The 144,179-nt window shown below is 47.0% G+C and overlaps 2 protein-coding genes across 2 annotated transcripts; both read right to left on the reverse strand.

Moving 5' to 3' along the window:
* Positions 1 to 27,200: 27,200 nt before the first annotated feature.
* Positions 27,201 to 88,828, reverse strand: LOC142571368 (eukaryotic initiation factor 4A-I-like). The gene is made up of 9 exons (XM_075679653.1): positions 88,722 to 88,828; positions 86,986 to 87,073; positions 86,216 to 86,348; positions 69,840 to 70,145; positions 53,985 to 54,094; positions 53,725 to 53,868; positions 53,111 to 53,248; positions 38,518 to 38,687; positions 27,201 to 28,033 (listed from the first exon to the last, which is right to left on the reverse strand). Exons 1-9 carry the CDS (start codon positions 88,742 to 88,744, stop codon positions 27,889 to 27,891), a joined length of 1,257 nt encoding a protein of 418 aa, XP_075535768.1. The 5' UTR covers positions 88,745 to 88,828; the 3' UTR covers positions 27,201 to 27,888.
* Positions 88,829 to 88,931: 103 nt separating this feature from the next.
* LOC142570255 (uncharacterized) lies at positions 88,932 to 101,470 on the reverse strand. Its single transcript, XM_075678654.1, has 4 exons — positions 101,339 to 101,470; positions 96,136 to 96,313; positions 89,936 to 90,011; positions 88,932 to 89,841 (listed from the first exon to the last, which is right to left on the reverse strand). The coding sequence occupies exons 1-4, from the start codon at positions 101,468 to 101,470 to the stop codon at positions 89,739 to 89,741; spliced, it is 489 nt and encodes a 162-aa protein (XP_075534769.1). The 3' UTR covers positions 88,932 to 89,738.
* Between the last annotated feature and the right edge of the window lie 42,709 nt (positions 101,471 to 144,179).

The following is a 144,179-nucleotide window of genomic DNA, read 5'->3' on the forward strand; positions in this document are numbered from 1 at the left end:
GAGAAAAATGTACACACGAAAATAATACCACTCTTGCGAGAATGTGACACCCAAGTATTTTACTTTGTCGACTTGTGTAATATTCAAGCCTTTAAGATTGTACGTAAATGATAAAGGTCGTCTTTTCTTGGTTAGGCTGATGAACGCTGTTTTAGAGATATTTATTTCCATCCCCCACGTATTGCACCATTGGGCAATGTTTTGTAAAGAAGAATTAAGCTTTAGTTGATCGTCAGTACTACGAATTGCAGTGTAAATGACACAATCATCTGCGAAAAGTCGCAATGTTACACCTGGTTCTGCACAAGAAGAGATGTCATTAACGTATATAAGAAACAATGTTAGCCCTAAAACAGACCCTTGGTGTACACCGGACAAAACGCTTAGGCAGTCAGAATCCATCCTATTACTCTGCTATTAATGCCAATCGATTCAAGCTTGGCTATTAATTTAGAATGAGGTACGCGATCGAATGCTTCGCAAAGTCTATGAGTATTGCGTCAGCTTGAAGTTTAGAATCAATTATGCCAGCGAAGTCATGAGTTATTTCCGCGAGTTGCGTTACCGTGGACAGCCCTCTACGGAAGCCGTGCTGTTTAGGGTACAGTATATTCTTAGACTCTAGGTAGTCCATGATGGCTTTCTTGAGGGTATGCTCCATCAATTTGCATCATCAAGTAGTTAGTGATATGGGTCGATACGTTTCCACAGAAAGTTTGGTATCACTTTTATGAATTGGGGTTATTCTAGCGCGAAGCCAGTCTGTCGGAACTGCACCATTTTTCAATGAAAGCGTAAATATTTTATGCAAAAAGGGGGTAAGTTGTTCTGCATAACGCTTAAGAAACGCATTTGGGATTTTATCTGGGCCCGGGGATATTTTAACATCTAGTTGTAGAAGCAGGTTCAAGATACCTCTTTCGGTTATCTCCATTTCCGGCATAGCCGAGTCACGTTGAACAAGCGGTACTTGGACTGGGCATGCTTGGGTGAATACGGACTGGAAAAAAGAACTGAATGAGTTAACTATTGTGTGCGTATTTTCAGTAATGATGCTGTTGATTTCCATCTTACGGATTGGACTGTCCGGCTTAGCAAGGTAACGCCAAAATTTTTTCGGGTGCTTTGTCATGAAATCTATTAAAGTGTGTGAAAAAAGTTATTTCTTGCTTGCCGTAACAAGCTTTTAAATTCGTGGTAATATTTAGTTACTACTGTTGGATCACATTTACGCTTCCGGATTCTTTTCAGTCTCCATTTCATATGAATAATTTCTCGCGTTATCCAAGGATTTCTTCGCCTTGTCCCCTTACGTTTCGTAGGTATATAAGTTTTTTCACAGTGAAAAATTGCCGCTTTAAATTTTAGCCATAAGTTCTCGACATCATCGGAAGGTTCAGCGTAAAAATCGTCTAAGTTGATTTCCAGGTAATCAATAATGTTTTCGTCGTTTGCCCTGCAATAATCTTTAATAACTATATGTGAATTTTCAGTGTTACTTTTTGCCAGGCTAAGATTAGGAAGATGAATTAGAATCAATTTATGGTCAGATATTCCATCTTCCACCTTAACTTCAGTGCCTACTGTGCAGGAAATCAAAGCAAGGTCTAAAATATTAGAAACGAGCCCTTGGACGCGTGTCGGTTGCGTTACGCGTTGGGAGAAAGAAAAACTTAACATGGTATCAAAAAGTCGTTCGCAGCTGTTTACTTCCCTATTGCTGACGGTCAGATTATTCCAGTCAATTCCTGCCAAGTTGAAGTCGCCAACAAGTACTAGCTTCGTCCGAGCATGCATTTTCTCGAGGAGGTAGTTGCGTAATTCCGTAAGGTAAGTTTCAGGTGCCCCAGGCTGTCTGTATACTCCACCTATTAGTAGAGGTGTGGTTTGAAATGGTGACTGTGCACCAGAGACTCTCGTGGTTAGGTATACCTTGTTCCTCTTGGAACTTTAGACCATTCTTTATGGCGATAGCCACTCCGCCTCCACGGCTATCACGATCTCTGCGAATTAGGCTATAGTTTTCTGGAATTATTTCTGAGTCGTGGATAGAGGGATGAAGCCACGTCTCGGTAATCACTGAAACGTCAGGTTCGTAAGCCAATGAAATCTCCTCTAGTTTATCTGTTTTGTTCACTATGCTTCGAGCGTTGAAACACAATAAAGAAAACGACGGTGTTCTTTCTTGGCATCATGCATTTGAACTATTACCCTCGTGACCAGTCATCTCAGAACGCGCTTGTTTAAGAGGTATCCTTTTTTCCACGTGCTTATCCCATGCGTACAGCGTGTCATTTATTTTCAGCTTATCTAAAAGAAGCACAACTTTATCACCGCATGCTCGGTTTGGTTTTGAGGACTCCCATAACTTCCTGCGCGTTTCACGAACTGGAAACGAAAAATCCTCCGACACCGACAAGTCTGTGCCTTTGAGCTTTGAACAGTTGCGCAAAACTGTCATTTTTTCGGCAAAATCAAAGAAACCGCAATGTGACGGGTCGATGTCGGTCAGCCAATCTTCTGCCGACGCGATGGACGCGCTCCACAGTCTTTACTTTTACTTTCAGCAAATTATCGAAGATTTCGTTCTCGACATATTTCTTCAAAGATGCGGGGCCTTCATCGCTACTTTCTGGAATACCATATATCACAATATTGTTCCGGCGGCTTCTGTTCTCTAAGTCGTCCATTTTACTGTATAAATGTGCAACTTGGTTTTGAACCGCACTAACAGTTGTTTCACACTTTTCAACTTTTTCTTTGCAGTCTTTGAGTGTTGCAAGCGTGTTCTCAATGAGAGACAGCCGTGTTTGGACGCCCTGCATACCGATTTGAAGTTCAGTTTGGGAAGCCTTCATTTCTGTGACGGTATGTAAAATCTGTTGCAGAACATCAGAATCAGGATCAAGATTACCCTTTACATCAGAATCAGGACCTGGGTTTTCCTCTATGTCGCCACACATAATTAGGAATAAGTGAACCATGCGAGACACATTCATACAACATGACCACAAACAGGCAGGGCTCGGCAACACCACCAGGCATGTACAGCTGGTTCTAAAACACTTCGTAAGACGATATTTTTCACCAACCTGTACATAGTAGAGCACGAAAGTTAGCATCGTGTGTCTTGCGGTGCCACCGAGCCCACTGCTTCTCTGCGTTCCATTCCTTCTCTGCGTGACCTTCCTTCTCGATTACGAACAGACGCTACCAACTGAACTGTTCAAACACTCCATTACAATATCAACAAGGGACTGAGGCAGGGGTGCCCTTTATCCCCGCTTCTGTTTATGATGTACATGGTGAGGATGGAGAGGGCGCTAGAAGAAAGTAATATCGGGTTTAATCTCTCATACAAACACGCGGGTACAGTAGTACAGCAGCAACTCCCAGGTTTATTTTATGCGGACGACATTGTGTTGCTAGCTAACAAGCAAAGTGATTTGCAACGTCTGGCTAAACTCTGTGCACAGGAAGGCAACAATTTAGGTTTGAAATTTAGCGTTAGAAAATCAGGTGTTATGGAATTCCAATGAAAACAGTGAACAGGCTGTGGAGATACAGGGCCAGGAAATACCTCGGGTAACAGAATATAAATACCTTAGTATATGGATAAACGAAGGCAATCGATATACGGAAACACAGGAAAAGACCATAACAGTAAAGGGGAAGATAAATTCAGCCATAATGAAGCACAGAGCGCTATGGGGATACAATAGGTACGAGGTCCTCCGAGGTATGTGGAAAGGTGTAATGCTTCCAGGACTTACTTTTGGAAATGCAATTGTTTGCTTTAAATCAGGGGTACAGTCAGGACTCGACGGGAACCAAAGGTCAGTGGGTCGCCTCGCATTGGGCGCTCACGGGAAGACTACAAATGAAGCTGTGCATGGTGATATGGGCTGGAATAGTTTTGAAGTGAGGGAAGCTCGCAGTAAAATTGAGTATGAAGAACGGTTGAGGAATATGGAAGAAAGTAAATGGGCTGGGAGAGTGTTCAGGTAGCTGTACAGAAAAAACATTGAGTCACTGTGGAGAAAAAGAACTAGGAAGCTTACCAGCAAGTATGCGGCCTTTAGGGTGGGCAACATAGCAACAAAGAAGATCAAGCGGGAAGTCAGAGAGGCTGAAATAATCTCATGGGTAGCGGCAATGGAAACGAAACCTGCCATGACTTAAGAGGAAAAAACGAAATCAGGAAAGAAACCATTTATGATAACTCAAAGGAAAGCTCATTACTTTAGAAGCGAGAGCGGGATGCCTTTGAACACGCACCTATAAAGCGAGATATAAGAAGGAAGAAGAAGCATGGGCTTGCTGCGGTAAAGCTAGGGAAACGACGTAGCATGTTTTATTAGAATGTGATGACGTCTACCCAGCGGTCGATTTAGGCACCGCTGGCCTCCTTGAAGCCCTTGGGTTCAGAGGGAGCAGTGGTAAAGCAAACATGTCCGCAATAGGCATTAGTAAGAGACGATTGGAGGATTGGTGGAAGAAAAGTAGGGAAACGACAAAAGACGGAGTCGTACAAAAGCAGAGTTTGCATTAGGGATCAGAAAATTTGGGCGTGGTAGTTCATAGTATTTTTTTTTTCATTGTTTAACCTAGTTAGGACATTAGGCAGTATAATAGCAAGCGCTTGGGGGCGCAACCCACCGCCCCGTTCCAAAGGGGACGCTCATAACATCCATCCATCCATCCATCGACGCGACCGCGACGACGCGGGGGAAGATGGGCGCGTGTGCTCCCCGCAATCTATCGATGGCACTGAAATGCGACCTGCGGCGTTCTGTGTGATTACAAAGCAGTAGGGTAAAACAAAGCAACAAGAGCAGTGCGTTCTGGTAACGCAATGATTCTCCTGATCATAGAATGTTAGCTAATTTTTTGCAAAAAAAAGTTTGTGATCGCTGATGGCTACGATACTTGAGGAAAGGTGGTTCCACTCCTGAGATGGTACGAAGGATGAAAGATTGAAAGAAAGACTTCTTGTAACAAGAATCAATTCCTACCTTATTGCGATGATCGATGCGGTTTGAAATGTACTTGAGGCCGTAGTATGAAGTCGTCGTGAAGTGTGGCATGACGGAAAATTTTATGAAATAGCGACGCATGGGCGACTGCGGCGGTTAGCTAAGTGAATAAGTGCTGGTTAGTTTCATTGAGGTTATACTCGCGGTACGGTTATAATTTGAAAGAATGAAACGAGCAGGGTTATTTTGTATTAGTTAAAGTGAAGTAATAAGATTAACGCGACTGAGATCCCATATTGCAGATGCATATATATTCATGTTTCGAGCGTATTGGAGTCTTGTAAAAGTGTAGTTTTAAAGTAGACAGTGCTTTGGAAAAGTTGTGCCATAAGTACCCGAGCATGTGAATAGCATTATTAATGATGTACAGTACTCTATATTGGTCTAATTTAAGTTATTTGTAATGTGTACAGCAATATATTTATAGGGCATGAAGACATCTAAGAGAACGTTCTTAATATGCCAGATGCTAAGATTAGAATTAGATCTTGATATATGCATTATTTTTCATTTGTTAACTACAAAAGGCTCATGTACAGTTTGCGTAAAATCAGTAACTAGGCTAGCCCTGCACCGCAAGAGATGGCTAGAAAAGACTACTTCACACAACCGGCCTTCTCCACACTTCTCAAACATGACAAACCAATAAAAACAATTTTTCTTTCTTTTCAAACAGCAGATGACACCCCTGAGGACAGCGTGTTCACAAAAAGTTTTTGAAATATACTCAAAGTTTGGCTTAACATTCAGCCGATCAACAGTGGACGAGCAATGGAAACCTCCGCGTGGGAACTTGTCTTCCTCACGGCCCTCACAAATGTGTTTAATTGTTGAGGCTGAGGCTTCCCTTGCTCACCTCTGTTACTCAACTGAAGTGTTCATCTCCTCGTAACCTTTTTGCATTGTTTGAACCCACAAGCCGAGATGTTTTTCTCAACATGAAACCGTAAATTGCATTTTCCAAGAATGCATGAGCATTAATTGGGCATACTTATATGTTTATTTAGCGTCCTTGTTTATACACAATATTTGCAGAGGTCCCTTGTAAGCAATGTTGTTTCGAAAACGTTTGTCGCCTTCCTACGGGTATTCCACTTGTGTCAAAGCCTACTGCTACACCTGAACACTAAATGTGCAGCAGAAATATCAGGAACAGACAATATGTGATGTAAAATTTAGCATAACGTGTTTTCCCCCTCCACACTTCGTGCTGATCGCCAACGTGTAATGAAAACAATGCAGCATTGCAGCTCGAGCTTGCCTTAGTGACAGTACATCTTTGGCGAGCACTTCTTATGTTTATTTGTTTAATCTAGCTGAAATCGTCGAAGGCAGGCAATATGCATATAGGATGAAACACATCAAACAGCACTGTACGCAATACGAGTGTAGCCTAGCACTAATATCCTTGTCTGAAGCTTCGTTCTACTTACTTTAGCGGCACGCCAAACACGATGAGAAAACATTCCTCGATTTCAGCTTTCAATTCCACTAAATAGATTACTATCTGTGTTTCTGTATGTTGCAAACTCAGTGACTGACAGCATTAGCTCCATCTGACCTGTACGAAAATTGCGGGCATGTACTGCTTCATTCACGATTGACAATAAACAATGTAAGCTTACTTGTATGGCGTGTTTCTTTTTTTTGCAAGTTGAGGCTCCTCGGTCTCCTGGCGACAGAATAAAGGTATCTGTAGTCATGTTAGCGTACTGCGCACACGAACACCGCGCTGAAAGCGGTGACGTAACGCCCAAAACCAGCGAGCGCGCAGCGCAACGAGCCCCACCATCCCCTACCGCAGCGGCCATATTGCCCACTGCGTAATGATGATGCGATTTTGCCAGCGCTACAGTGAGCTGGAAGTGAGCTAGAAGCAATTCAGTGCAACGAGCGGCGGGGGCCGCGCCTTGCGGCGCGTGTCAGCCGCAGTGGCACCCGAAGTGGTGGCGTTGCCGTCGATCACTCTTGAAGGCGACCGGTCTGGGCAGGCACGACCATTGCATTTCAGTGGTGTGTTTTGGTTGCGGCTTTTTGTTCTGTGCGCCTGCGTTTCACAAAAGTTCTCATGTGAATGCGGCTACTTGCATCAATGAGTGCAAAGCAACGTCTCAACCACTGCTACGCTCCAGGGTGTAGCACAGGATACGCCCGAACTAAAAGTGCGAAGAAGCTGTCGCTATTCAAGGCGCCTGCAGACCCGGAACGGAGGTGTGCGTGGGAGAGAAACCTACATAGGAGCCGACAAGCCGCTAACCACAGACTGCGCGGTATGTGAACGGATGTGAAATGTGAAATGATGAAGTAGGTTTGCTTTACCCCTCGGTGGAACTGTTCCGTTTTATCACAAAGCTTGAAGACGTTTTCATAAATTGCTTTAGTGCAGAAAAAGCTTATCGGGAAAGTGTAATGGACATCCTGCACATGATTCAGTACTGTGGGACGAAGTGGGACGAAAGTGGGACGAAAGTGGAAAGTGGGAAGTGGGATTAAATAGAAGAACAATTGCAAACGGAAAATTTTCAGGTTTATGGAGTCGTCAAAACCCATTTAAGAGATGAGGAAGAGCAACCATTCATTGCAGGATACACCTGGGTAGGGTGCAACAGAAAAGGGAAAGACCGCAGAGGAGGAGGCCTTGGCGCGCTAGTGAAGGGGCAGGACAGGGAAAGGGTAAGGGAGAGCTGCAGTGAGCAGATGTGGATCAAGGGCACCGTAGGGAATGTACAGACAATCTTGGGAGTTGTGTATCTGAAAAGGGAAAATGAGTCGAAAGGGGAGAATGCAAAACATTTCAAATGTATGGCCAAGGACATCATGGAGTTAGCTATGAAACGGGAGATAATCATCCTAGGGGACATGAACGCACATTTGGAATACTTTGACGGGGCGACAGATGCAGCAGGGCAGATGTTAGTAGATTTTTGTGAAGCCCATAATTTTGTAATAGTTAATACTGAAATTAAATCCGATGGGAAGATAACATGGGAAAGAAATAACTCCCACTCGACGATCGACTACTGCCTAATGTCCCACAAATTGTATGAACGGTTGGGAGGTATGGAAATTGATGAGGAAGGTATAAAAAGCCTGGGGAGTGATCACAAACGAATCAAAATCAGTTTTGGAAAGACAGTACCACTGATAGAAACTAAAGAAAGTAAAAGTATGAGGAAACTGAATGAGAGGCAGCCACAAGAAGTGGCGAAAAACATTGAAAACATATCGCCAATCCAAGCAACCGCAAAGGGCATGGACATACGACGAGTTAATAAGTATTTTTGAACGAGAGCTAGAGAAGGGACAGATTAGGAAACTAGGAAGTAAGCAGGGAAAACATAAACCGAAAAGCTGGTGGGACCGAGAAGTTAAGGAGGCCATAGAGCAACGCAAAGATGCGTGCAGAAAACACAGAGCAGCAAAGAAAAGGGGAGCCCCACCAGAAGAGGTGCAGACAAAATGGGAGAATTACCTTGCAATGAAAAGAGAATCATCGGCATTAATTCAAGGCAAGATAGCAAAAGTTGTGGTACAGTGCTTGTTAGAGATACGAAAGAAAGACAGAAATGCCTTTAAGAAGTTTTGGGAACACATAAGGCAACAGAGTAAGAAGACAGAGGTGGTTCAGCACTCAATGACCACACCAGAAGGAACAAAGGTAGAGGGAGAGGAAGCTCAGGAATATATTACGTTAACAATAGAGGCAGCATTTGCAGAGCCAGACGGTAGCGAAATGGAGAACAATGAGAACAGCAGGACAGAATCAGAGGAGGAGAACAGAGGGATGACAAGTAGGGAATGGGACAGAATTGAACACAAAGTACCCGTGGGAACAGCGACAGGACCTGATGACATGCCTATGAAATTGATAAGCATATTAAGGCAGTAAAGTAAATTAAAATTACGACAGCTTATTGAACAAATAGTTGTAGGGGGAGATGTTCCACAGGACTGGAAATCAAGCAGTATGATATTAGTTTACAAAGGTAAGGGAGGCAAGGACAACATTAAATCCTACAGGCCAATAACTTTCACATCAGTCATATACAGAGTAGCAATGCAGATGGTGAAAATGAGAATGGAGGAATGGGCAGAATGTGAAGAGATCTTGGGAGAGCTGCAGAATGGATTTCGAAGGAACAGAAGGCTAGATGATAATTTATTTGTTATAACACAGTGCACATAGATAGCGGAAGCCAGGCAGAAACCGCTATGGATAGCTTTTTTAGATATTAGAGGAGCCTATGATAATGTAAACCGAGAAAAGTTATGGAGCCAGTTGAAGGAATATGGTCTAGATAGAAAGTTGGTTGGATTCCTACAACAAGTTTATACAGATAATGAGGTAGAGATAACATGGGAGGGGGAAACTACAAAGCCAGCTAAAATAAGAAGTGGCCTCAGGCAGAGCTGTCCATTGTCGCCCCTGCTTTTTATGATTTACATGAGCCAAGTGGAAAAGAGGCTAGAACAGAGCACAATAGGAACCGACATAAGCTATATGCTAGAAGGGCAGAAGGTAGCCCAGGTACTAGCCGGACTAATGTATGCAGATGATATTGTACTGCTTTCTGACACCCGAGTAGCGCTACAGGAACTAATGAGGATATGTGGAGAGGAGGGAGAAAAATTGGGACTGCAATTTAGCAGAGAGAAGTCTGGGATAATACTATACAATGAAGAAAGGGGGGAATCATTGGAAATACAAGGCACAAGATTGATCATGTTGAAAAATACAAGTATATGGGCATATGGCTAAACGAGGGCAAAAAGTACTTAGAAGAACATGAAAAAATTATGATTGAAAAAGTGAAAAGGAACTCAGCTGTAATGAAACACAAGGCACTATGGAACTATAATAGGTACGAGGTGGTTAGAGGGGTATGGAAAGGGGTTATGGTACCTGGCCTCACATTCAGAAATTCAGTACTGTGCATGAAATCGGAAGTACAGGCATGCATAAAAACAAGACAGAGAAGTGTAGGCAGGTTGGCCTTAGGAGCGCACGGGAACACTCCTAATGAGGGAGTGCAGGGGGACATGGGATGGACGTCATTCGAAGGTAGAGAGGCAATAAGTAAGCTAAAATACGAACACAGACTCGCAGCACTGGAGGAAAAAAGGTGGGCGGGAAAAGTGCACAAATATCTATACCTGAAAAGTTTGAACACAAAGTGGACACTCAGAACTCAGTGGACACTCAGTGGACACTCAGAAAGTCAGCGCTAGCTATGTATTGGCATCGAGCTCCACCACTGCAAAAGCTGGCGCCACTGTCGGCGTGACGTGCTATTAGGGATCACGTGGACATAGCGGCCGCGTCGGCTGCTTCGAGAGCGCCGAAGCGAGCTGAAAAAGAGGGTTTAAATTCCCTCATACGCTGCGGTCCTCATTTAGTGGCGACATTTTCCCGCTTCAAGTGTCTCCTTTACAACGCTTGAAAGCACTGCAATAGGTAGTGGCTGCCTTTGAAGGCGCGCAACATGGTAGGCTACTGCTTGGTGTCGCAGTGCCGGACGTACGCAACGGAGCCCGGTGTCAGCCTTATTCACACGTAGCCGCAGGGCAAGAAGCTGCGTGAAGCTTGGCTCGCGAAACATAAAACCGGCTGACAGTCATCGGCTACAACTCGGGTATGCAGCAAGTACAGACGCGAGGAAGATTTCTGCTACGGCGCCCGGTCTGCGATGTTCGGAAAACGCGCACTGAGACGCTCGCCCGAGTCCGCTGCCCGACTAATGTCATGACGGTTTGGTCTATCAACTTGTCGATGCTATAGATACTGGCAAGTTCACTGGAGTGGAAAGTGAGCGGTAAGAAGCACATTAAAAAAAAGCATGGCATATGGTCATGTTTGTGTTGTGAATTAATGCACTGGATTACAAAAAAGAAGCAGTGGGAAATCGCACGCTGAGAACACCGATAAACATGCACTGCGACGCAACTCGAGAAATAATGTTGAAACGTCCAAGAATTTAGAAGAAAAAAAAAGATTGAATAGTCGCGACGGCACATCACAGTCCCCGTATAGGCGTCGAAGTCTCTACAATTAAATTATTTTTGAACAGCTCTGATAGCGCCCACGCAACAATGGTTGCTTGTATACTGTCAAATGATCATATTCTGCGGCCTAAAGATCATGGCACGGCGCGAAAACTCGCACGCGGCGAAAGCGAAACAGTGCGCGGACAAGCATGCAGACGTACAGTCGGTCGCTGCGAATCTGTGCGATCGCTGCACTGAGGCTTCATTCTATTACGCTCCATTTGGTTATACAAACACTATAAGAACATATTTCACATAGTTTGCTGTCAGCGTTTACCTACCTTTCACGCAAGAAGCCTGTTCGGGAGACTCCATCGCGGCGACCGCGAGCAATGGCGTTCACTGTACGTATTCGGTAAAGAGATAGCGTCTGTAAACGATTCTGTGATTTCAGTTTGCCCAAGATTATTATTTAGACAGTAAAAAAATTACCGACGATTACGTTACTTCCTAATGCGAAATTTGAGCGCAGCAAATAAGCTGTTTCACCTTTTCGATAGATTGAGGCAAAGAAATCGAGCAACACATGTATGCGCTATCACAGAATTTTTTTTTTATTTTTCACACGTATTCCTTTAACAAAGACTCCACTAACAGTTCTTGACAGTCATGAAGGAAGCTTTGTGGTCGGAGAAATAGACTGATATATGTTCGACTTGGTACACCAATGCTTGATTCTCAAAGACGAGATCTATACAAGTGCCTCGCGAGGTTGTCACAGCCGTGGGACGCGTTACGAGCGAGATGAACCGGATGTTCTCCCGCATAAGTGTTAGGAAATTGCTGTTTGTCTTTATGTCAAGCCGCCACCGATCTGGCTCTCTGATTGCCACCGCACAGGGCGAACGGCAGCGGCAATTTCGGCTCGGGCGGTGCACATATACAGATCCGCCGCCACCGATCTGGCTCTCTGATTGCCACCGCACAGGGGTTACATTGGAGGAGGAGCGAAGAAAGGAATTAAGTTCGAGCCGGCGCTTTGACAACCGGAGACTCGCAGGAAGAGGGGGGAGGGGGGCGGCGTGTACACCCAGCGGCAAACGATGGGGGCAGAAGCGCGCGCAGCAAGCGGACAACACGATAAAGGGAGGAGGGAAGAGATAGCAGCGACTGACTGATGCCGCTGACGCCGATAGTGAGTCAACCCCAGCTGCGGAGTTGGTTTCAGGGACAACGAATAACCGGCGCGTCGGCAACTGAAGAGCACCCTATCCGCCACACAAGAACAGGGGGAGGGGGGGGGACCCTTTCCTCCTCTTTCTGCATGGCGGCGACGGTGTTCTATGCAGTCACGTTATCTTGACTCTCTAGCGGCGTCAGCGGCATCCAGCGGTATCAGTCGGTCGCTGCTAGCGCTGGGGGGATGAAAGGGGGGCGGAGCTGGTTACGAGGCCGACGACGACGCGAAACCCAGGAACGGACGCCAAAGAGCTGCGCTCTAAAAACTTCTCTCGTTTCGAAAGTACTTAAAGAAATGTCCGGGAGAGCTCGCGCATGGTGTTTTCAGTGAGCGCTGACAGTAAAACATGTGAGGAGCGCGCCGCGTGATCCCTCATACTACGCCGGCGAGGCGCGTCCGATAGATGGCGACTCGGTAACTCCTCGCCGCCAATAGGACACAAAAACAGGAGATAAAGAGAGAGCTCTTATTTGATAACTCGCGGCCAGCTCACTATTATTCGAAGCTAGGACGGGGGCTTTGAGAACGAAAACATACAGGGCTAAATTTGAAGACGTGGACCTTTTGTTCACAGCTTGCGGAGCCGAAATTGAGACCACAGAGCATATAGTGCTGAGATGCACAGACCTTGGCCCGACTCTGGCTGAGGGAACAGTGACAGATATGGAAGGGGCATTAGGTTTTCCCGGGGAACGAGGGCAAATAGACGAGAAAAGACTGGCATTAACGAAGGGGAAGCTTGAGGATTGGTGGAGGAAGTCAAGGGAGAGGTAATACCATATATCGGGGAGCTAATGTTTTCTATACTACTTTAGATATTTATTTTGGGGGAGGAGGGGAGTGAAATCTAGTTTAAGGAGAAGTGGATATAAAGAAAAAAATAAGAGGGGGAGCAAAAGGCTAGGTGGCGCCAGCCGCCGCCCGTTACAAAGAGTGTAGGCGCCATCCATCCATCCATCATTGTGCCGCTCCCTTGAAGGTGGCCGGGATGCAGAGCTCATGCAGAGAGCCTGACTCCTCGCATAGTCAGCTTTAATGTCACCGTTTTTTTATCAGAGGTTTGAACAAAGCACATATTCTGTCAAAAATGAAGGCAGCTCAGCACCTAAAGCTAAGCGGACTGACTTAGCTCAATTTCCACACTGCTTGTTAAGCGCATTAATGATTATTGTGCTATTGCAGAGCGCCTGCAATAAAATCGTATGGCACAGAGAAAGCAGTTTCGAATTTGTTCTTCCTTTTTCTGCGCGTCATATTTCGTCTTCTATAGCACGTGCTTTAAGATGAAGTGCTTTCTCGTGTAAATATTAAATCCGCCTTTATCGGTCGGATTTCTGTACATGTGCAACCTAGCAGATACTGTAAACAAGATGTCTTTTGCTGTCGCAAACATCATGCGAATGTTTGGTCCCGCGAATAAGTATTGCTTCGTAATATGTCGTACTCGCAAATTATTCCGGTATTGCCAACTAGACCGAGTTGGCGACTAAGCGTGAAAAATAACAAAAAAATTGGAGGCTTATCAAAATTAAGCCCAGTGGATGCGAAGCATCCACTGGGCTTAACCTTAGCGTATCCTTAGCGTTTGGAGGCATCTTGACCGCATACACGCCCGGCGCAAAGACGCTGGCGCAGTTGCGGGCACAGAGACTGACGCAACGGCGGGCGCGCGCCGCTTCATCCCTGGCGTGACGTGACATATCACGTGATGCAGCGATGGTGGCGCCGCCGCCGCGTCGCGCGCGACGACGCGAACCGAAGCGTGGAGGCCTCCGCCGGGCGACGTCCGACGGCGCGTTATGGGGCCCCATCTGCAGCCGGTGTGACGTCATCACATGACGTCACATCATGTGATCTCACTTCAGGGTCAATGGTGGCCACCGCCGGGAGGCGACCGACGGCGCGATATGAGGCCCCATCTGCAGCCGGTGTGACGTCATCACGTGACGTCATGTCACGTGACCTACTTGAAGGTCACTTGAAGGTCAATGGTGGCCACCGCCGGGAGGCGACCGACGGCGCGATATGAGGCCCCATCTGCAGCCTGTGTGACGTCATCACGTGACGTCATGTCACGTGACCCCACTTCAGGGTCAATGGTGGCCACCGCCGGGCGTCGCGCGAAGGCCCGAAACCTACGTTAATATGCTTCGCATAAAATTGCAGCGCATCTACTGTCCTTCGTCTGCTACTGGTTCTGGTTTATAAGACGCTCGAAATCATACGGCCAGCTCAAATATCTCTGCGCACATAAAGTACCCGAAAAATAATTGCAAACCCAAGCTGAATTACGTTAAAACAGCGGCTGTACATAGCCACATAACCAAATACGCTTTCTATTTTTGTGTGCCACGTACGATGTGAGGCGAACCAGGGTCGCTATCTTGTACACGTTCGAAAAGCCGACGTTCGAATTCGCCTCGCGCGATTGTCCAGGCTGCGCCGCTATCCCGACCTAGGCCAATCTAGTCCAATCGCGTGAGGCGAAATCGAACGTCGGTTTTTCGAACGTGTACAGGGCGAGCTTTGAAGAGCGGTCGATCGTAGCGCCGCCGCTGCAGGTGCCACCATAGAGTTTCCTGGAAACTCTATGGGTGCCACCGCGCGCGTCAGCGGAGAGGCGCGGTCGTGTCACTGGAAAGTATTCTGGATGGATGTTATGACCGTCCCCTTTGGAACGGGGCGGTGGGTTGCGCCACCAAGCTTGCGCCACCAAGTCACGATTCGGTTCACGCCAGAATGAACATCTCTGTCATCGGCTTTTGTGTGCGCAATGGATACCCAATATTTTGAACCACCGCCAGAAGACGGAGAAGTTCGGCGCTGCCTTGACGGCTCTGATCCGGTATCACAATAGAGAGTTTTAGAATAGGGGCCCCAATATTTTGGGGCCCCAAAGAGCTTTGCGGGTGTTAGCGTTGGGGCACGCAGGAGTGAAGAGATTTAGAATAGGGCTTTGCGTTTGCGGATAGCGTCTTGCGCTGACAGCGCCACTACAGCGTCTACGAAAAACAATTAAAAATAATTAAATAAAATATACCATTTTACGATATGAATAGTAATTTTGACTTGCGTGTACTCGCGTTTAATTACAATATAGAGATTATTCGTCAAGCAGCAAACAATTAGTTGTGCTTAGTTTTGAGCAACAAAACCAACTTTACGTGCCTTCACCAGCCAAGCTTAGCCGTGTTAGGCCTACGAGCCATAAAATCCACACTCGAATTCGGAATCAGCGGCGTCTAGTGAATCAATCTTCATAACACACGCTAGTTGAGAGAAAGCGATAACTGCAGTCACTTCTCCTAGCTTGCGAACTTCACGCGTTACCGCGAATCGAACCTAGTTTGGTGCTAGGTTAGAGCCGTCGCTTCGATGGGTGCCGCCATGTTTGTTGACGCAAAGCTTTTGGGAACGCTATTTGAGCTTCCGCTAAATCGGTGAAATAGCGTTCCCAACGCAAAAATCAAACGCAGTTTGCGCTCACGCATGCGCAGTGGCTTCGACGCTATTTCCTTGGGGCCCCTATTCTAAAGCTCTCTAATGAGGGTGACGACTTCTTGTCTGCAATTGTGATGGGGGACGAACCATGGTGCCACTACCACGAGCCTGAAATACGACGGCAAAGCTTACAATGGAAACATTCAAATTCACCTCCCCCAAAGAAAGCAAAGGCCGTCATTTCCGCCAGAAAGGTGTTGTTGACTTTTATTTTTCGATCGTCAGGGACCATTACGGATAGAAATTGCTAAGTCTTGAGAGACTATCAATTGTTTCCGATACTGTGAAACGCCGGAACGGCTGCGTGTTGCAATCAAGAAGAAACGATTGACGAATGGGGTCATCTTGTGTGTGTGTGTGTGTGTGTGTGTGTGTGTGTGTGTGTGTGTGTGTGTGTGTGTGTGTGTGTGTGTGTGTGTGTGTGTGTGTGTGTGTGTGTGTGTGTGTGTGTGTGTGTGTGCGCGCGCGCGTGTGTTTGTGTGTGTGTGTGTGTGTGTGTGTGTGTGTGTGTGTGTGTGTGTGTGTGTGTGTGTGTGTGTGTGTGTGTGTGTGTGTGTGTGTGTGTGTGTGTGTGTGTGTGTGTGTGTGTGTGTGTGTGTGTGTGTGTGTGTGTGTGTGTGTGTGTGTGTGTGTGTGTGTGTGTGTCGTGATTTTTAAAGAGAAATGGAAGAGATAAGTGCAGTGCCGTAACTGTCTCTCATAGGAGGACATTTCAACAGCACTGCACGGGGAAAGGGGTACGGGGAGAAAAAGATGAAGGAGACAGAGACCGGAAGTAAAAAGGAGGAAGAGACCGGAATAGTAAAAAAAAAAAAAAGACAATGTAGCGAAGCGTTTGCGGGGCCTACAGCCGCGCTCTGAGGTGTGTTGCTTCGCAGAATTCAACCAATGCCGAAAATGCACGCTTGGTGATGGAGCTGTGAGCATTGGGAAAGAGTGGGCACTGCAGGGTGGTGGCAAGCCACATCGGCGGCGGGATGCGTACAGAGCCTCCCTCTCGGTCACGAAGCCCGGGCAGTGCCGTAGAAGATGCTCCCGTGTCTCCACGCCGTCGCAGCTACCACACGCGGGGCTGCCGGATCCCGTGAGCTTGCGTTTGTTCCTCGACAATGCCCGTCCCCACATCGCTGATGTATTTAATACAAAACTGGCAACGTTCAAGTGGGAAATGCTGCAACATCCGCCACACAGCCCAGACCTGTCGCCTTGCGACATCCACATATTGAGGCAACCGAAAGAAAACGGCTCAAGGGAACCACATTCGTGTCGGGCAATGACGTGAAAGAGTCAGTTGCAGACTTTGAAGCAGCAACCCAAGGAATTTTATGAGACCGGAATCTCGCGACTCTTTAGTCAATGGGACAAATGTCTAAATGCTCATGGCGACTACATTTAAATAATGTACCTCGTTTGTCATATATTCGCATTGGCTCACTTTCATTTGACTCGCCCTCGTATATTTTGCAGAACTTCTTTTTATACGTGCTCTCTGTTGCAACTATAATTTCGGTGCAATTACTCACGATACACGGCCGGTGACAGCTGCTCCTGCGTAATACATTGGAACAAATGCCAGCGTCATTGATATATTGCACTGTCCGTTGCATACGTACATGAATATAAACACGGTTCTTGAATGACAAAGTTTCATTAACGTATTTGTCCTCAACTTGTTCTTTTCATGGCCTTTACATTTTATTTTCATATCAGCGGCATGCACTGCCTTGCTGGTTTCGAACTGATATAGTTCTAAAATTCGTGTGATATTTTATTTACTTATTATATAGAGAAAAAACATGGAAGCCTTGATATCGGTTATTTTGGGCACAATTTTTGGCACATACAAGTATAGTCGTTTATGAAAAAATACATATTTTACTTGTTTTGATAGTGCGTAGCGTTCAAGAATTCGTTTGCAGCATCTTTGGCAATGACAATGCAATTATTATTCATGTACTTGATCCCTCGACAAATTGTTTAAGAGGAATCGATTTTGATTAAATCGGTTGCATTTGAGAGAGAAATTTAAATTGTAGTGTCTGTTGGAAGCGGAATTTCGATTTAAGGCCTGAATTTTGTTTAAAATATTTCGAAAAATTTGAAAGTTCGAAAAAGATAGGAGCACGACATTTACAAACTAACAGCTCTGCATCAAAAACAGATATCGCGGTTCTGTCAACGGCATCCATTATAACAGTCAAAGTGGACAAATTTGGTATGTCAATTTGTATCTTACGTGAATTGGTTACGTGTACAAGGGCACAAGCGAAGGGAAAGGAGTGATCCACGACGTCCCGCTGGATGCAACTCACGGGGAAATCCTCGATGCACTTAGAAGAAATAAGAAAAACCCATCGATCATTGGAGTCGGAAGACTTGGGGCGAAATTCAAATCTGTATTGATCCTGTTTGAAGATTGTAAAGTGCCGCTGCAAGTTTACCTCCGATGCTTCCCCAAACGCTGCTACCTATACAAGAAAAAAAAATTGGAGGACGCTTAAGCTTCGCCTTCAAGAGTGGAACGCGACAGCGTTCCCGTCGACCCGCCAAGGGGTATTGGGCTACGGCGCAGCGACAACGCGCCCCGCATCGGACGCGGTGAGCGTCAAGCAACGCAGCGTTCGGCGCGACAACGAAATGCGCGCCTCAGCAAGCGACGCACGCCTGAGCCTTCTAAGGTAACACCGCGTTCACTAGAGGCGCTTTTGTACCGCTTTGAAGCATCGAACTCGTGGCTCAGTGGTAACGTCTCCGTCTCACACTCCGGAGACCCTGGTTCGATTCCCACCCAGCCCATCTTGGAAGTTGCTTTTTATTTATGAAGTGCCTGCCGTGATTTATCGCTCACGGCCAACGCCGCGGACGCCGACGCCGACACCGACGCCGACGACACCGGCTTTTCTGCGACACGAGCTCCTTAACGCTATCGCGTTAATATGAAGTATGCGTCACCTGCGGAAAACTTGGGCATCGGGCGGATGTTTGCCCGAACCCCAACGACGTCAGATGTCGGGGACACGGAGCCGCAAACCCCGAACCAAATCACAGCTGCGAGCCTCGATGCTTGCTATGCAAGAAAGCCCACCTCCTAGGCGACAAGTGCCGGGAGATATGTCGCACGCCGTACATCATCAAGAAAAAATTATGGGAAAAGAAGATAGAACAAGAGAAGCTCCAGGTGCAAGCCCCGACTCAAGGCAAGCCCCAGGCCACCACCTCGGCACCTAGAGAGGAGCACCGAGGCAGAGCAAGGGATGCTACCAGAGACCAGGCGGCGCAGCAGTCGAGAGCGAGATCTAGCTCGAGACCCGGAAGGAGGTCAAATTCGTGGTCCGGAGGAGGCCGCCAGCAGATTCCAGCCAAGTGGCCTGCTGACCAGGGCCGGGGACCCGGCTTGCCGCCCAGGGACCCCAAGGACCCGTGGGGAAAAAAGAAGAAAGAAGAAAATACCCACTTGGTAAGCTTTGGTAGCAAGGGCTCCAAGGCTGAAAAAGATGAGATTAGCTTACTTAAGAAATTGAGGAGCAGAAGAAAGCAAACATGAGGTTAGAACGATTGCTGAGGGAAACCCAAAATCAGCTGAGCGTGCTAAAAACAGAGAAGGTACCTGCAGAGGCTCCCCAAAAATGCAACACCCGCATCACTCCTCCTGCTCCTGTGCCAGCTGCATCTGGTCAGGAGGACGAGGATATGAATGTTCATTTTACGAGACAACCCCCTTCCAAACGTAAGGCGGGGGAGACCGAGCCGCTGGCGAGCTGGCGAAAGAAAATTGAAACGTGGCTGATGAAAATGGACAAGGAGAACGAAACCATGAAAGCAGGACAGCTACAGAATGGAGGAGCAATTGCGCTATTACAGGCGCAAGTGAAGCAACAATCTTGCAAGACAGACGCCCTAAGCACGTCGATGGATACCTTAGGCACGACAATAGCTAGGTTGTGCGAGAAAATCGGCGCGATAGAAGCGATTCTTAATAGAAATGGATAAAAATTCGGTTAAGAAAAATGCCTCCACATTCTGGCAGTGGAATTGTAGGGGGTACGTACCAGAGGAAAAGAGCGTTGCTGCAACAGGAAGCACCCGTAGCCATTGTTGTGCAGGAAACGGGAAAGGCCCCTGTTAGATTATGGGGTTACCAAAGCTTTGACAGCGCAAGGGTGACAAATGCCGAGTCGCCACCTTCGTAAAGCGAAACATTGCAACAATTGTCCATGATGTCTCCCCCAGCGAGCCAGAGGCTGTTCTCGTTGAGATTATCACACGGAAGAAAAATAGAGATAGCATATTCCTGCTGAATGTGTACAGCACACTCAAGCAGAAGAAATTTAGATTCATTACTTTATTCCGCAAAGCACTCAAAGCCGCAGATGGGAGACCTCTCATCATTATGGGAGACTTCAACGCGGCTCACGAGGAATGGGGATATACATACAGGCACTCCAAAGGTAGACGAATATGGGAAGATATACAAACGCTAGGGGCTTACTCTACATACTGACCCATGCGTCCCTACGCGCACAGGCAACAGTATAACCAGGGACACAGCAGCCGACCTCACGATAAGCCATATGGCGGGAACAGTAACATGGAAAAGCACAGGACAAAATCTAGGCAGCGACCACTTTATTATTTCGCTCACGCTAGGAAAAGGCGTCAAAACACGCCTCATCAAACAACCGAAATTAACGGAGTGGGATAAATTTAGAGAGATAAGAAAGGAGGCCTCATTGCGGGACGATATCTACAATATCGACGAGTGGACACACCTCCTTAAAACGCATATAGGGGAAGCGACTACAACTATAGAAGATGAGGACGCACCCCCAGCACTAGACAGCAAACTGCTGAACATGTGGAGCAGAAAGAGTAACCTGGAGAAAAGACTCAAGGCACAAAGATGGAACAGGAATATCCGGCGCGAACTAGCCAGACACAACAAAGAAATAGAAACATATGCGATTAAACTCAACGAGCAGAATTGGTACAGCAAGTGCGATGAGATGGAAGCCAATATGAGTCTCTCCAAAACATGCAGCCATTCTCAGACATCTAATCGACCCTAGTAAATCAAAAATGCAAGCTAGTACAAACCAGGTGAGAGCGAGGCATGGCTTTGTTGGCACAGATGACGAGCTCATTAGCGAGCTCCAAGAGACATATCTTGGAAAAGCAGAGAGCGAGGTGTTTAGGGACTACGAGGGACCTCCTAATCCAGATCTCGATGCCCCCATCACCACGACAGAGGTTAGAGCAGATATTAATAACCTCAGAAAGAGATCGGTCCCCAGTCCGGACAGGATAACAAACACAGCTCTCAGGAATCTAGACGATGAGTCCATCATTGCATTAACCAAATTCATGAACCAGGTGTGGGAGAACCAATCTCCCTCACCTCGTGTGTAGGGAAATTGATGGAGCATGTTGTACAAACGAGACTGACCAGGTACATGGAGGAGAATGATCTCTGGCCGCATGAAATGGTTGGATTCAGGCCAGGGCTCAGTACACAAGATGTCATGCTCAGACTTAAGCATGATATCCTAGACCGATACGACTCAACTGACACCAGGGCGATCCTAGGTCTCGACCTCACCAAGGCCTTTGACAACGTTAGCCATAAGGCTATCTTGGTAGGCCTCGAAGAGGTAGGTGTGGGACAAAGGGTATATGCATACGTAAAAGACTTTCTGTCACAGAGGGAGGCGAATATAAAATTTCTGGATGTAAAATCCCCTCCCATCACACTTGGGAGCAAGGGAACCCCGAAAGGGTCGGTGCTATCACCCTTCTTATTCAACATAGCGATGAGGGGTCTCCCGGCGGAACTCAATAAGATTAAATTGATTAAATTTAACATGTACGCGAATGATACCAACATCTGGGTTAACAGTGGGAGTGACGCAGCCATCGAACTTAAACTACAGATAGCGGCGAATATGGGGGAACAGTATGCGGCCAGCAGAGGCTTGGCGTGCTCGCCACAGAAATCGGAGTTGTTAATCATTGAGCCAAAACATCAAAGGGGCCACGCTGGGAGCAGCAGACCCATCAATGTTTTCGTAAACGGAAATTAGGTTCCCAAGGTGGAGGAAATAATAATTCTGGGCATGTATATCCAGAGAAATGGATGTAACCTCACGACAATAAAAAAAACTAGAAGGATACGCGGCGCAGGTCACGGGGATCTTTAGGAGAATTTCACTCAAAGACCTCAAAGAGAACAGCCTCCTCAGACTCATGCAAGCATTCATTACCAGCCGTATAGCGTATGCCACACAGTATCTTGTGTTTAAACGAGGAGAAAATAGATGCAATCATCAGGAAGAGCGTTAAGAGAGCCCTAGGGTTCCCAGACACGACCTCGACAGACCTCCTCAAAATGGGGGTTCACAACACGCTAGTTGAACTCACTGAGGCAGTACGAGTGTCTCAGTTGGAAAGATTAGGCCAGTCTAAAACAGGGAGAAAAATCATGGAATGGGTAGGAATCCAGTGCGACAGGGGTGCCCCGACTGACATGAAAGGCATTCCGTTGGACGTGCGTAAACGCTTCCGAATCGCCCCCCTACCTAAGTATATGCATCCTATCTACAACAAAGAGAGGAGAGCTCACAGGGCTAAGGCTCTAGTGAATAAACTTAAAAACACACCGGCGCATAACGTAACGTACGTGGACGCCGCTTGCGGCAGAGACGGGGCTGCGGTATCGACGGTGGTTGATGGCGACGGGTGCGTTAAGATAGCGTGCTCCACGTGCACGAGGGACGCCTGTACAGCCTAGGAGGTTGCAGTAGCGCTCGCTTGTGCGGGTACAAAAGCGGGAGTAATATTATGCGATAACAAATTAGCTATCCGAAATTTTAACAAAGTGTGAATCTCGGAAGAAGCCCTCCACATTCTACTCAAGAACCCTCCCAGGAGGGACATAACATTTATTCGGATACCGACCCATGAAGAAGTCCCAGGCAACGAAGCCGCTCACGAGCTCACCCGAACACTCTACCACCGGGCAACTCTAGAGCAGCCAGTTCCAGGGATAAAAGATAGCATGATCACGTACAGGGAAATTGTCGATCATTACAAAGCCGAAAGAAGAATCTTTCCGCCTCCGCATCGGTCTCTCTTTCTGGAGGACGCTCGCATTTGGCGACGCCTCCAGGGAAACAATTATACATCACCACATTGGATCTACGACGCCCTCTGCAAAATTTGTAAGCAAGAAGGTACGCTAGACCATATAATATGGGAGTATGCTGGCTCCCCAGTGGCCAAGGAAAACATTGACAGTAGAGAAGCCTGGGAGGCCTTGCTCCAGAGCGAGGCTGAAGACGACCAGCGTCGAGCAATCCGCCTGGCCGTTGAGGCCGTGAAGACTCACCGTCCTCAACGCTCGGGGACTGCTTCGTCCTCACCCCGTAGCTACGTGTAGATTAAAGGTACGCCCACACTAGCGACGAAAACGCGCGCGGCAAGCACCCGCGCGGCAGACGCGTGCGGGCAAGTCCACAGTCGCGTTTTGCGGCACGCGGCAACGGTGCGTGGAGTCCCGTGTTGTCTCGTTCCATTCAATACTTCTCGTACGCGTTATTCGTTCTGCCGATTTCGTGTACAATACAGTGCTATTTTGAGCCAGCGGTCGCGGAAGTTCTTAAAATTCCCTCGCTGCCTGCTCGCCTGCATGGTATGTACAAACACAATGACATGCTCGCACATGTTCCTGCGACATTCAGAAAATTTCACCAATTACTCACCTGTCATGCCAAACTGCTGTCCAACAATGTGCCGACAATTGGCGCGCAGCTCCTTGTCCTTAAGATCGACGTTCCATTTGTCATAGAGGCACGCATATCCGCGAACGGTTTCCAAAAACGCTTCCATTGCGAGGCGGCTTCTTCGTAAATATCTCGGTGGCGGTGTCGGAAGGCTTCACAAAAACAGTTCACTTGACAGGAAATGGCCTCCGAGATTTAGGACCTCCGTCGTCCGCCCAAACGAGAACACTCATCGCCTTAGACCTAAAAGGGGCATTCGATAATGTTTAACATGACCTCATCTTTCGCAATGTTGCACATTCACACTGTGGAATTCGTATGTACAACTATATCCGCGCATTTCTTCGAGATCGCACAGCCACCGTAGGAATGGGACGGCATCAATCCGGTACGATTCGCCTTGTAGGACGTGGGACACCCCAGGGCTAAGTCTATTCAATATCTCTCATCTATTCAATAGAAGTATTCAATTCAGATAGTCTATTCAAGTCTACTCTATTCAATATCGCGCTCGCAGGGCTCCCTCGGCTACTCGACCAGATCCCTGATGTCGCCCGCGCTATTTATGCGGACGACATTACTATCTGGTCGACACGGGGTTCCGACGGAGCCATCCAGGACCGATTGCAGCAAGCAGGCGATACAGTTTCCGAGTACGCGAGAAAATGCGGCTTAAGATGTGCTCCGGAAAAGTCGGAGCTCATAATCATTCGCCCCCGGAGCCGTTCCTCTACTCCCACTATCACTGTGCACGTGGATGGCGCACCGATACCACAGGTTAATCATGCTCGTATCCTCGGCCTACACGTCCAAGCGAGTGGCAGGTCAAACTACACTGTTTCCCTTCTATCCAGACAGATTGAGCAAATTCTGGCCATGATCCGGAGGGTTTCCAACAGGCGCTCGGGCCTTCGAGAAGAGGACCTGCTGCGCTTGGTGGAGGCATGCGTGACCAGCCGCCTTACATACCATCTCCCATTTCAGCGGTTGTCCCAAGCGCAACAACTTCGCATAGACGCAATGATTCGCAAAGCGACGAAGCCGGCCCATGGCCTCCCGAACTATACTTCCACACACAGTCTCCTTAACTTAGGGACACATAACACACTAAGCGAGCTGCTAGAGGCACATTGGGTCAGCCATCGCCAGCGCCTCCTACTCACTCCTAATGGCCGCCATCTTCTCACACGGCTAGGATACTCTGTCCCACCCCTTTAGTCTGAAACCCGTCCAACGAAACTTGTCGTCAGCGATATGCCAAGCACTAAGTATTCATCCATTGCCACGTAATATGCACCCCGAGCATGACAAAGGGCGGCGCAAAGCACGTGTACGATACATTGGCCGCATGCTTGCAAACATCTTGGAAACACATACTTCATACACGGACACATCACGCACTCAAGAGGGCTATACCTCGGTAGTTTTGGATGGCACCGAATCCCTGAGAGAGACTGCTGCAATGCGCGGAACAAATGCCGCTTACGGAGGAATTCTCGGTGTTGTTCTTGCAATTCGATACGCCATCCGTGTTCCTGAGGAAGTGTATATATTGACGGACTCGCAACAGACATGCCGGGCGTTCCTATCAGGACATGGCATCCCGAGAGCGGCGCACCAAATTCTCAAACAGATCCCGCAAAATACACCAACCACACCTCCCCGCATCCACTTACCCTGGACCCCTGGTCACACCTAGCTGCCGGGTAACGAACGCGCACATACGGTTGCCCGAGAAATTTCCCTCCGGGCGACTCGGCGTGGTGAGGCGACTAGTTCAGAGTGGGGGGATCACTGGCTCCGTTACAAAGACATATTCCGCCATTATACACGCATTCGTCGCACCCACGCCGCACCACCGCCGTCCTTCTCGCGGGAGGAAGCAGTGGCATTACGCCAGTTACAAACCGCAACTTTTTCAAATCTTTTCTCTCTCAATAAATTCTACCCACACTGTTGTGCAGATCGTTCCCCTGGCTGTGGCAGCTCGCCCACAATCTTCCACATCACGATCGAGTGCACTGCAAACCTCTTCCCTCCCTTGGCAACTCTCCTTTACCCCCTACGCAACAACGAGCTGTGGGACGATGCCCTCCGCGACGGACCTCCCGAGGTCCTCCGAGCTGCGATACAACGGGCTCGAAACATCGCCGGTATCATCTTAGGGACCCTGGACTGAGGGTTCCTCCCAAACTGCTCTCGCCATTCGAATATTATTAATAAAGATGTTTTACTCTGAGATTTTACAGCGTGCGTGCCGCTGTTCAATCTCAGAGCCCATAGATTATGATTGTTTATGCGACAGGTGGCGCCACGACAGCGCGGCTCGCTTCTTTTTATTGCTCGTTTTGCGGCTGCCGCGAAAAAAATGGGTCTCGCACCCATTCGCGCGTTTGCCGCGCGCGTTTCTGTCGCTAGTGTAGACGTACCTTAGGAGGCGGGCACCCCAGCTTGGTGGAATATTAGTTTTCAATCGATCAATCTGCAAAAGCCGTGTTTCCACACTAAATTTTTTTAGATTCATGTTTAACATATCAATTTTGTCCGCTGTAGATGTGCTATTGATGAAATTCACAGAAGTGATTTTTCATTGTTGAGGCAGTTTTAAGCTTGATAGTTTCGTTCCCTGAAAATTTGCGATTTGGCCAATTTTTAATAAAAAAAATTGAAGACCTAGATGAAAAATTCGAAACTAGCAGTCGCTAGAACCCCGCTCCCCCCCCTCCCCCCGTTTTTATTTTAAATGGAACTTCGTCAAATTTGATGCAGTGGTTGCCGAGAAAAACGAATTCCCCTTCTACATGTATTTTGATAGGTGCACCCGAGCTAAAGCTTCCTCTTGGAGATTGCCGAGCAGCGCCCCCCCCCCCCCCCCCACCCCAAACGAAATTTCTGGCTACGCCACTGTACTGCGCATATGCATCAAGCCACAAGTAGATATCGAAATTGGTGCAGAGTAACAACAAAAGCCATTCATGATCCATGTGTATGTGCATTCATATTGCAACAGCCCTCATATGCTTCCATCTCAAATTCTTATACTTAATGCACCATTGTGGAAGGAACAGATCGTTATACTCTCCAAATATTAGCTTTATTCGGCGTACCAAAATGTCCCCCCAAATCTCCCGCGATTGTTGGGCAGAAAAATAGAGAACACACCTTCACTTGTCCAACCCGATAAAAGTTCGAATAGCACTCAATGTCTGCAAATAAGGGCATTTTATATAAGCAGTGACAGAATGTTAGCAAAGCACACAACATACTATATGCTAGTACAATACTGAACTACACTGTGGCAAAATACCAGCAGCTAAAGGATTCAACTTGCTTCCAGTATGCACACTAGGCCTCTTGGACAAGAACATTCGCTCCCCTTGCTTTATAAATATGCTGCCTACTATTGTACAAAGCAAACTCATGGAGCAAAATTACATCGATTAGTTGAAGGTGTACAATATGTACAGAAAACAGCAAACACATACTCCAAGCACAGGCACCAACACCCAGCAAGGCTGCTATACAAACGCCCAGTGGGAACAATGTCAAACTCCAATTTTCAGGAAATAAGGTTAATTGGTTAGATGTTCGATTTGAGAAACGATACCTTTCAAAAAAGTAACTTCATTCCTCAAATGCCAAGACAGTGGAAACGCAACAAGGTCAAGTCACAGGGGAGGAAGCACTCCTCCCTTTATTTTTATTAACACCATTATTTTTTATTTAGTCTTGAGTCACCTGTGGCAACTTTCACAGAAACTTGCCTCGACGTGGCAAGTAAAAAAAAAGAAAGAAAAAGGAGGCCACGAACAAGGCAATGTTGGGGGAGGGGAGTTGACAGATAGTCTCGTCCCAGGCAACGCCCTGACATCACAATCTCGAGCAATTTTCCACCCCATTTTAAAAACTGCACAGCTGGCCACCGCTGATGCACTCCAGGCTACTGCACACCAACGACAGCGAACAATGGTGGGACACTGGACTATAAGCAAAAGAACGAGCTCTTAGAAACATGCCAATGGGGTTACATGCGTACGACTCAGCGTTAAATTTTGATCTCCCTCAATGGGTACATGGCCAGAGCTCCCAAAAGCCATGCCTACGCCCAGCGCTTGCAACCAATATTCCGCTGTTGGTAGCATACCAGTGGCAAGAGCACAATGCGTGTGTGCCAGCTGGCCACAGCTGCAGCACGGTGAACCTGCCACACCTCCCCCCTTTTTCTGTCCCCTTTTTCACTTCTCCCAAGTCCAGCTGCTGCTTGCGGATGTGCCGATTTTTTTTTTTTTTTTCAGTCTTCCCTCTGCCCATTCATTTCTGCTAGCCCCATCGCTGTGTCACAGGGCCTCACTTAGATCAGGTCAGCCACGTTCATGGGCATTTCCTCTATCTCTGTGTTGTAAAAGCCCTCAATGTCTTTAAGGGTGCGCTTGTCTTCCTCGGTGACAAAGTTTATGGCAACACCTTTGCGACCAAACCGACCTCCTCGGCCAATTCTGAAAAAAAAAAAAGTAACAAAAGGAAAGTTTAGCAAAGGAACAATCCATGCACAGTACCTAGATTATTCAAGACCACAATAAATAATAAATTGAGGGGTAGGGGAGATATTCTGTAAGTGTCCACGTAGTGGGCATGTCCAGTTCGACTGCTGCTGGAGTTTTGGTTGGTTCGGTTGGGGTAATGTGCAAAAAGGACCACAGGCACCTCCAGCCAATCAGAACTTCAGCAGCAGACAGATGTCCACTAGGTGAACACTAACGGGAAAACTACCCTCCCCCCCCCCTGGTGTCCCTCAAAAGGAAATAAATGAAATTTTCGACACAACAAAGATTTTTCCAATTCCTCGTCAGCTGCCCATAGCAAAAAATCAGTATCTTCATAACAAAGGTGTTTTATTTGGTATTTTGGCTTGAACAAACTTCTGAAGAAACAGGGACTGAAATGAAATCTGAACTGCCGAGTAGTCAAATTAGGAGGCCTTTCCAAAGCAGTGACATTCATATTTGCACTTCAATGAGGTTTTTCGCAATGAAACTAACCCCACTGAAGCTGCCGGGTCACCGTACACAGTCAAACCCACTTATAAGGATATTGGTTTTAACAATATATCGGTTATCACAATGAGAAGCTGCTGCACCGTCAACTTTGTATGTTTTCCATGGTGAAATAACCTGCTTACTACAGTGCCTCGAGGCCCCATTATCGGTTATAACGATGAAGTTTGGCTGCTGGGTGCCCGAGCCAAAGGGTAGTGAAATGCGAAATCCTTGAAAAGAAAAAAGAATACGAGAAATTCAAGCCACTGCAAGATGGGCCGCCGCGCGCTCATGTTGTAGCCATCTCCGAGCGCCTCTTCCCCGTCGCCCTTCCAACCCTCCAAACACGAATGGGCTGTGCGCACAGCTCTACGCTGCCCCACCCTTCGAAACAAGAATGGACCGCACCAACTGCGCTGCTCACATGTTGCTCGCTGGCTCCTCATTCAGCACAGTTCTGCAAACAGCTTAATCGCACGTGTTCGTCTTCGGTGTTTGCATCGAAATCATTCCTGGCCACACGGTTTTGCGCCGCCGAAATGGAAGATTGCTGATCCGCCCACTGATCATCAGCAGTGCACGACGTTGCAGGTGGAAAGAAAGTGCGCAGCTATAGATTTGGAAACTAAGTGCTTCTAACCGAGGAGGCGATCGTCGCGACTGTGCTTGCATCAGATAGCGATGGCAGCGATGACGCGGAAGGGCAAGCTGCCTCAATGTTAAAAAAAATTAAATTATGGAGTTTTATGTGCCAAAACCACTTTGATTATGAGGCACGCCGTAGTGGAGGACTCCGGAAAATTCGACCACCTGGGGTTCATTAATGTGCACCTAAATCTAAGCACATGGGTGTTTTCGCATTTCGCCCCCATCGAAATGCGGCCGCCGTGGCCGAGATTCGATCCAGCGACCTTGTGCTCAGCAGCCCAACACCATAACCACTCAGCAACCACGGCGGGTCAGCCTGCCTCAATGTTGTCCCCACAGGAGGCCTGGCAGATGATGTCCCTCAGAGGCTCCGTTTTCGCGAGGAATCTTCTGTTGCGCTACGTGGAGCACCTGGATACCTTGGTGAAGGATGTCGGCAAGCTTCACGTAAAGCATCCAAGGCTGACGGACATAGGGTTTTCTCGTGCAAGCCAGTGAGATGTACATGGCAACGTGCTTGTGACAGTATTGCCTCAGCGTTTCTTCTGGATTTCTCAGGCTGCCGCGGCAGCCTTCTCGCAATTTTTAGAAGGCCCCTTTTGGGGCAACTGAAGCAATGCCTCGGTGGTGCTTGCATATCACTTGCCACCCGTGACCCCTCTTTGCAGTTGTTATGGCAGTGCCATTCTTTAATGACAACAGCCCCGGCTTGTTATACGCGATCAGAGCGACCAGGAATCAGTTAAACCAGTGAACACAATCAGCAGCCGGATGGAGGAAGGTGGTGGGGAGGGGCACTGGCCTCCCCACCATTATAGTTCTCACAACAGCTCTGCCACCCCCTATTTTGATTTTTCATACAACCCAGTTATAACAATCGATTTGCGGACTGCAATCCACAGCCACGCATAATCATGCGGTTGCCACGAGGTTGCACGGTATCACCACAATTGCTGCCATTTCCTCGTGCTGTGTGACCAGTCAAAATGGCTACGCCAACAAAGAAGAGTCAATTTATCTCGATCTCTCGAGAAGGCACAGAAAGCAGAAGGAAAGAAGTGAACATCGGCTATGACATTTCTCACTATATTACCTAGAGGGAAATCTGGTGCTGCCGCACTGTGGTATGCATGGGAATGCCGGTATAGTGCGACTTCGGATTGGATGGATGGAAACAACTTTATTTTGAATCCGGCAAATTTGACGACCCGGGCTCAGGTCTCCCATGAGGGGACTTTGAGGCCTTGCCTCATCGCCGCCTCTCGGGCTTGCTGGACAGCCCACTCGTCTCTTGAGGTTGGAGCTGCGCAAAGCGGCGGCCCACTTCAACGCAAGAGCCTCCGGAGCTACTGCCATTGTAGCTGATGTAACCCGACACTCCCACAACATGTGTGACAGTGTCGCTCTATTTTCCTGATATAATTTGCATCGTTCTCGGAGAGCCAGGCAAGCACAGTTTGGTCTGCCACAATGCTTAATTTTCTACTACAATGGCACGTAGAAAGCTGTTTTAGCTTTATTATTGCACAAAAGCATGTGTTGTTTAACTATGAGAACTTGTTATTGCTTCTACAATTATATTAAACCTAGAAAGTATCAGCAGGCAGTGGCACTAAAATTAGAGGGCAAACGACAAGATTCGTGCTTGCTTTGGAACAGTTTGTTGTCTGTTCTTGCTTTTCTTCTCTTGGTTATGCAATGTAGGTGAGTAAACTTCACTGGAAGATGTAATATGCGTGAATGGTAACATTTTATGAACGTTTCATTTTAACAACGCATTATTTGTGTAGCCATACCCACGTTTTAGACGAAGCCTCTTACAACACCAGCCAACAAAAGCCTTGCAGACACATATACCTGCATTCCTATGACTGCACAGCGCCCCTAGGAAACTCCCATAGACAGTGGCGCCAAATTTCTCTCTAGATGTTATAGTGAGGAACTCTGCTGCCCATGTTTTGGTATTTCAGTGACCTTTCTTTGACGGTCCTGAAGAACTAAGACTCCATCCAAGGAAGGCACTTGCTTGGGTACGTCTGCACAGCACAAGAAAGTGACGCTGCTCAAACATAAGCTTGAGAAGGCTGTCTACTCTTGGTTTGTGGACGTTCAAGCAAAGAATATTCCCCTGAGCGGAGCGATTATGCAGCAGAAAGCCCTAAATTGCGCATGATAGCTTGGCCTCAATGATTTCAAAGCCAGCACAGGGTGGCTTAGCTAGCCACTTCAAAACGACGGCACTGTTGGCAAGGTGCTGTCTGGCGAATAAGCAACCACGGATGGCAAAGCTGTATTGTGTGGATGTCCGATAATGTCCCGAGCATCCTGGAACAGTACGGTGTGTTGGATATTCAAAAAGCTGACAAGACTAGTTTGTGTTACGAGATGGCACCTTGAACGACACTTTTATGCGAAGAGCCTACTATTGGGTCATAGTACGGCTTAATGCGAGAGACGTGGACAAATTTGCTGCCGTGATGGCGCAGGTCTGTCGATGGCGTGAAGGGCTCTACAATATAATTGATGGAGGACATCTGCTCGAAAATGCAGTAGGGTCCTAGGTGTTTTGCGACAAGTTTTGCGGAGAGGCCGGGTGTGGTAGCGGGTACCCAAAACCATACAAGAGAGCCAGTAAAAAAAGTTGGTGCAGAACGGTCGGCAGGTTGACGGGACTGCTGCTGCCACTGGTCCTAAGTGGAAAAAAAGCAGGCAAGCTGGCGGCATTCCTCGGCATGTCGTGCAGCTTCAGCAAGCGGAGTACTTTCGGACGCAATAGGTTTATGAAAGAATTTGTTACACCTTGAATAATTCTCGAAGTCATGTGTCACCACGAGCGACATCACAGTGCGAACAAGTGTACGTAGGTCAACTAGCCCGTGTTCGTCATCCTCTGGCTTGGAGCGCAGCAGCCGTGAGGAGAAGCGAAAACGGGGTTTGGTTTGAAATTTCAGATCTTTCCGTGGTGTGTTGCAATGCATGCTCTGCGCTTGTCAGCTCAAAATGGCCAGACCTGGTGAGGGGCCCTTTAACACAGCATCTAGCACCCAACTTCTATTTCGCTCTCCCTAGCTGCACGAGGAGTAAATTTCATGGCACAATGTGAATTTGGCATGCAGCGCAATTGTAAAGAGACTATTCAAAGATTTTCACAAGTTCTGGTTTTATGAAAATATGCATACAGTATTTGTATGATTATAGCGCACACTTTCTTTTGAATGAAAGGCGTGTTAAAATTTGCATGTGCTTTCCAATCGTAACTACATCTACTCAAAATCAAAAAAGAAACTGATTCGCACTGAGGGGAGAAAAAAAAGCTCTATGCAAGGTAGCTAGCCACACTGCCACACAACCTGAAGAAAGCGATGCTCGGAGACATCACAAGGTGGGTCCATGGTGCGTGGAATGCCCTTCCACAGATGATGGTTGCGCGATCCTCTAGAAGTGTGGTATTTCTAATGCATTCACAATTGAACGGAAGATACTTTCTGTGGTCGGTAGACAGCGAAAAGGTGTCATCAGACTCCAATAGCAACTAGCCGCTAAGACTCGTCCGCAAGATTCGGCTTTGTCTATTCCATAGAATCGTTTTAACATGGTACACATCGACTCAGGTTTCATTACTTGACGTAGGCATTGAACCAGCAGCAAGTTATTTTTTTTTAACATTTGGGCGGTAATATAACTGTTGCAATCAGTGGCATGGAAGAATTATGTAATACAGTAATTCCTGCTAATGGAAAGTCTGGGACAGAAATGAAACATGCTTGATCACTGAAGTGACTTGTTTGCCTGGACAGAGTTCACATAAATATGTTAACTGAGCACATAATTTTGCTCAGCATTATATGCATGAAAGAGAGAAACAACTTTATTTGCCACAGCAGGGTTGGAAGCTAGGGCAGGAAGGCTTAGTGTGGCACCCAGGTGGGGGCAACGCGTTGGGCGGACAAGACGAGTGCCAGTTCTGTTTTCCTGTCTGTTCTTGTCAGCCGCTGGTTCACCCTCCTCGGAGGGAGCTGTCAGTAATGATTGTGGGGGAGGGTTACCCTCGCATCCCCAGAGAGTGTGTGCCCGAGTGGCAAACACTCAGTGGTCGCACTTAGTACAGACGGGGTCATAATCCCCACCAGTGATTAAATAAAGCCTAGAATGACTGAGAATGGAATCGGCCTGCAGTCTGCGAAGCATGGTGGCTTGCCCTCGGTCAGGGTAAACCCTGTTGCACTGTATAGACTCTGTAGTAATTGTGAAATAATTAAATATAGGTAAACAATGTGACGAGTATCTTATATTTGAAGGCAAACGGCCGCACCCACACTGTTAGGTCCCACGACTTAAGGGGGGACGCAGGTTTTACGTCACAAAAAAATGGCCAAAAATTGATTTTCTGAAAATCACATTTTCAGTTTCTATAACTCTTCTTCTATCTGATTCCGAAATATCATCCATATAAACCATGTAGAAATGCTCTAAAAAATTTGTTTTATCAGCCAAGGTGGCGAAAAATTTCGCGGAAATCAAGAAAGAACCGCGCGCTTTTCAAGCCACAATATCTCTGGAACGGCGCAACCAAGCGCCGCCATCTTGGTCTAGTTGGAAAGCGCGTTTCCCCGTCTTTAAATTTGCTGCTTCAGCTATCTCCTCCGTACAGAAACAAGCTGATTGAAGGTCCTACCGGAGTCTGCGATTGGCCGCGCCCGCCACGCGACTCCAGCGCGGTTCGCCATTGGTTCGGCGCTCGCGTCGTCTGGTTGGCTATTTCACGGCGCTTTGCACCTCGCGAGCTTGGAAGTCTCCACTCGCCGTAATCTCAACGTGTCAATACGGGTGCTACGCAGACATTGCGGTAGCGTGGCCAATCCCTACATTTGTGGACGTCTCAGACCCACGGCAAGGTATTCTGATCGGCAACGCGGACTTCGCGACCAAGATTCGTGCACGGAATCCTCGGACATGCGGCTAGGCCTTTCAGCACACAGTGTTTCGGAATTCGTGACCAAGCACATCACGCATGCAATCCTCGGAGTGCGCGAACAAAAGCATTGAGTGTCGACTCCTCGAGCCCGCGGCTAGGAATTTCGGGCGTCAGCACTCAGAGTGCGCAAATAAGCGTGTCGAGTGTCTACTCCTCGAGCCTGCGGCTAGGCATTTCGTGCGTCAGCACCTCGGAGTGCGCGAATAAGAGCGAGTGTAGACTCCTAGAGCGTGCGTCTAGGTATTTCGCGCGTCGGACTGCGCGAATAAGCGCATCGAGCGTCGACTCCTTGTATCTGCGGCTACGCATTTCGCACGTCGGCACCTCGGACCCACAACCAAGCATATTGCGCGTTCACTCTATGGTCATATTGTCACGACAGCCTGTAACAATACCCATCATAACCCAGCCGCCCCCCCCCCCCCTCATAAAGAGAACCTCATTATGAGCTCTGTTTACAGGCCCCTTGGGCTGGCACATATGGCTGCAGAAGTGATCAAGGCATCATACAAAAGCACTATTCTGGAAAGCACCTAGCAGCTGCATATCTACCACTGGCTCTCTGATCCTAAGTTCCACAGCCATAGTCAGGTGAAGACTTCGAAGGCTACTTACAATCAGAGCCTTCATTCAGTAACATGGTCAATCCTACCAAATGAAAAAATGCCTCACTGATTGTAATGGAGACTGCTATCAATCAGGCAGCCTGCAGGTACAACACTGGAACTATATTCATGCCCACACAGAGTTCTGCACCTCGGTTTGAAACTCAGGCACCATGTTATTGCACACTGTGCTCCGCCTTACGTGTGTTTTTTCTGGGTTGTTCTTGGCCAAAAATGACACGGGTGGTATCATTTTATTCGTATTGAAATGATCTGGGGGGTGATGCTATTTTTATTACTCTTGCACAGTCATGAAAATTATATTCAGGTATAGTAATCGCTGCTAATTAGAAAAAAATTTTCAGTATAAATGCAAGATCATTTTCTTGTCCACAAAATGCTTCCAAATGAATAAAAATAGCATCACCCCCACAGTAGGTCTTTAGCAATGGTGTCATGCATTTAGTTTTTGGTTTAGCAAGACGGAATCATCAAAAAGTCCCGTAATGAGTTTGAAACTAATGACTTCAGACCTCAATATTTTTTGAACTGCTATAGCTATCAAAAATCTAATTATAGATCTGAAATCAGCACAAAAAATTACCCCAGTCAGTGGAGTTTATTAAGGATTCACCTAAAAATAAGAAAACATTTTTAGGACCCACGTCCACCCTTAAGGGCTCAAATCGACACAGGCACGTCTGGAAAAGCTCTGAATGCTTGTCAGTACACTTATTAGGCATAGCGGTGCTCCTAGTGTGACAGTAGAGGGCCGGTGCACGCGTGTAAAATTAAGGAATACATACTGTGTCCCGTGACAATAGCCCCTTCTTACGCTTGTTAAGCTTCACCGCAACACTTTTGCTAACGCTTCACCGCGTCATACAACTGTACTGAGGCGAAACTAACTTTCAGGAACCAGCATTATGGACTACGCTGTGCTTTCCGAGCTTCAAAGCCAAAATTATTGCCGACAGCGGAGAAATGAAGAAACACGGCACCGAACGGAAAGAAGCTTAATAGCGAACAACGAAGCAGCTAGGCGTAGCGTTGCTGCAGTGGTGACTACGGCTGCTAGCGGATCTGCGTGCGATAGCGTCGGTTCGAGGTGGCGAGGTGGCGCTGCCATCAAAATGGCAGTGGTGGTGGCTTTGATTAATGCCGTTTCGGACCTGCAGTCACGGCAAAACGTCCGGAAAATCGGACACCGAAGAGTTCTTGCGTCCGAAATTTCAGACATTCTGATACATTGACTCTATGGGGTACGTGGTGGTGCCGCGAAGCCATCCAAATGATCAAGAATCCGGAAAGTCGGTCGTTGACTCTACACTGGCAACTCCTCCAGCCGACGACAGGGCGTCAAAGACGATTCGTTACGATTCCTCTCTGTTACCGAGCCAGCATTACCGCGACTTTCAACCCTTTCAATAAAATTACAGCTAATTTTCCCTGATAGAGGCACAAATTCCCTGAGTTTTCTCCGAGTTTTTCCAGACTACTAAAAATCCCTGAGAATTCCCGGTTTTCCCGGTTGGTAGACACCCTGATTCCACACAGGGCTTGTGCTGGACAGTGTAGTTCTGCCAAACTTCTGCCTTGGGTGTAGCCCGGGCCCTGCAGAGAGTGACCCCACATACTTTCAGTGGAGGCAGCAGCATCAGTGTAAAAAAGAAGCACTGGAGTTGGCTCTGGGCGAATGGAAGTGGAGGCCGCATTACAGCTTTTTGGCCGTTCATTGGCCAAAAACAACCTGCGATATAGTGCAGTCTCTGATGGAGACTGTCGTGTTTTCCAGGCGTTGCGAGATGAACAGCCATATGGGTTTATAGCAGTCACAAAAGAAGACTGCATAAACCATGTGAAACGAAGAATGGGCACTGGCCTTCCACTCCATTGTGAGCAAGGCCAGGAAAGAGGAACCACTAGGTGGCAAAGGTGGGCTCACACCAAATTGATAAAAAAAAGCTCACCAACTACTATGGCCTGGCTATCGGCAAGAACACCAACGATGTCGCTGCAATGTAGAAAACTGTTATGGCCCTGTATTATCACGTGACATCTACCGACACTGACCCCCACCATGAGATGTGCCCCCCGGCCCTCTCAGCTGGTGTGAGCAGAGAGCAGCAGTAGCAAAAGAAGCACAGCCTGCTCATAAATACAAGCTTATGAGCAGAGTTGTCCAAGCCACGCTACCTTTTTTGTATCAACGTCTTTCAGAAGTCCACTTGCTGGAGTGCTGCAAGGGTGGAAGGATCCACAATGCAGCTGGAAGCTTGCACTCAGTTATTTGGTTAACATCGTCAAAGGACGAGCATGCCTCACGTTTTGCGGTAGAGACAGCAGTAAACGAGGCAGTCGTGAAATATAATTCAGGGAGCCAAAGAGCTACCTCGAAAATGTGTGCTACCTTGAGTGTACATCCTGGTGCCCTCGCCCTCCAAAGGGCTCAGAAAAAGGATAAAGAACGCCTAAAGAAGGCATCCAAAGCCCACCAAACAAAGAGGCAAAGGTGTAAGAAGATGCCTGACAACAATGATTCAAAATATTACAGCCCTGGTGCTTTTTAATAAATTTGCAGTGTTTTAAAAACTTTGCAGCCAGTTTTCTCAATTGCATTTTTTTTTTGTTTATCACCTTGCTCGTGGAAAGCGTAGCACAACAATGGCTGGGCCGATTTTGGTCCAGTTTGTTTTGCTGTGATCCATAAGCTGTGCTGTACTTAAAGACAGTCTTGTCTGTTTCCTTTATCTTTCCCCATTATTTCATTATTTCACAATAACTACATGGCTCCATGCAGTGAAGCACAGTCATGTGCACGTTATGTTGAAAAAAAAAATTATTAGCACACACACACAAAAAAAATCGAACACTATCTTGGTGTAGATTAGACATTTGGGCAAACATGCAACATGTTCCCAGCTCCCTATCATGTTTCATTACTGTGCCAGGTTTTCCACAAGCAAGGAACTTATAAATTCTTATAAAACAAACTAATGAAGATATCCTTATGAAATTTTAGATTTGTATCTTTATAGCAATGTGCAGTGTGTTACAAATTTCAGCCCTTTCTGTCAAGAAACAAAAAGGTTAGTTCTGATCCCTTCCTCTTCCCTTAAGCCGGAGACATCGTTTCGCGGTATTTGTTTTTAACCCTTTGAGGGTCGAATTATTTTGAAAAAGCTTTCCCAGGTGGTCAAATAACTTTATTGCGGATCTTGAATGAACAAGATATATAAAGTCGGGAATAAATAGTAAAAAAAAAAAAATTAGGAACAGTATTTTGGTGTCGGCATCACTCAGAACTGCAAAATGTTCAATAGTATTTTAGAGTGTGGTACCCCTTGAAACACGGGTCTCTGCACAGCGCCTTATCGCAGTCCACACCTAAAAGGCGTGTATGTTCTCTTGGAGCAACGAGTTGTGTTGGTACACACATGAAATCTTCTCTGCATGCGGCTGCCTTGGGCAAAGGTATGGGGCACCCTCTCGCGCAAGTGGATTGCCGCAGAGAGCGAGAATTACATCATTATTTGCAAGTATTTGTGCCCATCACTAACACATTTAGCTTTAACAAAACATGTTGATGCACTAGATGTTGCTAAAAAATGTCACTCTGCCCTTGCTGAACAAGAGAACTGTACTGCTGCTTGGAGAAAGTGCAAGCTATCGGTCATTATTCATGACTCATGCAGATCACCAAGAGAAGAACTTGCCTGTGGATGTAGTTTTCCCTGTTGGTGGGCAGGTCAAAGTTTATGACCAAGGACACTTGTTGAACATCAATGCCTCGGGCAAGCAGGTCAGTCGTGATCAGCACTCGACTCGAACCTGACCGGAACTCGCGCATGATCACGTCACGTTCTTTTTGGCCCATGTCTCCGTGCTAACCACAAGGAGGGAAAAGAACAAAACTAAATACAAGAACCAGAATGCTGACAAGTCATTTCAACAAATTCCAAAAGCAAACTATGAAGGCCAATAAAATTGTTAAGAAACACAAGGGGGCTTTAAAATTGTGATCTGACTTTACTTCAAAAGTCGCTGTTCAAAATAAACTGTCAACCTTGGGCTGTGGCAAGCATCTATATCAGGGTGTCTACAAAGTTCACATTTCCAAATTCCCCAAGTTCTCCAGCTTTTCCGCGAGTGCCTTTGCAAGATTCCCTGAGTGATGCAGAACTATGTTTTATGTCAAGACGAGCAGAAACAATATCGCCCAATGCTGTCACTCTCTAGTAAGCATATGAAAAAAAATTTCAAAAACGGCTTAATCTAGTTTGAATACTAAGGAGTAGTGTTTATGTTATTCAGAAAGAGAACATAAGGGAGGGGTTAGAAAAATGCCTAGCAAATGAAATGTCTTCGAAAAAAATTGCAAATCGAGTCGGACATTCTCAAATATGAATAAAAAGGAGATACATACAGAAGCAAATATTTTAGAATATGAGCTATTTCCATCAACTGATAGAAAGCTCAGTGGTATAAAGCCCGAACTTTGTCACAATTTATATTATCTCTCAACAGCTCATAAGTCAACCTCAACTGTCCTGACTTACTCTCAGCAAGTGCATGACGCCTCATTGTTGTGTTTCACTGCTTTAAAGAGTTTGTTTTGGTTTGGATGAGGGATACATGCAGCTCGGCATCAGCCAACACTTTGTCTTCTCAACTCAAGCTCCTTCAAAAGGGCACCAGCACGCTTGATTTTCCGTTCATTCCTCAATGCATAGGTCCTTTGTTCTTGTCCTCCTTCCGCCACTCGTTCGCCCCACGGACCATTTGAAGCATCTTCTTGGTCAGTAGCACAGTCCATGTCTGACTTTTCGAACTCCCTAGGGTCCGCGGAAACATCCGAAAAATCATACAGTTGGAAAAAATAAATGCACGTCACTAACTGTCCTTAAGAGCTCAAAACGCCTCAGCGCATTCGAAAACGCTCTGAAGGCCTGTCGGTACACATGTTAGGCATATCGGTGCTCGTACTGTGACGGGAAATACAGGGTGCACGCGTGTATAATTAAGGAATACATACTGTGTCCCGTGGCAATAGCCCCTTCCGACACTTGTTATGCTTCACTGCAATAATTTGGCGTATGCTTCACCAAGTAACATTTCTGTACGGAGGCGAAGCTGCCTTTCGGGAACCGGCATTAGGCAACGCACCGTGCTTTCCAAGCTTCTAAGCCAATCGCGAGGATACAAAGATGGAGTCCGTGCCATTGCTGACAGCAGCGAATTCTTTCAATAAACAACAAGCACCCTACGGCAAGAAGCTTAATAGCGAACATCGAAGCAGCTAGGCCTAGCGTTGCCGCAAGGGAGCTACGGTTGCCAACGGATCTGCACGAGAGAGCGCCGGTTCGAGGCAGTGAGGTAATCAAAACAGCAGCGGTGGTGGCTTTGATTAATGCTGTTTCGGACCTGCAGTTACGGCAAAACGTCCGGAAAATCGGACACCGAAGAGTTCTTGCGTCCGAAATTTCTGACGTTCTGATACATTGACTCTATAGGGTACGTGGTGGTGCCGCGAAGCCGTCCAAGTTATCGGGAATCCAGAAAGTCAGAATAACCTTAATAACAGAGAAATCGAGGTAAATGCAGGACATAGCAGATTCAAGCACTTGCCCGATGACGAAAGCACTACTCAGTTAAATTCTGTCAATAGTACTCTACTCATTGCAAAGAAACATCCTCTTATTCTATTATAGGATGAAATAAAATGCTATTTGTCCAGTTTGATTTCATATTTAAAAGAAAACTAATTGAAATTACTGTTGATAATGACGCGGGCAGTCGAAAGGTTTCGTTTTCACTCGACTCTGCGCTGCCCACGCTTTCGTGTTTCAGTACTTTCCTGATCGCGCAGTGCTGCACTGGTTTTGCTCGCTCGCAAAACTCGCACAAACTATAAGTAGCAGAGGATTCAACTTCCATGTGATGTCACGGGATGCCCGAACGGTCTACGCCACTCGACCAAAAAGCAGCTGCAGTGGCGTCTGTCGGGCGCCATTTTACTCACTGATAGCAGCAAAGGGCAGTGATGGCGCATGCAACGTCACCACTCCCGCAGTTGGGTGACGGGAGATTTGAATTTCGAAAAACATTCGGACCCTTCAGACAATTTTCTCTTGGCAAGAGAGGTCTCTTCTTGGCCCGAAACAAGCATTGTGAGGTTTCTGGAAAGATATGTAAACATTCCACGTCGACTTAGTATTTGCCTTTAGTGTCCCTTTAAGCTCAGCACGATCCTACTGCGACAAAGCTCCTGTGAAGTGACAGTTCATACTTGGACGAAACAGGCTTGTAGCACCAGTGATTGAGGTCCCATGGCAAAAGTTCCATTGGCACCTCACCCAAAACCAGTGCCATAATTTCTGACCTTGCGACAGCTGCAACCGTCTTGAAAGTCTACGGTCCCAGTGCTTTTAAAGGTCATTGGCATGCAAACTGCAAATGCCACGAAGATATCAGACAGAAAGCTTTTTTCATGATTTTTGTTACTTGAACTGAACCCCCCTGTTACACCTGAATATTGGCAATATTTACCATTTAAGAGGGGTCATGAACCACCCGTTGCGCTTGGTGAGAAAAAGATGCAACCCACGCAAAACATGCACAGCTGGGAACATCTCAGCCAAATTATGCAGTCATGTGCAGCACATGGAGCTCACAAGCAGAATGCGAAGTCACCTCTCTCACACTCTTTTCAACAGAAATTTACTCATCACTCTTTACTGGCTGCTACATTTCGTCACAGCAGATTCCCATACACAGCTGCTATTGGCCAATAGCCGACGTCAATCAAGGGGTGTTTGGATCAGTGCATTGCCTCCTACTATTACTGTGTATTTTTATTCACGCAGTTTAATAAACAGGTTTAAGTAAACAAAAATATGCTTGCGAATTTTTACAATTACTTCCTTCCAGAACAAGTGGGTTTCTGCTTATGCTCGGCTGCGGTTGTCCGCATAGGAATTAACCTTGGCAACACTGCTTATCTGATGGTGCAGCGGTGGCGTAGAGGTAGAACACCCGCCTCGCATGCAAGAGGTCCGTGGTTCGAATCCAGGTGCCGCGCAACTTTCCACCGGATTTAAAAAAAAAAAAATGCGCATGTTGATAAAATTGCATGAACAGGCCTGGAGTGTGGCCTGAACCCGGTGACCAGAACCGGTAACGCACTCCCTCACCAGAGCAGGACTGGCCACCCGGGTGCAGTACTTGGCCACAACCTCCTATATGAACACAAATCAGATGTATGCAATATGGATAGAATTGAACATGCTCTCAGGAAGAGAGGAAGTTTAAAAAGAGTGAAGAAGAAACTAGGAATTGGCATCAATCAGATATATGCGTTAAAGCCGGCAATATCATTACTAATATGGATAAGGTAGTTCAAGTGGCTGAGGAGTTCTATAGAAATTTATACAGTACCAGTGGCACCCACGACGAGAATGGAAGAGAGAATAGTCTAGAGGAATTCAAAATCCCACAGGTAACGCCGGAAGAAGTAAAGAAAGCCTTGGGAGCTATGCAAAGGGGGAAGGCAGCTGAGGGAGGATCAGGTAACAGCAGATTTGTTGAAGGATGGTGGGCAGATTGTTCTAGAGAAACTGGCCACCCTGTATACGCAATGCCTCATGACCTCGAGCGTACCGGAATCTTGGAAGAACGTGAACGTAATCCTAGTCCATAAGAAAGGGGACGCCAAAGACTTGAAAAATTATAGAGCGATCAGCTTACTGTCAGTTGCCTACAAACTATTTACTAAGGTAATCGCAAATAGAATCAGGAACAGCTTAGACTTCTGTCAAGCAAAGGACCAGGCAGGATTCCGTAAAGGCTACTCAACAATAGACCATATTCACACTATCAGTCAGGTGATAGAGAAATGTGCGGAATACAACCAACCCTTATATATAGCTTTCATTGATTACAAGAAAGCGTTTGATTCTGTCCAAACCTCAGCACTCATGGAAGCATTATGAAATCAGGGTGTAGATAAGCCGTATGTAAAAATACTGAAAGATATCTATAGCGGCTCCACAGCCACCATAGTCCTCCATAAAAGAAGCAACAAAATCCCAATAAAGAAAGGAGTCAGGCAGGGAGATACGATCTCTCCAATGCTATTCACTGCGTGTTTACAGGAGGTATTCAGAGACCTGGATTGGGAAGAATTGGGGATAAATGTTAATGGAGAATACCTTAGTAACTTGCGATTCGCTGATGATATTGCCTTGCTTAGTAACTCAGGGGACCAATTGCAATGCATGCTCACTGACCTGGAGAGGCAAAGCAGAAGAGTGGGTCTAAAAATTAATCTGCAGTAAACTAATGTTTAACAGTCTCGGAAAAGAACAGCAATTTACAATAGGTGGCGAGGCACTGGAAGTGGTAAGGGAATACATCTACATAGGGCAGGTAGCGACGGCGGATCCGGATCATGAGACGGAAATAATCAGAAGAATAAGAATGGGCTGGGGTGCGTTTGGCAGGCATTCTCAGATCATGAACAGCAGGTTGCCATTATCCCTCAAGAGAAAAGTGTATAATAGCTGTGTCTTACCAGTACGCACCTACGGGGCAGAAACCTGGAGGCTTACGAAAAGGGTTCTACTTAAATTGAGGACGACGCAACAAGCTATGGAAAGAAGAATATGGGTGTAACATTAAGGGATAAGAAAAGAGCAGATTGGGTGAGGGAACAAAAAGCAAGTTAATGACATGTTAGTTGAAATCAAGAAAAAGAAATGGGCATGGGCATGGGCCGGACATGTAATGAGGAGGGAAGATAACCGATGGTCATTAAGGGTTACCGACTGGATGCATCAATCAAATCAAAGCAACTTTATTCCGCAACTTTACAAGGCAAAAAAGTTTGCAAGAGAAGGGAAAAGAAGAGTAGCAGGGGGCGGCAGAAAGTTAGGTGGGCGGATGAAATTAATAAGTTTGCAGGGACAATATGGCTACAATTAGTACATGACCGGGGTTGTTGGAGAAGTATGGGAGAGGCCTTTGCCCTGCAGTGGGCATAACCAGGCTGATGATGATGATGACACTGCTTATCGGTGTTGTGGCCTTCTGGTCTCAGTAATTTCGACTAGTTTTTCGACAGTGAGCAACAACTGCAGACCCTACTCTCCGCCTACATCATAGAAAGGATTGACACCTCTGAATGGGTTTCTCTCATCATTGCAGATCTGAAGAAAGATGGCACCATACGTCTGTGTTAACCTGAGGGAACCAAACAAAGCCATTGTGTGGTCATAAACTTCACGCTGCCTCACACTGAAGCACTGCTACATGCCCTAAATGGTGCCCACCCCATCTTAAATCTAGACCTCGCCATTGCATACCGGATCCAAGTTCTGCTGCACCCTGACAGCAGGGATCTCGCAGCATTTGTAACACACGAGGGTCTTATTTTTAGGTTTAAAAATGTCTTTTTGGATTGATGTCAGCCCTAGCAGCTTTTCAGCAGCTCATGACAAGCTGCCAAGGTGTTTTTTCCTACATAAATGACACAATCGTCTTCAGGAAGACAGAAAAAGAACATCGGGAGAACCTGCATCACAAGTTCCCGACAAGCCCATTTTGTGCTTGTTTGTTTAGTTTGGGTCCCAGACAGCGCTCTGCTGACTCCAAGTTCTTAAAACGTTTGCGTTGTGAAATTCCAGATATGGGCGTCCATGTGCAAGGGCCAATGCCAGAACTAATAACGTACAACAGTGTGTTAAAATTGCTCACTAACCGAAATCTTTCTTCGGCCAGTGGGCCCGACGACGTTCCTTGTTATGTCTAAGGTCTGTGCTGAACTTTTTGCGCATTACTTCATTATCCTGTACTCAATCTTTGGATACAGGAATAATACCCCAGGAATGGAAAAAACACTGATGTAGTGCCCATTCATAAGAGTGGTTCTAAAACATAGTTGGTAATTACAGGCCAATCTCATAAGTATCAGTTGCAGAACTTTTCAACACAATTTATAGCGCAATGATGAAACACTTGGAACAAAATCAATTCTTCACTCATGCTCAGCATGGTTTTCGATCAGGTTACTAGTGTACAATGCAGCTCATAGAATTCAGCCATGATATTGTTTCATCATTTGACCTTGCGTTACAAACTAATTGTACTGTCTTAGATTAAAAAAAAGCGTTTGATTTGGTACCTCATGACTTGCCAGTATATAATCTGGCTTTACTTAACCTGCCTACTTCTCTCCTAAAATGGCTTCAATGTTATCTTCAGGGACGTAAGCAGCATGTGCTGATTAATGGGTCCTGGTCTGATTATGTTGCTGTATCTTCGGGAGTTCCTCAGGAGTTAGTTCTAGGGACCCTGCTGTTTCTAGTGTATATTATTGATATTATGAAAGATGTGACTTGTAAAATATGTCTATAAGCAGATTATTGTGTTGTCTACTGTGATTGATTATTCAGATTCATTTCATTTGCAGAGCAACTTGGACCATATTCAACAATGGTGCTCGAAGTGAAAAATGTACTTAAATCCAAAAAGTGTCAGGTTATCTCTATCACGCGCAGGCATCATCCTTTCCTAGCCGAATATGGATTAGATTCTGTTCAACTCTCAAGAGTATGTAATTACAAATAACTTGGCGTTTGCTTTTCCTCTGACCTAACATAGAATAAGCATGTTGAGCATGTTCCATCTAAAGCTTGTGGAATGCTATTTTAAGATGAAATTTTAAAATGGCACCGCTAAAAGTTAAAAAGCTTCTATATTTAGCTTACGTTTGGCCTATATTGGAGTATACTTGTGTTGTTTGGAGTCCTCGACTTCATATTTAACAGACATGCTTGAACGTGTACAAAACTGATACAAACTGTGTCAAGAGATAACTTCCATAGTAGTGTTACTAATATTAAGAGGGGACCTGCTATTAAATTAATGTTCATCATCTTTTTTCATCAATATTAATGAAACTTTCCAGTCTTGTTAAGATTTTTGTGCTGATTTCAAATATGTAATTTTTCCAATAGGCCATTTAGTTCTGAAGATAAATGAAATTCATTGTCCATCGTTTGCAGAAACAATAGAAAAAGAGCTGCACTACAAAAATTCATATTGGCACATGCCTAGGTATTAAAAAACATAACACAATGGTAGGAATACTTTTTGATATATTAAATATTAGTAATTTTATGGCAATTCAATCTTCACTGTTCCAATTGTGGGTGCCCTATTGTCTGATCTAAAGCAGAACTGAAAACTTTTAAAGCATAAATTCCAAAATCTGTTCCTACCCCTGTGTGCTTTGTACAACGAAAATTATGCCTCTACCTGCCTTGAAGGCAGAGATATTGTTGCTACAAATCAGCAAGAAGTCAAAAGTTGGTGTTTTGAGAAAAAAGAAATAAAGTCATTTTTAATGAAAAGTGCAGAAAGAATTGTGCACTATTTTGCAGTGAAAGTGGTTAAAAGCTACCAGGAATGTAGTCACTTTGACTAAGACCACCCAAATGGCATTTTCTGAAAGCATTCTGCATGCCGTAGTGGTCTTGTGCTTTCTTGCAAATGCAACTGCTCGACGGCGGTCCTTCTCCACCATGCGTTTCATGCTTGGTATTCCAGGGTTGAGGTGCAGCTCTTTCAGTATTGCTGCAGAGGTAGTCTCACAGCCAGTGTTGAATTTCATGAATGCCTCAGCTACTGCGGCTTGCATGAACAGTGAAGCATGCTGTTCCTTTGGAGCCAGTGCCCATATCAGGGAGTGGAGAGGCTCATTGCTGTCCTGAGTACTGCCCCGTAAGCACTGCTCAAAGAGCCTTTCATCAGACAGGCGCTCATAAATTGACAACAGGGCTTCACAGACATGAGGAGGCAAATTGTAGCGGTGCTTAGGGGCTGCCTCACCCTTAGCGCTTGCTGCATTTTGCCGGCACCACGAGCTTGGTCCTGGTGGACAATAGCTGTGGTCTGATACCAAGTCATTTGATGTTGTGCAGTGATAAGTGGCCATCACAGCCCTTTTCATTCCCTGCACATCACCCTTGTGAGTCTTCAGGGCCCAGCCATAATGTGTCAGCTTTGTGACTAAGTCGGTAGTCAGTTTGCCTTTACCACCAAGTCTCTCCCATCCAGGTCCCTTATGCTTTGCGATAAGGTTTCGCAAGCTTGTGCCCATACGTTTCTGTACATGGTTTGTAATCTTCCTTTTCCAATGAAATGTATCCATGCACTCTGGCTTCCTGCAGCACAAGGAAAGCGCGACTGGCACCATCCGAGAGTAGGGTGGTGTACCTAAGGTTATGCCGTTGCAGTGACCTCTGGAAAAGCATGAGGGCAGCTTCAACTTCCATTTCGCCGGCCTTCTTGAAGGTGTTTTTCTGACTGGCATGGCTCTCCTTCCAAGCTTTATAACTCGGGTCATTATCCTTTGGTCCACGCTCACAACCAGCGCAGTAGTTGCTGAGCACCACATAGTTGATGACTAGCCCCGTAAACAGCTCTATGACGGCGCCTAGGCCAATGTGAGACGAGTGGCCGTGTGTCATCCAGGAACCGTCGTATGACACGGCAATATTTCCTGGATTTCCAAGCTCCAATTCGTCGTACAGTTGCAACTGTAGATGAAAGAAACATAAAAGAAACAAAGACTTGAGAGCGATGCCTGTGAAATAAATTTCAGGTTGGCAACCTCCGCATTTTTCCCGAGTTGCGTTTCAGAGTGGCATCTACATCCATGACGCTTCTCCTCGTCGCATTTCGGAAACATTTTCTGCAGAAGAGGCCTAACATGGTTGCTGTCACTAAGGGGTAGGTTGTGTTCGATGAGGAATTCTGTAAACAGGCACTCCACACGTATGACACTGTCGTCGCAGTTGTTCCAGAGAAAGTTTACCATGTTGTCTTGCTGCTCAGCGGTGCGAACATAGCTTTGATGCTTCGCTGTGGAAACGTGCAGTTTCAAGTCGTCTTTGCCATCGTGTGCTGACGTCGCATCCACACGTACAAAATGCATTATGTTCTTTTCCTGATGTCAAAAATCACGAAAATTCAGAAGTATAAGATCACAAAATCTACTGCAAATACCTTCTCTTGGGCTTTGATAGCGCCATGGCATCAAGCACACGAGGATTGTAACTTTACATGGAGCACCGCACACACATGGCCAAGCCAACACAATTATACACACAAGCAGCAGCAAGATGCACCATAGAGGAAGGCCTGCAAGAAATGCAAGAGCTACGTTGGCTCTGGCTTTGGTTGGCTTACTAGACACCGTCGTCAACTGCTTAGCCTATGATACCAATGGTGCTAGCGCAGCCGTTGTTGGTGATGCTGACAATTACGATGTGGCTGTAGATTCCGCAGTGCCCGTTTCGCAAAAACGATCATTGCGCGAACAGAGATCACTTTTCGGGAGATATAAGACGGCGATCGTACAATGAGAAAGTTCAGTCAAAAATCGGCAGTCTCCCGGACGAATCGGGAGGGTTGGCAAGTATGCGCTGGGTCTGAAAACTTGGTTAACGCTTTTCTCAAAATGATTTTTCTCCAGCTCAATGTGGCGGAAACTTTCATAACCTTTTTCTAGGTGTGTATTTGAACTGAAATTTTATATGCTCATTTCCAACATATATACCTGTGCAATGAACCAGAATAAAGGAAAATGATGGAATACTTTTGAATTCAAAGCTCATTTTGCAAAGAGGTCTCGTAAGAATTGCCACTTTTTTCTTTTGACATTAAAATATTTATTGTATAATATTTATCCTGGTTGACTGCATAGCCCAAACATTAAGCTAAACAAATGCCATAGTTTACTTTTACTCAATTAAGCCTTTCATTAGTAAGTTATCACAGTTGGGGTGACCACCATTTTTACCCCATTTTTTTACAAAATATTACCTGCCAAAAAATATAAATAAACAATATTTTGCACTCTAAACAGCTGGGTAAGGTAAATACACTATGCTTAGTCTGAAGAAAAAGTTACATCAACCCAAGAGCCTTCTTAATGTTTTGTTCTCTCTTTTAATGGCCTACCACCTTAAAGGGACACTAAAGGTTAATATTAAGTCAACGTGGACTGTTGAAATACCATCCCAGACACCTCGAAACGCTTGTTTCATGCGAAGAGACTTACTTTAAGAGAAAATGTGTTCTGAAGCATCCGCGTACCTCTAGCGCAATTCAAATCGCCTGCCCTCCGATCGAGGAGTGGTGACATCATGGTCTCATAGTGAAGTTGCGCGGTTGGTGAGCAAAACGGCGCCCGCAGTCGGCGCTACGGCTTTTCTGCGCAAAAAGCAAATGCATGGCCAGAAACAGAGCCAAGAGAGCCGACAGCAGCGAAAAAGCTGAACTCTGGTGGCTAGCGGAAGGGAAAGCGCACGACGATAATCTGGCGCTTTATTTTATGACGCTAACTTTGACGCTCATTGCAATGGACGACCCTGACAACGACACATTGGCTCGCGATGCTGGGCTCGACTTCAGCTATTTAAGGACTGATGAACATGAGCTGCTGCTGGGGGCTGCTCGCGCTGCCAGCGTCATTGCGTACTACAACGACGGCAACTGTATGTCATGGCTGTACATATTCGCACTTTTGTAGCTTTTCCTTCATGAAAACCAAATGCCGCACTCACCGCCTCGTCTTCGACCTGCAGTTGTTCTTGCGCTTCGGAGAATGCAGGCAAGACCGACGGAACAGCGCTACGGGAAAGCATTGCTTTGGAAGGCACTCCACACGACTTCAGTAAGTCGGTTTCGGAACTCGTAATCCTCTGGACGAGAGTGCAGCGAGCACACTATGCGATTTTTCGGCTCTTTGCCAACGCGCTGTGGCAGAGGTACAGCACTTAACCACTTTGAACGGAGAGGCTCATCCGTTGGCACACAGTGATAAGAAACGTTGGATTCACCGACATCATATGGATGTGGCATTCTCGCTGCATGTTCCAAATGCAAGTTTCGCGAGCCAGCAGAACCAGCACAGCATGACGCGATAACGAAACAACTGAAACTCCAAAGCACGCGCAGCGCAGAATCGAGTGCGCAGAGTCAAGCGAAAACGGAACCTTCTGACCACCCATACGACTGAAGGGTAACGTCAAAATGTTAGTTTTTCTTAGAATCGAACAGAAGTAGACAAGTAGCATTTTCTTCCGTCTTATAACCTAATGAAATGCCCTTTTTAATACGAGTAGTTGAGTACCAGTGACAAATTATGATGAGGAGTGCCTTCGTCATCGGGCTAGTACTCGAATGTCACTGGGGGGTCTCAAATCGTGTTATGCATTTACCTGAATTTCTCAGTTACTAAAGCTCTGTTCGCGATTATATTGACGCCTTAGACCTTCTAAAGCATTGCTTTATCACCTTAACTTGACTTTATAGTAACCTTTAGTGTCCCTTTAAAGGGCCTCTTGCCTGGCCACATGACAAATTTTGGTTATACATTGAAAGCTGTGATGCACCCTCCAGGCAGCGTTCTGTTGCAACAATTTTTCAAATTGGTGCATTAATAGTCGTGATAGAAATATTTCAGTGCTGCGAACCCATGATTTCAGGAGGCGAGTGCCACCGATGAGAGAGAGACCTCTCTATGAACAGAGTCCGCCGCACACTGCATTTTCGCTGTTTATAGTTTGTGTTGAAGCGAGAGGCAGCTACTGCCATGCTTCCTCACTCCAGCGTTTTGACTGGCTTTAGCTTGTCATCAAGTCAGATGTGTTCGTGTTTGCTTGCGAATGTGGGAGACCATGCTTGTTAATTTAGTTAGTACTGTACGGCTATGTAGTACAATACGGGTTCACAATGGAATTGGTGCCTTTTAGAATCGATTACAGTGGAACCTCCTTCATACGTTTTTCACCGGACCGGGGAAATAACGTAACAGCCGGGAAAACGCAACAGTGAGGAAAGCTCCGAAAATGAATGAAAAAAAGTGCAGCTTCAACTATAGACAATTTATTTCCCCAGAGTGCGCTTAGGACCTAAAAAAAGTCCAGAATGGTGGCTTGCAGTTTCTTTCGCTCGCTAGAAATCACCACACGTTCCTCAATAGCCTGGAAGGCCGCATTGCTGTCAGCGTCGCTGTGAGGTGCGACGTACCTGCGGAGGAGGTCCAGAGCTGCGACGGCTTCTCCAAAGCTAGGATTTGGCAACTCCCCGGCATTATGCGGCTCGTGCATCGCAGTCTGCGGCTTCACTCGCGACAGAGTTCCCAACGATCTCGGCGATGCTCTGACACTGACGTCACGACGACAGCATCCACGGCGACGTAATCGTCATATGCAAGTTTCCTTCCTTCATGGTCGTATGTGACTGCCATTTTGGCTTTCGGCGAGTTTTGGCCGCGCTTGGCTATGGAACTGGCGTGCGGCTTCTTGCTGCCAGTTTTATAGCCAAGCCCGGCCAAAACTCGTCAAAAGCCAAAATGGCAGTTGGAGCGCGTTGCCTACTAGAGCCCAGGCGGGTTCAGGGGGCTAAGTTGCGACGCATCATGTGGGATCGTTTTCACAGCTACTATGTAACAGCGGGGTTCCTTATACATTGGATTCTATGGAAGCTATGCCGGGACCGGATGAAAACGCTTAGCAGCCGGGAAAACGCAGCAGTGAGGAACGTAACAGCGGGGTTCTACTGTAAATAGGGTGATTTGCGATTGGCACGACTGTGGCTTCGAAGTGTGGTATCGACATGCACAGCATGGCGTTTTAGTTTGCCACATTGGCCCTAGCAGCTCCACTGGCAACGCTGAGCTCAGTATTTTTGCTAGCCTTGATCGTAAATACAGGTCGAGATTCTCTGGTCCCGAATATAGGTTGATAGCTAATTATGGTTAACATTTCTTGAAATAAAGGCCGACCCATACTTGAATAAATACGGTAACTCAAAATTAGCACTTATGTATTGCTGAGAGTGTTCTTGCGATCACGAAATCAGCCAATAGCATTGGTCGCTCAACTGCTTTCAATTAGCTTTCGTTGACGAGATCGTGTATGTGAGAGCAAGTGTGTGTTCACTGCTTTTGACTTGCGATAGTAAATTCCCTGTTGCATGCAGTGAAATAATACAGTGAAACCTCGTTAAACCAAAGTTGGCCAGAGCTCGGAAAAAGTACGTACTAAACGGTAGTACTGTTTAACCGAAATAGCACGAGATTGCCCACTTACCTGTCGAAAACGGAACTCAGAGAAAGTGCGATGAAAGGGGAAAAATATGAAGTATTTATTCACTTCGCGCGACAAAAGTGGCGTTTTCGTTTGATGCCGCGGCGGCCTAGCACGACGACAGCGGCCTCAAGCTTACTGAAGCTGTGTGCCAGCTTCTCAGCCAGCCCCCTCCTCTCGACAAACACTCGCACGGCAGATTCCTCGTTGGCGTTACGTGTTCTCCGTGCACACGCGCAGTAGTGCTGCAGAAGTCCCGGGGCGCCTTTTTCATTGCCGGGTGCCAAAGTTCGGAATACTGTTCGTTTGGAATAGTTACGTTATCGCGCCCCTGTTTTCATCACGACGATTGCATTCTTGAGGCTGACGTAACTTGCAGCTTCTGCCACTGTCGGGCCTGAATCGCCCGTGGTGTCGCTTTTCGTGTCGTCCTCATCACTGTCGCTAGTTGACACTTCGGCAACAACAGAGGCAACGATGGCGAAAAGTCTAACCTCGTAGATGACATCTCTTCGAGGTCGCAGCAGCGCTGCCGAGCAATCCAAATCTTCACATTCCAAATGCCACACACTGCAGTCAACAGCAGATCCATGTCGCGGGCCAGCGCCGACTTCTTCGTGTCACGTTCGACAGCACGGACAATGTCTAATTTTTCTTCTACGCTGAGCACCCGGCGTCTTTTTTATCCGCGCTTCGGCATGACGCGAGTCCTCGCTTGCATGACACCACAACGCTCTCTGGCACGGCGTCAAAATGATGTTCATGCGGCTTCACGTGCAAACGCACAGGGCGCTTGGAGGCCGTTGTACCGATCTCCGAGGCTTGTTCTTCTGCCGGACCGCCCGATGGAGACGACGCACCGCAGTGTTTGCACGACAAAAAGTGGAAACGCTAAGTTTTAACCGATGCATATGCAATAAGCTGGTACGGTTTATGCGGATACAAAATACATTCTGTTCAATGACCGCTGAGTCGGGGAATTGACTTTACTACTTTTAAACCGAAACTACTGTTTAAGCTGGTACGGTTTAACGAGGTTTTACTGTATTTGGCTCACATGTTTAAAGGAGCCTCACTAACAGATCGGCAACGTTTTTTTACCAGATTCAAGAAGTGTTTCAGGGAGGGCCTCTTTAATGGATACACTCACCAGTGCCGAGACGGTGAAATCGCGCTCGTGCATCTTCTCTGTGAGCCAGTCAACTTTCCGCCTCGTGTTGCAGAAGATCACTGCCTGGGTGATGGTCAGTGTCTCGTACAGGTCACACAGTGTGTCCAGCTTCCATTCCTACACCCAAGAACACACTTGCGTTTCACCTCACAGCTGCCACAAGTTTCATATGCCACAGCCAAACAGTGCAGGACATTACTCAAAGAGCTTCGAATTAATGTAACTCTGAACGTAACCTCGCGCTGCCATCTTGTAGCCTCCAGGTTTGCCCAGATGCTAGAGCAACTGCCCTGGAAAAGCGCTGGTTCAACGTTCGATCGCTGGACCAGGACAAACCTTGCCTTACATGAACCTCCCAGGGGTAACACACACTCATCAGTACATGGCCGCTGAGGCCAGAAATGGAAGCCTCACAATTTTTTTTTTTTTTTCCATATGCCATAGCCACTGGAACCCTTACAGCACGTTGCCAAGAAATTCAGGCTCAAGTGCATGAACTACTTTGTCAGTGGTATTACTGCTAGCATGTTCTAGTCAAATATAACTAGCAAAGCGTACAAAACCCCAATGTTGGACATTCCTGGTAAGCTTACCTCACGGTCTACGGCTACATAGAATTGCTTGATACCCTCAAGGGTAAGCTCCTCCTTCTTCACCAGAATTCGGATGGGGTTGCGCATGAAGCACTTTGTCACATCCAGCACATCCGACGGCATTGTAGCCGAGAGCAGGATCACCTACAAACACGACACACCAAGTTTCACATACAAGGTAATGGTAAAAGGAAAAGCCTACTTTTCATTCTAGCTACTACTAAGTAGTAGTGAGTGACCATACAAGTATCAAGGAATACCTGAATGTTTGAGTTTAGTGTCCGGAAGACGTCATAGATCTGATCTTTAAACCCTCGGGACAGCATTTCATCAGCCTCATCCAGCACAAAAATGCGGATGTTGTTTGTTCCTGGAACACAGAATGCACATCACCATTAAGCATAGATGGCAATAGCCTTACTCAGCCTACAAGTAATCATACCTCAAGATATAGGCTCCTTTTTATGCTCAAGACAACTTGCCACCTATCAGAAAGCGATGCTACAACACACTTCACTCAAAAAATGAGTTCTATGCATCTTAAGTAGTTAAGGCCTGCAGAAAGACAATGCCCATATGACAGCACTCTGAAAAAACTCAAAAAGCTAGATTTCTTAATGAAATTGAAAACCTGTATTTCAGATTTCTAGGTAATGCGAAGTACCAAGGTTGCATGGAGTCCCTTTGGCAGAACACACTTAAGTTATTTGATTTATGTAATCCCATAAACAATAACTCTGTTCAACTGAGAAGCCCTAGAAACAACAGAGCCCAATCCAAACTGGTGCTCCACGACAGTAATGAGGCAAAGGTGATCACGTGCCAGTAATAAGTAGCCAGTTGTGTTCATTGAAAGAGCCAAGTGTAATAATACAACAGCACTGCCCACGGTTTTGGAGGACCCAAAACGTATGTTGTAAACTTGCTACATCATGTGGCAGTGCTCTGTGCATGCCGAAGTTATCGATCGAGTGATCACAGCTAGACAAGCTGATTAAGGGGGAACATGGGTTGTGGAGATCATTTCCTGTATTTTACGGCCAACTCTGATGAAAATAAACAAGCTTACTTAGTTTTTCCGTGCCGATTTCAAATATTCAATAATTCTTGTAGGTCTATTAGTTCAGGATATTGACAGTGCTGCCACTATTGTTCCCAGAGACAATGGGGAAAAAAAAAGCTGCTCAGCAAAAAGTGAATATTATTGAATAGCCAGATGCTACAATGTGCAATAACTACAACGCTGCAAAAAAGTTTTCAAATGAAATTATAATAGCTGCAGGTGATCAAAATTCTTTCCTTGTACTAAGGCAACCCCACCAAAAGAAAATAAAATGAAAATATACACGCACACGAATTTGAAATACGGCTCTCAGCACATTGTAATAGTACGCAGATTAGGCTTTCTGATAAAGAAAATTATTGCTCTAGCTGTTCTAGATCATAAGATATCACTCCGACAGTCTGGTGAAATGACCCAAGAACATGTTTTGAGAAAAAAGTGAGAAAACATGCAAAACCCTATTTTATTTACAAATTTACAGCTGGAACAGCTAAGTAGGCAGCAGGCATGTAGTCCTGCTGACTCCCAGCCCCTGCGTGCTGCTTTTTGAGCGACTGGCGCAAGTTTTCTGATGCTTTGCGCTTCTTGGCTAATGCTGCCATTCGACGCCCATCTTTCTCGGCCATGCGGGTGCGACTTTGCTGGCTTTGATTTAGACATAGTTCTTTCATTATGTCCTTTGAGGCCCTTTCATTGCCTGCACTGAACTTTAATACTGCCTCTGCCACAGCAGCCTCCACCTTGAACAAAGAAGCGTGCCAGTGCCCAGATCATCGAATGCAGGCTTTCATTGTTATTTTGTGTTTTACCACGCTGCCAACGTTGCAGCAGTTTCTTGTCTGAAAGACGTTCATATATGGGACGTAAAGCCTGACACACATCAGGAGGAAGCTTTCAAGGTTGTTTTGGAACCGGCTCACCCTTGGCCACTGCAGCATTTTGCTTGCACAAGGAGTTTGGGCCTTATGGACAAAGAGTGTGATTAGCCACATCATCGTTTGATGTAATGTGATGATATGTGGTCATCACTGCATTTTGAGTGGCATCTACATCACTTATGTGGGTCTTCAGAGCCCATCCATAGTATGAGGTTAACCTGGAGATCAAGTCTGCTGTCAAGCGGCCCTTTCCACTAAGACTCATGTCCAGGGCTTCTGTTTTGCCACCAAGTTGCGCAAAGCCGTCCCCGTGCGCTTTTCCACGTGACTCACGCAGTCCTCTTTTTCAATTGGGATATACCGATACTCCATCATCTTGCAAAGCGAGATAACTGCGTCTGTTCCCGTCACAAAATACCGTTGTATACCGCAGATTATGCCGCTTCAATGATCGCCTGAAAAGGATGAGGGCAGCTTCCACCTCCATCCCGCCAGCTTTCTTATTAATATTTTTCTGACACTTGTGCCCATTCTTCCAGGCTTCATAGGAAGGGTCCCTCTCCTTAGGCCCCGACTGCAATCCAGCACAGAAATTGGTCAATACAATAAAGCCGAGCACAAGTCCGCTGAACATCTCGATCACGGTGCCGACACCAATATGGGACGTTTGACCGTGGGTCATCCATGACCTGTCATACGACGCCGCGATGTCCCCAGTATGACCCACGCTCAGTTCGGCGTAAAGCTCGTGAACTGACTGCGGGCAGTCGCTCGTCAGATTACGCACCGCATGATCGGCCACTGGCGCCAACTTCCGTCTTCACATAGCTCTGCCACGCTTTCGTGTGAAGAGCACGACGGCTGATGCCCATAAACGAGAAAACGTAATTGAATGCGGTCTGTCGGTTCCCCTTTCCTGCATGGCACGCATAGCCAAAATGTTCACAGCAAAGGGTTTCATTCGTTCTGCACTGAATGCACGACGAGCTCCACACTGACGCCATCTCTCCACAGTTCGCGCACATAAAACGCAGCTTCACAGTGAGTCCGTATTCCCGCTCATCTCGAACCATTGCAGATATTGCAGTTCACAAATGTTAATAAAGTGTTCACGGCACTCAAATTTACAATCGTAAACACAATCCCATCAGGCAGGCGAAGTGCATCGTCGGTATTGTCACCCACAAACTCTCGTTTCCTCTCGGTCGCTGGAGCGGAAGACAACTTCGATAGCTTTGCTTTGGCTTTCACTTACTCCACCTCCAGCTCGGAGGGTTGCCGGTAGATTGTATCTTGCCGTACGCGAGCGCTGGTCGAAGGGTCCGCGGCAGACAGACTTGTCACAGTCCGCAGCAGCCAATGCAGTCATTAGGCCTGCCGTTGCTGCATTGACTATTTCGGCATCGGATGCTGAGGTTGTGGCGTCCTGGGCATTTTGCAGTGTCGAGCAGCGTTTTTTGACGTTTTCGATAAGCGTCCGTCGCACTTTATTCACACCAAACTTGTGCCGCGTGTGAAATTTGCGCTTTGTTTCAGACATCGCACCCTGCTTCCTCGCTGACACTGGGGCAAGATGGCGCACCTCAATGCGCAGCTCCAAGTGTGGAGCAGACGATGGCGATGGAGTTCCGCCAATCTGGAGGCTAGCTCAAGTCACGTGCACTGAGCGACTAACAGGAGGACGTTCTAGTACCTTTTTTTTTTCGTGCATTTTCTAAGTGGCCAATAGCTGAATGGGGCCCGTTCTGGCGGGAACTTGAAGGATAAAGTCTGCTCTTTCAAATGAGACCAAGATGTCCGTGCTAGCACACGTGGAAGAGCAGGCACGCATTTCGGGAAATGTGCCGTTTCAACGCAAGTTTCGCCTGAAATTCGGCTAGTATCGTATTTACACGATTGTAAGTTGACCCCCCCATATCGCTTGACCGGAAAATATAAAAACCCGAGGGCACATTCGATAACGAAAATTTATTAGTAGCTGACATGGTCACTGGACTACTCGTCTTCACTAGTGCTACCATCGTCATCGTTGCTGCGGTCCCACAGCGCGTCGTGTTCCAGCGAAATTTCAAATTTGGCAAACGACCGCGCCAGGACATCTTGCAGAACAGCAGCCCACGCCAAATGCACCCAACCACACGCAGCCGTCAGGGAGGCTCTTTTGACAGGTCCGGTTGGCGTAAATTCGCAGTCTTCTGCCGCCAGCCACTCGTTGTACTCACGGAGGAGTAGAACCTTAAAATTAAGGCGAAGGTCTGGGCTTGCTTCATGACCACGTCGCACTTCAATGGCAGGGACCGATCACGCATTTCAGCGACCTGCGCCGCAAGCTTAGCCTACAGCTCCGGAAAGCGTCCAGACTTCGGCACGTGGGAAATTTCTCACTTGCCGCCACAGGGTGAAAATTTAGCTTGGCTGCAGTCGCCACTCTCGCACCACCCGTTTAGAAACATCGAAATTGCGGCCCGCTGCGCAGTGATTTGTTTCTTCGGCGTAAAGGATGGCAGCCCTCTTGAACGCTGCTGTGAACGAGTGCCGAAAGATTAGTGGGCCTGCAGCACTCATGACGACTGGGGAAGCGTAGAAGTAGCACGCAGCCGAAGTGGAGCGCGTCAAGAAGTTAGTCAAACCAATACCAATGCCTTTAAACAGAGAAAGAGAAACCCGCGAGCGGTGTCTGCTCTTCCACGAACTACCTATACTTCCCGCAAGCGCCGCCGTTCTGAGGGTGCCGCCGCAAATGGGAACAGCGGCGCTTTTATCGACTATCGACACCCCCCCATGAGTGTTGCATGCACTGTAAGACTCTCAAAAATGTTGAAAAACCCTTCCGAAAAGCGAACAAACACGCGGGATAGCGAAAAGATACGAGTAGGGCCATAGAGCAAACATAAAATTGTAACTACGTTGTAGCTCTCGTTGGTATGGCTTTTTTTGGCAGGGCCATGTTTTGGTTTCGATTGTAAGTCGACCCCCCAACTTCAGACTTTCAAATTTTAAAAAAGGGGTCGACTTACAATCGTGTAAATACGGTACATGTCGTATAAGGCATCACTGCGGCTAAAATACTGGTTATCAGTATGAAATTAACAATGTAAATGCAATAAAAGAATAGAGTTTTTTCGTGATTTTGGGTCGCCACAACCCGTGTCCCCCCTTAACAAAATTTGTAGCATCACTATTGATGGAATTCAAAGCAACACATGGGCTGTGAGACGCACTATTGCAGAAAACCATGCATTCATTTCGACACTAAGTAAAAAGTATTCAAGGAAGGTAGGGTGCCCATAAACACAGTTAAACTTCAATATAACTAATACCCGTGTCACACGGGCACATTTGGAAGGCCTTCCGGTCGACGGCCTTCGAAACGCCAGAACTCTGTCGACTCAAAGGAGTTGTCGCGCTGCTACACGGCACTTTTGAAAGGCCGTTGAGTGGTTCCGGCGTTTCTCGCCAAATTGTGTGGCGTTGCGTATCTTTATTTTCGTTTTCTTGTCACAAAAAGTTAAACAACGTTAAAACCACTTAAAAGCACTATAATTTCTTTTATGTTTGTTTATAATTAAAACAATTGTTTATACATTGCCTTACATATATGTTTAGTTTTTAAGTTGTTGAGTAGCGAAACTGCGGCAACGTTTGCGTCGCTGCACGTCACTGTTGTCGAGAGTGTGTGTAGTTCGCGCATATCAAGTGGCAAAAATACTTTATTGAATAATTGATAACACTCATATATAGTATTTTTAGAGCATTTTGGTTTGATTTGTTCTTTCTAACCGTGAGTTGGAGCACACTGTGAACGAGAGGGCATGTTCGCGCTGTTTCTGTTTCCGTTGCTCAAAGGCCATCAAGATGTCGATAGAGTTGTAAGGTGCTCCGTTGACTCAATAGACTATTGACTCGGCGGCCGTCGAAACTGCCCATGTAGCAGCTCGAACTTGACCTTTGAGTCAACTGACTATCGGTTGGAAGGCCTTCCAAACGCCCGTGTGACACGGGTATAAGTCGGTAATATCAGCAATTTGCTACATCACATCAAAGCTTCATTGTATTGGAATTAGACCTTTTATGCAAATAAGTAGAGTTCCCTATCATTTTTTTTTTTTTTGTACGGAAAGTGCCCGCAGAATTTTCGGACTTATCGGACAATTGAGAAAAAGCAAATTTAAATGAGAAAGCAATTCATTTTGATAATTCAGCAGTTGGCGACAAATGATGCAGTTTCATGCCATGTCGACGATATCTTCAGGCCGGCGGTACGAATTAAGCGAAGCCAGCAAAGCTTTGGCGAGCAGACCGTCCCCGCGGCCGATAGCGTCACCTGCACTGGGACGACGCTATCATAAAAAGTGTCGGCAAATGAAGAACGAATGATTTATCTGCCTCTCGCTCGAAGGGGTCAACGAACGCAAGATTACGCAGCCTCCAATACCAAATGCATGGAAAGACACTTTACATGTTACCATACCGTCTGGGCACGCAGACTCTGTGCACATGGCACTTTACCTCTAAAGCATGGTGCGTGGCTGCATATGCGCTCAGCCACGCTTGCCACCCGCTTGCGTGTGCTTGATCGCGTTACAGCGAGCTTGCTCCCCTCCCCTCTTTCCCTATGCTCGTGAGGGAAGGCGGCACTCGTGAAGCCATAATCTTGTTTGACCCTCGCACACTCTCAAACAAACGCGACAGGACCTTATCCATTTGGACTTCATACGGAACATGATGCAGCTCCACTTCGGTGGTCACTCTTGTGGCGAGATTTGATAGGCGCATTCGCAAGCAGCCGCTTGTAATTCAATGATTTGACCATCTGCATCAGTGGAAGTTTCCATTTATTGTCTCGGCATTCCTTTGCAGCGCCAGTGAAATTTCGTTATATAGAAATCGCATGCAAACGCACTTCGTTATATTTGGGTTAGAACTACATGGTGTTCTATAGAGAAAAGGTTATGAAAAGTTCAATACTTGGTTATATTGAAGTTTAACTGTCTTTTTGCATTTGTCACTTGTCTTAACTTGATTGAATCCAGTACTCCTTTGACGTATGGCTTCATGAACTAGTACAAAAGGACGGTGCAAGAAACGTCACAATTTAATTTTTGTGTGGATTTTTTTTGCAATCGTGCACACCCTGCCCCACATCTCTACTTCAGACCCTTTCAGGGAACAAAATGAAATTTTCTTAACACTCGACGCAAGATTTAAAAAAATCACATAATGAGCCAGATTTTTTCAACTCTATAATAAATTCAGGATTTGACCTTCAGCATGTGCACCTTTTGCATCACTTTCTGCTTTGCCATTCTAAGCTTTTCCTTATATACTGACACAGTAGAACCTCAGTGATACGATCCCCCCCATTACTTACAATTTCCTGGTACCAACGTTCACAATCGAGAACACAAAAAAATTATTTAATAGAACTACACTGATTTTTTACCGGTCTATATGCCCCCACGAAACACGATTTTTCAGCACCAACATAACATTCAGTACATTGCCAAACTTTGATCAAAGGATGTATTTTACGGCCGCGCGTCTCGTGCCTCATGCACGATTCACGCAACACTTCTCATTACGTAAATGTCAACTACAGCTGAGTATGTTAGTTTGGATGAAACATTTTTTGGTTAATACGTTATTTCTTTTTTCAAAGACGTATGAACCAGGTTCTACTGTATACCACCAAGAACTGATCTTCAAAAAATGCATTTGCTCAAGGTAACGAACACCTGGAACTCAGGTGCCATAAATTTCAATTTGTGAAGATAAAATGCATAAAACAAGAAAAGCTCTTATCAACTTGCAACCCATGCTACTTCACCAGAGAAGAGCTGCAGGTGCAAGCACTGGATGACATACCTAGATGGGTCACACAAGACTAGATTCGCCATCTGTCCAATCTGTTCCTGCATAGCTCATGCTTAAAACAGAGTTCTACATTCAAAGGACAGCAGATGCAATTAGAGCTGCTATGGTCAACCAAACCAGATTATTTTGATTGCCTGGGGTTCTTTGATATGCTCACAAAGCTTGAAAATAAGCATTTTTGCGTGCCACCAGGGGTGCAACAGCTGAAGTAGGATTTGCAGCAATTTTTGGAGGAAATTTGGAAAAAATTTGGAAGCAGGAAAATCTTAGTTTTGGAACAGGAAAATCCAAATTTGGAGAAGGTTGCAGAGAAAAATAACTACATTTTGGAGCACCAAATACTAAATTTGGAGCAGTCTAACGTGGAAGAAAACTTAATTTTGGAACAGAAAAGAAAAAGGTGTGAATATTTACAGCAGTTATTTAGAACCAACTCCAGCAACGTGACATAGAACACAACATAGGCGTTCTTTCTTTGGTCCTCGTCTTTTGCGCTGTGCACACATGTCGATATTGGAACACCAACTAGCCCAAGCTTCCACTTTATCAAGCTTGAATGAGAAATATTGCGGCAAGTCAGGGCATTTTGGCGCAGCATGGCCCAATTTCTATGAATTTCACATTTCTGGCGCAGAAATTAGCAATTGCATCAAAATGGCACAATTGGCGCAGCTGTTACACCGCTGTGCCACACTTACCCATGACCAAAAATTGAACACGCAGCCTTAAGCTCAGCATAATGCTATTGTGCCAAAGCTACGACAATGTGTCAGTTCATACTTAACGAGATTTGTCGCACCAGTGATTGAGGTCCCACGGTAAAAGTTCCATTGGCACCTCACCCAAAACCAGTGCCATAATTTCTGACCTTGCGACAGCTGCAACCGTCTTGAAAGCGTACGATCCCAGTGCTTTTAAAGGTCAATGGCATGCCAACAGCACAGCACACCACACAAATTGTCTTATATAACACAATGCTGAATGCTATTCACACTTTGGCAAATTGCTAACTACTGAAACATATCGTCTTTGCAACGTCAATGCAAGTACAGTAAAACCTAATTAAACCGGAAAATCTGATAATCCGGACTCATCCTCTGGTCCCAGCAGGCCGTATGCATTATTTAATGGAATTAAAGTTTTGTTAGTTCAGGCACATCTGAGATTGAAGCACCGAAAATATACTATGCAAAAGCTGTTCTAGCATCCAAGTGAAATGAAGCAGCGAAGTCCACATAGCCATAGTGAGCAGTGCAAATCGTACAAGGAACACTTCATGCTTTTACAGCCTTTAATCTCGAGTTAACTGCCGCACATAACACAGTGTTGGCTTTGTGTCTTCGTAACTGCATAGTCTCCATCCATGATCGTGTCGACAGCGACCACGGTTTCGACCACAGCAGTTGCGGCAAGCAGTAGTTTCATTATGACTCTGCAATGGCTGCGCATACAATGTCACAAGCACGGCAGAAGCTGTCGAGGATGAAAAGCATTGGCTATATCACAATGGATGGACTATCTGTAGGCGACCAGCTGACAGGCAAAAAAATAATCAGGATGTGCAGGCGGTAGTGAAATGCACGTTTTCAAGACATGCACCACGGCTGCACTGCGAAGGAACTTCGGAGGCCTGCACTGCTGCAAGTGCTGATCAGTCATAATGAGAATTGCAGCTTGCACACTGGTTTTGTGCAAAATGGACACTAAGTATGCCGGCCGATTAATTCAGCAAATAAAAGCATGTTAATGTAGTAAGCATTTTGTTATTCTTTTTCCGATACCCTGAATAATTTGACGTTCGGTTAGTTTTGACGCATTTTTACCAGTCCCATGAAATGCTGGCACGCTTGTGACATCCATAACTTCATAAAAGGCTCCTAAAACACGATGCCATACCTGCCAACCCGAAGATTTAGAAATTCGTAAAACTATTGCAGGGGGGGGGGGGGGCAGCACTTCTTTTTAAGGATTTACCTTTTGCGACAAGCTTACTTATGTTTTCACAACCGCAAGTGAAATCTGTTTTTGAGAGTAAAGAGTGAGAACACCACTGGGGCTCAATTTATTTTTGCAATAACTCTGCTGTTGCCGACTTTGCCTGCTTCAGAAACTTCTCCGTGTAGGTTTGCCCAAACCAAGTACAGTCGAACCCACTTATAACAATATTCAAGTGCCACGAAAATTCCATTGTTATAACCGATAATTGTTATAACCGGGTGGCATGAAAAATTTTAAATAAGGGGATGGCAGAGATGATATGAGAAAACTATATCGGCAGGGAGGCCAGTGACCCTCCCCACCACCTTCCTCCACCCAGCTGCTCATTGTGTTCACTCTAACTGCTTCCTGGGCGCTCCGATCACGTGTAACAAGCCGCAGCTGTCAGCGTTAAAGAATGGCACTGCTAAACAACTGCAAAGAGGTGTCACGGGTGGCAAGCGATATGGGAGCACCGTCGAGGTATCGCATTGATGGCCCCAAAAGGGGCCCTTTAAAAATTGCGAGAAGGCTGCCGTGGCAGCCTGTCAGATTGAGAAATCCAGAAGGAACGCTGAGGTGAGATAGCCACAAGCATCTCACCACGTACATCTCACTGACTTGCACGAGAAAACCCTACCTCCGTCAGCCTTGCATGCATTACACAAAGCTTGCCAACATCCTTCTCCAAGGCATCCAGGTGCTCCACGTAGTGCAGTGGAAGGTTCCTCGCGAAAACAAAGCTCCGGAGGGACTGAATCACCTGCCGGGCCTCCTGTGAGGACAACATTGAGGCAGCCTGCCATACCGCATCGTCGCTGCCGTCGTCGCCGTCGCTATCTGATGCAAGCACGTTCGCGACGATTGCCTCATCGGTTAGAAGCACTTAGTTTCCAAATCTATAGCTGTGCGCTTTCTTTTCACCGGCAACGTCCTGCATTGCCGACGATCAGCAGGCGGATCAGCCATCTTCCGTTTCGGCAGCGAGTCAAGCGAAGTTGGGAAACCGCGTGGCCAGGAACGACTTCGACACAACCAACAAAAATGAACGCGAGCGATTAAGCTGTTTGCAGAACTGCACTGAATGAGGAGCCAGAGAGCAACATGCGAGCAATCTGCTTGCGGCGAAGTTGGCGCGGTCCATTTGTGTTTTGTAGGGTGGGGCGGCTGAGAGCAATGGGCGCAGCCCCTTTGTGTTCGGAGGGGTGGAAGGGCGACGGGAGAGAGCCGCGTGGAGATGGCTGGAAAATGAGCGCGCGCCAGCTGTTGTAGCAGCGGCCCATTGTGGTGCGGCTCGAATTTCTCGTTTTCCTTTTTTCTTTTCAAGGATTCCGCATTTCACTACCTTTCAGCTCGGACACCCAGCAGCCAGACTTCATCGTTATAACCGATAATGCGGCATCGGGGCATTGTAGTAACCGGGTTATTTCACCATGGAAAACATGCAAAAGTAGACGGTGCAGCAGCTTCTCATTGTTATAACCGACATATTGTTAAAACCGGTATCGTTATAAGTGGGTTCGACTGTACCACTCTGGTGCCCCTTGACCATCAGCAGACTTTCAAATGTATTCTCACACACAGATCAGCGAAACTCTGTTCTGCGTTTTGTTCACAGTGCTGAATATTCTCTCACATTCATTCAGCATTGCTGTGGGGAATGGAGAGAATACCCAGCATGACCACTGAAATTCAGTGGAACCTAAGCGATCCGTTGACACTTCGAACGCTTCCTAATTGCGACTGCTGCACATCGCACCTTGGCTCATTCAACACGTCGGCTGAAGCCAGATATACTTGCAAGTTGGCTAACTCTACTTCAAGTGCGTCGATTGCTTCTTTTGATTCGCCACTCTACTGGAGCAGAATAGCAGGCAACGCCATAATAAAATGATGTACGCTGTTGAATGAAGCAGTTTCCAGAGCTTGTACTTGAGCAACTTCAGCCATCTTGAGATTGACGTCTTCTAGCAGGAATTCGTCGCAAATGTAATTTCATGATGCCATTAAGTACAGACATGCAGTAGAGAAGAACTCTCTCTCTCAATGCAGCTCAATGTCTCAACCACAGAGTAGGTTGTGCTGCCAATGACTATGTCTTCATCACCTTTCTGGTTCTCTGCAGCTCCATAGTGAACTTCCAGCAATGGATGACATGCCTTGACAAAACCTGGACGCACAAATCTAGTCAGGGGACCTTCGAAAAGGCAGTTCAAGAGGCCACTCAGTACATGAATCTGAGGAGCCTGTGCCTGAAGGCAGCTTGCCTTCTCAAAAGGAAGCATAACATTTTGGAGAAAAAGACAGCATGCCCTGTTTAGCACCGATGACAAAAAATAAAACAGGCACTCCTCACAGGTCACGTGGCTGGCTTCTCCGGAATCCTTGGTATGAAGTTTGTTTTTTTGCTTGAGGTACATAATGAGCTCCTTTCCTCTTTAGCGAAAGTTCGCCGTTGGTGCTTTTTTTCCCAAGGCCTGCAGCAGTCTTGTGAAGATGTGTAGCAGATTTTGGGGTCAGTGCAGAGTTCTTGGGGGGGGGTTGTCAGGAAGTCTTCGGAATTTGGTAAGACTCCAAAAACAAGCTCCGCTTGTTGCACTGCTTTGTTTCAAATAAAAAAAAGCAGATTAGTGGTTTCCACTGGTCGAGCAGCCTCTTCAAACACTTTCCCAACGACAGCCAATGTGTCGGCAATTGCTTCAACATCTTTCTGACCTCAGCGTCATGCATTTTTTGGAACTCTAAGTCGATCTCTCCGTTTCGAGCTTTTCTCTAGGTAAAAGAAAAATGTCAACTAAAGCCTCATCAGTGATACCTTTACAGGAAGACAAGAAGCTCCTTTCTGGGCGGCCAAGTTGAAGAGATGGCACGGGCAACCAACCCCTATCAAACCTAATTGAGCATCTCACAATACAGTAGAAAAAGTGTTCTTGCCATTTCTTGACATTGGAATTGTCCGAACACCTAGCCAACAGGTTTCTGAGAGGCAAATTCCAAGACTTCATCTCGTCCAGAACCAGAATTGCAATCTTGTGACCTGTTGCTTCCCCTTGGATTGTCTCGAGGCAAAGAAGGCAGCTTTCGACTCTCCTTGTTTCTTTAACGAAATGTCGCTACAATTCTTGGGTGATCGCTACTCCGATCACCCAAGAATTGACGCCGAAGTGTTGACGGAAGCCAAAGTGAAGCAAGAGTGCGCCCGTGAAAAAGATGCTCGAGCGGTCTTCCTCGGCGCCAACTGATCACATTCCCTCCGGCAGCGATGACGGTGGAAACAGCATTGAAGCAAACTCTGGACGTCTAAGAATTGACACCAAAGTGTTGACGGATGTCAAAATGAAAGTGTGCGCATGAAAAAGTGACGCTCGAGCTGCTTTCATCGGCCCCAGCAACAGCGCGGAAAATAGAGCCCTTTGAGACTTGCAGCGAGGCATGAGCACCTGCATCGGAGCACTGCACCGCTCCAATATTAGTGCATCTTGATCTCAAATCGCTCCTTGGCGTTTTACGCTGCAGTGTGTGTCACGGACGTGCATCGGTCATCAGAGGGAACTGTGATTATGGACTTGCCCTTAAGCTGACAGTTAAATGTGACAATTGCAGCGAAATGGCAAATGACTGGACTTTGCCGCGGATGGACAGCTCGAAAACGTGCAACCCGTTCGAGGTAAACCTTGAAGTGAGAGTGATGGTAGCCACTGGCAACGGGCAGACGAAAATGAACGACATTTTCGCAGCCATGGGAATATCTCACCGTGGCACGCACCACGAGATGCACCAGTGGCATTTGAAGAACAGGTTGGCACCCCGCTTCCACGCGAACAGCGGAGGCTGCTATGAGCAAATGTGCAACGAAAGTTGCAACTCTTTACAAAGCATTATGTTTTGGCCACACGAGCAACTTGCCATTAGCTACGACGGCATGTGGATGACACGAGGCCACTCTTCCCACATCGGCGTCAGCACAGTTATGAAACTATTCAGTGTTTATGTCACCGACGTGGTTTTGTCCAACTTTTGCTTAGCATGTGAGATGGGCCCACAGCCTGATACCGACGGCTACGGAGAATGAAGCGCAAACCATAAAGGTAAATGCCAGAAAAACACTGATAGCAAAGCTGGCCAAATGGAAGTTGAGGCGGCTCTGATCCTTTTTGAGAGATTCTTTGAATGCCATGGCCTACGCTAACAACTATGCTGTGTGATGGCTACAGCAAAACATTTTCTGCCATTCAGGAGGCAAAAGTCTATGATTATATTGAGGTGAAAGAAAGAGGGCTGCACAAACCCTGTGCAAAAACGTAAGGGGATGGCCTTGCGAGATTTGATGCAGAAGCATAGATGTGAGAATAAGCGGGGCCTTGGTGGAAGAGGCAGGCTGACTGGTGAACTCATAACCAGGCTGAGCACATACTATGGCCGGGCATTGAAGTCTCATGAAGGTGACGTGGCAGGTATGCAAAGAGCTGCGATGGCCACTTACCACCATGTCACATCCACGGCTGAATGCCCAGACCACAGCTTGTGCCCTGCTGGCGAAAGTTTATGGTGCCGGCATAATGCTGCAAAATCAAAGGGCAAGCCTGACCCGAGACACGTCTACAATCTACCAAAAGATGTCACGGAAGCACTGCTGCCTGTTTATATCCGCTTGTCGGAAAAGGCTTTGATTGTAAAATGCCAATGAGGCAAAACGCAGAACTCCAGTGAGAGCTTGCATTCGGTAATTTGGAGTTTGGCCTAAAAAGTTAAATGTGCATTGCTCTTCGCAGTGGAAGCAGCTGTAGGAGAAGCAGTGCTGCGCTTTAACACCGAAGATCTCCATTCTGCAACATAAATTTTGGGGCAGATAGACGTCTGTCACAGGCACTAAAAAAATTAAATTATGGGGTTTTACATGCCGAAACCACTTTCTGGTTATGAGGCACGCCGTAGTGGAGGACTCCGGAAATTTCGACCACCTGGGGATTTTTAACGTGCACCTAAATCTAAGTCCACGGGTGTTTTCGCATTGTCTGTCACAGGCACTGTCTCCAAAAGAGCACGAGAGAAAGACCACCGCCGCAGCATCAGCTCCAGCAAGAAACAGACAGCCAGACTGGAACTTGGAAAACTGGTGAAGAAGCAGCATGAAACCAGGATGCACCCAGACTACGCTTCTGGTGCATTCTGATGAATTACAGCTGTTTTTGCTGGAGTAAAGATGTGCTGTAATTTTTTTCCTTGATTTTTCAAAACAACTATTTTCATGCCCTTCCTGTTTGCCGTAGTGATATGTTTTGTTCTACTTGGGCTATCATTCTAACTTTTTTTTTCCTAGTAAGATAAATAGAGGTGGTGTGTCGAGAAATAAATTTTTTTATAATACTTTTTCGAGACAATTTTGAAAATTAACCTTTCGTTCTAGTATCAAGGCGGGCATTTTTTATGACTAAATTTGACAACCTATAACTTCACTTCCAAATGGCCTAGAACAATAGCTTATACCCAACGACACACTATGAACATTCAATATCGATTCCGTGGTATTAATTAGCTAATTGGGCCTTAAATGAAAGAGATTGTGATTTATATGTCACAAAAAGTATTTGTCCTAGGAAAAATATAATTGCATTTTTGGAATCGGCTGGTAAAACACAGTAACTGTGCAAACTTCATCCAAATTGTTTAAAAAATAAAAATGCTTGAAGTGTATCGTCCCCCCTTAAGCTGAAATGCACACACAAGAAGAAATTGAGGTAATGCTCAAGTACACAGTTGCCAGTCACGTAATTACCCCTGTTGTCATTTAAACAACAGCGAAGGACATGTTCTGAACGGCATCGCACTGCGAGTAAATAAAACGCCAAGCTAATAAGCTTGCACAGAGAATGTCTTCCAACTTTGTTTTTGCCAGCTATCATGTTACAGACCTGAAAAACTCGCTGTGTGCTTGAATAGCAATGATCAGGTCCACAAAGGAGCTACTCTGCATAAGTGGACCAAGTCCTCTAATTGTAATAATATTCTAGGGGCTTTCTGTGCGAAAACCACTAACAAGGAAGGTTTGGTGATTATAAGGAACCTTAGCATATATATATATATGTAAAATTGTACAGCAGGCTGTTATGTCTATGTCGCATCTTCGATTGCAATCTCACCTTGCAGCATATGGGATGTGCTTTACTCTGACAATAAAACAAGTGCCCTGTGCATTTTGTTTGACCATATGCAAGCTTTTCTAGTTATACTTTCAGATTAAATTTTAAAATTAAAACCTGAAACAGTGGGCACACATAATGGCTCTTGAAGCTCATCTTTATGGCAAAAAAATAATAACTCACGCAGGGCCTTGCGGCTGATCATGTCAAAGACACGCCCTGGAGTGCCGACAACTACGTGGACACCTTTCTCCAGCTTGCGGATGTCCTCGCGCACGTTGGTGCCTCCGATGCAGGCATGGCACTGGGCACTCATGTAGTCACCCAGGGCAATGACCACCTTCTGGATCTGCTGCGCCAGCTCGCGTGTCGGCGCCAAGATAAGCGCCTGGCACTCCTTCAATGAGGTGTCAATCTGCTGGAGGATGGCAATCGAGAATGTTGCCGTCTTGCCAGTGCCCGACTGGGCCTGGGCTATCACGTCCATCCCTGAAGAAAAAGAGATGCCCCCCCATCAGCATTTGCAAAGACGCACAGCGACTACAGCCTGAACCCATCCTGTCGGCCCTTGTGCTAGCCCACTGACAAGTTAGGAAACGCACATGCCGCCACAGCTAGCACGAGACTTTGATAGCACGCCGTCAAAGAAAACAACACATTGAACGATATTTATGCCCTATCTTGAACTATCATGCCAAGGAAGCCGCTTTTACCAGGAGTGAAGGCTTGTTAACTCAACACGCGAAAATGAATGCCAGGTCACCTAGAGTTTCTGCACCAGCTCGCTATTGACAGCTTTTGACGGCATCTAATAGATGCCAAGCCAATTTCATTTTATCAGTAAAGACACAGCCTAAACATCACAAAGCAAGCATGACATCGCGAGAATTTGAACAAAGAATGCAAAAAAATGGAAGCTTGGCCTTCACTTTCTCTTCGCCACAATATTATCGGGCAGAATTTTGAATGAATATATTGTCAGTCCAATACCCCTGGTCAGACAGGCAAATAGTGTGTCACTAAGCGAGTGCACTTTGCTGTTAGTGTCAAAAAGTTTAGCGACACTCATTGTAGAACGCACTTGCCTACAAATGCAATCATCGAATTCACTTTGCTCAGTTTAACTGCATAGCCTCATGGGCAGTGCTTTAGATATAAATAATCAGCGGACAATTGGCGCTATTTCTGAAAAAGGTTTTCCTTATTTAAAATATTCTCAGCATTCATGCTTATGAAAATGGCCATTCTTCATCTGCCAAGTGAATCTGTTTCATTTATTAGGCAGCAACACTTCGCCACCATCAGGACTTCCAAACACGTAGTGCATTGCTTGGGTGTTGGGTGCAATGTCTGGTCTTAGCTCGTGATGATGCTCTTATGTTATTTCGCAAATATTGGCTAAAAGAACAACTACCTAATGTGTTGCCTGATTTACCAATAGACAATGGAACCAATTTCAAAGGGCACCTTCCTTTCTTGTCTAGCAGCACGCCCTCCAAGGTAACACTCGCTCAAAGTGCCACTCAATTTCCAATCTGACTCCTGTATAAAAACTGATTGAATGTTTCTCATTAGTGCCCCTTTACTGCGAAAGCATTATATGCCTCCTTACACGAAAATCTGGCGTTGTCGTCGGCGTGACCAAAAGATGGTACCAAAAATGGCCGACGGAGCGACGAGTAAAAGCAAGTCAGAAATGCTCAAATTGGCATAACATTTGTTAGGCGGTCAATTCATGGAAAAGAAAATTTGGTACACTTCGGTCTGGGTGGCAATAGAATCCAGGCCTCCGGGGTGCGAGATGAGCATACCTCAATGACGTCACGGTGGCTGCATGCTTATGGTTGACTAAAGTTGTACCTAGTACATGCGTCATTGCACACGTGACGCCGCTGCCTTCCGCGTATCACTCGCTCTTCGGATTTTATTGATGCTGTGTCTACTGGGATGCACTCCGAAGAGTCTACCTCAGCGACACCTGTGAAAGGTGGTCGCCCACAAAAGCACATCGCGGAAGACAAAGCAAGGGAACACAAAAAGAATGCCATGCAAGTTTACAACGTGCACGATGACATACGGATGAATACCTAAGCGAAAACATTCTTCGAAAGCAAGTACAATGATTTCACATTCCCACATGTAAGCAGTTGTGTCTCTGCCGAGCTTTTTTAATGTGCACATTGCAAGACAGTCGAGCCTCAAGTGTCTGCACACTAAAAAGTACCTCAAGTCAGACCTTGCAAAAGGAATCCTTGATGAGTATACGAAATTGTGTGCATGTAAGGCAAGTCCAAAAATATCGAAACTCCATGCTCTGTTCAAATGCAAAGTAAACATGACAACACGTCATATAGCATACAAACGTTAAAAGCAGTGTAGTAATGCTACTGGCCCAATCCATTTCGGGCAGCTTTCGAAGCAGCCAAAAATGCATTTAGGAGCAGTAAAATAGACTTTTGGAGCAGGTTTGTGAACGGGATTGCAAGCTATATTGCAAGCTATATTATATGGGGCTTTTTACAGTGGGCAATGCATGTGAAAGCATTAAGTGTTCCTTGGTTCATAAATTTAAACACTAAAGATGACTACCACCCCCCCCTTTATCACAGTCCTTACTGTGGACTTTGACGAAGCGGCGGTGTCCCAAGATGTGCTTAAAAAAGCAGGAAGGACTTGGACGTTCTATGTGCAGAATTTGTATGCATTCTGAAAATCTGCGTAATATTGCTCCTAGAACTGTATCCTTTGAGATTGAGCACTTCTGAATAATGGTACCACCAGCAGTATGAAATAGTCACTTATTTTCCCCTGTGCCGTGATTTACCAACAACCATCCACTTGCATCACTGTGATAACTGACACTGATGGAGCGGTTTGCTTTTACTCATCAAGCCACTCATTGTGTGTCGCGCACAGTCGCGCGAAGTGCAGATATAAGCGTGTGACCTTTGACTGTGCACATGTAACGCTGTCAAATTTGGCTGTGATCAGCAAATTCAGTTTGGAGCTTTCTGCCTACACACTAACTTTCGCCATTCTACCCAGTGAGCGCAAGCACAAACTTAGCGAAAGCGTTAGCAGTAGTTGCCAGCATGTCACCTACTGACCCAAACTCGGCCTCCGGCCACCGATCTAGCCAGTGATCTCACGGCCAATCTATGAAGCGGTTTAGTGGTCCAAACATATTAGAGGCTACCTCGCCGTGACAACCTGCCCGCCACCGCATCAGCTGGCAGCATGGCTACAGTAAGGCTTCGACTGCATCCAGCGGCGAAAGTTGCTGTTTGGTGCAGAGCCTACCAAAATCTTGGTAGTGACCGTATGCAATTCTTATGCCGTGAAATAGCCGCTCCAAGAGAAGTGGGCGATAGGAGACCAATTGAATAACGGAAAAGTTGTTCACGGCTGCCATGTCTGCGCAATGTGCACGTTATGTTCGAAAAAATCAATTGAGACACCATACAGCATCCAAAACTTCAGCCACCATATTACATTTATCATACAGAAGCACAGCATCTGGCTTGGTGATAGCACATGTGCTCGCTGCTGCCAGAAAATCGAGGTTGTCCTGTTGCCTAAGCAACTCGCATGTGTCGGGGTGGAAGGTATTGAATATAGACAGCAACCCTCAGAAGAACCATCAGTATGATCCCTTAACTCCGCCCGCCATGAAGTTAAAGCAGCCAATGGTCTTTGCCGTGCCACTTCAGATGGTGCGTTAAAACGTAACTCGAGGACATAGTTCCATTTTTTGAAAGCGCAAGTAACCCTTTTGGTGCAGTACCTGCACCCCCGTTGAGCGCGCATCGGTTGTGCGTTTCATGGATTGCGAATCATTAATGGCTACTTCGGAACAGCAGGCGATTCCTGGAAGTCATGCAGCACTCGCAGACTACTGAGTACGCAGGCCTGAGTGCACTGTTGCACATACAGTGCAGCCGATAAAGGCACGCCAAGTTCCATTTGCTGACACGGCTGCCTTGGAATTTGTTGTCGCTGATTTCTGCACTCGGAGCTCACTGTTTCTGTCTTTATATGTTATTCAGACATTTTGCATATTCAAGAAGTCTTCGAGCGCAGCCTTCCATGTTGGATTTATCAAAGCAGTGCACTTCTTTACATTAACACCTACAGCCGCAGATTGCTGTCAGCATCAAATATTGTGCCAAAGGTGCATTGCTGATATGAAATAATGTCAAAACGTAGCAAAACATGCGTATCTGCATGTAGGTGCAGTGTTTCACCCCGAGACGAGTCAATATCCGTAACCGAACCACTCAAAGGGGGTCTTAAAAACCGCATATAGCGCAAGAAAGATTTTTGGGAACTACTTGTTTCGGCGTCCAATGCCTAATCTACACCGTATCAAAGCCGTATTTGCCGAAGAACGCACCCTAACTATCCGGAAAAAAATTTGTCAGTAAAGCCCGACTTCAATTCATCAGGGTGTCTACCAAGTTGACATTTCCAAATTCCCGAGTTTTCCAGGTTTTCCTTGAGCACCTTTGCCAAATTTCCTGAATGAGCCAGAACTTTGTTTTATGTCAAGACAGGCTGACACCATGTTGCTTGATGCTGTCACTCTTAGTAAGCATGTTGAAACAAAAAAAAATTACAATCCATAAGGAGAAATATCTATTTTATTTAAAAAAAAAAACAGAGGGCACAGCGAAAAGAATGGTAAAACCCATTCCAAATTGAGTCTAACATTTTTAAATACCAATGAAAAGGAGATGCATACAGAAGCAAATGTTTTAGAATATGAGCTATTTCTATGAACTGATAGCAAGCTCACAGGTATGAGGCCCGAACTTTGTCACAAGTGAGATTCTCAACAGTTGGTAAGCCAACCTCAACTGTCCTGACATACTCTTCAGCCCCTGCACAACACCTCCGTCTTGCGTTTCACTGCTTTAAAATGTTCATCTTGGTTTGGATGAGGCACAGCTGCATCTCAGCGTCAGCCAACACTGTTTTTGATCTCAAGCTCCTTCAAAGAAGCGGCGGCACGCTTCCTTTCCCGTTCATTCCTCAATGCATAGGTCCTTTCTGTTCTCATCGTCCTTCCGCCGCACGTTCGCAACACGGACCATTTAAAGCATCCCCTTAGTCAGTTGTACAGCCAATGTCCGGTTTGTTTTTTTTACTTTCTACGGCTGCAAAAACTTCCGAAAAAATGAATGCACGTCTTTTAGTGCCCTTAAGAGGACGCGGTGGTTTTCGCATCACGAAAAATGGCCAAAAAATTGAATTTTTCAAAATCACATTTTTAATTTCTATTACTCTTTCTATCTGATTCCGAAATATCATCGCTGTAAACCACATAGAAGTGCTCTAAAATATCTGTTTCATCAGCCAAGGTGGCAAAAAATTTCGCGGAAATAAAGAAAAAACAGCATTTTTCAAGCCACAATATCTCCGGAACGGCGCAACCAAGCACTGCCATCTTGGTTTCGTTGGAAAACACATTTCTCAGTCTTCAAATTTGCCGCTTCATCTACCTCCTCCATGCAGAAACAAGTATACAAAAACAAATGATTGAAGGTCGTGCCGGAGTCTGCAAAGGTCGTGCCGGAGTATGCGGAGCCCGCGTCTCGGCATTTCACGCGTCGGCACCTCGAACTGCGCGACTAAGCACATCAAGTGTCAACTCCTTGAGCCCGCAACTAGGCATTTCGAGCATCGACACCTCGGATTCTGCGGCTAGCTACTTCGCGCTTCGGCACCTCAGATTGCGCGACTAAGCACATTGAATGTAGACTCTTCGAGCCCACAGCTACTAATTTCATGCGTCGGCACCTTGGACTGCGCGATAAGCACATCAAGTATCAACGCCTCGAGCCCGCGACTAGGCATTTCGCATGTCGACACCTCGAACTGTGCGAATCGAAGGGCAGACACCCAATCAGTCGCCTGTAAGCAAAGACAGCAAAAATTACAATTCTGGTGCATTTTGTAAGATGTGAACTGCTCCAAGAAATTTGAAAGACGTTTTCTCAAAAGTGTGTTTTGGGCATTCTGCGTTGTCTGCGGGAAGGGTAGCATTGGAATGCCTGGACCAATCTTGATCCTGTTTGTTTTTATGTATTCCCTGAAGTGTGCTTGAGGGCATGACAGTCTTCAATATCTTGCTGAGGGCTTAGTTTTCTTTTCTGCATGCTAATTTGTGAATGACAAGTTCTGGTACAATTAGTAAAAGTGAACATGATGTTTTGTATTAAAAAAAATAAAGCAGTTAAAAAATTTTTCAGAACTTTTGCACCCTGTAGTGCTCTTTTGGGCAATTTTACCCAAGATTAAAGCTACTGGCAGCTACCTGGCATGTTTCGTTACAGTGCCAAGTTTTCCACAAGCGGAACACATGTAACATTTTGTAACTTGAAAACTAGTCAAGGCATCGTAATGAAACTGCGTATTTCTTTATTTCAGACACTTTTGAGTGTGACTGCCAAATTTCGTTGCGCTATGTCAAGAAACAAAAAGTTAGCTCTGATCCCCACCTCCCCACTTAAGGGCTGGAATCGCCACCAGGCACATCTGAAAAAGCTCTGAAGGACTATTAGGCATATCGGTGCACATACTGTGACAGGAGATGCAGAGTGCACGCGTGTATAATTAAGGAATACAAACTGTGTCCCGTGCCAATTGCCCTTTCACATGCTTGTTATGCTTCACCGCATAACAGTCCTTTATTGAGGTGAAGCCAAATTTTGGGAACTGGCATTATGCAACGTGCCATGCTTTTGAAGTTTCGAAGCCAATTGAGAGGACCACAAAGGCGGAGTCGGTGCCATTGCTCACAGCGACGAATTCTTTCAATGAGAAACACGGCACCAACAGGCAAGAAGCTTAGCAGCGAATGTTGAAGGAGCTAGGCATAGTGTATGCTGCGGTGGTTGCTATGGCTGCCAGCGGATCCGCATGCTAGAGCGCCAGTTCCGAGGCGGCGAGGTAATCAAAATGGCGACGGTGGGAGGCCCCGATTAATGCCGTTTCGGACCTGCAGCCACAGCAACAAGTCCGGAAAACCAGACTGCGAAGGGTTCTTGCACCCGAAATTTCAGGCGTTCGCATACACCAAGTCTATGGGGTACCAGATTTACTCACATAATAGGCACACCCCCAGTTTGGTTGCAAATCTTCATTTTCGCACATAATAGGTGCACCCTGAACTTGGCACTGTGATCAGTAACATATTTACATGATTGCAAGCCAACGCCCTCCTCCCCCTCCATCTCAGGTGGACAAAAAAAAACATGTACGCACATACCGCAACCCAAGCTTATTAAATATTTGCTGAACTGACTAGTCCTCACTAGTGTTGCTGCCGTCGCAGCTGCTGTGGACCCACAGCACATACAACATTGCGAAAACCAGTTTTGTTAACTACCGATATCCCCCCTGCCCCGAAACGCCACGAAGCACAACAACCTAACGTGCCGCCGAAAAAAAAAAAAAAACAGAAAATGCATCGAGCAAAAACAAGTTCTTCCATCAACTATTGATAACCTCGCCTGCCCTCCAAACCGTCGCACGGAAAGCTGGGCGACTCGACACAAGCGGCAGTGCCATCACCATCAATGCTCCCCACAGGCAAAGAAAAAAAGACGCCAAATCTCGCCATTTTGCAAGCGGCGTGTGGTTCATGGGGTCGCGTGTTCCGCAATGGGAAGTACGGGAACTACATCGCTGCATTCAGATTGAAAGCTGTGCAGTATGCACTAGAGCATGGGAACTGTGCTGCAAGCAGGCATTTCAGTGTTGGAGAAACCAGCATTCGCTACTGGTGAGGTCAGCAGGAAAAACTTCAGGCCACCAAAAAAGGCACGACGGGCCTTCCGCGGTGCAAAGTCCGGAAAGTATCCACAAGTGTAGGAGCAACTCGTTCAGCACATACGAGACCTTCGACACGACGGTTGAACTGTCTCCCTTGACATAGTGCAGACTGAGGCATGCAGAATTGCCTGAGCACAGGGCATCGAAGCGCAAGTTTTCAAGGCAAGCTCCAGGTGTACAATGCGCTTCATGCAACGCCATGAACTCACCCCCGAGAAGGCGCACAATGTTGTGCCAGTGCTTGCCCTCAGCATATGAGGACAAGGTACTGGAGTTTCACCGTTTTGTTATAGGGCTCCAGCAGCAAAAGAACTTCATTTTGTCCCAGATTGGGAATGCAGATCAGACCGCCCTCTGTTTCAACATGCCCAGAAACACGACTAGAGGAGAAAGGTGCATGAAAAAAGTGTGCTTATTAGAACATCTGGAGCAGAAAAAGAAAAATGTACTGTGATGTCAGCGGTGACTACAGATGGGCGTAAACTGCCATCTTATGTTATTTTTAAAAGTAACACGCACTGAAAGAGAAATTTCCCTCGAGACATCTACGTCAAGGTCCAGGAGAAAGGCTGGATGTCCGCGGAGTTGATGGTAGGTTGGATCAAGACCATCTGGGGCCGGCGGCCGGGCGGCCTGTTGTATCCAACCATGCTAGTTTCAGACAGTTTTCGCAGGCACCTTGTAGAAGGTGTACGAGAAGTTGATAGAGCTGCGCACAGATGTTGCCGCAATTCCAGGAAGCCTCACTTGGGTACTGCAGCCTTTGGACGTGTCCTTAAGGGGGTAAGAAGTGTTTAGGAACTTCTTTTTTTACTAAATTTAATAGAAATTGTCAGCCAGACAGAGCTTTTCATGCTGATTTCAAAAATATAATCACTTCTTAAATTGACAGTGGTTCCAGATACAATTAAGATTAATCACCCATTGTTTATCTGAACAACTGTAAGAAGAGTATCAGCAAGAATGTTTATAAAGACATATGGCTGGGTACTACAAGTGTAAGCAACACAACTGTAGGACTACTATTTTTTTAATTGCAGCTATTAGCAATTTTACAGCAATTTGAAGTTCGATCTCCAGAGACGGCGATCATGTGGTCCAGTTAGCAACCAGGTTTTAAAATTTACAAAGGCAAAATTAAAAATCTGCTCCTAGCATTGTGTAAGCACGCAGATGTAGCTACATGCCGCTGTTAAAATTGATTCTAAGGTGCCAAGAAGTCCGAGATAGCGCTTCGGCACGCTTAAAAAACACCAAGAACGAGATTCTGAGATAACTAGAAAAAAAAAAAATTAGCTTATTTTTATAACGGAACACTACAAAATATTTCCCTATATACAAGTGCATATACAGTCGAGCCCACTTATAATGGCCCCACTTAAGACGAACGCTCGCTTATCACGAACAAGTCCGGCGTGACCGTCAAAACATACATTAGGGCTATGGCACTCTGTCTCGGCCACAACAAACGCCCGTGAGCCTAGCCAATCGGCTACAGCGAACGCCTTGGTGTCGTGGACCACTTTCCACGTGGCGAGAGCTGCCGACCCTGCGCTGTGCACGCTCCGAGAATCGGCTTCCCGTGGCGTCTCACCAGAGGCATGGAGGACCAGCGATGTGGCGAGGGGATCGCCGCAAAAACGAAACAAACAAAAAAAAACAGCGTGCCACCGCACCTCACATGACTGCGTGACTGACTTTCTTGCTTGTGGTTGTGCTCGCTGTGCTAGCGTTGGCGGCGTTGTTTCCTACTGGTGTGCTCCTGTGCACATCTGAGATGACAGATTCGCCAGCGTCTACTTCGACAGTGAAGCGAAAAGCTTTGTACTTTGCCACAAAATTGTTGATTTTGAAAGACCAAGGCGCGAAAAACCACGAACTGGTGAAAATGTATGGTTTGTCAAAATAGACAATATCCAAAATACTGAAAGAGAAGGACAAAATCTACAAGAGTGCCGCCACGAACTCCATGACGAGGAAGCGCCTACGCAAAGCCACATATGCAGACGTTGAAGACTCACTTCTAAAGCGGTTCCTTGATGCTCAAGCACGCAATGTTCCCATCAGCGGTCTGCTGATGTTGTCCAAAGTAAAGGACATTGCGTTCCTCCTGGACTTCTTAGATTTTTCCCCTGGCAATGGCTGGCTCTGTTGCTTCAAGCTCCGCCACGGAATTATTTTCCAAGCCTATCAACGACGAATCAGCATCGGTAAACGATGAAGACATCAACAAATGGATGTCTAAAAACTTGGCCCGTGTATCAAGTTATGCTGAAAGGGATGTGTATAACGCCAATGAAACGGCCCTATTTTATCAAATGCTGCCTGGCAAAACGCACGCTATGAAGGGTGACACATGTGCTGGCAGAGAGCACAGCGAAGTTCGCATAACTGTGCTTTTGTGCACCAAGATGAATGGAAGCGGTCTATGCTTGCCATTTGTCATCGGCAAATCAGAGGCCACGTTGCTTCCGCACATATGTACCAGTGCAGTACAGGTATAACTTGAAGTCGTGGATGACACGCAAGTTGTTCGTGGAATGGCTAATTGATTTTGACAGCAGCACGGTGAAGAAAGGGCGCAAAGTTCTGATTCTAGGCAACTGTACCGCCCACCATGTCTAAGCTGTCTTAATGGCAGTTGAGCTGCTTTTTCTGCCGCCTAATGTAACGTCAAAAGTGCAACTGCTGGACATGGGCATAATATGGTCGTTTAAAGCAGCCTACAGCGCCGTGTTGTGCAGTGGATGCTGATTGCAGTCGATCGCCCCGTTACCAATGTGCCTCTGCATGTTTTGCTGTACTCGGTGGTTGAAATAATCAAAGCGGCGTGGATGGAAGTGACACCCGAATGCATCCAGAATTGTTTTCGCAAGGCCGGCTTCGCCGACGCATCTGAAGCCGGCTGAAGACACTCAACAAAGCCAGCCTGACGACGACTTGTGGCGACTCGTTGAAGCTAACCTGGCCGGCTGCAATCGTGATTGGCAAAGATTTTGTTGAAGGAGACAACGCTGCTGAAGTTGCAGAGTCGTTTTGCGACAGGACCAGCCATCCGGGAAGTGCAGGCATCAAGCAATGCTGAAGCATCGGACGACGACAGCAATCCATCGGAGCCAGCAGCCGTAAGCGCGACCACAGCAGTGAGCCACACTGAGGCACATAGAAATCTTGTGTATTTTAAGGCCTTGGGTGACGAACACATCGCAGCTTTGAACAAGCCTGAAACCGCCGTCATTGGATGTGTTCTGAAGAGGCAGACAACTATCACCGATTTTTTTTTTCTCAATAAATTTTTTTTTGAATGATGTCAATTTTTGTGTGTGACCCACGTATCACAAACTTCTGGATACAACAAACAAATTCCACGTGACAATAAGGTTTGTTATAAGCGGGCTCAACTTTATTACAGTAAAACCTCGTTAAACCGTAACCGATTAAACAGTAGTTTCGTTTTAAAAGTAGTAAAGTCAAATCCCCGACTCAGCGGCCATTGAACATAATGTGTTTTGTATCTGCATAAACCATACCAGCTTACTGCGTACGTATCGGTTAACACGTGTTTCCACTTTTCGTCACGCAAACACGGCGGTGCGTCGTCTCCATCGTGCGGCCCAGCAGAACAAACCTCAGAGATCGGAACAATGGCCTCCAAGCGCCCTGTGCGTTTGCATGTGAAGCCACATCAACATCATTTCGGCAACATGCCAGAGAGTGTTGTGGCATCGTGCATGCAAGGACTCACGTCATGCCAAAGCTGGCAAAAAAGACGCCGTATGCTCAGCATAGCAAAAAAATTAGACATTGTTTGTGCTATCAAACGTGACACAAAGAAGTCGGCACTGGCAGCAACAGGGATCTGCTGTTGACTACGGTGTGTGGCATTTGGAATGCGAAGAAATTGCTCGGCAGCGCTGCTGCGACCATGAAGAGATGTCTGCTACGAGGTTCGACTTGTCACCATCGTTGCCTCTGTTGTTGCCGAAGTGTCGGGTAGCAATAGTGATGAGGACAACATGGAAAGCGACAGCACGGGCGATTCAGGTCCGACAGTGGCAGAAGCTGTGCGTTCGTCAGCCTCATGAATGCAATTATAGCGACGAGAACAACACCCCGCAATGAAAAAGGCACCCTGCGGCTTCTGCAGCGCTACTGCGCGCGTGCATGGAGAATATGTAATGCTAACGAGGAATCTGCCATGCAAGTGTTTGCTGAGAAGAGGGGGGGATGGCTGAAAAGCTGCCTCGCAGCTTCAGTAAGTTTGAGGCCGCTGTCATCGCTGCTAAGCCGCCGTGGCATTAGACGAAAAATATCCCTTTTGTCGCGCAAAGTGAATAAATACTGCACGTTTTTTCCCCTTTCATTGCACTCTCCGAGTTACATTTTTGACAGGTAAGTGGTCGATCTCGTGCTATTTCGTTTAAACAGTACTACCGTTTAGTACATACTTTTTCTGAGCTCCAGCCAACTACGGTTTAACGAAGTTTCACTGTAGTAGCCTCCAGGAATGTAATCTGTCTGGCTAGTGTCCCTATGGTGATGCCTTCTGAGCACCCACTGCAAGTTTTCAGCAGATACATGCTCAGCAGACTTAACCAGCATCTCGTTTGTCCTGGCAGCAGTGTCATCAACGTGATTTAGTAGTTCCGAATTTCGGCCAGTAGTAGGAGTTGGCGCTAAAGCTTAACGTTTTCCTTGAGCTCCACTGTCAATACACCACAAAAATTGCGGCTGCAGAATAGTAGCGTCGTGCCGAAACGTCGATGAAACTCAGCTGTTGTCAGGAGCACTTTGGGGACGCAGTCTGCACTCGCTGCAGAAGATCGGAAGTTCGATGCTCGTACAAGTCGCATATCACGCTTCCGCGCACCAAACATCTGCACCGTCTTGGGCTTCGTTGCCAGCATCGCGTGCAGCAAAGAACTAGCGAAAAAAAAAAAAAAAAAGCTGAGAAAATAATCTAAAAGATAGCGCAAGGCGTTGAGCAGCTCGCAAGCAGGGCGTCTGTTAAGGCGGACGGAGCAAGGGGCAACGACGACACGAGCGCGGCATCAAAGGGAGCAGCCGCTGCCACCCACACAGCAGCCAATGGCAGGCACGCTTTAGCCCGCGGGATTTGAACACGCTGCTCCGGCCAATCAGTGCTCATCGCATTGCAGGAAAACGCCAATAGCACCTCAACTGCGCTGATGATGCCATTTTGCAAGGCGTCAAAACAGAGAAAAGGAATTCACACTCAAAACAGCACTAAGATGGCGCGGGCAGGCCGCATGGGCAGGGAATGGCGTGCGCGCAAAGTTTGATTTCATTTCGGCATTTGCGCGCGTTTTGTGGGCCGCGGTGGCCTCAAAAGTAGAGTTGTTTTTTTTTTGTACTTTGCGGTTGAATTAGGTGCTGATAATTACAGATCAGGTAGTTTATGAGACATACAACCCAAAAATATTGTTTTTCAAATATCGACATTTTTGCAATTTTTCGGTTTCCGAGGGCCGCATCCCCCTTTAATGCAGCAGTCAGTGGCCGAATAACCTGTGGTCGTGCAGCGTGAAACAAAGAACCATCGCAAGCCTTGCAGTAAACTTATTTTCTGCTGCATTTTGCTGTCGTAACATTTCTTGCTGTTTCAGCATGTCGTCTTCATGTTAGCTGGTTAGTGCTGAATGGCTTCAGTTCGCTGAGCAGAACGAGCTAGCGGTGCATTTTCAAGTTACGGATTAAATACAGCAATTGTTTCTCTCACTTGAACATGAAATGGTAGCACCCTCTTACTCCCTGCTGCTCGAGCCATTGACCAAATCAGCCGCAGACACAGTGGAATCGCGAGATCTGCGATGTTTCAAAGCACACATGATGCTTCCAAAGGCAGCCGTTTTGGCTTTTAACTCCGACAAGCACGTGCACATCTTCATCTTCTTGAAAAATCGCCACCAAGTAGGAAAAAAAAAGAAGAGACTCTAGAGAAAAGAGTACTTCTGCTACTGTAGAACAGATGTCGCAGTGTATAGACTGTTTCATCGGGCGAGGAGGATAGGGCGCGCGGAGAGCCTTTCCTCCTCTCTGGCTTGGGCGATACGGCGCGGCGCTGCTTGTAAGTATTGCTGTCGCGTGCTGCGGTACGATTTCGAGATGTTTTAGATCTTACTTTGTGAAATTTACGCCATGTTCGTTCATATGAGGTCGTCAGGGAAGCCTTTCGGTGCATCAGTAACTATACTGTAGGTAGAATATGTCTTGGGGGCGCAAAAATGTTACGCGCATAATCTGTCGGGGTGCGTGTATGTGTATGTGTTGTTTACTATTTTGCTAATATCGATTTTAATTCAACAAAAGAAAACGGCGTCTCTGTATTACCAGCATTAAATGGTAAATCAGCTCACTGTCTGATCGATTTGGCGTAGGGAGTAAATCATAAAACAAGAGCGCACGCTCGTGCACGGCCAACCTAAGGCAACCACGAAATATCTGAGCGGCAGGCGCTATAAAATATTTGTGATACAGTGGCATCGTTCTCACGCATTTCAAGTCTAGTATGCTTGAAATTACCATATGTCTACGCTAGCCTTGCTGCATGAGGCCCATGGCGCTGCTCAACACAGCGATCACTGCGGTTGGTGAGCCAGCACGACACATATATAAGCTGTGTGCTTCGGAATTGCCTTTTTGGCCTGTATACAGCCATAATATATGAGAGGTTTCGCATAAAAAGAATGCGATGGCTACTTTTGAGCGCGAAATTTCCGTAATACGTGTGAGCGCGTCGTAGAGAACTGAACGATCGAATACAACCGAAAAAAATTCAGTTATCATCCTCTTTCTCTAAAAAGCAAGAGAAAACGGGCTAACGCCGCACAACATTTATAAAAATATAACCGCTGATGCAGTATGCTTGGACCATGCGCTATATAGAACAAAGATATCTGTAATGCAGCACCTACTACTGCTTAGGTCGCTCGCGCAGTTCGTAAATGGTCGCTTTGCTGGACAAGCTTAATTCAGACTGTAAGATGTGCTGCTATTACTAGCCAAAACTATTTTATTCATGGGTGGAAACCTCATCCATCCAACCAAGTAGTCACGCAATGTAACCTGCAACGAACAGTTTGAATTAACGCTTGTCAAAGTATAACAGCACAGCTCCTATCGTAGCAGAACGGTACCCACGCTGTTACGATCGTCGCATATGTTTCATGGCTCATAAACAGCAGCTTAGAAATACTGCAATAAGGTCACATTAGTGATTGGAACATTCAGAAATACACAATTGATCTCCGAGGCTGATTGTAGGCTCAAATATGCACGCACACATCGCGCTGCGTGTTCCGTCCACCTGAACACCAGCAGAAATTCCGGCCATGACGCCTTAAACCACTTCAGCACGTTTAACAGAACCGTTTACTACTTAGAAGACGCACGTAATACTAAGCAGACCGCACGACCACGAAAACAAACGCCAGAACCTACCGCCGAGCGTATACCTGCCATGCAAAAGACCGCTTTCACCCAAGCCAGTATGGCGCTGCTCATAGGAGGCGCCACTGCGTTCACAATATGGCGGCGCCTACGAAAAAACGGTCTATAGGTGAGCAGTGCAAGAGGTCTTAAATATAGTGTTTGAAAACATTGTTAGCGGGCTAACTATGCCCAACAGGTGTCGTATGGAATGTTAAGGTGCAAATGTACACAATGCATCCTTACGGAAGCTACATAGATGCACAAAATTGAGTGCCCATAATCCTGCACTTATGCGATCACTTTTAAAGTGAAAAATGCACTTTACTGTTACAAGCTAAGCACATATGGCAAAACACCAATGAGGTATACTATCTTGTTCCAAAAGTAGTGGTCCACAACACTGTGTGTCGCAGCTTTGACAGAAGCAACAAGTGACAAGCCTCTGCACAATGCCAGGACCAAATTCATATAGCATCATTTGCTATCAGACGTGCAAGTGTCAAAGCACAGCCTGACTATTAGTTGATGCTGGAACCATCTCTCAAATTACTACTACAAGAACAATAAATGAAGAAATGGCATCCCCAAAACGTGAAGTTGCCACTTGCCATATGCCTGGTCTAATACGACCTTCAATAATAATGGGTGTGAAAGCACCCTCTTTAAGACTATTCAATTATTGTTTAACACATGACATTACTATTTTACTGAAGAGTGCCTGAGGGTGATAATGTAGCTGGCTATTAACCCCATTAAGTTCCCACTGCATACTTGCTAACCACGGGACCTCAAAATTCAGGAGATTCGCCAAGTGAACAGGAATAAGAGACCAGACGAGGACAAAAAAAATTTTTCTCTCTACAAAGAAATGCCACCACTGAATGGCTGTTGGTAATTAAATGTCTCAGTGCTCATACTGCTACCAGCATGCAGGCATAATTAAAGAATGTATACTACGTCCCATGACAGTGGCCACTTCACACTCTTAATATGCTTTGCCACATAATAGAGCAGTACTGCAGCAAAGCTGACATGAGACCGGTCATTATGCAAGAGATATGACATTTTCCTCGCGCACACTCTTAACGCACGCCTAGCCTCTGAAGCAAACCGGGTTAGGTCTACACACAAGAGTCCGATTTAAATCCAACTTCAGCTAGCTACCTAGCACGCAATGGCAATTACGATGTGGCTGCATGATGTGCCTTCTTTTTCCAGTGGGGGAGAAGGGGAAGTTTTTCAAGAACCCAACCAATCTGTCAAAAACCTACCTTTGATGCATGGGATAATGGCTCTCTGCTGAATAGCAGATGGCTTCTCAAAACCATAGGCATAGATTCCACGCAAGAGCTCTTCACGGAGGTTCATGTCATCGAAGTTGTCGATGATCTCCTCCCAGTTGCTCTGCCAGAAAAAAAACAAATTAGCACATATTAAAAACAGCCAAACTTAGAAAAAAACACATCACAGCATAAACAAGCAAGACGCCAACTTCGATACATAAATATGAAATGTAAGCTTTGCCCGCCACAAACACACCAACATGTGAAAGAAACCCTGGTGCTGCTAGAACACGTCATCTTGTGAACAAAAGTTTGAAGCCTATTCTTGGCAGAAAATGCAGATCGAACACATAAAGCAAGATAACCTACTTGCCGTAAAATGAGAAATCAGTGTAGCACCAGTCATTGAGGCCTCAGAGACCATCGATGTGTTCACCCTAAGACCTCACCCAAATCTGGTGGAGCATGCTGTCTGACCTCTGGACGATCCAAACCCGTCATTTTATGGAACGGTATTGGTGCTTTTTAAAGGTCAGGTTAACACAGTGCGACAACATATGTGCAAATGTAAATGATGTTCTGAAACGACATGACTTGAGGAATAGAACCTGAAAACTGCTTGAATCTTGAGTTGGTCCGACAGAAAAAATTAAATACATCAGCACTTAACCAATGGCCAACACAATTCACACGATTATTGCTAAATCGAATATTTTTAAGCAACTTTAACTTGCAGTTCAAGTGGCAGGAAAGCTCACCTCAATGATGCCGTCTGGTTCCATGCCTGGGGGCCCATCGTACTCCTGGTCCTGTCGTTTCTCAGGATCCCAGTCGCTCGGCCCATTTCTGTTCAAACATAAGGCAAATAAATTATGTGGCTGGCTTCAAACCATACACCAAGGTACATCTCCATGACAGTTCAATCCACTTGCATCATGTACAATGTACATCATGTACTTGCATCAATGTGTAAATATGGAATGTAAGTTTTGCCTGTCAAACACGCCACCATGTGCAGTAAAAACGATGGTACTGCCAGGACAAGTCATCTTGCGGGCAAAATTAAACTTATTTATGGCTGAAAACCCAGATCGGTTACATAAACAGAGATGATATAGTTGCTGTAAAATTAGATTTCAGCACCAGTCGTTGAGACCTCGGAGAACACTTTAGTGTTCGCCCTAAGACCTCGCCCAAATCTGGTGGGGCATACTCCGCCATTTCACGAAACGGTATTGGTGTTTTTAAAGGTCAGACATCCGAACACGTCGTGCCAACGCGGGCACTAATTTAAACAACATCCTGAAGCAACATGGCTCCACGATTGGACCCAAATATATGCGAGAATCTCCTGTTGGTCTGACAGGGAGTAAATGAATTACTCTCCACGTACGCAACGTCCAATACAACGTACATGATAAGGAACCCCTTCGACTTACAGTAGGCAAACGCGATGTTCCATCCCGATGCATGATGCAAAGGGGACAGGGCACAGATAGCCGCAGCAAATTCAATATGCTACAGCTGTCGTTCAACGAACGCGAACCCCTCTGGCAAAGTACACGCGGAACTACGTCTTGTCAATGGTGCGTTCGAAGCTCGGAAATATTCCGGCTATTTTTTGAACAGCTGGAAATGTAAGACGACTTAGCGATGATACCGTCAAATCTCTTTTCGCGACGGAACAGCTCATAAGCGGCCACGACTTCTAGGTAGGACGAACAAGGATAATTTTATAACAAGCAAAGCGGTAGAACTAGCTTTTTATTGTCATTTTACCAACTCGGGAACAACAAACGAAAACTCGTCAGTAACCAACATTTGTTAGTCTGTAGACGGTACAAGCAAATGATTACTCGACGCGAACAGGGACTAATAGGAGGGCAAGGTCTGTCGTGGTATTCACTCGAGAAAAGCAATGACACGCCGCAAGGCCTAAAGTAGGCCTAACGGCCGAATCCGGCGCAGTTGGACCGGCAACGCGGCGTAGTTGTTAGTACACGGCAAAATATTTGTCGAGACGCTTTCCCAACCATACATGATACCACGTATGTGTTACAACTTTGACAATGTTGCTAAATCACCGCCTCTGTATCCCTACAAGCTGTTTCTAACGCGCCCATTCAAACGTCCGGCCCGTCGTGGGCGGTTAAAATTGCCAATGTTCGATACACTCGCCTAACTCAACCGCAAAAAAGAACGAACAATACCGAACGACTAAGTATCGCTGGCTCAACGAACACAATTTGTGGAGGGCGCATGAAATTCGTCCAAACGCACAATTTAGCTGGGCACGTGTTATTCACAGGGCAAGACCGATACGCCATGATGGCCGTGTCACAAGACGGACCCTAAAATTTTCTGTATTTCTCACACAATCACGCATTAATCATGACCAGAGCAACTTGTTAGTAATAGTATACTACTTAGATGACAATTTTAGCTAATTTCAATGAACTTTAGGCGACAAAATATATTAGAAGACGGAGCTCACCTTTCATCGTGGGGATAAGACATGATCGCATGCAATTAGTGCGGCACGAAAGGAAAAACCGGCCGCAGTTTCATACCTAGTATCCTTCCGCTTTATCGTGCCGGCGGCGGTTTATCACAGTACTGCTAGTAAAAATACAACTGCGCTATAAAACACTGAAAGCATTAATTTTTTTGTTTTTGATTATGTTAAAAGCTCAGAAAACTTTTACATAGTGAGTATTTGCTCATAGTCGCAAGAACTATATTACAGAGTCGGAGGTGCTTCCGCTTGTGTGAACTGGCGTTGCAGCCGCCTCTCTGGCCTTTCTCGCTCGTCTTGCAATACTGATGAACGGCATGTCTAGCCTGAATTTGAAGATATTTTGCGCTTTTACAGCTATTGCTTCCGTGTCATAGTACACCGTGTTCAATATTTCCGCGTATCACATTGCTTCGGTTTGGTAAACGGCGAATAGGCGACGCTGTAATATGGTGATTTGTGTGTGACGTTTTACCGCTGCCGTTGCAATGGTTCATTGGTTTGCCGTAGTTCATCAACCGGATTGTGCCTTGCCATGATGCATACCGCGCAGGATAGTATTCTAAACCGGTGGTCTTATGTTGTGGTCATGTTCTTATTGCGATACAACATAGGTTGCCGGAGACTCGAAAGCGTTGGAAAACCACGGGTCCCGGCCATATGAGAAGGCGGGGTTCAAAAATATGACATAGCTATGATGTCGTTGAAGTGCCAGACTCCCATGGCGAGAGCTGTAGAGCACCGGCCGCTCGGACGTAATTTATTTTCGTATGGCTCACAGTAAAATACGCAAATAAAAGAAAAACGGCGTAGCGATTTGTTAGTGCCATTCAACGGCAAGATGCATGCAGAGTGAAACGGCGGCGTATGGCGAGTAAAAAATTATGCGAGTTCTCTGCCGTAGTGGAAAATTAAGGCAGTGCATGCTGTTTCCCAACTCAATTGCGACCGCGCAAAAATAAATGAATTAACATATTTATTGGAAGGACTGGGGCTTCATTTTTTCCCGATTTTGGAAGGGTAGTGGATGCCCGTTTCCAATGCTCGGTGACCTGTTCCGTTCCTTTCAGTCTTGTGCACGTTGTCGAGGTTGTGAACACTGGATAACAATAAGAATGCAGTATCTTCTTACATTTATTTATTTTTCCTTCAGTGCGAGCGCCAACACATTTCAATAACACTGTTGAACTAACATGGTGCACATCTCTTGAAGCTTGGGAACGACCAGCTTGGACGGCTCGTGGACCGAGTATACAGCGACAACGAGAACTGGAAAAGAAATATTGTCCATTAGGGGCTGTCAAATCGGGCTCCAGTGACGCCCCAGAGATGAAACGATGACACACTTGATCTTTACATGCCTGACCCGCGAATCGGCTGCTACGTTCATTCCCTTTTCTTTATGGTGCAGTTCGCGCCTTGGAGAGCAGCCGTTTTGTTTGTTTGGCCCGTGCCAAAGACTTACGTCATCCGAACCCGAGTAACGTCTTCCTCGTGATTCATTACCTGTGACGTTAGCATACGTAATCTGCGCGATCGGGACGTGGACAGCGTGCGTCACGTTCCGCCTCACCTTTTTTCGCCACCTCCTTCGCTTTTGGCCTTTTGACCAACCAGCGTGACATTTTTGTCGCCAGAGGGCAAGAAAGCTCTGCAGTTTCTAAAGCCCCTCCCAGTTTCGGTTTCGATGGGAGCCACGCAGCCCTTTTCCTAGTTCTATGACGCAGCCGGTACACCGCTATTCTCTCTATCTCTCTCTCTCATTTCTTTTTTAGTCCCCCGCCTGGTTTAGAAATGTGGCAAAAACGACCACTATGTTCTGCCTGCGCCGGTAGTTAGCGTCAGCTAAGTACAAGGAAATCTAGTCATAACAATTCCTATCATCATTTTTTATTCTATGTTAAGACAGCCCGTACACAGAGGCACGATATTTAATTAATTGTTTAGATAATGCCATCTTACAAGACGACCTCAACCACACTCTATCATGGCACGATAAATATAATATTAAATTAAATCCCTCCAAATGTAATTGTACCCGCTTCAGCCGCTAACGCAACATCATCAATTTTAATTATCACTTAAATAATGTAAACATTGCTATTGCTAAAAAATGTTAAACATTAAGGCATAACCTACTCATCAAGTCTCACGTGGAACAAACATATTGAAAAGCCGAGTCCGTAATTTTAGAAGTCAGCCGAGCAGGTAAAGAACAGTGTTGTATACTACCAACGTGCGGCCCATTCCAGAATGCGATGCCACCATATGGGATCCTTAACCTAGCGAATTAATTAGCAAGTTAGAAGCGGTTCAAAGCCGTGCCGCGTGTTTCGTCGCTCTTCCTCATTACACAACTAATTCGTTCCGCCGTAACGTTAGTGTTACCGCGCTCACGAAACACTTATCTTGGGACCCATCAGAAACCCGTCGCCGTTCTTTCAGGCTTTCCTTTCTCAACCACATAGCTCATGACAACCTCGATATTGATCGCCAGAAGTATTTGAAACCCCCCACATAATATTCCCAAACAAGAGATAATAAGAAGAAAATCAGCGAAATTAAGTGTCACTCCACACTGTTCCAGTCATCTTTTTTTTTTTTCACACACAATACGAGAGCTTATCAACTTGCCTAACACTGTTGTTTCAGCGTCCAGTGAGTCGTTTGCCATTTTATACTCAAGTGTAATTTGTATAACACACAGTCACGTCAGAAGTGTTAACCTACTTACGCACAACCACCTCCTTATCTTGTGCCTCTTTAATATGACTGTGTATATATATATATATATATATATATATATATATATATATATATATATATATATATATATATATATATACGAACGAGAAGAAAGGAAACCGAGGGGCCCGATTTTTGTTAGTAATATCATAAGCCAACAAAGAAAGACACCAAGGACAGCATAGGGGAACTTATCTGCAGTTATAAAGGGGTGTGGTAGGGTAAATCGACCAAAACTGATTTTTTAATATTTAATTACTAACAAATAACACACACCGTGCGGGGCAAGACCGTACATGGCGAATGCGCAGAAGTGTTCGAAGCCAATTAGAAATGGCGCCAAAAACCGCGCCTCCTAGTATTTAATAAATGATGGGTGCAAAGGTTTGTTTACGTGTTCTTTTCCATCATTTTGGAGCGCAGCTCGGCGCCCGTTCATGCGTTGAGCGTCGGCGCACCTCGGCGTCGTACCTCAACAAGCGCAAGGAAAGACAAAAGCGAACGGGGAGCGCTGCAGGAGATTAGAGAAGAGAGCGCGAGGAGGAAAGTGGAGAAGGAGCGGTAGTGAGACGGCCTGCGCTGACTTGCCGGCGGCCAGGGCAGCCGCAGCCGCGTGGGCGATCTCATTTACGCTTTATTGCGGGCGATCTCCACCACTGGAAAAGCAGGCGTCGGCGTGACGTGGTGTGAGGGATCACGTGCACACAGTGGCCGCGTCGGCTGCTTCGGAATCGCCGAAGCTGGCTGAAAACGAAGGTTTAAAGTCCCACCTGCGCCGAGCCGAACTCACAACTAACTTTATTTGAAGGCTTACATATGCCTTCAAATAAAGTTAGTTGTGAGTTCAGCGCTGTTTTGTGTGTTCCTGCCTTCTGTCTTCGTCATATTGCGCTGCCCCATCAATACGTTCAACCAGTGCCAACTCGCCCAAATGTCGATCCTTCTAAAGAAATAATAAACTACTGCGCACGAAGCGCCGGTATAGTCGCAGCCAAAGCAGCGATTAAACCTATGCATAACCTTCATGTCAAACAATAACATATAAGAATATTTCCCATATAACGCCCCGTATATGTGCATAGGATTATTGGATATTGAGGTTACGGGAATATTCATTCCATTTATTTATTTATTTATTTTTCTATAGGGAAGGCTCAAAGAGAACACAATGGTGGTTTTGTCACTACATTAGCGGAGCCAAAAGTGAACACATATATCGGCAAGAAGAGGATGATCAACTTTGGTGACAGCAAGAAATAAACACTGAGGGAGAAACCAAGAAGCAATTATAGGTCGAGCCCGACTTACATGACACTCGCTCGAAGCATGACCGACTATATTGCAATGTTGCCAGGTTGTCATGCATTTTCCCCACATCTGGAGGCAAAATTTCCCTTTATTTTTTTGTTCAACAGTATACCTCCACTTTCCCACGTGAATAAATTTGCTCGCAAAAAAAAGTTTCTAAAGCATCGAAAAAGTTATTTGTTCGATTTTATTCTTCTTCCTAAAGAAAAGTGACTTTCAAAGCCTATCTAAATAATAAATTCCTCCAAGGCTTATCTAAAGGAATATTGTAAGGCAGACTCAACCAGCACACCCAACAGACGTGATTGAGTTACGCCTAGGCTCATGTGCGGGAGGCCGTCTGAACAAAAATTTCAAAAAAGACGTTTGTACAGTGCCTTAATTGATGAAACGTTTCCTTTGTACAGCTCAAATATAAAGCATTGCCGTCACACATTGTATTAAACCAACAAGCAATCTGTAAATGAACAGTCATATACTTCATGCTCCACATAATCGCGCTTAAAGGGTAACACAGTTCTTCGTAAATTGAAGTTAACGTGGCTCGAGGTTCAGTTTTTGATATGCGGGCATGTCCTTGCCAAACGCGCTGGTGGCGCAAAGACGTATGAAGCTCCGAATGTCGTTACTTCTTCCAACGTTTAGTTTTACCTGCGCGTCGGCAATAACCAGAAAGCTCATTAAGGCCACTTACGTGAGCCAGAAGGAATGGCGTCGTCGTCGTCGTCGTCGTCGTCGTCATCATCATCATCATCATCATCATCATCATCATCATCATCATCATCATCCTATTTTAAGTCTACTGCAGAACGAAGGCCTCTCCCTGCGATTTCCAATTACCCCTGTCCAGCGCCAACCGATTCCAACTTGCGCCTGCGAATTTCTTAGTTTCATCACCCCACCTACTCTTCTGCCATCCTCGACTGCATTTCCTTTCTCTTCGCGTCCATTCTGTAACCCTAATGGTCCACCGATTATCTAACCTACGAATTACATGACCTGCTCGGCTCCATTTCTTTCTCTTAATGTCAATTAGAATATCGGCTATCCCCGTCTATTCTCTGATCCATACCACTCTCTTTCTGTCTCTTAACGTTACGCCTAACATTCTTCGTTCCATCGCTCCTTGTGTGGTCCTTGTTTTCCAGCTTCTTTGTCAGTCTCCAAGTTTTTGCCCCATATGTTAGCACCGGTAGAATGCACTGATTGTACACCTTTCTTTTTAGTGGTAATGGTAAGCTTCAAGTCAGGATCTGATAATGTATGCCGTATCGCTCCAACCAATTTTTATTCTTATGTAAATTTCCCTCTCATTATCAGGGTCCCCTGTGAGTAATAGAACTAGGTAAACGTATTTCTTCGCAGACTCTAGAGGCTGACCGGCGATCCTGAACCCTTGTTCCCTTGCCAGGCTATTGATCCTTATCTTTGTTTTCTGTATATTAATTTTCAAACCCACCCTTACGCTCTCTCTGTTAAGGTGCTCAATCATTTGTTGTAACTTGTCCCCAGTGTTGCTGAACAGGACCATGTCATCTGTAAACCGAAGGTTGCTGCGATATTTGCCGTTGATCCTTACTCTAAGCGATCCAAATTTAATAGCTTGAATACTTCTTCCAAGCACGCAGTGAATAGAATTGGAGAGATTGGGCGTCTTAGTCTGACCCCATTCTTTATAGGCATCTTTCTACTTTTCTTGTGGAGAATTAAAGTAGCTGTGGAATCTTTGTAGATATTTTCCAAGATATTTACGTAAGCCTCCCGTACTTCTTGAATACGTAATACCTCTATGACTGCTGGTATCCCTACTGAATCAAATGCCTTTTCGAAATCTATGAAAGCCATATAGAGACGCTGATTGAACTCTGCAGATTTCTCGATTACCTGATTGATTACATGAATGTGATCCATTGTACAATGTCCCTTTCTGAAGCCAGCCTGTTCCCTTGGTTGGCTAAAGTCAAGTGTTGCCCTTATCTTATTGAAAATCATCTTGGTGAATATTTTATACAATACTGGAAGCAAGCAAATGCGCCTATGATTTTTCAATTCTTTAACGTCTTCCTTTTTTGTGGATTAGTGTAATGTTGGCGTTCTTCTAGTTCTCTGGGACCCTTGAAATTGTGATACATTTCCTATAATGGGCCGCAAGCTTTTCAAGCATGATGTCTCCTCCACCTTTGATTAAATCAACCGTTATTTCATCTTCTCCTGCCGCTTTTCCTCGTTCCATGTATTCTAAGGCCCTTCTAACTTCATCGCAAGTTATAGAAGGAGCATCTGTAACCTGTTCATTACTTGTTCGAATGGAGGCTGTTCTAGGTACTGTACAGGTCAGTGTAGAATTCCTCCGTTGCTTTTACTATATCTTCGAGATTGCTGATAATATTACCCTGCCTATCTTTCAGTGCATTCATTTTGGCTTGTGCTATGCCAAGTTGTCTTCTCACGGATTTCATGCTGCGTCCATTCTTTAGTGCTTCCTCAGTCTTTCCTACGTTATGATTTCGAATGTCCTTTATTTTCTCCTTGTTGATCAGTTTTGAAAATTCCGCGAATTCTATCTGATCTCTTGAGCTGGACGCTTTCATCCTTTATTCGCTCCTTCGTTGCTTGGGAGAGCTTGCACACCTGCGGCCTGCCGCCTTCGCGCCTCTTCAACGGTCCTTAATTTCATCCGAGCGCCGCAAGCGGGTACTGGTACTCGTTAGCACAGAGTAAAACATTTCCGACTTTGCCAAAAGAAGAAGCGCCCATTTTACATTGCGAAAAAATAAATTTACCTAAAATTTACCATATTATGGGAAGTTTTCGACCTCACCGAAAATATTTCCACCATTTACACTGCCATAAAATAAATGTAAATTTTTCTTTGAAACAGATTTCTCTCATAATATGGGCCCACAGTTTAGCAACACTGATGCATTGAAATAGCCTGACAAAAGAGCGAGAGGCAACACGATGCTGAGACAGCGCATCGCAGGCATCGCGATCACGTGACGGCACACTGTGGAAGCGTCAATACCTAACAACCCATCTACGGACTCGGGCTTTAACTCGCGATAAGGTCCGTAGATGAAACAAATAGGACCTTAGCTCGCACTATACAGCAATACGTCATCACCGGCGCTATCAATAAGCTGCGTTTTCTTGGCATATAAGACAGTTGCGCGAATTGCATAACAACATCGATGTTTCTTACTCGTCGTTGTCATTTCGTTACTGTGGCTAATTGTTATACGTATACGTGTGTCAGCGCCATGTACATGTCCTGCATCTGTCTGTCGCGTTTCTCACTACTGCAAACAAGCTCGATTCGGCGACGACAACGTTCGCGTACCGGTGTTGGCGAATCCGACGGCGCACTTAGCGTCCGGCCTGCGCAGCAGGACGACGTTCTTGCCCTCCATCTTCAGGAAGGCGAACCGCAGTCGGCAGATGCTCGCCCCGCCGCGGTACATGCGCAGCGGGTCCCGGTGCGACGACACGAGCTCGCAAACCTCGGACTCGGACACTCCCTGCGGTGAGCGATGCGAGGTCCTCAGGATATATGTTGCGCCAAGCTTTACGAGAGAAATTTGTTTTTGCAAAAATTATTTTCCGCAGCAAGTCTTTCGACAGGCGATGCTTGTTTTTACCAAGTCTATACAAATAAATTCTTAAAGCAGGTGCAATTGACAAAAGCTAAGTCGATGAAGAAGTCCCTGTGGTCCAAAAACAATTTGTTACAATTTGTTACATGTAGGAGTATATGTTCGAAGTTTGATGCTGATCGGTGTGCTTCATCTACACTTAGATCTTCGTTACTCAATTGTGTGTGTATCCCTGAAAAATAAAAAAACAAGAAAGAAGTGCGCTTAGGGCAAGCTCTAAAAAAATAGCATTCTCTCTCTCTTTCCCTCCCCTTGGCCTCCCGCGAGATTTTACGAATTGCCAAGTTCACAGGTTAGCAGGTACCATGCCAGTAGGGGAGTCCCCAAGTGGAAGCAGTAAATCGATCAAGCCCGGTAGGGCCCATATGCAACAAGAACGAGTTCTCGGTTGTATTGCAATGCTAGTTTATGATTTTCGCTTGGGCCATGTGGGTCACAGTCACACTGACGTCTTTGTCGCTTTGGAGCAACGTGCAAGGAGAGTGACGTGACGTGACTGAATGCCCAGGAGGGGCATGCGGGCTGCGTTCGGAAGTTCCTTTTCTTGAAAGAAAAAAGTGCTGGCAGCCAGCTAAATCTATTACACCGAGGTGAATGTTACATGGCCAACAAATCACAGTGTGGCGTGAACTAATCAGCTGAACAGACGAAATCAGTAAACCAGCCACATTCATTAAAAAAAATCATGTGCTTCGCATGTGTTTCGCGATAAAGCCTAAAGAATCTGTGACCGAGTGCACTGACGTTCTGATCAATATTTATTAACATTATAAAAAGTCAATTCAGTGTAGTGTTAACTGGAGAGAGAGAGAGAGAAATATAAAATGTATTATTCCCAAAGGAACTAAGGCCCCAGTCCGGGCCTCCTGGTAGGGTCATGCCTCTTGGCCCAGCACGTTCGACTGACCTGCCAGCACCAGAATCAGCCATAATAGTTTTCCAAAATTTCGTGGAAAAGCGGTCCACTCCTCCCAACTGTCAGGACGCTGGTTGGGTGGTAGTTTCGAAAGTACTGTCTTTCAGAAAATGGAGTTGGCGGGGCACTCCCACAACGTGTGCTTATTTGATGTAGAGGCCCAGTAGTGTTTACAAGCGGGGGAGCCTGGGTCCCTGTTTATATATTGCGTATAATCTGGCGTGAGTAATGAACGTGTGTGTTTGTGCTTTTCGTGAGATTGGGGAGTCCGCTCGCGGATGCGAGCAGGATGGTGTGCTGTGAACTGTTGATGCTTCCCTGCGAGACTTCACAATATCTCCTTTCGTTCCGCTGCATCTTCCACTCTTTTCTGGGATTGTAAGTGTCTTCGACAGGCTAGGAGGTCCCGGATCCTCTGCGTGGCATGGTTCGTGGGCTCTCAAGTTTTCTCGGAATCTTTGATGGCCTGGAATCCATCGTATACGTACGTGTAGGAGGGGGAGCATACATGCGTGTGTGAACTTTGTGCATATGTGTAAAGGCTACATGATCATCGTTTAATATGATGTCTTTGCAAGCGCTTTGGCTTTCTGATCGGTTTATAATCGTGTCAGTTGTGTCATTACCGTTATGGCAGGCATTGTCGCCAGCAATACCACGTCTTTGCGTTGGGACTCTCAGGTAACTTTTCACAAGTATCGAGTTGTGTCCCAGTATACCGTTGGTTTTCTACTTTCGATGTTATGACTGGCACCTGTATAGCATGTGTATTTACCCGTCTATCCGCTGCATCATATGTTATTTACTCTTCTTGACCGACGTTTTCGAATTCTTTACCGGGTGCATATATCTTAGAATGGAGCGCATGTACCAGAGCATACCCCAATGCCCGTCGTTCGCTCTTGCGTCTAGTCTGACTAACCATAAGCAGGGTCGTAAGCCTACATTTACGGCAAGAATGCACTTATGCACTTGACATCATCAACGAGCACACATATCTGGCCGCGAATCTGAATCATATGCGGACCAGTAATTTATACACTGCCTTCGCCCCCCACAACGGCCCTGCCCTTCCGTGTCAGGATCGCACGCGCTGCGCCATGGATAGCAGCGGAACTCCATAGCCACTAAGCTACCACAGCGGGTGAAAAGAAGAAGAAAAGAAAACGATCATTCTCAGGGCAGCTAGTTATCCCTTTTGAATTCGATAAGGTTTATCCACACACGGCCTCGATAAGAGAGCGCGCGCACAAGAAACGCGGCGCTCGTTTTACGACGACAGCCGCGTCTTTCCTCTCTGTATCGCGCCATGGCGAGGGGACTGCGGCCAAGGTTCACAAATGGAATCACCCAGCCAGCGAGATGTCTGACAAGAGCGCACCGGCTCAACACCAGAGCGTTTTGTTCCGCCTAGCAGGTGCAATCGGTCCGCCCATCACGATTAGCTCACGGCGCATGTGCGGCCTTGCGGCGTTTCAAACATGGGGCACGTGCTCGTCCGCTCAGTCCGATCGTCATCGCCACCACCATCATCAGCCTATTTTTTTATGTCCTCTGCAAGACGAAGGCCTCTCCCTTCGATCTCCAATTACTTCTGTCTTGCGCTATTGCTGATTCCAATTTGCGCGTGAATATTTCCTCTCCTAATTTCTCCGAATCACCCCAGCTAATTTTTCTGCCGTCCTCGACTGCGCTTCCCTTCCTTTGGCGCCCATTCTGTAACTCTAACGGTCATCCGGTTGTCTAACCTACTCATTACATGGCCTGCACAGCTCCATTTTACAGCGAAGCTGCTTGTGGTTATGTTATCACGCCCCCGTGGACACAGACCAACTTTTCATACTCGACCGCTGACTCCCGTTTCCCACGCCACGAGCGCCGTCTCTCCCGACATTGCGCGATACCGCAGCGCACGTTCTTCGGGGGCCACTTTGATTGGCGTGCCCACGCTATAATAAAATGTCATTGTCTCTATCCACCATTCGTTGTGTATGATTGTCTTGTGACGTAGAGATCGCGCCACGGCCTTTATCAGTTGCACCATGTTGCACTTTGGACGTGGCATCTGTTCGATGCGAAAGTCGGCGCGCACAGAAGCACGAATGGCTGCCGACAGCGTCGAGTGCCGGCGGAGCTCTTCCCGGAGAAGAGCGCCGGTACGTGCGACGCTGCAAATGCAAATCCGCAACATTTTTTTCTTTTAATGTCAGCTAGAATATCGGCTATCCCCGTTTGCTCTCTTACCCACACCGCTCTCTTCCTGCCTCTTAACGTTACGCATAACATTTTTCGTTCCATCGCTGTTTACGCGGTCCTTTACTTGTTCTCGAGCTCCTATGTCAGTCTCCAAGTTTATGCCCCATATGTTAGTACCAGTAGAATGCAATGATTGTACATTTTTCTTTTCAACGACAGCGGTAACCTCTCAGTCAGGATTTGGTAATGCGCCTGCCGTATGCACCACTCTTCTGCAAACTTCCTTATCATGATCAGGGTGCTCTGTCAGTAATTGACCTAGAAAAACGTACTCCTGTACAGACTTTAGAAGCTGACTGGCGATACTGAATATTTGTTCCCTTGCCCGGCTATTGAACCTTGTCTTCTGCATATTAATCTTCAATCCACCTCTTATTGCACTCTCTCGGTTGAAGTCATTGCGATGCGTTTCATTGCATACGTTGCGCTGCAGTTGCATCACGCACTCCTTCTCGCGTACACGTATTTGTGCAATCTGCAATTGAATCAAGCGAAGCCAAACGCCAAGTTGACGCGGTCCGTCCTTTTTCCGAAGCCATCGCTGCGCGTCACGCGCATTTCGGACCGGTCGCGCACGAAAGCTGCGGTTGCGAGGATCTCGAAGCTTCGCATTGTTTGTAATTACCAAATGTGCCACCCTTCGGATGCTCCACCGAAAGCGACAGCGAGCACTACCTAAATCTTCGACGAGAGAAGCGCAACGAAATGCCCGGAAGCTTGGCAGCGTTTCATGTTTACTCGCCGCAAAAACTTGTCAACGAAGAAAACGTCATCTCTCCTCATCAACGATATGTGTGTTAGCCATTTGTTGCCGTTTGTTTCGAATGAGACGTCGAGTTTTTACGTTAGAACAGCTAGATAGAGTGAGGAGAATTTATTGCAGAAGCACTGAGAGAACGGCCTGACGTAACAGTCCTATAGCCTGCTTCTATGTAGAACAGCGATGTCATTATTGATTATTGAGAGATATATGTCTCGATGTGCTGGCAACGATGCAAAAATCCGCAGTTTTGCCCGCAAGGCGAAGCAACGATTGCGATATCAAATTAGCGGGCTGCCATAATAAGTATAGTAGATTTATCAGCAATATAAACTTGTGAACGCTCGCTTACTAACTCAATTACTACGCACGGTGTCAGCGCGCACAGGCAAACATGCACACAATCACACGCGATGACCGCGGACGCTCGCGGTCTGAACGCTGGCGTGAGGAAGCGCAGCAGCAGCGAGCGAAGTCGAGCTGTCCATCGCTTCAACGCAAACTGAGCGGCGAGAACAAAGCACACGCGAAGCTCCGAACCGTCGGCCCTCCTCCCAAAGCAGATCGCTTTCGAGGCAAAGCTCGCGCGACTGCGCGCGGCCGCGGCGTACGCAGTTGCTGCCGAACATGGAGGAAGGCTCCATGCTGCCGAAGTACGACGCCCCTGCCCTAGCTCCCCTTCCCCCGTTTCCTTGCGCGCGACGGAAGACGGCGTCGCGATCGTACTGCGGTCGTCGGCTTACCCTCGCACGCTTACACTCCCGCATACAGCATACAGCGCGAGGCGACCTTGTTATCGCCCGTGGACTTCATACAGAACATCACGGCGACGGCAAAGGTGCACCTGGAATGTCCATGTAATTGCTATCGCAATAAAACGTGTCTTCACGTACGTCTACATGTACGTGCTTTCAACCAGGATTGTGTCGTCAGCGTTGTCACCACTCGTTTTGCTCACCGGGCATATTTCCGGTGGCTCGTAGGCAATGCAGGCTCCTGTCTGGATGTTGTGCACCGCCGCGTACAGGCACTGGCCCTGGCCTTCGATCGCGCCCGCAGTCAGTCTTCGCAGCAGCAGGCCCCAGTCCATCTCCCTGTCGAGGGGCGGCCAGATGCGGGAAGAACTCGGTCGGTATGTTGGTCGCCGAGCCTGCTCTCTGACGGAGCTAGGCGCAGTGTTTTCTCTCTAAATATGGCGCATACCCACTGTGAGGTATTGTAGAAGAATCTGGTGGAATTAAAGAATGGCAGTTTTGTCCAGAAGCCTAGTCTTAGTTTCATAGAATTTAAGTTACAGCTTCACGAAAGCTTGGCTTCCCAAAGAGTCCAACATGTGCTTTGGACCTGCACATATATATGTATACACATATAGTTTTTGTTTGCTTGAGTCCGCTTTGGCTGCGGCGAAAACGAGAGGCAAGGAGAGTGTCGAGCAGAGGGTACGTAGAACTCCTTAGCCCGGGTACAGTAGCATGCGACTCGACAAAACATGCACCAATTGTGCATAGTCAGAATGGAGGACACAGTAGCAGTAACACACAGAAAAAGCAGCGTTCATACTTTGCGTGGAAACGTTCGTTCCACTTTGGAAGGGTTGTAAGATAGGCACTTCACCAAAATGGGGTGCCAGTCCGGGTGAATATCATCATCATCATCATCATCATCAGCCTAGTTACGCCCACTGCAGGGCAAAGGCCTCTCCCATACTTCTCCAACTACCCCGGTCATGTACTAATTGTGGCCATGTTGTCCCTGCAAACATCTTAATTTCATCCGCCCACCTAACTTTCTGCCGCCCCCTGCTACGCTTCCCTTCCCTTGGAATCCAGTCCGTAACCCTTAATGACCATCGGTTATTTTCCCTCCTCATTACATGTCCTGCCCATGCCCATTTCTTTTTCTTGATTTCAACTAAGATGTCGTTTACCCGCGTTTGTTGCCTCACCCAATCTGCTCTTTTCTTATCCCTTAACGCTACACCCATCATTCTTCTTTCCATAGCTCGTTGCGTCGTCCTCAATTTCAGCAGAACCCTTTTCGTAAGCCTCCAGGTTTCTGCCCCATATGTGAGTACTGGTAACACACAGCTGTTATACACTTTCCTTTTGAGGGATAGTGGCAACCTGCTGTTCACGATTTGAGAATGCCTGCCAAACGCACCCCAGCCCATTCTTATTCTTCTGGTTATTTCAGTCTCATGATCCGGATCCGTGGTCACTACCTGCCCTAAGTAGATGTATTCCCTTACCACTTCCAGTGCTTCGCTACCTATCGTAAACTGCTGTTCTCTTCCGAGACTGTTAAACAATACTTTAGTTTTCTGCAAATTAATTTTCAGACCCACCCTTCTGCTTTGCCTCTCCAGGTCAGTGAGCATGCATTGCAATTGGTCTCCTGAGTTACTAAGCAAGGCAATATCATCAGCGAATCGCAAGTTGCTAAGGTATTCTCCATCAACTTTTATCCCCAATTCTTCCCACTCCAGGCCTCTGAATACCTCCTGTAAACATGCTGTGAATAGCATTGGAGATATCGTATCTCCCTGTCTGACGCCTTTCTTTATAGGGATTTTGTTACTTTCTTTGTGGAGGACTACGGTGGCTGTGGAGCCGCTATAGATATCTTCCAGTATGTTTACATATGGCTCATCTACACCCTGATTCCGTAATGCCTCCATGACTGCTGAGGTTTCGACTGAATCGAACGCTTTCTCGTAATCAATGAAAGCTATATATTCGTAATCAATGAAAGCTATATGTTCCTGAGAGCCTGTTCAATTCTATCCATGTTATAGTTTCTGATGTCCGCTGTCTTACGCTTGTTGATTAACTTAGAAAGTTCTGCCAGTTCTATTCTAGCTGTAGGGTTAGAGGCTTTCATACATTGGCGTTTCTTGATCAGATCTTTCGTCTCCTGCGATAGCTTACTGGTTTCCTGTATAACGGCGTTACCACCGACTTCTATTGCGCACTCCTTAATGATGCCCATGAGATTGTCGTGCATTGCTGCAACACTAAGGTCCTCTTCCTGAGTTAAAGTCGAGTACCTGTTCTGTAGCTTGATCCGGAATTCCTCTAGTTTCCCTCTTACCGCTAACTCATTGATTGGCTTCTTGTGTACCAGTTTCTTCCGTTCCCTCCTCAAGTCTAGGCTAATTCGAGTTCTTACCATTCTATGGTCACTGCAGCGTACCTTGCCGAGCACGTCTACATCTTGTATGATGCCAGGGTTCGCGCAGAGTATGAAGTCGATTTCATTTCTAGTCTCACCATTCGGGCTCCTCCACGTCCACTTTCGACTAACCCGCTTGCGGAAAAAGGTGTTCATTATCCGCATATTATTCTGTTCTGCAAACTCTACTAATAATTCTCCTCTGCTATTCCTAGAGCCTATGCCATATTCCCCCACTGACTTGTCTCCAGCCTGCTTCTTGCCTACCCTGGCATTGAAGTCGCCCATCAGTATAGTGTATTTTGTTTTGACTTTACCCATCGCCGATTCCACGTCTTCATAAAAGCTTTCGACTTCCTGGTCATCATGACTGCATGTAGGGGCATAGACTTGTACCACCTTCAATTTGTACCTCTTATTAAGCTTCACAACAAGACCTGCCACCCTCTCGTTAATGCTATAGAATTCCTGTATGTTACCAGCTATTTCCTTATTAATCAGGAATCCGACTCCTAGTTCTCGTCTCTCTGCTAAGCCCCGGTAACACAGTACATGCCCGCTTTTTAGCACTGTATATGCTTCTTTTGTCCTCCTAACCTCACTGAGCCCTATTATATCCCATTTACTACCCTCTAATTCCTCCAATAACACTGCTAGACTCGCCTCGCTAGATAGCGTTCTAACGTTAAACGTTGCCAGGTTCAGATTCCAATGGCGGCCTGTCCGGAGCCAGGTATTCTTAGCACCCTCTGCAGCGTCACAGATCTGACCGCCGCCGTGGTCAGTTGCTTCGCGGCTGCTGGGGACTGAGGGCCGGGGTTTGATTGTTGTATTCATATAGGAGGTTGTGGCCCAGTACTGCACCAGGGTGGCCAATCCTGCTCTGGTGGGGTGAATATCAAGTCGATCTCAAACATATTTTAGGTGTACGGTTATCTGGATGAAATGCACCCTTGTAGGTACAATAGTTTCGGCGTTTCGGTCCATCATTCGCGTGTTCCACAGCCTGTCCATTCCCATGAGAAAAAAAGAAACATGACGAAAGGTGCATTATTATCACAGGTAGGCAGCAGGTATCGGACAGCATAAGCGTTGATTTCAAAGTTTTTCTGTAAACTCCGCGGTTCTTGCTTACTAAAGGTGTGCCTAGTGCGTACCTGATTGTGCACCTCAGGTCACAGCGGTGTCGCTGACTAGTGCAGCATCACCGGGCGGAGCACGTGACGGTGCGGAGGGGGTGGCGCCACGTCATGAGTGTATAAAATGAGCACGTTCATGACGTTTCGAGGTCTACAAACGGTATAATGCATTCGTAGTGTGTGCCGAATTTTAAGTTTAGTATTTACTGTCGCGCCAGTTGTTGCTCAGAAAAGCGGGTGCGCGCGATCTCCGCATTGACGTCACAGTCGGAGCGGCGGTTGTCGTCGGCGAGCGATGGAGGAGCGTGCACGCTCGATAGCGGCTCCCGAGGACGGCCGCGCGCGTGAGACGCCACTGCGGAAGAAGCGCGTGCCGCTTCTTAAGGGGCTACACTCCGGGGTTTTTTTTAGAGCGCAGCTCTTTGGCGTCCGTTCCTGGGTTTCGCGTCGTCGTCGGCGTTGTCGTCGGCCTCGTAACCAGCTCCGCCCCCCTTTCATCCCCCCAGCGCTAGCAGCGACCGACTGATACCGCTGGATGCCGCTGACGCCGCTAGAGAGTCAAGATAACGTGACTGCATAGAACACCGTCGCCGCCATGCAGAAAGAGGAGGAAAGGGTCCCCCCCCCCCTGTTCTTGTGTGGCGGATAGGGTGCTCTTCAGTTGCCGACGCGCCGGTTATTTCACGTAGGCCCCGGCACGTCGACGAATACGTGACCACCTTCCCACGGCTAGACCTGGTTCTTAGCGCTGCGGAAGCGAGGGTATCATATTGTTTGTGTCGGCATCGGCGGCGTTGTCCCTGAAACCAACTCCGCAGCTGGGGTTGACTCACTATCGGCGTCAGCGGCATCAGTCAGTCGCTGCTATCTCTTCCCTCCTCCCTTTATCGTGTTGTCCGCTTGCTGCGCGCGCTTCTGCCCCCATTGTTTGCCGCTGGGTGTACACGCCGCCCCCCTCCCCCCTCTTCCTGCGAGTCTCCGGTTGCCAAAGCGCAGGCTCGAACTTAATTCCTTTCTTCGCTCCTCCTCCAATGCAACCCCTGTGCGGTGGCAATCAGAGAGCCAGATCGGTGGCGGCGGATCTGTATATGTGCACCGCCCGAGCCGAAATTGCCGCTGCCGTTCGCCCTGTGCGGTGGCAATCAGAGAGCCAGATCGGTGGCGGCTTGACATAAAGACAAACAGCAATTTCCTAACACTTATGCGGGAGAACATCCCGTTCCTCTCGCTCGTAACGCGTCCCACGGCTGTGACAACCTCGCGAGGCACTTGTATAGATCTCGTCTTTGAGAATCAAGCATTGGTGTACCAAGTCGAACATATATCAGTCTATTTCTCCGACCACAAAGCTTCCTTCATGACTGTCAAGAACTGTTAGCGGAGTCTTTGTTAAAGGAATACGTGTGAAAAAGAAAAAAATTTCTGTGATAGCGCATACATGTGTTGCTCGATTTCTTTGCCTCAATCTATCGAAAAGGTGAAACAGCTTATTTGCTGCGCTCAAATTTCGCATTAGGAAGTAACGTAATCGTCGGTAATTTTTTTTAGTTGGAGCTTTGCGCTTGCATATTGTCGCGAACAATGCGTCATTCTAATCTGTGTTCCAATACCAAATGAACTCACTCATAAGAGTCGTATGGCCAGCAACCGAGGCGAACGAGGACGAGCGCCCCAACAGGTTCCGTTGCAGGAAGGGAAGGCTGGCCAGCGGTCACATCCTTCCTGAACACAAATAAATTACTACTATTATTATTGTAGCACGGAATATTTCCCCTGTCTTGTTTGATGAGCTCATCTCTTCTGTTGAAAGCGTAATATCTTCCCATAGCGCAAGTACAAAGTAATTATTCTTGGTGATTTCAACACACCCGGAAGTAATCGAAACACGCTTATGTATTCTCATTACAATCATTACATAGAGAACAAATGAAGCCTGTTGTTGGACTTTCCGTCATTCTGTTCCTCTCAGCAGCATAACTAGATCGCCAATTCCTGCGGCAACGTCCTAAACCTTTTTCTTCTAGGTAACTCAAGTTATAGATATCTCTCCTTCGGACATTTCCGTTGTGCGTCCAGCTAAGTTTCATCCGTCACTAAAGATAACTCCATCTGTGTCAGCCTTAGGGAGAGATCCTCCAGTGGCATAAATGAATCCTCTGGCTTTGCTTTCAAGCGTGATGAGTATGCTCCCCGTTTATGTAATTTCTTGTCCACCACCGATTGGTCACTGGTTACAGACGAAGTCAGTGTTGATGGCCAAGTAGATCAGTTTACGGAGCTTTATTCGTTTATTTTTTAGCAGCATGCGCAAATACATTCCCCAGTATAGACCTAAACGCTCTAAATATCCCCACTGATTCTGATCTGAATATATGACTGCCCAAAAGTACAAAGATCGCGCGCATAGCAAAGCCAGAAGTCCTGCGCCTCATGAACGGAGAGAAGAATTCCGCTTCTTGCGGATTCTCTGCGAACGCCCCTGTAAGCGGAATCATCACTTCTACGTTTTGGAAAAGAGCGCCTCCGACGGGGCGCCTGAATTTTGGAGAATATCCGCACGCACTCTAGTAAAGGCGTTTTCGTCTGCTCGACACTGTAGAGATCCAAGCAGTCGCGGAAGGTTTTGCTGCCCACTACCCATCCTAAAATAAAGCCTTAAAGCACAAGGCGTGGAGCTCGTCAGCTGCGTCCGCGCGGCGGCTGCGGCGGGTCAAAATCTTCACTGAAGTCGCCTTTTGTTCGAGAAAACCTCCCCGTGTCGTCAGAAGGCCGTCGTCAGCACCACGAGCAGTGCGTGTTTGGCACGCGTTCTGCGTGTTTACATTGCGGTGGCGTAGGATCTGACGTCTTCGACTTATCGTAGACGTCACACGAAGCAGACACCCGTTTCGGTTTCGTTGATTCGTTTATTGGTTATTTATTATTTATTGATGAGCTTGATCTCATATTTCGCGGGCTTTCCTTAAACGCCGAAAAAAATCGCCATGCAGCATGCATGTACGTTGCCACAAGAAATTGGATCGGTCGTTTCTGAATACCCTTTACAACGCAACGAAACGACCTTGGCCCTAAGTGAATACTGAACACTTTGCATAATTCATCTTAGTTAATTAATTAATTAAGCGCAATATTAGACATATACGCTAGGGAGCGATCTATGACCGCAAGCCATATGCCGTTGCTTTCATTAAGCTGCGGCTAACCACTTTTTTTTTTATATCCTTGGTTTAAGTTACGTGAAACACCCCGTATATAGCTTGCGCTGACTCGAGAGGTAGCACTATAAGGTCAATTCGATCGCTGTTCTGCTGCCGTGCTTTGCCACTCCAGCGTTTAGCAGCGAGTTTCCGCGGTCGTCGAGTGAGATGTGTTCATGTAGTACGCCTGTGCGCGCGTTCATGCTTGTTAATTTAGTTAGAAAGCGAAGGTTTACAAGCTTATGCGGCGGATAAACCTACTATCCTTACTTCGCATAGCTGTCTACAAATTTGTTATCGCAATCAATGCTTCGCTTTTTGAGTGAAACTGTGATTTTTTTTCTTTTTTACTTAAATTTTTCCTGCCTTTCTCTTTAATGCATGCATGCGCCAGCACTCAGACCTTGGGGTTGTTCCTGGGCACGGTAAATAAATAATTTATTATTATTATTATTAATATTATTGTTGTTGCTGTCGTTATTGTCATTTAAGCGTCTGAAGACGAAACATGATAAGTATGCGTCCTTCCACACCAAGGTCTTCAACAGTCTCTGCGATTCTTCTCTTGGCCAAGGTCTTCCTTGTTCACGCCTTTTCGTAGTAGGAGGCTCCACGGCAGCACGATCTTGCGCGAGGAGCCGCAAGAGGAAGTGGTGGAATATGGGACAAAAGGAAAGTGACGTCTCAGTGACGCAGCAGACGTAAGCATCATCTATCAGAATGTTCCAGGACTATGCACCAAAGTGAATCGGTTTCTTTTTCAAATATCGTTTCTTCCGCTCGTTCTGGAAAGCTCTAAACACCTAGCTTTCACCTAAAATAGCATCTGCTGTGCATTTTCTGCGTATTATGACGTCTTTCGTAGGGATCGACGTTATTCCTCCCGGAAGCAGAAAGGTGGTGGCTTCCCTATCGCTGTTGATAGCGCGATAGAACGTGCCCGCCGCTTGGACATATGGCTTAGATCTAGAGTGCGATCATGAGGCTGATCGGATAGACGTGCGCTTTTCAGGTGGCGAACGGCTGTTCTCATTTCATTTATTTTGTCTAGGGCCTGCACGATGACAGGAAGCTGGCCGCAGGCTTCGTCACAGGCGTCCTGGTCCAGCGAGGCGCTGGCGTTTGCAGCCTACACACGCTTGGAGCAGTTGTATTTTGCGCGATTCCGTGGACATGTATAGCTCATGCTCTTTGTCAATGATGTTCAAGCACTTGCAGTGGAGCCGGCAGCCACAAGTAATGAGCTTCCCTCTGAGTTATCATAAATTGTTCTTTTTTTCCGGATTTCGTTTCTAAAACGAAGCCTTCTTTGCCCCTTCCTTCGATTTTCGCACTACTGCTGCTGCTGTGGCTGCAGCTGTTCGGCACACCGCGTCGGGGGGTGGTTCAGAGCGTGTGTATACATGACAGGAGCGAGTCAGGGAGGAAAGGCGACGCTAGAAACTCGTTTTCACCCCACCATGTCGAATGTGCACAATGCCCTCTGGAACTCCCTGGCCGTCGCCACATTAGCCTCTTGACAGCTGTAATTATCCGTGGCTCCCCTCAGAAGCATTGCAGAAACTGCACGGCTTCCCTTTCTACTAAGCTGCGAGTCCAGAGGGGACGTAGATCGAACTGTAGAGAGGAAGAGAAGGAGGGGGAGGAGAAGAGGCAGTTCCCATGCAGTGGAAGTGGGGAGGTGACGAAGCAGAGTCGCATTAATTAAAGCACACCGCAGTGTCCAGGCGACACTACGGAAGCAGTCGAGCCTCAAATCACCACTTCTGTTCCCGCCGCTGTAGAACTGCTAGAGGCCGTGGATTTGATCCCAACCGCGGCAGCCTCATTTCGACGGGGGCGGAACAGAAAACGCACGTGCACTTAGATTTTGGCAAACGTTAAAGAACACCACGGCGTCAACATTAATCCGGAGTCCACCACTACGGCGTGCCTCATAATCCGACTGTGGTTTTGGCACGTAAAGCCCCATAATCCAATTCAAGTTTCATACTTCTGCCACAATGCAATGTGCCATGTTAGGCAATGACTATGCTCAACCCTCTCAGAGGTTATGAAATATGGCGCACAACAACGCCTCAAGTAATCACCTCTCCCTGTGTGTTCTGTGTACTACGCAAACAGCAGTGGTACCCGCAAGGTAACGTTCAACATCAACTCACCGTTCTCGTGTTAGACTAAACGTTGAAGGAATTAAGTTTTAGCTGTCAACATCGCCGCTAATTATCGTCAATCAAAGCATCCTGCCCGGAATGCTTCGCTTACATCGATTCCCACAGTACGTGGGATCTGTGTAATTTTTCGTCTTTCAATTTCGGCAAAGCCGTTAAGGGCTACTTTTCCCACTATCGTGTCCGCGCGTAGAAAAAATACTACCACCCTCAGCAATGGCTCGAGCTGGCTCGTTGGCGCACTCGAACGCGTTCGAGCCACTGCTCCCGCGTTCGTCGTCGTCGTTAATTAATTAATTTGGAATCACGCAGACGTTAATAATAATTCAGAAAGCCCTTAACGAACCGCCGGAATTTACCCAGTGATAAACACCGGGGCCGCACGCTACAGTTTCGCTGGTTAAGCATCTGTACGAAGTGCCTGGGCTGACTGGTTCTTTTTTATTTTTCACATTATCTAAAGGCTGCATTGATTAAATTAATTCATTTTTTATTTACTCTCACGCATGATTCGTGTTTTCCTCCATCATTCTGTTGTGAATTCACATATCCTTTTGTTGCTTGTAAACTGTTCCTTTCATAATTGTCCTTTTCTATTTCATGTTCTCCCCCCTGTGTTTGTATCTGTATTTACAATGTTTATTTTACCATGCGCCAGCACTCAGACCTTAGGGTTGTTTCTAGGCACCTTAAATAAACATTTATTATTATTATTATTATTATTATTATTATTATTATTATTATTATTATTATTATTATTATTATTATTATTATTATTATTATTATTATTATTAAAAGCATAGCAGTCAGCGGCGATTCAACGACCAGACACTGACACACATATTTTACAGGTATTGTACTTATCTTAGGTTCTTGGCCGCCGACTGCAAAGTGTATCCTGTTGAGTGGTATTACGGACAATTGTATTGTTTGTAACAAACAGTTGCCAGATGAACAGTTGTCGTTTTATTAAATGTTCGGAGTGTGGGAATCCTTATCATTTGGGACAGCAATGCTCAGGTCTAGCTCAAAACACTTTCGCAGCTAAGAGCCAAAGTAAACGTGAATCATCGGTGTGCAAAACGTGTCGCGTGGTAAAGCAACGACGGGGTGGGGGAGGTGGGGGGGGGGGGGGGCTCAGGAAGAAACAATGATGTTGAAAATTATAGAGTTATCTCTGTTTTTCCTATACTCTCCCAAATACTGGGAAAGTTTCTGTTTGATTGTATGACATCCTGAGCGAAGTACTATTACATTATTAGAAGAGTTCACCGATGCATTATATTCTGCTTTAGATAAGAACCTGGATATTAGTGCTTTTAGAAAAAGCGTTTGAAACTGTAAATCATGACATTTTATTGCAGAAGTTGTTTCGTTTGGGTTTCTTCTTCTTTCGTGGTTTGGGAGAGGGAAAGTACTCTTAATTCTGCAGCCCATATGGGAGCACGGCGCAGCGTATTGGGGATGGGGGCGGGGTATGAAAGATGAGAGAGGGGGAAAGGGAGAGCAGGTGTCAGGCAGCAGACGTCAGCATGGTCGGCGAGCGAGGCAGAGGCCCCTGGGAGGCCCAAGTCTAGTGGCGGTCTAGGAGCCCGTTTGTGCACACATATTCAAGTAGGCTTGCCAGTGCTGGAAGTTGGCAGCGGGCCGGGAAGAGCAGGTGTGTTTTTGAGGTAGCCGGGAGTCCGTGCCGTCGGTAGGTGGCAGAGACTTGAGCGCGCTGCTGGGCTAATGCAAGACAGGTGCAGAGTAGGTGCTCGGGGGTCTCGGTGTCACCGCACCTTGTGCAGGCCGGCGAGGCCGTTGGCATGAAGTCTGGCCGCCCTCCACACGGAGCCCGTGCGCAGACGCAGAAATGTGAAACGGTTCTAAGGGAGGAGTTTTGGGGCTCGGTTGGTAGCTACCCTGTTATCCGGATGGCTGGAAGTGAGCAGCTGTTTTAGTCGCTGTCTGGAGAAGTCCCATGCTGCGACTGCTCTGATGAGTGGAACGGTCCGCTGTGTGAACTGCGGTGGCGCCCACGCCGCGGACACTCCCGCCTGTCCCAAGTGCCAGGAGGAACGACGGGTGGCCACCATCATGGCGTCCTCCACCACTGCACTGTCCAGGCGTGCTGTGCGGACCGTGAGTGTCCGTGAGTGTCTGTGAGTGAGTGAGTGTGCCCGCGAGGAGAGCCAGCTGGGGCAGATCACCACGCCCCCGCCGCGCTCCTATGCAAACGCAGTCGAGGGAATCGCTGACCCTTCAAGGCGCCCGGTACCAGCTCCACGCAGCTCCCAACGTCCGGTGCCGCAGGCCACTGCTGTCCCCTCGACCACACCTACTACCGTCGCAGACAACCGTGGAACAGCTGGTGGCAAACCTGCTGCTGACTATGCAGGCAGTCAGCACCATGCTTCCTGCTGACGACCCACTCCACGCCATCTGCCTACAGGCAGCGGCAGTCCAGAACCAGACCACCCATCATGGCTGATCCCTCTGCTACAAGGAAGGGCCGCCGTCGTCCAAATGTTCTCCAGTGGAATACCAACTCACTGCGGCGGCGGCATGCGGACCTCTCGCTACATCTGCAGAGTGAACATGATGTGTTTGCTCTGCAGGAGCTGTACGTTGCTGCAGAGGAGCTGCGACTGCCACGTTACGTGGGCTACAGTGATCGCGCCTCCTGCTCACATTGGTCATGCCAGGTCACCCCCTGCGTCGATGACACAGACCAGCAAGGGGCTGCCCGCTGGGCAGTGTACCTGAGGCGAGAGCTACCCCAGGTGGAGATACAAGTGGGTGACCTGACTTTGAGTGCTGTGTAGTGCGCTTACGCATTGGGGATGTGGACACTAATATCGCATGTGTTTATGTCCGACCATTCCAGCCCTCGGGCCCCCCCTGTCTGCTGCGTTTAGCTAGTCACCTGAGCAAAGACTTCGTCCTCTGTGGCCATTTCAATGCCCACCATAGCCTGGGATGGTCGGCACTGCTGTCCTCGTGGCAAGGCACTACGGTGTGCTGCTAACCAACTCGGCCTGCAGATTCTTAACACTGGCATCCACACTTTCATCCGGCGTGGAGCTCGTCCAACACAGACGGCAATCGACCTGAGCCTGGCCACGGAGGACTGCCGGCACAGCTGGGAGGCGCTTCCTGACACCTGGGGTTCCGACCACCTGCGACTGCTCCTGCCTCCTTTTCGAGGCAAGTCTCCCAGGAGCAAAGAGTGCCTCACAGTCAACTGGAAGGCCTTCCGTGAGCTCTGCCGGCAAGCGGGCAACGACGGGGATCTGTTGCAGATGATCGCGGAGTGCGCCAATTCCGCTACCATGCGCTCTACTGTCCCGGATGGAAAACCTGTCCCGGATATTCGCCATTTGAAACTGCGAGCTGCTCGGCGTCATGTGGAGCGCAAGGCACTGCACACCATGCTTCCGGAACTATGGACGGCCTACCACAGGGTGGATGCAGACGCCAAAACTGGGAGAGCCTCTGCTCCACCATCAGTCGCAATCAACATGATGCTTGAGCTTGGCGCCTACTGAGGTCACTGATGGATGCTCCAAGTGCTCAACGCCAGTCCTTAACCGTGGCTGTCCTCATCAGCATCAGGGAGCGGGCCCTGGTCGAGCGCCTAGCTTACCGGTTTGCTGAGTCCCGCAGATAATGCCCTCCACGGGCGCCACAAGACGCTGCCTCCCTCCCTGCAACCATCCAGAGTGGGTGGCAGCACAGCTCTCCGGCCTGTGCAGCGAGCCTCTCCGCCTGCACGAGCTCGAGTTGGCGCTGGCTCTCACACGACGACAGAGTGCTCCAGGAGCAGACGGCATAACCTGCCAGATGCTGCATAACCCAGCAAAGGCAGGAGCGGAGACGTTTTGGACATCCTCACTCCGATTTAAACAGCGAACAGGAGAGGGACTGGCGTCGTATTCAGACGAATACATACCCCAACCTGCACCACCTACACAGAATACACCCCACGAGGTTCACTGACGAGTGCCCGTGGTGCACAGACACACCCACACTAAAACACATCACATGGGAGTGCCCCAGGAGGCCTCCGCACATAGACAGTCCCATATTACATCAACATCCACTAATGAGGAATAGGCAGTGGGAGGCATGGCTTGCGGACGAGGGTCGGGAGAGCCAGTTGGCTCTTCTGGACCAAGCCAAGCGAGCCGCTCGTGCCAGTGGGGCCCTGGAATAGGGGCTCCAACCATCGTGCCTTATATTATTTACATTGAATAAAGTTTTACTGTCTCTCTCTCTCTCTCTCTTTCTTGCAGAGCCGCGACGGAATGACTCCTGGAGCAGTTCAACTCCTCCTGGAGCACTGGGGTCCTGTCTGAGGGCTGGCTGATGGCTGTGGTGATGCCTTCGCAGAAGCGAGGGAAGCCTGCGACTTCGCTCTCCTCCTACAGGCCAGTCTCCCTTACCTCGAGATCTGCAGCATGCGAGGTGATGGAGAAGATGGCCCTGTCTTGGCTCGAGTGAATAGCTGCCCAGCTGAAGTGCTTTGCAGAACAGCAATCTGGATTCAGGCACAAGCGTTCGACGGCGGACTCCATCATAGATGTGGTGGCGATTCTGATGGATTCCAGGGGCAGTTGGGACGTCGCCATGCTGCAGCTCCTGGACGTCCAGAGTGCCTTTGACCGGCTGCCGCACGAGGTGATCGAGGCTGCACTGGACTGCTTAGGCGTCATGGAATGTCGTCGGGATTTCATATCTACCTTCCTGGTGGGCCGGGGCTTTCGGGTGCGGGTTGGCAAGGTGCTCAGCGATACCAGAGACATCACCTCCGGTGTCCCGCAGGGATCCGTGCTGAGCCCTTTCCTCTTCAACCTGGCTCTGGCAGAACTCGCAGCAGCGCCGCTACCGGCTGACAGCCGCTACCCAGTCTTCTGCGCTATCTACGCAGATAACGTGGCGCTGTCGGTACGAGGACACAGGAGAAGCATCGCTGCCATCCGGGGCTCACAGCAGAGGGCCCTAGAAGCGGTCATCTCCTTCCTTGGTGGCATTGGCCTCTCCGTGTCCCCGGCAAAGACAGAGGCACTACTTGTACACCCGCTGGCCTCAGCACGCCACTACGTGAAGCAGCTGCACATTGCAAACACTGCCGTCCCATGGAAGCAGGACCTATTTGGGCCTAACCAATGATCATCGGCTCTCCTCGATTCCTGCTGCCAAGACTGTCACCACGAAAGTCCGAAGAGTCCAGGGGGCAGTGAGCAAGATGCAGCAGCGTGGCCGAGGCTGCACCGTCAAGTGGGCGCTGTGGATGAACCAAGCTGCGGTCACATCCAACCTTCTATATGCCCTGCCGCTCGTTCTACTATCTCCAGCCAGGTAACAACAGCTTGAGAGGCTGCACAGGAGTGCAGTAAGGAGCATCCTCGGTCTCCCCAAGCACTCCCGAATTGCTGCCACACTGGCTGAGGCTGGCGAATGGCCACTGTCGCTGGACGTGCTCCAGCATGCCCTTGGGCACATTGACCGTCTGCACCGTGCTCCAGATGGTAGGGCTCTGCTCTCTCGACTGCGGAGCCAGCCACTATCTCGCATGGGGGGCCTCTGTCAGCTCTACGAGGAGCTGATTGTGGAGCGACCAGTTCCGATGGTCACATCTCCGCCACACGAGCAGCCTCCAGAGGTGCACCTATTCCTGAATGGAGCATCAAAGCGCCGGACGCCAGCAGCAGCACTACAACAGGCTGCTGCTGGCAAACTCCTGGAAGAGCTTGATGGCAGGCTGCTCGTGTCCACGGATGGCTCCGTGCTCTCCAACGGCTCCGCAGCGGTGGCCTGTACCATTCCATCTGAGGGCAGGAGCAGGCAGTGCCGTCTACCTTTTCGCGCGAGCTCCACAGCAGCTGAGCTGGCGGGACTCCACCTGGCTGCAGACCTTCTGGCTAAGGACCCCCCGATAAAACCAGGTGCTGAGCGACTCTCGACCGGCCTTCCAGGCACTCACCGATCACCATCGGCACGCCTGAGAGCAAAAATCTCGGCCCTCTCTGCAGTTGGGGAAGCTATCTCCTTCCAGGGGCTTTATCTCCTTCCACTGGCTGCCTTCCCACGTTAAGATCGCCGGAAACAAGGAGGAGGATGTCCTTGCCAATGCCGCCCACCACCCAACCGTTGGGTTTCTGAGGACCCTTTCTTGATCTTCTCTGCGATTATTTGAATGACAGGTCACATGTTGTGATGAGTCAGTTTGAGTTTAGGGGGTTGGTCTTGCTGTCGTCGTGGGGCCCAGTTTATGCGACTACAGCAAAGCGCAGGACGATTTCACACGTTGCTGTATCGGCCAATAACTGGAAACGAAGGACGCGTGTGAGTTCCACGAAAGTGGGACGCAGGAGACAGCCATGCGTGGAAAGATATTGGATTGGTGGTCGAGCCGTAGAAGAGGCGCCAGATCTGCACCTTCGCTCGGAGCAAGAGGGAAGACGGTCCGAGCTGGGCGGATCGTTCGGGGAGATGGGCGTGAAGATAAAAGGTAGGGGGTACTTGAGGTCATCGCTACCGCTAATGGCCATGCCCTTCCCACATGTCCCGTCGACCGTCACGGTCACGGAAATTGGGCGACGCCACACTGCTCATCCGGTTTGAGTGTCAATGTTTGGCATCCGGGCGCGCCTTCTGAGAATACCTTCTGAAATCGGCGGCATCATTACGACCAATTAGCCGGCTACGACCGATGGATACGTTTGGGTGCGACCGCCGTCGGGCCCCAATTATGCTGTTTGGATTTCAGGTGAACCGGCCCACAGTGCATGGGTGACCGAGTTTTCTTAGTACTTGCAGGGCAGCCCACAGATATGCCGTCAATAAACCGTGGTTTATTTATGCAGAAGAAATCATTTTTCACTTTAGTGTTCCTTTAGGAAACAAAACAAAACAAAGAAACGTTTTAAAGTACCCTGTGCGGCTACTAAGTACGGAGAAGCGAGAAGTGTATACATCCCAAAAATATTTAATGATTTGGCTGATGAATTCTTTTTTGCAACTTCAAAAGAAACAGTTGAAGAAATGAATAATGAAATGTTGAATTCTAGTTCTGATTCCTTACTTTAGTTATTTATGCTTTTGTTTTTGTTTGTTATGTCATTGTCTGTTAACAGGTAATACTACCAACTATTCTTATGAAAGTTGGTAAAAAAATGTGTTATTATGTAAATATGTAACCACATCGCTGTACGACTCTGCCAGGCCTAGTCGCACAAGTACTCGTGGACTTAGACAGCCCCGTTTCCTTGTTTTCGTTTTGGATGTGTGTAAACAAACTGCTATTATTATTATTATTATTATTATTATTATTATTATTATTATTATTATTATTATTATTATTATTATTACTGCGCATCTGTACCGTAAGCATCGTCATCTTCATCAAACCCCATCTAAAGTAGGACGCACCGCCCCTCGCCCCGCCCTTGGAAAAAAATCTGGAACCGCGCCCATAGGTGCGATCCAGAATACGAATCGAATAGCTTCTTGTTATCCTATTCGAGAATTCATTATTCGAAATTGTCGAATGTTCGTTTCCATTCGAATATCAGGGATAACAACATTTATATTGGATTGTCGAGGAAGAGCAATCGATGCAATTAGGTAAATACTTTTCCGAATGACCGATTCTGTTGCAGGAGAGCCGCGGTTGTTGCGCAGGGGCACCGCTTCTCGAGCGAGCGAGTGCATGGTGACTTGCAAGCTGCACCATCGCCTCCAGTCATCAACAGGAACGCCTCGCGTTTAGGCAGCCGGTATATATATATATATATATATATATATATATATATATATATACAAAATAGCAATCTGTATTTCGGCGTTTTGGCAAAACAGTTTGTTGTTTAGTTAGACTCAAAATATTTCCACCTGTTAAAAACCAATATTAGCCTCGTTGTACACAACACACATCCGTTCTTCAACGAACGCTACGTTTATATGGGGCCGTGTAGCTCACTCTCAACGTTCTTGCCTCTCTCTTTCATTCATGGTGCGCCAGATAACTCAAAGCAGTTTCTCATTTATGAGCTCCTCGGTTGACGGGACATCGAGTTGCGAACTGCACTATGGTTCCAAGCACATATAAAATAATATAAGAAAGAAACGCATTCCTTTGATGGTGTTGTTCCTTTCTTTTCATCTTTACCACACGAACTCCAAAGAATTAAGCTATGCATATTTTATTCTGTTTAGGGGTAAGAAAATATTCGATTCAATATTGGAAGGTCACTTTCCGCAAACATTTGTACTTCTGACTATATTCAGTTACCCCCATAATTAATTTTAAGACCGCCACCACTAACTTCCTCCCATGCTTAAGCTATCCTAAGAAAGTTCACAGTTCTTCCGTCTGGGCACATAGCCTCCGCGACCTCTTCTATAGGACTCCTGGTGGAAATCATGCACGTCTCGGCTGCATTGATGCCGCATAATACGATCCCACGCAATGATGCGTGCGAAGAGGTGATCGCTTTTCTCGGCGACAGAGCCGCGTTCTCTGCGTTGCGTGTCGCGGCCGGTGCTCCGGCGAACCAAGTATAACGAATTTGTCATAGGCTGCGCAGCACCGATATGTGCCGTGCCAGTATGACTTGTATACCGCCCAGTCCGAATTGGTTCCTTCATGCGTGCTCGAGCGAAAGCACGAAAGGGAGTCGAGATTTGACCAAAGCAAGATATAGCAATCATGAGCAAGCGGAGTCGAGCTTCTTCTTTCTTTTTGTACTGGTTGGAATAATTAGAATTCCAAACCCCCCTCCCCACGTGTAGGGTAGCAAACTGGACTCACTCTGGTTAACCTCCCTGCCTTTCCTTCCTTTCCTCTCCCTCTCTCCAAATATACCAGTTCTCAATTAGAATAACTGTTAAAGCTGTCACGCGTCTAGATGGCTCTTCGATCGCATCTATACACGTTCCATATGTGTATGTATACGTAAAGTGGCCGTGCCTGATACATTATATATATGTATATATACTGTGTATATATGTATATATGTATATATACTGTGTATATATGTATATATGTATATATGTATATATACTGTGTATCAAACATGCTCTTCCAGCCCTATGACCATCAGTTACAAGATTTTAAGGACAGTCTCGACCTTGGCCACACCGCCTTGGTGCTGCAAGCTCGGAAAGGGCACGAGAACTGGAGGCCGTGGTCACCATCGAGGTCGCACAATGGAAGTGGCCTCGAGGCCTGGATCGCCACGCGGCGCCCATATACGAGCACCCATATCCGGGCGCCAGCAGGGGTGCACGCCGCGGGCCGTCAGTTAACGAACTCCCGATTGTGCCCCTCGTGCACGGTCGCGTTATCGCCGAGGAAAGCACACATGCGTCCGCTTCCCAGACGATTAGCCGAGTCAAATCACGTGCCAATCAGCAAGGTCCCGGAGCCACATCCCAGCGAACACTTCGTGCACTTCCGCAGTGCACCGCATCCCTTATGAAAATGAACCATGAGTTTCTGTAGAGGACGTTATGTGTTCCTAATGTGACATCAGACATTCATAAGAAATGCATCGTCTAATGTTTTTTTGGCATCACAAGTACATCAGAGACTCAAATGAGAATGCACCTTATGATTTCTGATGAGAGGAGTATACAGCTTTTCTGTGTTATTGCTAATGTCAAAGTACATCATCTATGAATGTGTACGATGCCAAGTCGTGAAAAATTCTTTGTAATGCGATTTCATTAAATGGCTCATGAGCCGGAAAATCCGGCATTGTCGGCGTGAGCACTCGGTGTACAAAGAGGTTGCAAACTCAACCTTTCATGGGAGTCGAACCCACTACCTTTGGCGGTAATTAAGGCTACGAACCCACGACCTTTGATGTTGATTAAGGCTCCGTTGAGACAGTTACTGAAGATATAGTTAATTAGTGCACTCGAACGCACGTACGACCCTTAGTGGAAGTCGAAGCCTATTAATATGTTAATTAAAGCACAGGTGATTATTATGTCGTTAATTAAGACACTCGTACCCACGTCCTTTGGTGTTAATGAAGACGGTGTTAATTAAGGCGCAGTTAAGATACAGTTACTTGAGGCACTCGAACCCACGACATTTGTTAATGAAGACGATGCTAATTAAGGCACAGTTAATTACGACCTAGGAATTAAGTCACTCGAACACATTACCTTGTGTGGGAATCGAATCCACGACCTTTGTTGTTAATGAAGGTGGTGTTAATTGAGTAATGTTAATTAAGATGTAGTCAATTAAGACATCCCAACCCACGATCTTCGGTGTTAATGAAGGCGATGTTAATAAGGCAAAGTTATGATACAGTTATTTGAGGCACTCGAACCCGCGACCTTTGTTAATGAAGATGGTGCTAATTAATGCGCGGTTAATTAAGATCTAGCAATTAAGCACTCGCACCCAGTACCTCAGGTGGAAATCGAACACACGACCTTTGTTGTTAATGAATGCGATGTTAATTAAGGTACTGTTAATTAATATAGTCAGTTAAGTCACTCGATCCCACGGCCTTTGTTGTTAAAGGTTATGTTAATTAAGGCACATTTAATTAATATATAGTTGATGAAAGCACTCGAACCCATGATATTGTGTAGGAGTCGTGCCCACGAACTTTGTCGTTAATGAAGGCGATGCTAATTAATGTACAGTTAATTAAGATATAGTTGATGAAAGCACTCGGACCCATATTTGCAAAGACATAAACGGGCGCAGCCTGGCCGGGCGACCACGCCCGGCCAGAACACTGCTCAGCCTTCCAGTTACGCCTCTCGGTGCCGTATCATTACGGTTGCCACAAAGACTGTCAAATGTTTTGGCTGCTGGGCCAGCCTCTGCCACTGATGAGGGCTGGTCCACCAGCCGAAATGTTTCACAGTGAAAAAGAACGTGTTTACACGTTCTTTTATGCTATACCAACGATGCCAGTGCGCTTTATATATATATATATATATATATAGATATATATATATAGATAACATTTGCAATATTGAAGAAAGTTCTTTGCGTTTCCACGAGTGAAAGCGTGCGGAAGGACGCGAACTAATGCCAAAGCAAACAGCTCATTTTCCCCCTTTCTCCCCAACTGAAATTCCCTCCCGCCGACGGAGTGATATGGTTCGGTGTTCTGCGCACGCATACACACACGAACGCGTGCGCAAGCAGCGCAGTTGGCTAATAAAGCATGTGAGCTGTGTCCACCGATAGCGGGGTTAAATAGAGATTCATTATTTTAAACTCCAATTTCACAACAACAGTAAAAGGAACAAGGAAAAAAATAAGAGCGATCCTCTTTATTTCGCGCACAAATCGTTTGCGATGGTAAGGCTATCATCGGTGCTGCACTGTTGCGTGTTTGGGAGTGATGAAAAAGTCTGTGAATTCAGTTCATGTTATAATTCATTCAATTTTTACTCCGCTCACGCTGCAATTGCTCGCACGGCGGTCTAACAATCTGCGAAGTGATCGGACCCACGGAGGAAGGGGAGAAGGAGGGGAGCCCCGCGTTTCAGCGGACGTGCATGACGCCGGAGCGGCGGCTCTGCTTTGGCGGGCATCGCGGGCGGCGACCGGGTGGACGACGCGAAGCTGTGGCCACAGCGTCAGAGGATATGCAAGCGCTTTCTGAGCTTGTTACGCCTTTGTCCAAACAGCGAGCAGTGTATACGGTGCTTAGAATACGCTAAAAGCCGGAATCGATGTGTGTGTTCTAAGCATGTTGAAACTTTCCGCTTATAAATTCAATCAGGATGAGTGTGTTCTGCTTTTCGTTCTTTACTTGGTAAACACTTGGAACCAGCGGTTTGTCAAGTTTCCAACTCAGTAACTTTCCTCGGCGCGGTCCCTATCTGATTGTTTATTTTCTGCCTAATCGCTCGTGTGCTCAGTCGTGATCAGGGGCGTAGCCAGGGGCTTATGGGGCTTCAGCCCCCACTACCCCCCCCCCCTTAAATTTTTTCGTGTTGTCATGCACCGCCGACCCAGAACAACCCCCACCGCCGAAAATCATTCTGGATTTTGTCTAGAATGGGGGGGGGGGCGGTATTTTTCACGTTCGAAAAGACATTTCGGCACGAATATTGTGAACTCGGGCTGGATTTCGTGCCAACGCCCATGCACCTGAAGTCATATAACGCAGAGCCCATCATCATCATCATCAGCAGCAGCAGCAGCAGCAGCCTGGTTACGCCCACTGCAGGGCAAAGGCCTCTCCCATTCTTCTCCAACAACCCCAGTCATGCACTAATTGTGGCCATGCCGTGCCTCCAAACTTCTTAATCTCATCCGCCCACCTAACTTTCGCCGCACCCTGCTACGCTTCCCTTCCCTTGGAATCCAGTCCGCAACCCTTAATGACCATCGGTTATCTTCCCTCCTCATTACATGTCCTGCCCATGCCCCATTTCTTTTTCTTGATTTCAACTATAGATGTCATTAACTCGCGTTTGTTCCCTTACCCAATCTGCTCTTTTCTTATCCCTTAACGTTACACCCATCATTCTTCTTTCCATAGCTCGTTGCGTCGTCCTCAGTTTAAGTAGAACCTTTTCGTAAGCCTCCAGGTTTCTGCCCCGTAGGTGAGTACTGGTAAGACACAGCTGTTATACACTTTTCTCTTGAGGGATAATGGCAACCTGCTGTTCATGATCTGAGAATGCCTGCCAAATGCTCCGCAGCCCATTCCTATTCTTCTGATTATTTCCCTCTCATGATCCGGATCCGCCGTTACTACCTGCCCTAAGTAGATGTATTCCCTTACCACTTCCAGAGCCTCGCTACCTATTGTAAATTGCTGTTCTCTTCCGAGACTGTTAAACATTACTTTAGTTTTCTGTAGATTAATTTTTAGACCCACTCTTCTGCTTTGCCTCTCCAGGTCAGTGAGCATGCATTGCAATTGGTCCCCTCAATTACTAAGCAAGGCAATATCATCAGCGAATCGCAAGTTATTAAGGTATTTTCCATGAACTCTTATCCCCAATTCTTCCCAATCCAGGTCTCTGAATACCTCCTGTAAACAGGCTGTGAATAGCATTGGAGAGATCGTATCTCCCTGCCTGACGCCTTTCTTTATTGGGATTTTGTTGCTTTCTTTATGGAGGACTACGGTGGCTGTGGAGCCGCTATAGATATCTTTCAGTATATTTACATACGGCTCGTCTACACCCTGATTCCGTAATGCCTCCATGACTGCTGAGGTTTCGACAGAATCAAACGCTTTCTCGTAATCAACGAAAGCTATATATAAGCGTTGGTTATATTGTTACGTGTGGAAAGACACAGAGGAGAGATGCTATTTACACGCTATTTACACTGGAGCCAGGCAGCCAGGCTGACACTCGCTCGTGCCAAGGGCACCGACCAACTTCTTCGTTGTTCTCGCGGCGGCTCGTCTCTTGAGCATCGCTCAATCATATCGTAATATTACCCCCCGGCGGCAAAAGCACCGTCACGGTGCTGTTAAATATCCAAGGTGCATGGAGAGTTGTAGGGCTTGAGTCGCGCAACGTGGACAATGTCACTGGTTGTCACAGCAGAGGACGTAGTGGGCGTGGCTAGAACGATTTCATAGGCGACATCGGTCACTTTGCGTATCACGCGATATGGGCCTGTGTAACAGGAAAGCAGTTTTTCACAAAGGCCGACTTTACGCGATGGTGACCAAAGCAACACGAGGGCGCCAGGCACAAAATGGACATCACGGTGACGGAGGTCGTAGCGTTGTTTCTGCTTGTCTTGAGACACTTGTAGACGAGCGCGCGCAAGTTGGCGAGCATGGTCAGCATGGGCGATTGCATCAGGGGCATAATAGCTAGCTTAAGCTGTAACGGACGGAAGCACAGTGTCCAGTGGTAGCGTCGGTTCTCGGCCATACAAGAGGTAAAACGGGGAAAAGCCAGCAGTTTCGAGACGGAAAGAGTTGTATGCAAAGGTAATGTAAGGTAGAGCCAGGTCCCATTCACGGTGGTCTTCTGAAACGTATTTGGTTAGCATGTCTGTAAGGGTGCGGTTCAAACGCTCAGTGTGGCCGTTCGTTTGGGGGTGGTAGGAGGTGGTAAATTTATGCTGTATTGAGCAGGCACGCATGATGCCGTCAATGACTTAGGCCAAGAAGGTGCTGCCGCGGTCTCCATGCATCAAAATGATATCATGTAGGAGGAAGTCCGCAACATCAGTTGCACAACTGGTCGGAAGAGCACGGGTTACGGCGTAACGGGTCGCGGAGTCCGCCGCGACTGCAACCCACTTGTTTCCTGATGTAGATTCCGGAAATGGGCCGAGAAGGTCCTAGCCGACTCGATGGAAGGGCTCGACAAGGATGTCGAGCGGTTGCAGGTAACCAGCGGGAAGCTGGGAAGGCTTCTTGCGTCGTTGGCAAAGTTCACAAGCGGCGACGTAACGTCGTACGGAACGGGCAAGGCCCGGCCAGAAAAAACGGCAATGTACACGGTCATAGGTTCGAGATACGCCGAGGTGTCCTGCCGTTGGTGCGTCGTGAAGCTCTTCTAGAACGGTGGAGCGGAGGTGTTTAGGTACTACAAGCAGGAAGTCAGAGCCGTCTGGATGAAGGCTACGACTGTACAGAGTACCGTCGCGGAGGACGAAGAGGCGTAGAGTAGCATCGGCCGAAGAGTGTTCAAAACGGTCGATGAGCGCTCTGGTGTATATAGGCGTCACGGCGTTGCTCGTCGGCGAAATGGAGCAGCTGGGATACAGAGAATACGCAAGAAGCACTGGCAATATTGGAGGAGTCAGAGTCGTCAACAGGGTAACGCGACAAACTGTCAGCGTCTTGGTGCAGGCGGCCAGACTTGTGCACCAAGGAATATGAAAATTCCTGTAGCCTCAAAGCCCATCGACCAAGCCGGCCTGTAGGATCTTTTAGCGATGAGAGCCAGCAGAGAGCGTGATGGTAAGTGACTATGGATAAAGGGCGACCGTAAAGGTAAGGACGGAACTTCGCAACCGCCCAGACAACAGCAAGGCATTCGCGTTCCGTAATGGAATAGTTGCGCTCCGATGGTGCTAGGAGGCGGCTCGCATAAGCAATAACGCGATCCTTGCCACGCTGACGCTGGGCTAAGACGGCACCTACGCCATGACCGCTGGCACCTGTACGTAATTCTGTTGGGCCATCAGGGTCGAAGTGGGCGAGGATGGGTGGTAAGGTTAGAAGAGTGACGAGACGAGAGAAGGCGGCGGCTTCTGCAGTATCCCACGAGAATTGTACGCCTTTCTTCAAAAGATTAGTTAGGGGCCTAGCAATTGTCGCAAAATCTGGAACAAAACGACGAAAGTACGAGCACAGCCCTACAAAACTTCGAAAGTCTGCGGCTGTCTTCGGAACCGGAAACTCTCGGACAGCACGAGGAACGCTAGGTAGCGTCGAGGAGTGAGGACGTGTTTACGCCGGCTCCGCGAACAACCAAGGATTCTGGTGGTTTTTCTGGCAAAATGATCTGCGATTGTGCTACAATCGATTTTCAGAAGTGACAAGGACCCTGTGGACAGACTTGTTTGTGCCTGTGAGTCGATTTTTAGTGATTTTACGGCTAAAGAACTGTACCCGGAGCACAACGCCACGCTAAGCCTCACCTCGGCTTCGGCATGGCCCCGGCCGTGGACGGCGTCGACGGACAGCTCCAAGCCAGCGGCGGCTCCCAGAGAAGCGGCGACATGGAGGTGACGGTGGAAGGCAACGAAAAGGATCCTAAGGGACCCGACAACGAAGGATGGTTCACCGTTTTGGCGAAAAGGAGGCAGAAGACCGTGCCAGCTGGCGCGGAGACGATGCTCGGACGCTCGGCGGACGCTCGGCGCGACGCGCTCAAGAAGGGAGCAGGGAAGATGGAAGCGGAGCTATCGGTAGCATCGAACCTACCGAGACTGCCTGCCACGGGCTGGAAAGTGACTCTACGACTACGAGAAGGCCTCTCGGTGCTTCAGAAGGCACCGGAAGTGAGCCTAGGAAGAGCAGTGCGCGAAAGCGCGGGAGTCAGCCTACAAGAAGCCAAGGGAGACCGCTTTGTGATAAATACCAAACAAGGTACGATTATCTACCACACATTATCGATGGAGAATGCTAAAAAAATAAGCAAGATAGAGAAGATCAGAATCGAAGACAAAGATTACGGGGTCGTCACGTACGTGAACGCACCGGAAAGCTGTGGGCGTGGAGTCATTCACGGCATAGAGGAAATGTACTCCGACAAAGATGTCCTACTCAACCTCAACGAGGATGAAGACAACCCGACAATCCTAGAAGCAAGAAGAATGGGCAAAACCAGAACTTTCCTCCTAACTTTTGACGACGAGGAAGTTCCACGCAAGGTTTTCTTCATGGGCGCTATTCTACGCTGCTTCCTATACAGGAAGAGGTACGAAGTATGCTACAAGTGTGGCGGACTCGGGCACAGATCAGACGTGTGTGACAATGACGAACCGAGGTGTAGAGGCTGTGGGGCAACCAGACCGCAAGAAGGACATCAATGCGAGCCGCAGTGCCAGCTCTGCGGCAAAAACCACGTCACCGGGGATAAGAAGTGCAGGAATTTATTCCGCACCCCGTACATCGTGAAGAAGATACGATGGGAGCAAAAACAAGCGGCCGATGAGGCGAACCAAGAGGAACTTCGTAAAAGCAGGCCAAGCGAGAGATCGAGCAGCAGGACCAGGAGCCGCTCGGAGTCCTTCCCGAGGCTACAGACGCCGCAACAGCAGACACAACAGAAGGAAACAAGTAACAAGGTGAGCTGGTCAGGCAAAGTCTCCCAGGATTCAGAAAAGGATAGAGAAAACCAGGAGCTAAAAGAGCTTATTAAGAGGCAGGAAGAACAAATCAGAATACTGATTGAGGATAGGAAAAAGGAGAGGGAAGAATTTTTAAAGATAATCGAGGAGATGAAAAGAGAGAAGGGTGGAAACAGTACGAGACAGGAAGAGAGTGTAGGGGACAAAGAACCTAAAACAGATCGGCCCCCGCTCAAAAAGAAGAGAACTGGAGAGACAGACTCAGACACCAAGATGGACAAAGTCACTCAGGATATTACCCTGATGAACGGAGCTATGATGCAATTCATGGAACAAACTCGAGCGGAATTTGAAAAGCGCGACATCGCCCTCAAAGCAGAATTTGAGAAACGCGACTTCGCTTTAAAAGCGGAATTCGATTGGTTTAGAACACAATTAATTAACATTCAAAATGCATTGGCAAAATAACACGATCTGGCAGTGGAATTGTAGGGGCTTCCTGAAAAAGAGAGCAGTCCTACAAACATTCCTAACTAACATCGATAAACCAGATGTCATTGCGTTGCAAGAGTGTGGGAAAAATGCAAAATTGGCCGGCTACACAGCCTACACTGGGCAAGGAGAGAATCGGCAGACAGCTATTTTAGTTAAAAGAAACTTAGCAGCAGTACTACACGAGACTGACACAAATAAGATTGATCACGTCCTAATTGAACTAGTACCGAGGAAAAGAAAAGATAGAAGCCTATACGTTCTTAACGTATACAGCTCTCCTAAGCAAAAAAAGAATTGTGGCTTCGATCAGCTCATCGAAAGGTCCAAGACCATTGCAGGGAACAGCCCCATAGTCATAGTCGGAGACTTTAACGCGCAACACACGGCTTGAGGGTATAAAACCTCGCAACAAAAAGGCAGAGAATTATGGGATACTATCTCCAAGCATGAACTAACTCTACTAACAGATCCTCAAATCCCGACTAGAAAGGGAAATAGCGTTTCCAGGGACACCACACCGGACCTTACTCTCATAGGGGGACACATAACCGCACGATGGTGTAACACGGGAGAGGACTTGGGGAGCGATCACAGAATAATAGAGACGGTGGTAGAACACGGCATACCAACTCCCAAACCCAAGCAGTTCGAAGCGGTAAATTGGAACCTCTTTAGGCAGAAATGTGCCGAAAAAGTGGAGCTCAAGGATTTAAACAGTTGGAGCAAAGCCCTCTTGGAAGCGGTTCAAGAGGCCACCGAAAAGGTGGAGGCGGACGAAACGCAAGAGGTAGTAGACCGGAAAATGGTCGGATTATGGCGGAAAAAGAGGCAGCTAGAGCAAAAATTGAAAGAGAATAGAAGCAATAGAAACATTAGGAGGGCATTAGCGCACCTGAACGGAGAGATTGAAGAATACGCACTCGAACTCACGAAACGAAATTGGAATAGCATATGCGAACAGATGGATCACAAAATTGGTAAATCAAATACATGGCAACTATTGAGGCACCTACTAGATCCCCAAAACAGCAAATCAGAGACGCGTAGCAACATGCAGAAGCTAGTGTATAAATACGAAGGTAGTAATGGGCAATTGTTCGCTGAAGTTAAGGATAGATATCTTAAATGTGGTCCGCAACAAACGCTGCCGGACTACAAAGGCGAAGAGAACCCCCTCCTGGACAGCCCCGTCACGGTAGGAGAAGTCAGGGCCGAGTTGAATCGACTCAGAACGAAAACAGCTGCAGGACCGGACAGAATCAGCAATCGGATGTTGAGGAACCTAGACGACAAGTCAATAGTAAACCTAACGAATTTTATGCAAGAGTGTTGGGAGAAAGGTAAAATCCCCAAAGAATGGAAGGAGGCTAAATTAGTCCTAATTCCAAAACCGGGAAAAAAGCTCAGTCTCGAAAACCTCAGACCAATATCCCTCACGTCATGCGTCGGGAAACTAATGGAACATGTGATACAATCTAGAATCAGCAGATACTTGGAAGACCAAGACATATACCCTGACACAATGATAGGCTTCAGAGCACACCTATCTGCGTGCGATGTCATGCTACAGCTTAAAGAGCAAATTATTGACCACCAAACGAAGGACACGAAAGCCATCGTTGGCTTAGACGTGGCCAAAGCATTTGACAACGTAGACCACAGGGCAATCTTAGAACAATTGAATAGCCTAAACGTAGGGAGACGTACCTACGAGTATATAAAGGACTTTCTGACTGACAGAACAGTAACGTTCAGTCTAGGAGGTAACGAGGAGAAAGGGATAGTGCTCAGTAATAAGGGGACACCGCAGGGCTCTGTGCTCTCACCCACTCTCTTTAACATAGTAATGATTGGACTCCCGCACAAACTTAAGGACTTACAGGGGCTAGAACATACGATCTATGCGGACGACATCACCCTATGGATAAATAGAGGCAGTGACGCCCACATAGAAGCAACGCTGCAAAAGGCCATCAATATAATTGAAGAGCACTTAGAAAAAGCCGGACTTAAATGTTCAGCTACGAAGTCGGAGGCTCTCTTCATCAGTCCACAGAAAATGCGAAAGAAAATCCCTAACCACGGGATAAAACTCACTGTTAATGGGGACGCGATTCCAAACGTAAAAGCTATACGTGTGCTAGGCATGCACATTCAGGACAATGAAAGAAATACGGAAACGATTAGAAAGCTTGAAATGAGCGTAAGCCAAACATGCCGACTCCTCCGAAGAATCGCCAACAAGAAGGCAGGCATGAGGGAGGCTAACCTATTAAGGATAATACAGTCCTTCGCGATCAGCAAGATCACATACGCAACACCGTACCTTAAACTAACAAGGGCCGAGAAAAACAAAATAGAAATCCTCATTAGGAAAGGAGTTAAAACAGCCCTAAACCTGCCACCATGCACATCTACGCAGCGGATACTAAACATGGGCATTTCAAACACCCTAGAAGAGTTGATCGAAGCCACACTAGTCTCCCAGCAACAGAGACTAATGCGAAGCAGAGGTGGTCTGAGAATTCTAGCGAAACTAGGATACAAAACTAACAACAAAGTAAGAAACACGGGAGCCATCCCGTCACAAATCAGAGACAGGATACGCATACCACCACTCCCGAAGAATATGCATCCCAGTCACCACCAGGACAGGAGGAAAGACAGGGTTAAAGCGTTACAAAAATCACTAGATAAGCAGCAAGGGGTGTTCTACACGGATGCAGCAGAATATGAAAGCAGACCAGGTTTTGTCTCAGTGACGACACAGGCTAACGGTGAGAACTCAAAGAGCTGCAGTACCCCGCAAAACAGTGTGGAGGTTGCAGAGGAGGTGGCCATAGCCCTAGCTTTGACTCAAAAAGGGGTGAAAATCATAGTGTCAGATTCCAAAACAGCTATCAGGAATTATACCGCAGGGAGAATCTCCAAAGAGGCGCTCAACATATTGGAGAAAGGACCAATTCCAGAAGAATTAGTGAACCTTATATGGACTCCTGCCCACGAAGGCTTGCCCGGCAATGAGAAAGCGCATGCATTGGCCCGAGAGCTTATTTACCGGTCCACCAATGCAGCCTCTACAGCCAGGGAGCCCCTACAAAAAGAGGAAGGTATAAACACTTACAGCGAAATTCTCGATTATTATAGAATGGAAAGGAAAACACTGCCAGAGGCGCATAAGAAACTAAGTAAGCAAGAAGAGATAACATGGAGGCAACTCCAAGCGGGGGTGATCTGCAACCCCTACATCCTGAAGAGATGGCACGATAGCATTGAGAACATTAATTGCAAACACAGCGGGGCAAAGGCGGACATGATCCACATACTATGGACATGTCCTAGATACAATAAACCAGATAGGGATAGACAATCCTGGGAGACTTTAATGACCAGCTCGAAGGAAGCTGACCAAAGAGAAGTCATCCGCATGGCCCTGGACACCGCTGAGCTCCAAGGAGCATCAGCCAGCTGAAAGGGGAGGAGTAAGCCGGAGAGACAGGAAGACTCTTGCCTCCTCGGGGCTCTTTTTGCGGGTGCAAATAAACGTTATTTCTCTCTCTCTCTCTCTCGGACAGCACGAGTTTTGTCGGGATCAGGCTGTACTCCGGAAGCGTCAACGAGATGGCCCAGAAGAGTAATTTGTCGGTGGCCAAAACGACATTTGGATTAGTTAAGTTGCAGCTTCGCCTTTCGAAATACATCAAGTATAGTTGTGAGACGCTCAAGGTGAGTGTCGAACGTTGGCGAGAAGACGATGACGTCGTCGAGGTAGCAGAGGCATATGGACCATTTGAAACCTTGGAGCAAGGAGTCCATCATACGCTCAAAGGTGGCAGGGGCGTTGCATAATCGAAACGGCATTACTTTAAATTGGTATAGGCCATCAGGTGTGATGAACGCAGTTTTTTCTTTGTCCATATCGTCAACAGCAATCTGCTAATATCCCGAACGAAGATCAATACACGAGAAATATCTGGAACCGTGCAGGCAGTCAAAGGCGTCGTCTACACGTGCGAGCGGGTAGATGTCCTTTTTTATAATTCTGTTCAGGTTGACGGTAATCTACACAGAAGCGCCACGTGCCGTCCTTCTTCTTAACCAACACCACAGGTGACGCCCAGGGACTCGATGAAGGCTCAATGATGTTCTTATCGAGCATTTTATTCACTTCATCTTGAATTACTCGGCGTTCCGACACAGAAACTCGATACGGTCGTCGGTGAATAGCCGCAGCATCGCCAGTAAGAATGCGATGCTTGACCGCGAGCGTCTGGCCTAAAGGGCGATCGTCGAAGTCGAAAATATCGCGGTAGGACGATAATACTTCGCAAAGGTCTTCATCCTGCGTAGAGGACAGGTCCGTCACAACCGTTTTCTTTATGTTGGGATCGACGCCCGAGGCTGGCGCGAGGGGCATGCTAAGGTTAACGCTGCCACTTATTGGTCGCCGAGACAATCAATGGTGGCAAGGCAAATACCTTGCGGTAGAATTTGATTTGCCAATCCAAAGTTACTGACAGGCATGCGAGTGTGGTTCGCAGTAATAGTAACTATACTGTGAGACACGGTGACGTCATACTGTATTGGGATATCGGGCAGAGGAGTGACGAGGTACTCGCCATAAGGAACTGGTGGGGAAGACAACAGTTCAATGTAGGCTATGGACTTTGGCGGCAGGCGAAGAAAGCCGGTGGAGCGTAAGCGGCAGTGGAGTGCGTCAGAAGGTTCTGCGAGCATCGGCAACTCAAGGCGAAGGGTACTGGAAGAGCAGTCAATAAGGGCAGAATGGGCGGAGAGAAAATCGAGGCCGAGAATAAGGTCGTGGGGGCAATGAGCAATTACGGTGAAGAGGACAGGAGTGTGGCGGCCGGCGATGCTGACACGTGCCGTACACATGCCAATGATAGGCACAGTACCGCCATCCGCAACGCGGACGACGCGTGCCGACGCTGGGGCGAGGAGCTTGTTCAGTCGGCGTCGGAAGGCAGCACTCATAATAGAAAGATGTGCTCCTGTATCGATGAGTGCCGTGACAGGATAGCCGTCAACGTCAACGTACGTCAAGAAGGTTTCGGTTAGTAGGTAACGTGAGCAGAGGATTTGAGGGCAGGGTCGACAACGCAGCTTCACCTCCAGAAGCTGCAGTGCCTAGTTTTCCGGCTGGGTGCGGGAGGTGATAGGCGGCGAAGAAAAGTGGCGGGGTTGGGGCGAACGAGACTGGCGGCGTCGAGGTGAGGGCGAGCGGCTGTAGCGAAGGTTCGGAGCAGGGCCATCAGCGGTAGTGGGTTCATGGCGGGTGGCAGAGGGTACAGAAGGTCCAAAAGTGCGGGAATAAGCGGGGGCGTAAGTCCGAGGAGGTGGTGGCCATCGTTTGCGGCAGTGACGGGCGACGTGGCCGATGCGACAGCAGTGGAAGCAGATCGGCCTGTCATCAGGGATACGCCATTCGGACTGGTTGCAGCGAGATGTGGCAGAAAAGGACTGCCGGGGACGAGGAGGGCGACTAGATAACTGGGGAACGCTGGGTCGAGACGTGGAACACACGGTGTTCAGACCCACGTTTTCAAATTCCTGTCTGACGACGGCCTGAATCATCGCAATGGTGGTTGCTGGCGGATCGGGAGGCGTCGTGGAGAAGGCTGGCGAACAGGCGGCCTCGAGTTCGCGGCGAACGATACGGGTGACGTCGTCACAGGTGGTGGTCTGACGCGGTCGACTTTCACATGTCGACGTAGCAGCAGTGGTGCGAGATACGGCGGCTCTTAGCCTGTTCAAGGCGACGGCATTCTTTTATAATGGCGTCGATAGTCGAGACGTTGCCGAAAACAAGCAAATTGAAAGCGTCGTCGCGATGCCTTTTAGCACATGTGCCACTTTATCTGCTTCGGACATATGATCGTCAGCTTTACGGCATAGAGCCAAGACGTCGAGGATGTAGGAAACGTATGGCTCTGTAGATGACTGAACACGAGACGCAAGAGCCTTTCTCGCGGCAGCCTTGCGCCCTATGGGGTCGCCGAACAGTTCCCGTAGCTTTTCTTTGAAACTGTCCCAACTGGTTATTTCGTCATGTGTTTGGTGCCACACGCGTGGGGTGCCGCCGAGATAAAAGATGACATTGGCGAGCATAATCGTTGGGTCCCACCTGTTATTGGCGCTGGCATGTTCATAGAGCTTGATCCAGTCGTCGACATCCTGTCCCTCCAGGCCAGAGAACACACCTGGGTCACGATGTGGGGCAACCGTGACGATTGGAGCAGTCGGACAAGCCGAAGCCGTTGCAGAGGCGGGCTCGACACCGGGAAGCATGGTGACAAGCTCGGTGTGCCGACCACTTCGGAGTTCCGTGGTGAGGACGGGGATCGCTGACCTCCACCAGAAATGTTACGTGTGGAAAGACACAGACGAGAAATGCTATTTACACGCTATTTACACTGGAGCCAGGCAGCCAGGCTGACACTCGCTCGTGCCAAGGGCACCGACCAACTTCTTAGTCGTTCTCGCGGCGGCTCATCTCTTGAGCATCGCTCAATCATATCGTAATAATATTCCGCACATTTCTCTATCACCCGATTGATGGTGTGAATATGGTCTATTGTTGAGTAGCCTTTACGGAATCCTGCCTGGTCGTTTGCTTGACAGAAGTCTAAGGTGTTCCTGATTCTATTTGCGATTACCTTAGTAAATAGTTTGTAGGCAACTGACAGTAAGCTGATCGGTCTATAATTTTTCAAGTCTTTGGCGTCCCCTTTCTCCATCCCATCCCCCAGAGCCCATCAGTGCACAAAGTTTCAAGAGCGTTTTGATGGCGAGCTTTCCCTTGATAATTTGAAAGTACCGCCACACTAGGAATTCTGCCGCCGCCGCGCGACCTCCTCGTCTCCTCTTCGCCCCTTGCGCATCCCCCCCCCCCCGCCTCCCACCACGGGAAGCGGTCTTGCACCCGTTTTTCTGCATGATGATTGGTTTCCCTGCCGTCGCCCTTGGAAACACGCGGATTTTGCGTTTTGCTTGTTTGTTACTTTTTCGTCCGCGCCATTTTTCTCCTCAGCTCGGCTGGCTCGGCGCTTCAGCGAACATTGTACGCTGTGTTTCCTGCTGTCTGTGCTAGCGCTATCCCGTGCTGTTGCGCATATAACTGCAGCAAGAAGCCTGATGATGGTTATGCAGTTTTTATAATACCGCAAGGAAAGCGTGACGGCTTGCGCAGGAACCAGTGGCTGCCTAACATTGGCCGAAAGAACTTTGTTCCTACAAAGAAAACAGTGTTGTTTGCGAGATGAGGCGTCTTTCTTATCGCTCGTATCAAAGCATCCCCTAATGCTGTATTTTTTTAATTGTTCCGGCCTGCTCACCAGCGTTTTTGCTGCAGCAATATGTACGCTGCATACAAATGGGGTTGTCCTCAGTATGCTTAGTATTCTGCTGGGAATCCATCACCGGGCACATGGCCAACTGTTGTTATTCAGTCGAAAATGCAGCATTACAATTTGTTTTCCGCTGTGAACAATTCTGTGCAATGATACAGCCTCTCGATCGCACTTTTCGTTATTGTTAGGATACGTTGCCTGTTTTACTGAAAATCGAAATAGTGGCTTGCAGAGGAGCTATTATTTTTAGCTTACGTCGATGTGTGCATCAGTCATACATTGAAAGCAGGCCCTAAAAAAATTAGTGGCAAGTATACCCGTGGTATTGCAGGCGATGAGCGCTAGTTAGCCCACATTGTGTTTTTTTTAATTATTTTAAGGCGAAAGCCTTTAGATCTATCGCTGTTTCAAGGTCACGTTGTGAACAGAAAATATCGCGTGAGACGTGACCCAGGAAAGCCAGAAGTGACACAAAGCATGTCCAACCGTGTATAAGAAATTAATGATTAGCCAAGTCAATTAATGATCCATTGGTGATTGAATTAAGGTGGATTAGGGGGATTAAGGCTGATTAAGGTGTATTGAGGTAGATTAGGGTGTATTGAGGAATATTAAGGTGGCTTACGGTGCCTGAACAAGTATTACGGAAGATTCGGGTGGATTAGGGTGGATTAAGGTCGATTAGGGTAGATTAAGGTGAATTAGGGTTAATGAAGGAGTATTAAGACGGAATAGGGTGGATTAAGTAGGATTAGGGGAATTCAGTACGATTAGGGTGGATAAAGGAGAATTAAGGTGCATTAACAAGGATTAAGGAGTATTATGGTGTATTGAGGTGGATGAAGGAGGATTAAGGTCGATTAGGGTGTATTAAGGTGCGTTGGGGTTGATGAGAAGGAATAAGACTGTTCAGGGTGGATTAAAGAGGATTACGGTGGATCAGGGTAGATTAAGGTGGAGTAAGGTTGATGGAGGTGGATTAAGGTGAATTACAGTAGGCTTTACAAGGCTTTCGCATTTGCATCTCAGGCAATACCGAAGGACACCTTGGATTTTCGGAATTTGCTTTGAACTGCACTTCCACGCACCGTGAATTGGCGACGATTATTATTTGGTTTTCTCATGGATACAGGTAATATGCAGGGAGTGCTCACATGATCGCGCAGGCTTGATATTAATATCGATATCTAGGCGGAGGCCAGGAATCCTCGGTTTAATAGCGAATGTTTTAAAACCACCTTTCTGCCTTTTTTTTCGGTGAGGACGAGCCGAAATCATTGCATCAATGTGCTTTTATTACGAATGTTGAACAATCAATCATGATTGTGGTCAGGCATGTACCCAAGGGGGGCCCTGTCCCCCCCCCCCGAAATTAAGCGGCATACCCCCCCTCCCCGCCCACGCGTCCAATCCCCACACACATTCCTAAAGCGCCGCCAAATCAATGTTGAGATTTCACAGCTATTTGGCGGTGAACATTTCACTGCCTTTTTCATTCCTTTTGGATGGCGGTAGTTATCGGCATCTCCTGGAATGTGAATTAGGCCAGTTTTCTCATAGATTCGGCGCCGCGCGATTAACTCGAGCTGCGTTCAGCTGTCACCACCTATTCAACGGTCACGCGCATCGCTGATGCTTCGTTAGTTCAACATTCTTTGTTTAGACAGATCCAGGGACCAGGAAAGACATTCCGTTCGTAGTCAGCTGGTCTGTATGCACGAGAAACGAGTTGCGGCCTGACAAAACGCCAGTTGCGTTTAACTTGTCCTTTCGCGTCATTATTTCCTCGAGTGACGGCTCGCCACGACGGTGGCAGGTCCTCGGAACCATATACCCGCGATATGGGTTAGATAAGGGGGAAAGAAAATAATGCGAAACAGCGTCCATCATCAAACCCTGCAATAACCCTTAAGAGGAAGCTTTAGCTCGGGACCACTGGACCGATTTTAATGAAATTTGTTGCATTTGAGAGAGAAGGTAAATTCAAGTGACTGTCGCAAGTGGAATTTCGATTTATGGGGTGAATTTTGTGAAAACAATTTTAAGAAATTCGAAAAGAATAGACGCACTAAGTTTATAAACTAATAGCTCTGCATCAAAAAGAGATACCACAGTTCTGTAAACGCATCCATTAGATCATTCAAAGCGGACAAATTCGAGACGTCAATTTATATATTACATTAATTTGTTACATTGTGTAGGAGGGGTCTGCAAGAGCTGTATTTCTATATTACTCATATTTTTTTTTTTAGATTCGTGTGTAACATATCGATGTTGTCCCCTTTAGATGTAACATCAGGTGCAATTCACAGAATTGTGATATTATTTTTCATTGCTGAGTTAGAGAGTTGTAAACGTGATAGCTTTGTTCTACGAAAATTTTTGATTTCTTGCCAATTTTTCAGTAAAGAATTGACAATTTAAATCAAACATTGGAAGCCAACAGTCACTAGATTTTAAGTTTCGCTTTTAAATGCAACAAACCACGTCAAATTTGGTGCAGTTGCTGCCTAGAAAAACGAATTCTCCTTTTACATGTGTTTAGATAGGAGCACCCGAGCTAAGGCTTCCTCTTAAACCCATAAGCAATATGACTGTCACCCGTTACCTCGTCTTCTTTTTCCCTAATTCTAAAGCACTTTTCGTGCAAACTTGGCAACTGGAAACAAGAGTCGCAAGAAGTTGAGAAGTTAAGCGATATACCAAGGGAGAGAGCCAAGGCAAGAGCCAAACAGGAAGAAAAAGCGAATATTGGCAAATTTACACACTGTTTATGAAAATCTTTATGAATCGATCAACATCTTCTTATTTAAAAAGGAAGTAGAGAAAACGCCGCCGGAAGTGGAGAACAATTCTGTGTGTTTTTAATGACGCCTCTGCAGTTATCAGTCGAGCCGCCTTACGTAGCCACTTGCCTGATGTGCTTATGTATAGGTGTTTTACTAACCTTCCCCGGCGGGCTCAGTACGTCTAGAACCTCAGCGTTCTGCGCTCTATGCAGTTGTACGGGACTGGCGGCCACGCATCGTTACGTAACTTCCCAAATAACAATACGAGTCGGTTGTGGCACTTAACTTGGTAGAGCAGTAAACGAGGGATCCAAAAGAACTGCGATTGTTCCACAAATGTATATTTCTCTAGAATTCTTGCAGAGCTAATTCAAAAAACGTTGTTTTATAATCGGATACAACTCAAGTCGGCAGTGAAGCCCTGCACACGCCCTCATAACCGCCAGTCACTGTTCCTCCACGAGGCTGCAAATAATTCGTACTTCAAATTTTGCCTGTTACCCAAATCAGGCGGTAACTACAAAAAAAATTTATTAGCGTGTAAATTTATACGTTTTCGCTCGCCTATTATAGTGGAATGACGAATGCCTAATTCTTTATTGAACTGAAATAAAATGCTTGCTTCGCCGCAACTATGCGGCATATGGTCAAGTTGCACTTCCATTGGCAGTGAAATTTCATGAGTAAAACGGGCTCAGCAGTGAAATTTACCACAGACTTTTGAAGATTTAATTAATTATGGAGTTTTACGAGCGCTGAAACCATGAGGCATGCCGCAGTGGGAGACTCCGGCAATTCGTACTACCTGGGGTTCTTTAACGTGCACCTAAATCTAAGTACATGGGCGTTTTCGCATTTCGCCCCAATCGAAAATGCGGCCGCCGTGGCCGGGATACGATCCCGCGACCTGGTGCTTCGCAGCCCAACGTCATAGCCACTATGGACTATGGGACCTCCTTATGTATACTATGCACATGTAATTATCTGTATTTTTACTAATAAATAAATTATGAAATTATAAGCAGTCATGGCAGGTAGACTTTTGAAGAGTGAAATGCTAAGACTCCATACACTTTGTCCATTTCTGTTGCACACCTTATTGCTACCGTCGATGAAAAGACTCTTCGAGAACAGCAGACGCTCCAGAGGTATGAAGCACGACGCCATTTTGAGAAGGCCGCATGACGACGACTTTGTTTGTATCTGTGATTGGCTGGCAGAGTAACACAACCCCGCGTGGGCCGTGTGCCTTGTTTGTCAACTGCTGTTTTTTTTTTTAAGTTGTATGCTACCATAGGAATCTTTATTTAACACTTTCGCTTTTTCTTCATTGTTCTTGGCAGTGTTCTTCCTGCGCTTCTTTCCTGCGCGAGTTCATTTGATGTGGTTTCTTGCTTGCCTAGTAAAGGAGAGGTGTATCTCACAGGCGTACCTGTGAGATACACCTTATTTCATTTATTTTTTGCGGGTTTACGCGTATTTACTGCGAATGGCGAGCTTTATTAACATTTGTACTAGTAAAGGTAACCCCCCTCATTTGCATAGAAAAGTTACCTTGGGTTGCCCCCTTCCCCGAAAAAAAATTCTGGGTACGTGCCTGATTGTGGTCATGATGTAGTAATGCAAATATTCTGCAGGCAATAATGTTTAGCACTGCAACGTATTTTACCCTAATCTACCTTCATCCTCCTTCGACGATCTTAATCCTTCTTAATCCACCCCCATCCTCCTTCATCCACCCTAATACTCCTTAATGCACCTTAGTCCATCTTCATCAACCTTAACTCTCCTTAATACACCTCAATCCATCTTAATAAGATCACTAATCAATAATTAATTAACTTTGCTAATCAGTAATCATCTCTTATACAGGGCTAGACTTGCCTTGATTCACTTCCGGCCTTCCTTGGGTCACGTGATACTTTCTATATATCACAACGCGACCGTGAAACAGAGATCTAAGGCTTTCGCTTAATAATCCACACGCAGAGGGATGTGCAACAAGGAATACTGGATCAGACACTCAAAGTATCCCATCGTGTGGCAGAAAAGTTGTCTGGATTATGGAACTCGCCTCAAAGTTCTTTTTACATCAGTATACCCCGTTCATACAGCTTTAAGAAGAAAAAAACCAACTTCCTCATAAACGTTGCATTCAGCATTGTCGATGCTGTTATCAGCACTTCTCAAAATTTTCATCCCTCCGTGGAATGGTGCGGCCCGTGCGCGGGAGCCCAGGAGAAAAAGCGTGCCCTGCGCAGTGCGCGCAGCCGGCGGGCGAGGAGAATCGAGGAGGAAAGCGCCGTGGGGAGGAGAGTGTCGCTACTTTCAAATTATCAAGCGGTTTTAAAGGGACACTAAAGGTTGCTATGAAGTCAAGTTAAAGTGATAAAGCAATGCTCTAGAACGTCTAAGGCGTCAATATAATCGCGAGATGAGCTTTAGTAACCGAGAAATTGAGGTAAATGCATGACACGATTTGAGACCCACCAGCGACATTCCGGTACTAGCCCGATGACGAAGGCACTCCTCATCATAATTTATGTCACTAGTACTCAACTACTTGCATTTAAAAGATCATTTCATTAGATTATAAGACGGAAGAAAATCTTCTTCTACTTCGGAAAATCTACTACGGAAGTCTACTTCTATTCGATTCTAAGAAAAAATAACATTTTGATGTTACCCTTCAGTAGTATGGGTGGTCGACAGGTTTCGTTTTCGCTCGACTCAGCGCGCTCGACTCAGCGCCGCGCGTGCTTTGGAGTTTCAATTGTTTCGTTATCGCGTCATGCTGTGCTGGTTCTGCTGGCTCGCGAAACTTGCATTTGGAACATGCAGCGAGGATGCCACGTCCATGTGATGTCGTGGGATGCGCGAACGGTCCGCAGAACTTGGCCAAGGGCAGTTGCAGCGGCGCATCGAACGTTACTTATCACTGTGTGCCAACGAGTGAACCTCTCCGTTCGAAGTGGTTAAGTGCCGTACCTCTGCCACAGCGCGTTGACAAAGAGCCAAATAATCGCATAGTGTGCTCGCTGCACTTTCGTCCAGAGGATTTCGAGTTCAACACCGACTCACTAAAGTCGCGTGGAGTGCCTTTCAAAGCAATCCTTTGCCGTAGCGCTGTTCCGTCGGTCTTGCCTGCATTTTCGGTAGCGCAAGAACAACTGCAGGTCGAAGACGGGACGGTGAATGCGGCATTTGGTTTTCATGAAGGAAAAGCTACAAATGTGCGAATATGTACAGCCATGATATACAGTTGCCGTCGTTGTAGTACGCCATGACGCTGGCAGCGCGAGCCCCCAGCAGCAGGTCACGTTCATCAGTGCTTAAATCGCTGAAGTCGAGCCCAGCATCGCGATCCCCCATTGCAATGAGCGTCAAAGTTAGCGTCATAAAATAAAGAACCAGATTATCGTCGCGCGCTTTCCCTTCCGCTAGCCACCATAATTCCGCTATCGCGCTGCTGTCGGCTCTGTCTTGGCTCTGTTTCTGGCCGCGCGTTTGCATTTTGCGCAGAAAAGCCGTAGCGCCATCTGCGGGCGCCGTTTTACTCACCGATCGCGCAACGTCACTATGAGACCGTGACGTCACCACTCCTCAATCGGAGGGCGGGCGATTTGAACTGCGCTAGAGGTACGCGGACGCTTCAGAACGCATTTTCTCTTAAAATAAGTCTCTTCTTCGCATGAAACAAGCGTTTCGAGGTTTCTGGGATGATATTTGAACAGTCCACGTTGACTTAATATTAACGTTTAGTGTCCCTTTAAGGAGGAAGCTGCTGCAGTGCCTCTATTGGGCGCACTGGCAGGCGACAGCGGCTGCGTCAGTGGAGAGCATCGGAAGGACAGGCCGGTGAGCCCACTACAAAGCCTTGTAGTACACTGTAGTCGAGACTAGTCGAGGCGCGCACTTATGGTGTCTAGAAGGCCACCTAGGGAATAGTGTACTAGAATAATGTTTTTTCTAGTACACTATAACCTAGGGCGCTATTCTGGACATTCCGCCATTTTCGTCGATGCGTGACGTAGACGCGACGCGAATAAAGATGGCGCCGATGGCCCCATTTTGCTTTCGTAACGTGGCGCCAACTTTACATTTTGCCTAAGAAACTGAAATAAACCCACTGAACGTAAGGTTCTCGGTAAAGCAAAACAGTTTTCATCCGCAGTAAAAATAAAGCAGCTAGCTCAAAGCGCATGATTATTCTGTCGAAAATGCTTCTCGCTTCCGTCGTCTGCTGCGTACAAGCCGTCGTCTGCTTCATTAGCTAGGATGCGTCTCCCCGGGGAATGGAATGAGTCATCGTACGATGGCGACAACGCGCTTCTTTTCTGCTTTGGTACAAGATGCGCGACCTACCAGTGGTGGGGCGCGGACGTTCTAGGCCACGTTATCGCCATCTCGTGAAACGCAAGTGAGTCATCCCGACTCGGCTGCCTGAGAAAGGCCGAATATCACCTATTGCGTTGCGCGCGCCAGAGATATCCCCTTGGTCGACGCAAACGCCGGCACTGCCATCTCTTGTTCAGTTCGCTGGTTACTCGCACCGCGGGAGGAAACTTCAAGGCGCCGCCTTACGTACATTCCTTTCTATAAATTAAAAAGAGACAGTTTTCATAACTTCTTATGATGCGAAAAGTCATTAATCTTGATTACAACACAAACGCAGCAGCGAAAAGTGGAAAACGTCGCAGAATGTTTCAAACGTTCAGCCAATATTATTTCAATTAAACATGTTTTTTTTAAGATGATGGCCCAAAACACAAATGCCAACACCATGCGAGAGCGATGCAAATCTATGAGCACGCGTTATGAACAAAAGATTTTCATGACCCCACACGACGGGGAAAATGCGGCGATACGTATACCTCTCGACCGCCATTGCATATGGCTGCTCATCAGCACAATTCGCGCGGCTCGTCGCACCACAAATTATGGCGGAAGACCTCTGAAATGGCGACCCAGGACAGCGTCACGCAACGTCAAATGAAACTGCCCGTCCTGTGACGCTCCCCACGGCATATTCCTTCAGCCAATCAGCAAGATGATATGGCGCCTATCTTGGATCGCCCACCGAATATTCGCGAAATTATGCATTACATTGGCTTCTGTACGCCACCTCTCACTTTCTTTTTGAAGCGCTAACGCGCTAACGTCAAAATATAGCTGCCAAGGACCAGAAAAATCTATTAGTAGATAAAATTTGCAGCTTCACGTCACGTTTCGTCATCTTGATGAAAACGCAAAACTGCATTTTGCTACACTTCCACTTCTCGGAACAAATTTTAAAACACTTGACCTCTTATTGACAGCCAATGAGAGTCAATATGGCGGATCATGGCGGCCGCGCAGCCACCTTTTTTTTTCAAGAAAGGAAACGCAAGCACGGCAGATGACTGTTAACAATGCGTCGCAGGTGTACACCCCAAAGTGCGTAAACGTTTTTAGAGTGCACTCTTTAAAAACTACACCCTTTGGGGCTTATCTTGTATCACAACGATAATCGTCATCTGATTTGCCCGCGTTTCCTTTCTTTAATGCTGCGAGCCCGGTACTTCCCAGTCACGAACGGCTTGCGCGTTATCAGTGTGACACAGCATTCTCGACAGGAAAGTTCAAGGCGTTCGCAAATCAAAACAACACAGAAGTGCCCTCCTCGTCACTCAGTAGACGCTTTGAAGCGAAAATGACGTTGAAGCGCCACTGTACACAAAGCTGGCGTGAGGGCCCACGTGATGCCATTAGGCCAATAGCGACACGGCATCGGCTTCGGCCAGTGTGCGCGAGGGGGAGGCAGCATTCTTCAAAGCGTGGTGCTAATTTACGAAGTTTAATGGGCTTTACCTGAGGAAACTTCAGGCGCCGCCTTACGTACATTCCTTTTTATAAATTAAGAAGACGCCGTTGTCATAATTTGTGATTGTGCGAAAAGGCATTAACCTTGATTACACTACAAACGCAGCAGTGAAAACTGGACAACGTTGAAGAAAGTTTGCTATGTTCAGCCAATATTATTTCGTATAAACGCGTTCTTTTAAAGAATGATGGCCCAAAACACAAATGCCAACACCACCCGAGCGCGATGCAACTACTGTGAGCACGCGTTATGAAAAAAAGATTTTCATGGCGCTAAACGACGGGAAAAATGTGGCGATACGCATCCCTCCCGGCCGCCACTGCATATGGCTGCTCATTAGCATAATTCGCGCGGATCGTCGCACCACAAATTATGGCGGAAAATCTCTGCAATGGTGGCGCAGCGCAACATCACGCAACGTCAAATTGACACTCACGAAACGGCCCTTCCTGTGACGCTGCCCACAGCATATTCCTTCAGCCAATCAGCAAGCTGGCATGGCGGCTGTCTTGGATCGCCACCACGTAAACGCGAAATTGCAGATCCATTGCACTGGCTTCTGTGCGCTACCACTCACTTTCTTTTTGAAGCGCTAACGTCGCAATATAACTGCCAAGGACCAAAAAATGTATTAGTCGATAAAATTTGCAACTTAACGTCACGTTTCGTCATCTTGACGAAAACGCAAAATTGCATTTTGCAAAACTTCCGTTTCCTGGCACAAATTTCAAGACACGTGAGCTCTCCACAGCCAATCCGAGAGTCAACATGGCGCATAATGGCTGCCGTGCAGCCGCCATGCGTGTCGAAAATAGCACGAATGAAAATAGCGCCCCTAGTCACCATAGCGT

Source organism: Dermacentor variabilis, chromosome 2, assembly GCF_050947875.1.
Source record: "Dermacentor variabilis isolate Ectoservices chromosome 2, ASM5094787v1, whole genome shotgun sequence".
Taxonomy (NCBI): domain Eukaryota; kingdom Metazoa; phylum Arthropoda; class Arachnida; order Ixodida; family Ixodidae; genus Dermacentor; species Dermacentor variabilis.

Coding starts and splice junctions, on each gene's coding strand:
- LOC142571368 (XM_075679653.1), bottom strand. CDS start 88,744: ATGTCTTATCCCCACGATGAAAG. Junction 86,349..86,985: donor AACCAGACGGCATCATTGAG/GTGAGCTTTCCT, acceptor TTTTTCTGGCAG/AGCAACTGGGAGGAGATCAT. Junction 38,688..53,110: donor ATTTCACCGTCTCGGCACTG/GTGAGTGTATCC, acceptor CCTTGTGGTTAG/CACGGAGACATGGGCCAAAA.
- LOC142570255 (XM_075678654.1), bottom strand. CDS start 101,470: ATGGACTGGGGCCTGCTGCTGCGAAGACTGACTGCGGGCGCGATCGAA. Junction 90,012..96,135: donor CGTCGGATTCGCCAACACCG/GTACGCGAACGT, acceptor TTTCTTTTCCAG/TTCTCGTTGTCGCTGTATAC. Junction 89,842..89,935: donor CTTCAAGAGATGTGCACCAT/GTTAGTTCAACA, acceptor ATTGTTATCCAG/TGTTCACAACCTCGACAACG.